The 144,179-nt window shown below is 38.1% G+C and overlaps 1 protein-coding gene across 2 annotated transcripts; it reads left to right on the top strand.

Annotated features, from left to right (window-relative positions):
- The first annotated feature begins 2,205 nt into the window (after positions 1-2,205).
- CDH11 (cadherin 11) lies at positions 2,206-119,749 on the top strand. 2 transcript variants are annotated; one of them, XM_081336271.1, is made up of 13 exons: positions 2,206-2,321; positions 53,915-54,034; positions 79,258-79,668; positions 81,641-81,935; positions 85,368-85,487; positions 88,764-88,931; positions 92,877-93,064; positions 97,290-97,543; positions 100,769-100,905; positions 106,562-106,683; positions 107,381-107,498; positions 116,254-116,505; positions 118,487-119,749. In XM_081336271.1, exons 3-13 carry the CDS (start codon positions 79,441-79,443, stop codon positions 118,981-118,983), a joined length of 2,379 nt encoding a protein of 792 aa, XP_081192397.1. In that variant the 5' UTR covers positions 2,206-2,321; positions 53,915-54,034; positions 79,258-79,440; the 3' UTR covers positions 118,984-119,749. The 2 variants fall into 2 exon arrangements, with proteins under 2 accessions (XP_081192397.1, XP_081192396.1); XM_081336270.1 differs by lacking the exons at positions 2,206-2,321; positions 53,915-54,034 and having other exon boundaries at positions 78,753-79,668.
- The last annotated feature ends 24,430 nt before the right edge of the window (positions 119,750-144,179 follow it).

The raw sequence follows: 144,179 nt of genomic DNA on the forward strand, positions 1-144,179 counted from the left end.
TGTGAATTGTCCAACACTGGAAGTTTTTAAGAAGAGAATGGACAGCCATTTGTCTGAAATGGTATAGGGTTTCCTGCCTGAGCAAGGGGTTGGACTAGAAGACCTCCAAGATCCCTTCCAAATTTATTATTATGATTATAATTATGATTATTATGATGATTATGATTATCTTAAAATGCATAGAGAGTTTTAGTTGTGTGCTGGACACCACTGAAATCTAATTCTGTTACTGCAATTCCAAATAATACAGATCAGGAAAAGACTAGAACATCAGCTGATGGTCGTATAGTTGGTCTCTTTAATCCTTCACACTTTAAAAGGTTCAAGTAGTGCAAGATTGGAAGATTTGGGGTGACCTGGCCCAAAGAATTGCCCAGAGTCAGACACGACTGAATGGGCATCATCATCATCATCATCCCTTTATCATGATGACTCCTTCTGTATAAATAATATCTTATAATGCAGGGGTGTCAAACTGCCGGCCCGCGGGCTGGTTGCATCATGTAGAGGCTGAGCGCCCACCCCAGCTCTGCCAATGCAAAAGAAGTTGCAATACGTCACCCCACGTCATGTGATGTGGCGAATTTGACACCCATGTTATAAAGGGAAGACAGATTCACTTGGATGTTTTTGCTACATGCAAAGGGGAAGGAATATTTATTGACCTGTTTATTTATTACCGTTATTATTTGTACAAATAACTCAAGGTGGTGAACATCTTCAAGACACCTTCCTCCTCCTCCTATTTTCCCCACAATGACAGTCCTTTGAGGAGGGTTGGGCTGAGAGAGAGAGGGATTGGCCCAAAGTCACCCAGCTGGCTTTCATGGCTAAGACGGGACTACAACTCACCGTCTCCTGCTTTCTAGCCAGGCGCCTTAACCACTAGATCAAACTGGCTCTCATCCTGTTTATCTTATCTTTGTTCATCCCATCCTAAAAGTTTCCCAATGTAGTCAAAGAGCTGAAAGCCAGTGTCACGAGAGGGATTTCCCTAGAAATCCCATCAGAAGTGCAGCTGGCCATCGTTTGCTTCAGGCATAAAGGCACCCGAAGTCCTAAAGCCGAATTCCAGCATGGAAGATAGAACGTTTAGATCTGACAGGTTCAGGCCCCAGTCAGGATTTACAGATTGTTAGGCAAGTCTTGGAAGGAAGGCACAGATGGTGCCACAAGCTGTCTCAAAAGTTGTTTTAATGCTTGAGTGCCAACAGGTAGACTTTAGACAGACCTCACAGATGCATGGTGCTGGCTGTAGCATGTTGCAGAATGTGGGCTATCTGGAAGTCTTACCTAGAGCCCTGAGTGGTCCATTTTTCTCATAAGAGTGTAGAACTCTGAGAACTCTTCCAGGTAACCACATACAACCCTGCCTCTCTGCTTTTTGCATATCTATGTTGTAGCAAAGTTACTCTCATGGCTGAGGGGGCTGAATCTTCAGATCAGGCTAAGAAATCTAGGTGTGAAAAGTCAGGAATTACGGAGATTGTTTTTGCTATGATTCCAGGGCTATAAACACCACCACCACCACCCCGCCCCTGCCCCCCCCCACCCCAGCCTCCTGGCTTTCCAAAACCAGCCTGCCTTGTCTGGCCCTGCTTTTCATCATCTTCCTCACATGAAGATGATGAAACCCCTTTCCTCTTCGAAACATTGCATCCAGCACGAGACTCTTCTCTCCATGGTGGGTGGGAGGTGCAGGATGAATTTTAGCAGGCACCCCTTTACAAAGGAGGGGTTTGGAGTTTGGAAAGTAAGAAAGGGGGAAAAATAAAGTATGTCTGAAATGGAACAGGGAACCCCCTGGGAATGACTAAGCCTCGAGAGCCAACTGTGCAAGAGACCCAAAATGCCTGGGACAGGGCTGATCTGCTCCTTCCTTATTGCTTCTCCTCCACCAGGCAGCCTGGTTAACATTCTGCCAAGCCAAATCTGCCTTGTAAAAGGCAAGCGAGGGGGAAAGAGAGGCACCCCACGAAAAGGGAAAGGAGGGGGCAGCGTTGAGGTTACCCCAGCTCTTCCCGGCAGAAGAAGAAGCCCAAGCCAAGCCTCCAGCCTTCTCCCTTTCTCTCCCCCTCTTTCCCCCTCCCCCTGTGCCTCCCTCCTCTCTTTCTCTCCCCCCCCCCTCCACCCCAAGCGCTCTCTCTCTCTCTCCTTCCACTAGCTCCAAGCCTCATTCAGCCGCGTTGCCAGCGGAGTGGAATAGGCTGGAGAGCGAGCGAACCAGCAGACGCTGCGCCTCTATACTTGTGAATGGGACTCGCCTGCTCGCCTTTCTCCCGAGGTGATCCGGAGAGAATCCGGGGCCGGCAGATTTCCAGGTAACGGCTGCCTTCCCCGCCGGCCCTCGGGTGGCCCTAAAATTCTAGGGAAGGAGGGTGGGGGGGTTTGCTTTTCTTCAATTCTGGGCTCCTTTGAGACGGATTTGGAAAGAGGAGGAGGAGGAGGAGAGCGAGCGAGCGAGCGAAAGATGAAGAGGGGGGGGGGGAAGTCTGCTCAGCCAGCCGACGGGGCAGAAGGATGCTGCGGAAGGAGTTGGACCAGAGCTTTTGGGCTCGCCCCGGCCGTCAAGGACGTCAGGAGAGGCAGGGAGAGAAGCAGGGGGAAAATCGGGGGGCTGGAAAGTGCCCTGTAGCCCGACGCCGAGCTTAGAAGGGGGATCACCAAGCGAGCCGGGCTGGAGAAGAATTAAAAAGGCACAGGGAAGCCTCGGAGGCTGAAAATGAGCCTTCAAGATCTCTGGGGAGGGGGCTTTGGGGGGGTCGTCGTCGTCCCCCTTCCTCTGTTCGTGTATTTCTCTCTTTCTCTCTCTTTGTGTGTGTGTGTGTGTGTGTGTGTGTGTGTTTGTGTTGAAAGTGAGCTCGGGAGATTTCTTTTATTCCGTTCCACGGTTTTGGCATTCGCGAGCACCGTTGGCCAGCCAAAGCCGAGTCTGGGCTAGCGGAGCCTCGGGGTTCAGACAATCTAAGCGTTGCAACAATCCAGGCGTTGAAAGCGAGGTGCGTGCGTGCCTGCGTGGCACCAGAGGCATCTTCAGCTCTCTCTGGGTTGCTCCGGTCCCCGCCCTTCCCCATCCGACTACAAAGCCCATCTTTAAGTTCTAGATTCCGTCGTTCCTTCTCTCGAGGTCTCTGTGTGTGTGCGTGTGCGTGTGCGTGTGTGCGCGCGCGCGCGTGTCCTCGCACGCGCCGCTCTGAATCTCCGGCGGCGTCTTTGCAAAGCCCACTCGAGACTGCGCGTTCCGACGTATAGCAGCAACCCGTAGGAAAGAAAGTGGTTCCACTCCGGTTCGCTTCTGGGGCGGGAGGGGGGGGGGGAGAAGGCTGTTTGGGAAGGGGCAGAATCTCAGTAGGAAATGCTTAAGAATTCGCAAATATTCTCCGTGTTAGATGTTTGTGCAGGGAGAAGGGAAAGCGGTCAGACCTTTTCCAATCCGAGATTCGGGAGTCCCTTCCCCCTCCCCCCCCCCCACATCAGAGAGACTTTTATTCTGATTTTTCCAAACGGCTCTATTCTTGCTCCCAACCGCCTTTCTCTGTGGCTTTGGGCGGAAAATCGTTATAGCCTTTGGCTGATCTTTAGGAAATCTGAACCACGGGGAAGATGGAAAGAAAATGAGCTTAGAAAGCTGTTTGGTCCCTCTGCCTAACGGTCCTTTGCCTAGGAGGCCCTCAAGAGCCCCCATCTTGCAATCTGACATCATCAGAACAACTTCCCCTTTTGGAGCGATGCCCATTGATCCCCAGTGCCTTTAAATATTCATTTTTACTGGGCGCTGAACGGAAAGGGGAAGCTTGTTGGCACAGGGGGGATGGGAGGGAAGAAGGTGATGGGAGGTGGGGGAGAATTCCCCCTTTTATACTTGTTGTTGTTGTTGTTGTTGTTGTTGTTGAAAAGTGAATGCTGCAATGAAGTGGTAGGGCATTTGCCCATCAAAGACAAAGGCAAGAAAATCCGGTCACTCTTTCAAGCTACCTTTAACTTCCAAGGAGAAGCAAACAGTTTCTCCACTCACTTTTACGTTCTCAGAACTTTGTGCTCATTTTTGGAAATGGCACAATGAGCATTTCGTGGGCCACTGACCGAGGGTTAAGAAATTAATTAATTTTTATGACTGATGGTCGTAAAAGAGATAGTCAAGTCATAGGGTTTCTGTTAGATGTAAGCAGAATCATGAAGCTTGAAAGCACTGACTGCCCTTGTTTTTTCTCCTCCTCCTCCTCCTCCTCCTCCTCCTCTTCCTCCTCCTCCTTCTCTCTCTTCCTCCTCCTCCTCTTCCTGCCCCCCCACCTCCCTAGCACTACCATTAATGTTTGAAAAACATACCCTTCTTCTTAGATAATATATCATATTCTCCAGTGAATATTTGCCAAAGAGTACAGCCTTTGTGTGACAATTAAACCTAAGAGTGTTCCTGACGAAGAACGAGAAATCCTGCAGTTTTTATTTATTTTTTTTCTATCTGTGGAAGAAGGGGAAATGTTGTGAATGGACGTGGAACTATTTTGTTAGGTGCTGCATTGGGTAGCCTGGCTTCAGCACCATCCAAGGCTAGCAAAAGAGGCAATAAAATAGAGGTGAAATTTGAATGCAGGCAAAAGCTGCAGATTGGTGATCCTTGTTAGAGCTGTTTCAGCAGATTTTTTAAAATGGCATGTCCCAGCCCCCAGAAAATATTTGTGGGAGTGCGGTTAGAAAGCAGCTGACCTCAATGCAGCCTGCAAGAAGAGAGATCGGTCCGCAAACTTAAAAACAAAAACAGGACACTGCTTGCCAATGCCAACAAAGCTCTCTTTGCTTTCTTTGATTAATGTTGCGGCGGTTGCAATTCTGCATTATAGAATTTTTCTATTTAAAACTCCAATTCCAATAGTGAAACCAGAGGAATCAGATGATGATGTGGAAATACTATTTATACATTCCTCATTCGGGCCTGACTTCGCAGAAATGTACAAGGTTTGCACATTTGGCTAAATTCATTAGCGCAATGAACTGCTACAATCAGCATCAATAGTCCAGGAAATGATAAGAATTTAATCAAAATTATGATGGGTAATTTCTTATTGAGGGGCAGGGCAAGAACCACTGCAGACAGAGGTGACCTGACAAAATGTATGTTTTCTATCAAGTAAATGTGTATGGATAATAGGAGGATAAACAGGGAAATTTAACCATACAAATGTATTAGTCTGGCCAATTATAATTAGTACTATATCTACATATATATGGTCTTTTCAGTAAATTAAAGATTTGTATTTTATAATTTAAGTAATATAGTATAAAACAGGAGAAGTCAATCAGAGAAAGCTTTTTTTAAGGCATAACTAGCTATCAAGTAGAACATCTCGCTCTTACTCTATTTGGGAACAACTTAATAATGGAACAATATTTTTTTATGGAAATGCAAGGGATTTCTGGAATGTGTGCGTTTTATTGCTTCTGATAAATTTGAAGAATCATTTTCTGGAGAATTTGACTATGTAGCTTGTTTGTGGGAGAGCTTGCAGCTCAACCACTTCGGGCCCTCTTAATTGATGATGGAATTGAGGAAAACAACCAATTTAGTGGATGGTTGATCAATTCTCTATGACAGCTATATGTATGTATGTATCCGTGAGATTTAAAACTGGTGCTATTTGGCTTCTCTGCTTTTCAACCTATCTATCTCACAGCTTCTATGAACATTTTTTGTGGGTGGATTTCTAAGTGGGCCTCAGGGATGTTTAATTAGCTACGATGCTCCTAGTTTGTTGATTAATATTGGGATGCTACATTGAAGTTAGAAATATTTGTTGGAAAGGAAAATGTTAAATATGGCGTATTAATTTATATCACCGGCACACTGCAATCTTCTCATTTTTAGTTGACTTTTAAGTCCCTGTCTCCTGTGCCTGGTTATCTGACTGATGTCATATAAATAAATAACACAGCATAAAATTATTTTTGTGCGGGCTTCAAGTTGACAAAGTCATTATTCCGTCTTTCAAGTTAAGAGTCTGTTAAAAGTAAACTTGGAAAGGATCACAGTTTTATAATACCAGATGATTGCATCAGCTCTTGTTATTGTACCGTTCTTGTGTTTGTTTTAATAAAGGCTCTCATTTCTTGGTAAAACATTCTTTATGCTTTCATGCCTTTAAGCTGTTTTAGCAAGAAATCTATACGTGGGTCTACTACCTTCAGTCGTAATTTCTTTAAGAGCTGGAGCTTGGGATCGCCAGAGGGCGCTGGCATTCTTTTCTAGCTCAACACTCAGCCTGTCAGCTTTTTAGGCCAGTGTGAAAAACTGTGTTGTTACCACTGGTATTGTTTGTCCTCTCAGGGGAGACCGAATACAATCGTGTTGTGGTTCAGACTAATGCTCAGCCAGTTTGTCAGGACTAACATCTTACTACTCAAGTCTTTCCGGCATTACTTTCAGACTTGTGTGACTCCACCTTGAGAGTTTTCAACAATCCTGTGGGATTTTGATAGCCTGGTGTGGCTGAGGAATGGAGGACAGGCAGTCCTTGACTTACAACAATTCGTTTAGTGACCATTTGAAGTTGGAACAGCACTGAGGGGGGAAAAAATGACTTATGACTTACAACACCTGCAGCAAATCATGTGATCAAAATTCAAATGGCTTGGCAACTGACTCGTATTTATGACGGTTGCAGTGTCCCGGGGTCAGGTGATCACTTTTTGCGACCTTCCAACAAGCCAATGCGGAAGTAAGATTCACTTAACAACCATGTTGCCGACTTAATAAGTGCAGTGATTCACTTAACAACAGTGAAAAGGAAGGTTGTAAAATGGAGCAAAATTCACAAAACAACTGTCTTGCTTAGCAACAGAAATGTTGTCCTTAACTGTGGTTATAAGTCAGGAACTATCTGTAACTAGCTCCAGTTCTAATCTTCCATCTCCTCAAGAATAAATGATCCTCAACCTCTATGCTGCCTCTTCACAACATGCTAAAATAGAGTAAAATGGTAATTTCTCATTGAGCCTTTCTTGAAATTCAGCTACTGCCTCTGCCTGCTGCATAATCCAAGCCATAAGTTCAGCCATGATGTGACTTACTTATTTAGCTCTTCCATGTTAAGTGAAACCAGTCACTGTGATTAACTTGGATATAGTTTAGCATGTTGACTGAATCAGCCTTAAAAAATAAGTAAACTCTCCTTCAATTCAAGCTTGATTTTTGATGATTTCATGGACACATCTATACAGTCTTTCTAGGGTGGGAGTCAGATAATGGAGAATAAATGAAGCTCAGGTTGAATTGTTAGGCCCCTGGTGTTCTCCAAGCTTCTTCTCTTGTTGCAGATATTTCACTACCTAGCCTGGTGATGAAATGTCTAGAAGAAGAAAAGAAAGTTAAGAGAATATGAAGGTGGAAATGGTTTGCCACTGCCATTTTCTGGGCCGTCTTGCTGTAACTTTAATAAGAGTTTCTATCAGAGTACCAAATAATAAACCAGTTTAATGGTAGCATTACATACTTGAATGAGAACTTTCTTTTGAGAATTTATCCTGCCAGGACACTTGAACACAGAGAGTATCTTTTCTATCTCTTTCTTAATTTTGTGAGAAGCCTTTGGCCATATCTTACAGATGTTGGAAAATAGAATAATGAGAGATTTAGAAGAATGAGCTTCTTCTTAGTATTTCTACTAATGGATAAATTTCAGAAATGTTCATCCTCCAAGATGACTTGCATAGTTCTAACCAAATATAATATTCCCCTGGCATTTTTTATTTTAATATGAATTTTTGTAGCAAAAGCCTCCAGGGTTTCTGAGAATATTGATTTATTCATAATAATAAAATATATCAAATGCCTTTCCTGAGACCTTCTTGGCCCCAGATTAAAATCTATCTGTCTGTCTGTCTGTCTGTCTGTGTCTATCTATCTATCTATCTATCTATCTATCTATCTATCTATCTATCTATCTATCTATCTTTCTTTCTTTCTTTCTTTCTATCTATCTTTCTATCTACACACAGTATATATGTGTATATACATATACATGCATAAATACATACATTTATATATACTGTGTATATATATATATATATATATATATATATATATATATATATATATATATATCAGACAATTGAAAATTTCTTTTTTTTCTTTGTTTAGTTGACTGAAACAGTTGTAGGAATTGCATTAATGATTAGACTATTACTTTTTCCTCTTATGCTTAATAGCTTTTATATAGACCATTCTTTAGGGGGTGAATATGAGGCCTTGTACATTTTAAAACAAACATTTAATCTAATATTTATAGGATGTGTTTCCAGGTCATGCCCTTTCTACACAGAAGAATGACCTGTAGACATTTTGGGTGGGTTTTTTGAGTTGAACAGTTCTTATTTTATTTACTGGAATGCTGGACTGAATTACTAGAAGTCTTTATTGGAATACCTCCAGCATTATTTAGAGCGGTCCCTGAGGTTTTTCAATAGTTATGACTCTCATCATTCTCAAGCAATAGTCATCATGAGGAAAACTGTTATATTATGCACAGGTAGTCCTTGATCTATGAACTCAATGAAGCCCTAAACTTTTGTTGCTAAGTAAGACATTTGTTAAGTTGCCCCATTTTACAACCTTTCTTGTCATTGTTGTTAAGTCAGTCCGGGCAGTTGCTTGGTTAGGGGCACAGCTGTTAATTGTATCTGGCTTCTCCATTGACTTTGCGTCTCAGAAGATCGCAAAAGATGTTTGTTACATGACCCTGGGACCCTGCAACTGTCATATACTTTCATAGGCAGTTATATTTCTTTGGGATTTACTCCCTGAAAAACATTGAGTTAAAGAATTCCTTGGAAGGAGTAAGCTATGAGAAATTTACATCACCAAGATTTAAAAAAGATGTTGAGACTCTAGAAAGAGTACAGAGAAGAGCAACAAAGTTGATTAGGGGACTGGAGGCTAAAACATATAAGGAACGGTTGCTGGAATTGAGTATGTCTAGTTTAATGAAGAGAAGGACAAGGGGGGACATGATAGCAGTGTTCCAGTATCTCAGGGGCTGCCACAAAGAAGAGGGAGTCAAGCTATTCTCCAAAGCACCTGAAGGCAAGACAAGAAGCAATGGATGGAAACTGATCAAGTAGAGAAGCAACTTAGAACTAAGGAGAAATTTCCTGACAGAACAATTAATCAGTGGAACAACCTGCCTCCAGAAGCTGCTCCAACACTGGAAGTTTTTAAGAAGAGACTGGACAACCATTTGTCTGAAATGGTGTAGGGTTTCCTGCCTGAGCAGGGGGTTGGACTAGAAGACCTCCAAGATCCCTTCTACCTTTATTACTGTTACTAAATCATACAATCTGTCCACGCCTAATCCAGGATCATAGATTGGACTGTTGGGCTGGGTTGAATATTAAAAAAAAAATGTTTTTTTAGAAGTAGTAGCAGTTTGAGGGGGAATTTATTGTATTCCCCCCTCCCCTTTCAGAATATGAAATAGGGTTAACCAAGTCCTTTAATTATATTGGAAGGGATATTCCATTTCTGTAGTAGCAATCTGTCTTTATGGATGATGGGAGCGTAGTTCAGGAAAGGTTTTAATGAAATTGTATGGTGCTGCTTTGGAGGCTTATAGTCGTCATTATAGGATGAGAACAGCTTCACACAACAGCAACAAAACAATATCAGTGTCAGATTCTTCTCCTGAAAGATAGAATAAGATGGAGTTTATGCACTTTCTCCTGGGGCAGGCAGGTGAAAGAAAACTATACATTTACACTGGTTAAACAGTGTGGAATACTACTGGAGTGGTGCTCTTGTGTGTTTGATGTCCAAATAAATGTTAAAAACTACATGTGCTTTTCCGAAGCCTTAATCTTTGTTGTTATACCCAGATGTTAACTGTTAAGCTTATATCTTATTTAAAAGGTATACCGTAATTGTTGGGTGGGGGGAAAAAAAGGAAAAGTTTTCCATTGCAGGTGGTCCTCGACATAGGACCACAATTGAGCCCAACATTTCTTGGCTAAGTGAAACAGTTGTTAAGGGAATTTTGCCCCATTTTACGATCTTTCTTGCCACAGTTGTGAAATGAATCACTGCAGTTGTCAAGCTAGCAACCAACCCCCTTGTTAAGGGAATCTGGCTTCCTCCATTGACTTTGCTTGTCAGAAGGTCATAAAATTTGAGCGGCCCCGAACAAGGAGTATATATTGGAGGTGGTGACCCTTTGAGAGCTGTATGCAACGAAATTTCATTTTGATGTATGCCGATTGGTCTACATTCAAAGTGACAATAAAATTATCATCATCATCATAAAAGGGGATCACCTGACTGGGATCCTCATGAATATGAGTTAATTGACCAGCATCTGAATTTTGATCACGTGAGCATGGGGATGCTGCAAGGGTCATAAGTGTGGAAGTCACTTTTTTCCAGTGCTGTTGTAACTTTGAACTGTCACTAAATGAACTGTGGTAAGTTGAGGACGATCTGCATGCTAAGTCACGAACAAATGATCTAAGCCTCCATAAACGGCATGTCTTATTTAATTTGCATCTGAACTTTGTACAAATTACAATCATTTATAATGCAAGGTTTACTGGGATGTGTGCTAACTCCATGAAGATGGTTGAGTGTGGTTATGCAAATCCATGTCTTTGAGTGGTTCACACAATGAATTTGTACTTTTGACTGTTTACTGCATCCCCAAGCATCATGATGGAACCCGTGCATGGCTAAATCCAGATCAGGTTATCTACCTGATTGGAGATGGAAATTAATATGATGCTGCTATTTCATAGTTCCAAGTGAGAAGCCCTCATCAATAAGGTAGCAAGTTTAAATATGGAGCTTCATTTTCCTCCATAGGAATATAATTAGAGATCAATGTCTAAACTGCACATAATAATATTCAGTATGCAAATAGTAACACTTTTTGAACAATCTGATTTTGTTTTCAACTAACATTTCCATTTGTTCTTCCATGTGCAAATATTCAAATTAACTTCTCACACTTGTGAGTTTTCTCACTCAGTTCAATGGAGCAAATACAATATCTGCAAGATTGCTAAATGAGGTTAAGTGTAAAAGAACATAAAAAGATGTCAGAATAAGGAGAGAAAACTTCTACTTATCTGTGCACGGACATTTGAAATAGCTGGTAACATATGCACATCATGCTAAGTCATAATCAGTTACTTAATCATGATTTATGGCTTAGAGTACAACAGGCCATTGTGACCTAACCAACAAACCATGATTAAAGCAATCCAGAGCTTAGCTCAATGTATGCATTGTGCCAATGGGGCAGATCCTGGTTTGGTCTTATTTCAGGTAAACCCATTGAAACCCATTAGATGTGCATAAATCATAGCTAACGTACTGCATTAATTTTAAAAGGTCTGATTTTAGCATAAGGCTGGGTCCAACCTTGGAATTGTTAGCAGACATAATTTCATTATATTTGAATGGCATCTCAGAGAGTTATTTCTTGAAAAATAAATTTATCATCTGAGTTGTAGAGAACCAATGTTTTATACACTACTGAAGTATGAGGATAATTTAAAATGTAATCAGAACCTTGGTAATTAAAATAATTGAAATATCAGTGTTCTTCCAATTTCTCAGGTGAATTAAAATGTGTGTGTACATATATATGTGAACACACATACAGTACATATATATCTTTACTTGGTCACTCTCTCTGTGTCTCTCACACAAACATATACTCACCCTACTAAAAAAATAAGAATCAAGACAGGTATGTTGGAGAAGTTATATTGTTCAAAGTAATTGCTGATATCATATCTGCAACAATACTCCTAAGAGATTTGCTTCCCCAGGAAAAGCAAAAAGTAACAGAGTCTCAGAAAACAAGCATATACGTAAGAAACTTTTGTGGGCCACATAGCAACTGTCAGTCTGATGCTTGCAGCGAAATGAAATGGAAAACAAAATGAGAAATGCAAAAACACAGATACACAACTTATAAAGTGGGTCCCCTGAAACCTAAGGCAGCAACTGTAAACTTCCAGATGTTTTTTTGGATTCCTGAAAGCCCCAAGGATGACCTGAAGATAGTGAGAAATATCTGGAACACAACTGCTTCCCCATTTAATGTAGTGCCCCAAGATTCTCTCTTCTTGTGCATTTTTACCACGTTCTTTATCAGACCTATCACTTGTTCTTAGAAATATCATCCTGGATATCTGTATGAGATATTTCAAGCCAGGGGTAATGATATTTCTAGCCTGGTTTAAACCAGGTAGTACCAAAGATGCTTTTTCACAAGGCAACTAGATTTTCTTGTTTTTCTTTGAAGGTGTTTTACTTTGCATCCAAGAAGCTTCTTCAGTTCTGACTGGATGGTGAGGGATTCCCCACCATCCAGTCAGAGCTGAAGAAGCTTCTTGGATGAGAAGTAAAATGTCTTCATACAAAAACAAAAAAAGTCCTGTTGCCTCCTGAAAAAGCACCTTTGGGACAAGCATGACCTGGATGACTGAGAATCTTCATAGACATTTAAACCAGGTAGGAAATTTGGCCTCAACCTAAAAATGTCTGAGATTAGATGTCACACGTGGGTACTACTGCCTGTAAGTGTGATGAAAATTCATATTAGGGTAAACCAAAATGGTATTAGGTAATTGATAATTCAGCAACGTTGTGTGGAGATCCAGCCATTGTCTTCACAATGTCAGATAAACCAAACCGCTACGTTAAATCATGATCTAGTTTGTTTGAACATACTTTGCACTGTGACTGCAATAATTTGTTAGCTAGCATGGATTTGGCAGGTTGTATAAATGATTTAATTCAGATTCAACAGAATTTAATAGACTAACAGAGTTGGAAGGGACCTTGGAGGTCATCTAGTCCAATCCCCTGCTCAAGCCGGAGACCCTATACCATTTCAGACAGAGGGCTCTCCAGTCTTTTCTTAAAAACCTCAGTAATGGAGCACCCAGAACTTCCGGAGGCAAGCAGTTCCACTGGTTAACTGTTCTCACTTTTAGGAAGTTTCTCCTTTATTGCAGGTTGGTTTTCTCCTTGATTAGTTTCCGTCCATTGCTTCTTGTCTTGCCTTCTGATGCTCTTCTCTGTGGCAGCCCCTCAAATATTGATACACTGCTATCATGTCTCCCTAGTTCTTCTTTTCATTAGACTAGACATATCCAGTTCCTGCAACCATTCTTCTTTATATGTTTTAGCCTCCAGCCCCTTATGTCAACACTGCTAACATCAGATGTTCTTGCTTTGACAAAAGATGAAGAAGCAGCTATTTTATATTTCTACCTGTGTATCACTTTTAGAGTTAAAGTTAGATTTTATTTTTATTTTTTTAATTTTAATTCCATTTATATCCCGCCCTTCTCCGAAGACTCAGGGCGGCTTACAAGCTTAGCAGTAGCCTTCATTCTATGTATATGCCTGCTTATTAGGGCTTTCACACACACCCCAAGCGGCATTATTACAAAGTCAGCTTAATTGCCCCCAACAATCTGGGTCCTCATTTTACCTACCTCGGAAGGATGGAAGGCTGAGTCAACCTTGAGCCTGGTGGGACTCGAACCTGCACTAATTGCAGGCAGCTGGTGTTACTTAAGGAGGCATTAGCCCACTGCTCCACCAAGGAGCAGTGGAACTATGGAAGGGGGAAGGAAGAATATGCATGGAGATAATAACATAGCAGCAAAGCATTTTCATGGCTCAGTGGGTTAGGACGCTGAGCTTGTCGATCGGAAGGTCGGCAGTTTGGCGGGTCGAATCCCGAGTGCCGCGTAACAGAGTTGAGCGCCTGTTACTCGTCCCAACTTCTGCCAACCTAGCAGTTCGAAAGCACGTCAAAATGCGAGTAGAAAAATAGGGACCACTCCGGTGGGAAGGTAACAGCGTTCCGTGCGCCTTTGGCGTCTAGTCATGCCGGCCACATGACCACGGAGACGTCCTCGGACAAGCGCTGGCTCTTCGGCTTTGAAACGGAGATGAGCACCGGCCCCTAGAGTCGGAAACGACTAGCACGCGTGTGCGGGGGAACCTTTACCTTTACCTTTATGTAATAAGAGGAGATAAGAACTGGCGGGTTAAGCTAAGGAGGAGGGAAAACTTACCTTTCAACTAATTGGAGAATGTGATTTATGAGGGAACTATGCTTTAATATTATTGTGCTCAGGGGAGGGGAATCCAGATTTCGGCTTTAACCAAGTATTGCCAATGTTATATTGCTCTAATAAAGACTTAAGGTAAACAACGCCTCAGAGTTCTTGGAAGAGTTCCTCCATTGAAAGCTTGACATCAAGCCAAAATCATCTTTATTTATTGCTAATACTAATCTGGGTTTGAAGTGTTATGTGCATTTAGCCATTTTATGATGGAAGGTCATCCTTGGGAAAATCTATCTATGTACTTGCTAAGAATTGATACTGACTTGGTGACACAAAATCAGTCAGTAATGGAAGAGGGCTCTGAAATTCGCTAGCTCTCTAGTTAGGTCTTAGCCCATGCAATTTCATTATTCAAGATCCTGTTTTCCTGATTATCTCTGGCAAAGCAATTATTTTGCATGCTGGTTTGCAGCCAGATGTGCCATAAATTATGGCAGTAATCCAGCTTCGTTCCCCATCCCCCAGTTCCTTTTTAGATAATGAAAATCAAATTTGGGCCATGCATGCAGGATATTTAAATGTTTAAAGAACCAAATTGTTTTTAAAAACATCCTCATTTGCAATTTTAGTTAACTTCAAAAGTAATGGAATCATCATTAATAGGATTATTTTCTTTTCTTTAAAAAAAAAAATTACAAGAGAGAAGATTCAGAGTAAGCATGCTCAAAATACCAAAGGGGTATGTGGGAAGCCTGTTTTGTTTTGAGCTTGAAACAAAATTTTACAATAAAAGTTGAGTTGTATATATTTTGTGGGAACAAAACCAGAAATGAAGTGTTTGTCCTGATTTCAGAATGAACCTCTTAGAATGTTAGCTGTTTTTCTCTCTTTGTGGAAAACTTGAACATAGCTTTATGATTTGAAGCTGCCATTTCAAGTTTTCAAACATGTTGCACATCCCTACAAACTAGTATGCAATTGTTTTTCGGAAGATGGGATTCTCTTCGATCATGGTACATGGAACTGGGGAACAGAAGATTTTAGAAAAAGAAGCTAAAGTCGGTTGCTTAGTGTGTCTTCGGAAGCATTTTATCTGGGAGTAGGGCTGTGATTTGGGATAAAGGTGTTTATTTTGGTTCTTCCCAACTGACTGTGTTGATCATTGCAGGAATTGGGTTTGTACTGAAAAGAAGGACTAGGGGTGACATGATAGCAGTGTTCCAATATTTGAGGGGTTGCCACAAAGAAGAGGGGCTCAACTTTTCTCCAAAACACCTGATGGTAGAACAAGAAGCAGTTGGTGGAGAGAGAAGCAACCTAGAACTAAAGAAAAAAAACCTAATAGTGAGAACAATTAACCAGAAGTTGTGGGTGCTTGAGCAGAGGATTGGACTAGAAGACTTCAGAGGTCCCCCTGTTATTCTCTCTGTGTGTCAGAATTTATTTATTTATGTGGGGGCAGAGTTTAACTGAAGTGTGTAAGTTCCGGGTTATTAGTAAAGCACTAGGGTGGAAACAAGACTTGGAACTCCAATTTCTTGGATGTTTCAGTCTACAATTCCTGGCATCCATGAGCTGTTGGAATGAGAGCTGCATTCCAATACATCATAAAGAATTTAAGACATGGAAGCCTGGGAGACATTCTTTAATCCTTGAAGTTAACAGCATTTTAATATCTGACTATCTGTCACCTTTCTGGCTTTACCTAACTCCTTCTATTTCTTCCAGCTGCAGTGTGATCTGGTCCTCAGCCCCGATGATAATATTCCCCCACATCGAGTGTTCTTCCTTCTCTAAAAAGATTTCTCATGCAAAAGGTGTCAATCAAACTTTTTCCTTGAATTCTCATCATCAAAATAATATAAAATCTGTCATTCTCTCTATCCTTGCTCGGGAGATTTACTGTGAGATTGTCTGCTTCAAAAGAGGAGGTGGGAAGGCAAGAAATATTTCAAGGAATGAAGCCAGAAGGTTTAAAAGTATCATTATAAAAGAAGTGTGTGTGTGTGGATCAGTTCCCATATGGTTTCTTTGCAGAAGCAAGTTAAAATATATGAAAGTGTTAGCTCAGTCTCAAATAAGAAACTTCATACATTTTTGCAAGCCCATTGACTCTTGTCACCTTGGTGGTTTAATATGTACACACACACACACACACACACACACAAACACACACACACAGAGAGAGAGAAAGAGAGAGAGAGAGAGTATATATATTTCTACACACAGTAATTGCAATTATGAGGTTACTATGGTTGTCTCTTGCGATTAACCACACAAAAAAGTCTTAAAGGAATAACATATTTCATGATCAAGACATTATTTTTTTAAATAGCATATGATCCTAGAGCCTGCGTATTCCAATCATAAGCATAATTATTCCAGCCGATTTCAGCAGACTTATTCTCTTGTACAGTATAACAACATTCCCTCGCTTTAAATTTGGAGTTAATTTAAAATCTGCACTAAGGTAAAACCAAATCTGATTTGGCATTGAGAATTGTGCTGAAATCAAAGAACACTTCTGTCCTATTTCCTCGACTCCCACCTCCTGTGATTCATTTAGTCCTGTATTTAATGCCAAGTACAGTACATTTTAAAATAGCCCCCCACCCTTTCAATATGCATAATGTAGATGAGCCTGTGGGGGAAATTGTACTAATGTTAGTTTAGCGTTCCTATGAAATTGGGCCAGAGATAAGCTTGGTTGAAATAGTCCAGGTAATAGCAAAAATGCGAAGTATACTTTTTTGCAGAGATGTGATGGGTAGTGTAAAGGTGAAAGAGTCTCTACTAGTCATTTACTCAGCTAGTCATTGATGACTATAAGTCACGGTGCTCCGCTTCAAGGTCATTGGGCCAGCAGTGTCCAAAGACATTATGGTGGTTCTGTGGCCAGCAGGATGTCATTGAAGCACTGCTACCTTCCCGTCAAAGTGGTACTTATTTATCTACTTACTTGCATTTGTATGTTTTCAAATTGCTAGGTTGGCAGGAGCTGGGGTGAGGACAGGAGCTCACCCCGTCTCGTGTGGCACTCAAATCTTGAACCTGGGTTGCCAGCTTTCCAGCTGACAAGCCCACCATCTTAACCGCTGAGCCACCAATGTGATTGGTGCTTTCCCCGCAAATCAATGTGCTTAGAATCAAGAGTAGCAGGGGCCAATTCCATGGGATCCATATAATCACAGTGGTGCCACGTTTTAAGTAAATTTAAAGTGTTAAATTATTGGAGCCAGTTTGCTGTAGTAATTAAGGCCTTAGGCTAGAAACCAGGAGACGGTGAGTTCTAGTTCCACTTTAGGCGTCAAAACCAATCCGGTCACTTTGAGCTAGTTACTCTCTCTAAGTCTAATCTACCTCACAGGAAATAGGAGGAGGAATTAGTATGAGGTAAATTTGTTTATAAATATTAACAAAGGTGGGTAAAAATCAATCCATAGAATAGAATAGAGCTGGAAGGGACCTTGGAGGTCCTCCAGTCCAGCCTCCCACTCAAGCAGGAGAACCTATACCATTTCAGACAAGTGACTGTCTAATTTCTTCTTAAAAACCTCCAGTGATGGAGCACCCAATCAAATAAATAAAACCTCAGATGCCTAGTTTTTTTTTTAAAAAAAATCTTCAAGGTTAGCAAGCAGATATTTCATTTGAATTGAGTTGCTCCATCATAAAGACCCCAGAGTAACTAATGTTTCCTCCTTTTTTATTATGCTTGTTGAAGGGGAAGAATGTCTTTTTGCTTCTTTTATTAATTTCTCTCTTTTTTGGATCTTATTGCTTATTGTCTTCTTTCTGTGCATTTCGCATTAACAAACTAAGGGGGGAAAAGGTTATGTTCCTTCCTTGGGACCTTCTGTCTCCTTATTTCAGCAGGGTAGAGTCAGAATAAAACGTTGGTTACAGATATGACATTTACAGTGTGCAGATGCAGATAAGATGCTTCAGAAATGAAGACAAAGATCTAACACTGTAAATTTAATAATTAGGCCTCACCTGCTCTCATTTATCCCTGAACTGATAATAGTGGGCCAATTTTTTGACATTTTGAAGCTTAGCAGATGGTGATATTGTACTATCTCTCTCTCTCTCTCTCTCTCTCTGTGTGTGTGTGTGTGTGTGTGTGTGTGTGTGTGTGTGTGAGAGAGAGAGAGAGAGAGAGAGAGAGAGAGAGAGAGAGAGAGAGAGAGAGAGAGAGAGATTTGCAGAATCACTGTAGTTTATAAATATAGCGCTGGAATTTATGCTAGAGAGAAATTGCACAGGGCTGGATTATTTTTAAAGCATGGAAATCATTCTTGTAGATGAGGTGGAAATTTGGAAAAACTGGGTAAGGATGGATTAAAAAAAGATTTATATGGATTTATATAGGCTTAGAGAGAGCTATGGATTATAGCTGTACAGGTAGTCGAGTTTGTTTAGTGACTGTTTCAAGTTACCACAGCACTGGAAAAGTGACTTATCATTGTTTTTCACACTTATGACTATTGCGGCATCCCCATGGTCATGTGTCAAAATTCAGATGCTTGGCAACTGACTCATTATTTTTTTTAATTCCCATTTATATCCCGCCCTTCTCCGAAGACTCAGGGCGGCTTACAGTCTAAGCACAAACCAATGTGCTTAGCAATAGCCTTCATTCTATGCATATGCCTGCTTATTAGGGCTTTCGCCCCCCCCAAGTGGCATTATTACAAAGTCAGCTTATTGCCCCCAACAATCTGGGTCCTCATTTTACCTACCTCGGAAGGATGGAAGGCTGAGTCAACCTTGAGCCTGGTGGGACTTGAACCTGCACTAATTGCAGGCAGCTTAAGGAGGCATTAGCCCACTGCTCCACCAAGGCTCTTATATTTATGATGGTTACAGCATCCTGGGGTCATGCGCCCTTCTGACAAGCAAAATCAATGGGGAAGTCAGAGTTGTTTAACAAGTGTGGCAAGAAAGGTTATAAAATAGGGCAAAACTCACTTAACAAATGTCTCAGCAACAGAAATTTTGGGCTAAATTGTGGTCATAAGTCAAGGATTATCCCATGGGCTTGTAGACCTAGAAAGCCCTTTATTGCTCAAAATCCAGATACCCACAAGACCATCTCCAACTGGGATCAACTTTACTAGATAACCTAGTGAGAAACACCACATTCTCCTACATTTTGGAAAAATTGAAAGTAGCTGAAGCTGGAAGATACGGCTGTTCTGTGCTAATGCCAGGGCTCTGGAATTGTCTCCCAGTGGAAGATCAGGCTATCTTCTCTCCCATATACTAAATAGCTCTCTAGGATGAGCTTCATTAAAAGGATAGCAGTCTCTAAATTATCTCTCAAAGATCCTAAAATGTAAAGAATCATTGCCAACACTGTCCTGTTCCAGCTTTTCAATTATTATTGGACTTGTTTTTCTGGGATGTCTCCTCTTAGCAAGACACTCAAGCATAGCTGTTGAGTTACTCTTACATTTGCTACCTTTGTGGCATGCCAGTAGGCTTGGTGCAGTTTGTTGACAAATTTGGGCCCTCCTGGGAAGGATCTTCTCATCGCACACTTTGGGGGAGATGTCAAGTTGTGCAGGATAATTGGCAAATTTTGACTTCCCCTCAGCAGGACTAAAAGAGCAGTTATTTACTTCACCATAATGTATGTTGCAGCTTTACTGCCTCTGATCACTGAAGGAAGAGTAATACAAAAGTTGGCAAGCTAGGACTCTCCTGGGAAAAACCCCTTCAACAGGTAGAGGATTTGTTTGTGTGGGATTATGGCTTATTGACAATACTTTAAATTAGTTAGTTAATTAGCAGAAACATCAGGAATTGGCTGGCACAGTAAAATATAAGACCATAGATTGAAGAAACAGCTGGTATTTGACAAGTGGTGATGGTAGAATTATTTATTATTATTATTATTATTATTATTATTATTATTATTATTATTATTATTATTATTATTATTATTATTTAATAATCAGGTAATATCAATAGTAATAGATGCCTTGGGTGCAATCCCACAGTTGGAGCATCACTCAACATTATCGGCATTGACAAAATCATTATCAGTCAATTGCAAAAGGCAGCTTTATTCAGAATAGCTTACATCCTCAGACTATACCTCTAACATCATCAGGCATCCACATATGCCTATCGCAGGTTTTTGGGAGGGACTAGAAAGATGGACAAAAATGCCAATCTAGCCTAAACAACTGAGTGATGGTGCAATGACTCATAATTATAAAATCAGTAAAGTTTCAAGAGAGCTAGCCTGCCATCCATCTATTCATTGTCAAGAAGTCTTAAGGCTAATCCAGACATGCAGAATTTAAAAGTGAGGTTTGATCCAAAAATGCCTACCAGTTTATATTCAGAGTATTGAGGACTAAAGCCCAGTTGTGTTGGCAGGGCTAATATAGAGTAGCATGCCATTAGAGTAGAATTGGAAGGGACCTTAGAGGTCTTCTAGTCCAATCCCCTGCTCAAGCAGGAGACTCTATATCATTTCAGACAAAAAGGTTGTCAAGTCACTTTTTGAAAGCCTACAGTGATGGAGCACCCACAACATTTGAAGCTTAGCTATTTGTTGATTGCTCTCAGCATTAGGAAATTTCTCCTTAGTTCTAGGTTGCTTTTCTCCTTGGTTAGTTTCCATCCATTTTTTCTTTAATACCTTTTGGTGCTTTGGAAAATAGTTTGACCCCCTGCTCTTTGTAGGAGCCCCTCAAATATTGGAACACTGCTATCATGTTTCTCCTAGTCCTTCTTTTCATTACCTAGCCCTAAAGGTAAAAAGGTAAAGGTTCCCCCGCACATGCGTGCTAGTCGTTTCCGACTCTAGGGGCCGGTGCTCATCTCCGTTTCAAAGCCAAAGAGCCAGCGCTTGTCCGAGGACGTCTCCGTGGTCATGTGGCCGGCATGACTAGACGCCAAAGGCGCACGGAGCGCTGTTACCTTCCCACCGGAGTGGTCCCTATTTTTCTACTTGCATTTTTACGTGCTTTCGAACTGCTAGGTTGGCAGAAGCTGGGACGAGTAACAGGCGCTCACTCTGCTACGCGGCACTCGGGATTCGACCCGCCAAACTGCCGACCTTCTGATCGACAAGCTCAGCGTCCTAACCCAATTCCTGTGCCTGTTCTTCATATGTTTTAGCTTCCACCCTCCCTAATCATTCTTGTTACTCTTCTCTGCACTCTTTCCAGAGTCTCAATATTTCACAAAGTTGGCTTTCTCACAGAATTGTTCTGGGGGGGGGTGTCGTAAAAGTCATACAAACACATGAATAAAACATTTTGGACTCTATTTGAATTCGTGAGCAAAGTTAATACATATGGCTAATCATATTGAAGTAGCTGAGAGTAAGAGAGAAACTCAAAAGTATCATTTTTGACCAAAAGGACTGTGATAGGCAAAATTTAAATGAAGAAATATAACCCAATGTGAGAGACTCCATCACATCACCCAACCTTCTCCTCTTTCAACATCTCCATATATAGAGTTGTAGCATTTATTGCCTTTAACAACCATAAAAACAGTAGGAGATCCATTGAATGTGCAAGGAACTTTAAAACTCTATGAAGTGCTTCAAAGGCACCTAACTGGATTCACTTCTTTGAAGTATGTCCTCGCTGATTTACAAATCTGCGAGTCATTCAATGGAAGCTTTATTGAACTGAAACAGCCTTTCAAACCTCTGCACAGCCCTGAGATTAGCACTTCCAAATCACTTTAGAGACACCACCTCTGATCAAATGGTGGTTCTGTCTAATTAACTAAGATAAACATCTATCTTTGAGATCAATTGTGTTTCCATTTGATGAGCATAGTCCATTGAAGCAGACAGAGGAAAGAACAGTTAGTAAAATCTGAAGTGTGTTATCAAAAGCAGGGGTAAGAGTTGTTAGTTAGGAGTATAATTGATAGAGAATGGAGAACTTCACTAGCAATAATTTCTTGTCATTAACACTTAAGTTTTTTCATCTTTGTAATTATGAATCCTTTCTTGAAAATAATAAATAAATAAATCAAGTGAAAGGGTATCATTTCAGCCCAATCAATCTAATGCTTTGACATTTATGTAATTTTCTTTTTATTGCATTTATAAAGCAGCAGGACTTTTTTGCATCGTCTATATAGTCCACAATCAAAACATTAAAAGAATAAGAGGGTTTTTTGGTGGAAAAGAAAGGGGAAATTCAGAGAATTGATTGGGAGGATTATAATCTGAACATTTGTTCAGGAAGTGGGGATTTTAAAGATGTGTTTTATTTGATGATCCAAATCATTCAACTCCTTCTCAGAAGTAAGATATGTTTAATGAGCTGAACTTATCCAACTATGTATTGGCCTGATTGGATGAAGTGCCTTGTATGAGAAATTTCATGCAAACAGGAAGGAAGGAAGGAAGGAAGGAAGGAAGGAAGGAAGGAAGGAAGGAAGGAAGGAAGGAAGGAAAGGTTGAACTCATGTAGCACCAGTCCACTAGATAGATCTGACCCATAAATCAGCTTCATTGAGATTGACTAATAACAAACAGCATCTTGCAAGTCAGACTGTGCTTTACATCCTCCTACTTGTTATATACTCCAATGAATTAGGAAGTTATGTGTCTAAAGTATTTCCAAATTTCATCTCCCTGAATTAAAACAAACAAAATACAATGGTTCTTGCATACCTAGGAGGAGAAAGGTGTATTGAGATGTCACTTTGAGTTATTTGTAAAAATAATAAAGGCAGGATACAAATAAATATTTTTTTAAAAAATACGAGTTAGAGACTAATGTACATTTGCAACCACCTTAATTTCTATTATGTTTAGTTATGGCTGAAAAAAGACTTGATCTTGGGTCTTGCCAATCTTAGTACAACATCTTAACCACTATATCATGCTGAATGTTGCATACTACTCATAACCAGCCTTTCACAATTTTTCCACGGAGTTGGGTTTTTTAAAATAATTTTTTTCATAGCTATTTGTCTCTACGTGTCATGAACACATGGAGGCATAGCTTTTGAACACTTCTGCTAATCTATTTAGCTGTTAATGCAAATTGTTCAAAGATTTGAAGAAAAACAGCAACTCTAGGTTTTTTTTCTTTAGGATGTTGCCATTTAAAATGAAAATGCCTACAGGGTATTTTTTAAAAAAAAAACCACACACACAAATGTAACTACCATTGTTGGCATAGTCGAGCTTTCTTCAGAAAGTTTTCATGTCTTTTGATTGTTGATCAGAGAAAGATGAATATTAGGAATGATGCTTATCAGCTCCTAGTGCAAAATATTTTCCAGCAGAATGGGATTGTTATTTACATCTTAGAATAAGGGACTCTGCGGTGGCCAGTGGCCTGAAATAAGAGCGAGCTTCTAGAAATGGACTTAACATGGTTACTTTTCTGAAAATGGTTGCTCTGCCATTTTCAGAGTTTTAGCTAAGGAAAGGATTATGCTTAGAATGTGAAGTAGCATCCAGCCCTCCTTTTGGGGAGGAAAGGTCAAGTGGAGAATTAGTCACAGGAGCACAAGATATGACTCCCTCAATTGCCTCTTGAGACTTACAGTATCTAGTCTTTCTCAAGTAAGAGCTGCCGTTTTGGGGAGATTCCTGTGAAATAGGCATAAAACAGTAAAGTGTCTACTTTGAACTCTACCCTTGTGGTTCTGGTTGTCTGCACCTGACATTATCTCAGTTTATACTATATTTGCATCATCCACCAATAAAAATAATTTGTGTTCTTTTTTTCTATAGCCTTTAAAAAGACTTCCAGCTTTTTTCTGCCCTCTTTCATTTGTCCTAGTTCTTTTGACTGTTTATTCTGACAAGTTTTGGACCTTTTTTCTGATGGTGCAGCATGAAATTACACAGAAGGAAGAATGAAAAGGAAGACACTTGGTAGCGGGTAGACAATAACTAGTAGCTTTGAAATGGAGGTGGCTGAGTGAACTTGGAGAACCTGGCCTTTGAAGCACAGCTGAAAGACCATGCTTTCCAAATCCTCCAAGAATAGACTTGATGAACTAGCCCTTAAGGTGAGAAACTAGCTCTGTCAAACTGAGCTTTCCAAGAGAATTAGGTTGCTAGGATTGTATCTTCCACAATTGCATTTCATAAATAGATGATAGTGAGCTAGAGATGTATTGCCCCGTTCCCATGGGTGGAAAATAGCTCTGTAATTGTGGATAGTAAATGCCACAGCAGACAAAGGTCGAGTCATTTTTATTTCAAACAAACAAACAATAGACTGAGTAAAATAGTATCTAATGTATTCTGCAGGATGTCAACATGTAAAAAATTCAATTCTCTGCCACCTTTACAAAGATATTTCTAAATGTATTGTTCCTTTTACATTATTCATAGATTTTGCTTCATGCTTTTATTTGGAAAACCTTTGCCATATGGATGCCAAGTGTGTTTCTCCGTTGTTGGAATGCTAGGGCTACTACAAAATGTCATGGCTTCCAAAGTTCAGAGAACAGCAACTAAGAGGCTGCCACAAAGAAGAGGGGGTCATGTTGTTCTCCAAAGCACCAGAGGGCCAGACAAGAAACAATAGTTGGAAATTGGCCAAAGAGAGAAGCAACATGGAATTAAGTGAGGACAATTAACCAGTGGAACAGCTTGCCTTCAGAAATTGTGGGCGCTCCATCACTGGAGATTTTAAAGAAGAGATTAGAGAGTCACTTGTCTGAGAATGGTATAGGTTCTCCTGCTTGAGCAGGGGGCTGGACTAGAAGACCTCCAAGACCTTCCAGATTCCATTCCATTCTGTCTGGGCAAGCAAATTGATTAGGATACAGCAGAAAACTGCACTGCTTCCTTGAGGCATGGAAGGATTTAGAATGGGTGGCCATGTAAATTTTACACTGGCTGATGGTTTCAGAATGCGGAATACTTACTTTTAAGCAGGCATTATTGACCTAAAAGGGAGGCTGTCATCTTGAAAATGATTATATCTGAAAATGGTGTGCTTACAGTTGCTATTGATTAATACAACTGAAGGATGTTAGGCTGAAAAAAATCTATTTTCCACAGGCTGTTTATTTTGTAACGTAGTCAAGCTTTATGCTGTTATACAGAAGCTCTTTATTTGTCGTTACTGAACTATGGATGTTTTCAAACAGACAGCAATGTGGCAGCTTCTTAGATTAACAGGGAGGGACTGCCATACTGCCATAGGATGTGATATTTTGTAGCTTCTTGCTATGGGGTTAAACCAGACATTTCCTTGTAAGAAAACAGGTTCAGCATCATGGACTTTTAACAATAACAGCATAACAGAGTGGAAAGGGACCTTGGAGGTCTTTTAGTCCAACCTCCTGCTCCCAGAGGAGACCCTATAACAGGGGTGTCAAACTGCCGGCCTGCAGGTCAGACACGTCACGATAAAACCGTGCCCACCCCATTGCCGGCAATGGGAAAAAAGCTCCAATACATCATGCGACATCACATGATGTCGTGAGTTTGACATGTCTGCCCTATACCATTCCAGACAAGTGGCTGTCCAGGGTCTTCTTAGAAGCCTCCAATGATGGAGCACCCATAACTTCTAGAGGCAAGCCATTCCACTGGTTAATTGTTCTATCAGGAAATTTCTCCTTAGTTCTAGGTTGCTTCTCTGTTTGATTAGTTTCCATTCATTGTTTCTTCTCCTACCTTTTGGTGCTTTGAAAATAGCTTGACCCTTTCTTCTTTGTAACAGCTCCCCAAATATGGCAACATTGCTATCATGTCACCCCTAGTCCTTTTTTTCTATAAGTCTGGCTCCAGCAATAAACAGATGAAGGATTGCTGTTCAAGGCACCAAATATGGGGTTTCATGAAAGCACAATCATTGTTTAATTAACTTACTACTATTTTATATTTGTTCCTAAGAATGAAGGAACAATGACATTAATGACATTTTCAGATATGTATGCAAAATAAGAGACACAGTTTATTGTGGTATCACCAGGCTAGAAACTGTGAAATTTAATCCTGCCTTAGGCACAAAGCCAACTGGGTGACCTTGTGCCGGTCATTCTCTCTCAGCTCTAGGAAGGAGGCAATGGCAAAACATTTCTGAAAAACCTTGCCAAGAAAAATGCAGGGACTTGTCCTGGGAGTTGCCAGGAGTCAAAAAACTGACTCAAAGACAAATGACAAAATAACTTCACTTTATATAGTATGTTCCTTGATTTAGATTGGGAAAAGAAATATTACTGCTCTTTCTCAATTCAAGCAGCAGTGGATTTTAGGCTGACTTTGTTCCATAAAAAACTTTCCCATCTGATACAGATATAGGAACTTAGAAGAAGCTTGTGTCAAGTTAGTCTGTGCATTTGATATTGCCTATGCTCATCTTCCCAGGGTGGCACTATGGCTCAGTAATTAAGACTCTGCACTTGTTGGCTGGAAAGGCAACAGCCCGGGTTCAAGACTTGAGCTTTGTGCAATGGGGTGAGTGCCCATTTTCACCTAACTCCTGCCCACCTAGCAGTTTGAAAGCATGCAGATGTGAGTAGATAAACAGGTACCACTTTGGTGAGGAGGAAATAACACTCCACAATGTCATCTGGCCACATGACCATGGAAACACCTTTGGACAGTGCTGTTCAAGTAGATAAATAGGTACCACTTCGGTGGGAAAATAACAGTGCTCTATGACACATAACCGCCATAATGTTTTTGGCTCAATGGTCTTGAAATGGAGATGAGCACCACCCCCTATAGTTGGCAATGACTAGAAGAGTAAAATCTGCAGGGACTCCATTCCTTCCATCTTCCCAGTCTTTTTTTGTTTTTTTGTTTTCCTTTTCCTCTCAAATAGGATAGTTAGAATGTCCAAAATTTCAAGGAAGCTTGGCCAACATTTATCTTGGCTGGGAATAATTCTTTAGTGTTTCAAATAGAAGCCTTTCCTAACTTTATATATACAATGGGAGGGTTTGAACTGGAAATCTTTTGCATATCAACTGTTTGTTGTATAATGGAATGATGGTTCTTAGCATGTATCTCATAACTGACTACTAGGTGACATTAACTTTTCTGACTCCACCATCCAAATGATTCTCAAGGAGGGGAAACCTCTATTAGTGTATCTGAAATTTTAAGAGCATGTCATTCCAAAGAGTAGTTGGCTGTGGCTGATCACATCATACTTATTTACTAGAAGTCAAATTAGTGTGAACACCCCATCCTTTCTCCTTCTGCACCTCAGCTCTGCAGGATGCTGCATTTGTAGCCGATCCTGGAATACTAATTTATGTCAATTCAACCCTCCCACCTCCCACCCCTCAAGGCTTGTAACCTTGTGGTCAATGCTTTGTGCTCAGTTACACCTTTTACAAAAGAGGTCTGGTGGATACCTTGATGTTTACAAAACATTGATATTTACAAACATCATATCAAAGAATTCTGACAGATACCCCTGAGGAAATCCTTTTTCCTCTTTAGTAATCTTTTAAGATGTTCCTTGATAAGAGCACACCTGAAATATTTCATCCAGTTTTGGTCACCATGATATTAAAAAGATGAAACTCTGGAAAGAGTGCAAAGAAGAGCAACTAAGATGATTAGGGGGCTGGAGGCTAAAACCTATGAAGAATGGTTATAAGAATTCGGTATGTCTAGTTTAGTGAAAAGAAGGACTAGGGGTGACATGATATCAGTGTTCCAAAATTTGAGGGGCTGCCTTGAAGAGGGGATCAATTTATTTTCCAAAGCACCAGAAGGCAAAACAAGAAACAGTGGATTGGAAACTAACCAAGGACACAAGGAAACTAAAACTACGGAGAAATTTCCTCACAGTGAGAACAATTAACCAATGGAAAAGTTTGCCTTCAGAAGTTGTGGGTGCATCCGTGGAGGCTTTTAAGAAGAGATTGGACAACCATTTGTCTGAAATGGTACAAGGTCTCCTGCTTGAGCAGGGGTTTGGACTAGAAGACCTCCAAAGTCCCTTCTAACTTTGATGAAGATGATGATGATGACTCTTTCCCCCTTATTCTCCATGCTGAGACTGCCTATTTAGTTGCTGCTTGGTTAAACACTAAACAGCAGTCTTTCTTTCTTTCTTTCTTTCTTTCTTCCTTCCTTCCTTCCTTCCTTCCTTCCTTCCTTCCTTCCTTCCTTCCTTCCTTCCTTCCTTCCTTCCTTCCTTCCTTTTTTCTTTCTTTTCTTCTTTTCTTTTCTTTTCTTTTCTTTTCTTTTCTTTTCTTTTCTTTTCTTTTCTTTTCTTTTCTTTTCTTTTCTTTTCTTTTCCAGTCTTGGATATCCATTTACCTTCCAACATTTCAAGCCAATGCAAGATGGGTGCAATGTCTCTGTTTTATCTTCTACCATGATACTGGTGCAACATTGACTGAATTTATAGCAAAGGAAAGAGATTTATTATAAATGTCTGGGAGTGGGATAGATAGATATTTTTCTCCGGTTCTTCCCTCTCTCATTGAGACAACATAGAGAAAAATATGATGCTCTATAAAATTATACAGTAGGAAGATACGCAGTGATAAGTGATGGATTCCGTGTGCATCCAAATCAAGGGCTTTTAGCTCCACTGACCAGATGGGATTGTTCAGCAGTTTTGTGCTTTTCTACTCAACAGAAATAAAAATGTCAGAAGAAGGGAGAGAACAGGAAAGATTCATAAATAGCAGATGTGCTATTGGCCATCAGTTGAGATGGTTTTAAAGGAGACATACTGTAATAAACAGGTTACCGAAATCTTCTAGGTCAGATGGAGTAAGTTATTAAATTCCAATAGCTAGAAATTGAGACTATAGCTTTCATGTCCTATTGGAAGTTATGGTGTTATCCACATGGGTCAAATCTTTTATGGACATGAAATATTTGTGGGAAGGGCAACCCATTCCCTACACTATAAAAATGAGACCTATCATAACAGGTTCTATTGATCCTATGCATACTGCCGTTTCTTAAAAACTACAAAAGTTACTAATAGAAGAGAATATTTATAGCTCAGGGTTAAACTCTGGGATCCCTTGGTGCTTGTCTGAGCTTGGTTATTTTCTTGCAGATGTTTCATTACCAAACTAGATAACATCATCAGTGCTAGTAAGGAAGTAGGGTTTGCTCTCATTTTATATACCAGTGACCCTATACTATCAAGTCCACTCCTATCAACAGATAGGGAAAGCCACTAGTTAGTATATCAAAGAGAGTAAAACTCTCCTCTTATTAGCACTGATGATGTTACCTAGTTTGGTAATGAAAGGTCTGCAAGAAAACAATGAAGCTCAGACAGCCCCAAAGACCCCATAGCTACATAAGATTTTTTTTTAAAAAATCTGATGTATAAGCAGCAATGATTGAAATGTTGGCAGGTTAGGATTCAGTTTTAGAAGAGAATACGGAGGCTGGAAGTCACAAGCCAGCCTTTGATGAAATCATTCATTTTACATCATCCTATTTCACATCAAGAATTATATCAATCTTCAACCTGTCGTGAGGTATTAGGGAGTGCCTGGCTTTTAATCAAAAGAAAATAAGGGACACTATTGCTTTCATTGGAAGACTCTCCCCACCCCAAAAGAAACGTTATGGTGGAACTAAACAAAGCTCTGCCGTTCTTCATTATGACAGTTCACAGACAGTTTCCCCAACACAATTAGATTTCATTCAGATGGGAAAGTGTGAACAAGGAACATTCTGTTCTCTTGTAATACAGTTAGAAGAGCTGTTCTGTGTTCTTACAATGAAGGACAGTGGCAGGAGTTAATAAGAAATTTGGCATTTAAGGCATTTTTTTCACCCCACACTGCTTTGAGGCTCAGTTAATGATTACTTGGATTTGACCTGCATTGGTGAATCTGGTCATGCACCAATGTAAAATTTGCATCCCATCCATCTGGGACAGTTAAATTTTGAAGAAATGAGAGAGAGACAGACAGACAGAGAGAGAGACAGACAGACAGAGAGAACAGAAAGACACACACACACACACACACACACACACACACACACACAGAGAGAGAGAGAGAGAGAGAGAGAGAGAGAGAGAGAGAGAGAGAGAGAGAGACTAAATACATCCAACTTAGTCAATAATGCTTGGCTTGAGCAAAAGCTATAAGGTAACAATTTTCGGTGGTTTGAATTTATTTTCAGTAAGGTAGTGAGGACTGAAACAGGGCAGCTAGAAAAAAAGTAAAATCATAGGTTATTGTTGTTATTAGGGTTCCATTTGAGAAAACAGCATCATTTTCCTGAACAAACTAGCCAGCCCTGAAAACATTCTTCAGAGGGGGAAGGAAGCACAAACCTAGTGATCTATTTACTGGATCTGAACTTGTCATTACTTTCAGTTGGATTTCTTTCTTTCTGTCTTAGTCGATCCCATTTCAAAATTCAGCTGGCTACACAATGATACTGGTTACAGTATGGGATTAATTAAGAATGAATTAATCTTGGAAGGAGGCTTCAACCCAGGAAACATTTCCTTGTGTGGTTTATGCCGTGCCCGCATATAATTCAGGCAAAATTCTTCCTAAGCAGGCTGTTTCTTGAAATACTAACAGTTGGAAGGACCTTGAAAGTCTTCTAGTCCAGCCCTCTGCTTAAGCAGTCCAAAATAAAATGTCCATGGTTGCAATGGGCAGTTTTACTATTTACCACTAGCAGTTTACCAGTTTCCTAGCTTCCCAAAGATAATAAAAAGCTGCTCCAGTTTAAGACCATTCACAAATTAAACATTTTTTTAAGGAAGAAGGAAGTCCTTCCTGATCTATTACACTGTTATGCCCATCATCTTCTCTCTTTTTTAATCAGGTTGGTTTGTTTTCAGGTTGGGTCTGGTAATTGTGGACAAATGTGATTAATGAAGTGTGCTAATTGCAGATGAGTGCAGATGATTGATACAGGTCTGGAACCTTTTGTTGAATTATCTGCATTGGCACTTGGTGCAATCTGAATTTTGGCAAACTTTCACTAGAGCAAAGCTTTAAATTTATTGGAGCAGAAATTTCCAAGAGCATTTTCTCCTTCCATTCCTTCCCAATAAATACAACAGAAGGTTGTTTTCAATGTTTTTATGTATCATCTGTGCTTTTTAATTTTTAATTTGAGTGTACCCCACCCCAGCCTCCTTCTTTGGTAAAGGGAAAGGAGTCACTGCGGATTTTACTCCGCTAGTTGTTGCTGACTTTATTTATTTATTTATTTTATTTTACTTTAGGGGGCAGTGCTCATCTCCATTTCAAGGCCATTTAGCCAGCGCCTGTCTGAAGACATTTCTGTGGCCATGTGGCCAGCATGATGTCACAGAGCTCTGTTACTTTCCCCACTGAAGTGGTACCTATTTATCTACTTGCATTTGCATGCTTTCAAACTGCTAGGTTGGCAGGAACTGGAACGAGGACAGGAATTCACCTCATCATGTGGCACTCGGGTCTTGAACCCAGACTGCCTGTTTTGTACCAGCCTGCTACTGGCCCTGCAGAAAAGGCAGGCACAACCCCTTTTACAAGAAGGCAAGAGGCTGGAATTAAGCCTGCCAAATTTATTGATACAAAAACAAACAAGACACGAACCAAGAAACAGGAGCTTTTCAAGTGGTTGCCTTCAGCAAACCAGCCCTCCCACGCATTCCCCTTTTATACAGTTTAGGGCGTGGCTTCTCTCTGCCTCCTTCCGAGGTGCCCCATTGCCTTCCTCTGTTTACTCCTGATTGACTGCCTCCTGCGTCGGGCGTCCTTGAACAGGGCCAGCTGTGGGTCATCTTCATCCACGCTGTCAGGTTCACACAGCTGGGTCTCCGTCGTGACCAGGTGGGAGGGGCCTGGCTGAGGGCTCTCATCAGCAAGCTCTTCAACACCCCCCTCCTCCTCTGAGTCGTCCGACCCAACTGCCGAACCCACAGGCTGACCCTGAATCACAACACTGCCTTTTTTATAGCTTTCCAGTAGTAGTCCTTCTTCAACCTAATAAATATTTGATTTGATTTGGTACTTTTCTATGAATACTTTAGACAAGTCTCAGTATGCCGAAAATCCGTATAAAACATGAAATCAGAAAAGGAATGATAATGTTGATCAGCTGACTCTGCCTGTAAAGGCTTTGCAAAATGTTCCTTGAAATCTATGTTTGTTGAGTTATGGCTGTGCGGTTCCATCGTCTGCACTCAGAAGTAATTCTCATCTTCTGCTTGGTTCTTGATGATGCAGTTCAAATAATGTCAAGAGTTTGCTTACCCCTGCAATACCTTTAGGCATTCCTGAAAATATACTTCTTGCTAAAGAGGAGCACCTCAGCACTTCCATTTGCAAACAATTACAAAATTAAGGGGGAAAAAATGCAACAATCTCAGATCAAATGTTTTCATCTTTTGAGGAAGAGAAGCTCTTGCAGCCTCTGGAGGATCTCGACTGTGGCAGCTGCCAGGAAGGTTAATGAAGAAGATTTGAATTATTTATGTGGGAATATTAAAGAGGTATTAAGCCCTAGGAGATGTCAGAAGAATACCTAGCACTGAGTGATCAAGATAAAGCTTTTCTACATATTCCATTATATGCTGTGTAATTACTAAAACCCAAGATGGTCCTTAGGCACATTTTTCTCTAATATGCTTGTACACTGAAAAACAGGGGAAGCCTGGATTTCTGACTCACTACATCCTTGTGCCTTATCTTCAGTAAATGTGTTAAATAACCAAAAAAAGGCTATCTGAAGGGTTGTGACCCAGAAGAGCAAATGAACTTAATCCCTACTGGCCCAGAGGGCAGGACTAAAATAGTGGGTTAAAGAAAGAAGGAAGAAAATTCAGCATACACATTGTGAGAAATTTCTTGACTGTAGAAACTATGGAACAGTCTCTTTTACTAGAGGTCTCCAGTCAGAGACTGGGTGGTTGTGTAATGGACCCTATAACTGAAAGGGGTTGGACTAGATGACATTTAAGATCATTTATAATTTATGATCCAGAAGAGTCAATGGGGTGGAACAAGATGGGGGAACTTCCAAGCTACTGTTACTTATAATCGGAATCTTAAAATCTAGTCCCAGATATAAACATTGACAACAGAAGACTCTGGAATGGAGGTTCTGCCAGGACTTCAATACTTTCTACTCTAGTAACTTGAATCTGGAATTAATTGCAGAGTCCATTCATTTTTTGGTGTTATTCTTACTTCTTGTTAAGAAGGAGGAGTTCTCTTCCAAAGAAAATCTAGTCTCTTAGAGCATCACCATTCTCCTGCCAAGCCCTGACTTCATCAGGGAGCATCTACTTACTTCCTAGGAAAGATTCTCAGTTAAATCCCTATAGAAGGCAGAGAAGTGTCTCCTTCTCTAATACTAAACCACCAGATAATACTTGGAAGCATATTCAGAAAATGATACAACCTCAATATCATAGGTATCTTGTCTTAAGGAGCAAAAGCCCTTGGAAATAAAATTTACTTATGGATACAGACTTGAGCATAATATTATCTCTGACAATTTCATTCTTCTGCTTCTGGCTTGTTCTAAGCCTTGGTTGAAGATAAGAGAAATCAAGCTGAAAAGCTTTCAAATCTAGCTCTTGGTTGTCAGCGCTACGTTTATTGCTCCTCTTTTGTCCTTGGTAACAAACTGCCTAGTTGCCTTGAAATTTCTGCGCTTGGATTTTGTTTCTCTTGATGAGTTAGCCATGATTAATTCTATAATTAAAAACAGCAAACAAAACTTATCAAAAACAAAACAAAACTGCTTGCCCTCCTGCATGTACATAGTATATTCCAGTGTTCTCGCTCAATTACATGTTTACAGTGTTCATTCTATTTCCACATAATCTATTGTTTTCACTATAGAAAAGAAGTTACTTTGGATTGGATGGAGAGAGTAAAAAAAGGAATTGATACAAAAACAACAAATTAGGGGTCAGGAAGATGAACCTGAAGGAAATAGTCTGGAGAAAAATATGTATGTCTTGCCTTTTTCCAGAAATAGCTGTTTTCACACTCTTAAAGTGGGGAATTCCAATTAAACCAAAATGACTTGTAACCTTGATAGTATAAGTGAAGTTATACAGCATACTCTTTCTATCATAGAGACACAAGCAATGAATCAAACAAAGGATTCAAACAACAGTGCCACATTGGTCCAGCGAACAAGGTGTTTGCCTCACAAGAGCATTCAACCAGGTATTTCAATCCAGCTAAACTTTTTGGCAATCCTTGGATTGTGTGAGGAGCAAGGGAATCACCCAATTTTCATTAAACTTAATCTTCCAGCTCTGACAGCTCTGGATGGACCGAAATGTGAGGATACCTATTTCATTTCAAGAGATTAAAGAAGGTTAAATGACTATCCAATTAGAGATTCCAGACTCAGGAAGAAATCTACTTTTCTGAAATTAAGTCATAGAGAAAAGTGCTGGCTGGTGGTTAAGTAAGAGTCAAAAGCTATAGGCGAACATATTTTCTGTATATAATGAGATATATTGTTATTTAGTAGGAATGTGGAACTATACTTGTGCTGTATTATGATCCTTTTGTCAATTAAAAAACTTATCAAACCAATTATTATTATTATTATAACAACAACATATGATAACTAATGCTCTATAATGTACGTAGGCCTTGACTTATAACTGTTCAATTAGTGATTGTTCAAAATTACAACAGGACTGAAAAAAAGCGATTTATGACCATTTTTCACACAATCGTTACAGCATCCCCATACAGCATCAAAATTTGGATGCTTGACAACTGAGTCATATTTAAGACAGTCACAATGTCCCGGGGTCATGTGATCCCCTTTTGTGACTTTCTGACAGAACAAAGTCAATGGGGAAGCCTGCTTTGCTTAACAACTGTGTTACTAACTTAAAAATTGCAGTGATTCACTTAACAACTGTAGCACAAAAGGTCGTAAAATGGGGCAGAAAAAAATGCCTTTCTTAGCAACAGAAATTTTGAGTTCAGTTGTGTTCACAAATTGAGGATGACCTTTATGATGAAGTTTTACTAACAATAGGCAATTAACCTCTGCTTCAATGACTCTATGGAAGAGAAGACCACCATCACTCTGAAATTTCTCCTAATAATTAGCTATACTTTTTAAAAATGTTTGCAGGTCTCCCCTGGAATTCCTATCCTGCCCTCTGGAGCAAGAGAGAACAAATTGTTATCATGTCTTCCTAGGGTTTATCTTCTCTAGATTTAATTATGGGGACCTGTATTTTAGGTCTTTCACCAATTGCCTAATTCCTGATAAAAATGAATTGAGTAACAGTTTGAAGTTTCCCCAGGTTCTTTGCCTGATGTGGGAATTTGCTATGTGGCAAAATGTCAGCCTGTAGTATAGTCATTAATTACAAAATATATCTCGTGTTTGTGACTGGGCTCTGATGCCATTCAGATGTGGTATTTGTCAGTCAGTCTCCATCATGGATATCTATACCAAAGTCATAAGATCCCCTATTTTCCTTTTTTTATTTTGAAATGAAAGTACGAAAGGCAAAGTCTGCATTCTCCGGGCATCATTTCCATCATCAACCCCATCAAATGGTCATGGTCTCTGTTGGATGTAAAAATAGCTTTAAAAATACTGCGAAAGTAGAAGATGAAATATGAGGTTGCTGATTTTATTACTGGACAAATAATAAGGTTGCTATGTCAGCCTAATTAGAAAACCTGATTCTTATTCTTTCATTTACCATCTATGCAATTTCACCATCCTGCCTAACCTTCTCCAGCTATTATAGCATGGCTGAATCAAACTCTTACTTAAGTTTGTTTTTAGCCTATGCTCTCAAATGGGCCTTTATTCTTCCTTCCAAACATATATAACATTGCAGAAGCTGCTGAGAGAATTCCTGCCTGAAAAATATGGTATCATGGCATCGCCCTAGCCCATCACTAGCTTAGCATTTCAGGAAAGGAAAAATAATGGCTAGGAAGCTGCCCTCTTATACTAATAGCTCAGATTGTTTTGGAAAACAGCCAATCACACCTATTATGTCTTCAGAACACAGGAGACTAGTAATTTATTTTGTCCTTTATGGTAGTACAATGACAGACATTTTTGTTGTTGCTGTTATTGTAGCCCAGGGGAAAAAAACCCTGACCAATGACTCTTTTGCAGTCCTGTGTTGATCATTGAGTAGTTCATGACATTCCCTGACTATACTTGGTATTCAGGATTGATAGGATTGAAAAAAAAGTTTGCAAAACTGACTTCAAGAACTTTGGGTTGATTAGATTCATGGACAGTGCCCTTAATGTACTGTAACAGTTCATGATATAATCGCATACCCAGCAATCTGCAGCTTTCTTGTTCTGTTCTATCTAAGAGAAGACATAATGAAGCAGCTCTTTTCATGGGTTTATTTATTAATAATAATACTGCCATTGGAAAAAAAGCTTTGTCCTTAGAAACTATTTGGAAAGGGATTTGGAAAACTTGTCTTTTCTATTGGAAACATCATCAGTCTAATCACCCTGTCCATAGGTTGGCTGGAGACTTTAAAAAGATGACCTCTGACAAGCTAATGGCCATCCTTATCCAGTAGATCTTTCTGAGCAGGAATTTTTTCCCCACTGCAGCTATTTTATTAACAACACTTAAAATTCTAAAGTGTCTAAAATAAGAATAATAAAAATGACTGTGTTGAAAAAAAGTATTAGAAAAGAAAAAAGTTTGTCCTTTCACAGTTCCAAAAAATTGACTGATGTCGGAGACTTTAATCATCCCTTGAACTGGACCCCAAGTTTGGAGAAGAGAATCTGAGAGCATTGTGTGAACAAGGTGCTTTGTGTAAAATGGGCAGGACAACAGCTTGAAAGCCAATTATCCCAATGCTTCATGGTCAAGACTTTTTGTTCAGTCTATTTTATTATTTTATTTTGTCCCAAGGAAACACAAAATGTTTTATGGCTACTGGGAAAATGAGCAAGAATCTTGCTGAGAATGTGAGTTTGAGTTCTTAGTTTTGAACCAGTTGTGGTTATAATTAAATAATTGTATTAAAAGAACTTTTAAGGCGAGGGGATGGAATACCTGCAGTTCTGCACTGCTTCGTTATCTTGTTAGCGATCAAAGTGTTTCTTTTAAAGCTGGATGAGAAAATGAGGAACAAGAGAAACTAACGTGGGTTGAAAGGAAATGTTTGTATATGACAGGGGCCTTCAAACGTGGCTGTTTTATGACTTGTGGACTTCAAATCCCAGCTGGCTGAGGAATTCTGGGAGTAGAAGTCCACAAGTCATAAAAGGGCCAAGTTTGAAGACCCCTGGTATATGAGCTGCTTCCTTGGTTTAAAAAATCTTATGAATATTAAACAATTGATATTAATTATGATTAAATTCATCAGATTTAAGTCCCTTAATTAAGCATGTGCACAATTTAAATTAAAGAAATAAAAAAATTCCTTATTGCAGTATATATGCAGTACCTTTCTACTGATTCTATTTAGACTATTTCCTTTCAAATACTATGTAAGAGAGAGCCAGAAAATAGAAAATAAACATTGAACTTCTGCAGTCCAATTGCATGTTTCTCTGAAATTCTCACAAGTCAATCAGTCAATCTTTATAATGGGCACAAACCAGCATAGCACACAAATAAAGATTAAAACTATCTTGCGTTAGCCTGAGAATCTATGGCTATAGTATATTTAACTCTCCTCCAACTCTTTTAACACCAATCCCAAGTTATTAAGCACATGATAAATAAGCATATCATAAACTTTAGATTATTTTCCTTTTGGAATGTCACCCAAAGGTCAAGTGGAAGGATCAGTGCAAAGATCACTATGGTATGATCTTTTAAGTAGATTGAGAGTTGCAACGATATTAAGGCATCATTTAGTCTTAAAAAGTCAATATTACGAAGTATTGATGGAACAGAAAACCACCTGCTATAATCCCTATCTGTATCATAGAAGGTGGGTAGTGATGGGTAGTGTCCAACCATTTTTCAATTCCTTGCTATGGACCTATAAATCAAAGCTGGGGAAACCCCCCAATTTGGAAAAAAAAATTATTGGCCTATGCAGTGCTTTTTTTGTAAAAAAAAAAAAGATGCTGGAATTCACACACGTCATACAATCCACCTTGCCTACCCTACAAGGTTCCATCCAAAAAAGGTGCCTGAACTCCGTTCTGGGCATTCTATGATAAAAAAAGCCTTGGGCCTATGTATGAGATGCCCACCCAATTTGCACAACTGCCATTTCCCATTCTGCTGTTGCCTCTATCAATAATACAAGAATTCCTGAGCACCCAAAATTCTCCATTTCAACGAAAACATGACAGTTCACGTAAAGGCAAAGGTTAAAAACTTGCTGTTTTCCAGATGATGCGCTCCAGTCCAGGCAGCATAAGCCTCAGCCAGCATAGCCAAAGGACAGGAGGTCTTCGACTTACAACATTCGTTTGGGGACCATTCAAAGTTACAACATGGCTTACGATCATTTTTCACATGACTGTTGCTGCATCCCCATGGTCACGTGATCAAAATTCAGACAGCTGGCAACTTACTCATATTTATGAGGGTGGCAGTTTCCCAGGATCATGTGGTCATCTTTCGCGACTTTCTGACAAGCAAAGTCAAACCAGATTTACTTATCAGCTATGTTACTAATGTAACAACTGCGGTGGTTCACTTAATAATTGTGGCAAAAAAAGCTGTAAAGTGGGGCAAAACTTACTTAACAAATGTCTTATTTTGTTGTTGTTGTTAGTTGCGAAGTCGTGCCCGACCCATCGCGACCCTATGGACAATGTTCCTCCAGGCCTTCCTGTCCTCTACCAACAACAACAACATCTGAATTAAATTCACCCATTCCTGTCCATTTTAGTTCGCTGATACCTAAGATGTCAATGTTCAGTCTTGTCATCTCTTGTTTGACCACGTCCAGCTTTCCTTGATTCATGGATCTTACATTCCAGGTTCCTATGGAGAAAAAATCTTTACAGCATCGGACTTTCCTTTCACCACCAGACACATCCACAGCTGAGCGTCCTTTCGGCTTTGGCCCAGTCGCTTCATTCTTTCTGGCGCTACTAGTACTAGCCCTCTGCTCTTCCCCAGTAGCATATTGGACGCCTTCCGACCTGAGGGGCTCATCTTCCAGCGTCATATCATTTTGTCTTTTGGTACTGTCCATAGGGTTTTTATGGAAAAGATACTGGAGTGGGTTGCCATTTCCTGGATCACGTTTTGTCAGAACTCTCTGCTATGACCTGTCCGTCTTGGGTGGCCCTGCACGGCATACCTCATAGCTTCATTGAATTACGCAAGCCCCTTCGCCACGACAAGGCAGTAATCCATGAAGGGGATTATTTAGAAACACACATTTGAGACCTAGCTGTTATAAGTCAAGGACTACCTGTAACAACTAAAGGAACACAGACTATCCCTCCCCTAGATCATAATTTCTTTTCTTCTTCGGAAGTTGTTTAAGAATTGAAATCACATCTTATTCAGAACAGTATTTACCATTTCATTGTAGCTAAACACTGAGTTGTACCATTATAACTCAGGATTTATGAATTCTCAAATTCAGCAGTATCTGCCTGGCAAGGCTTTAATGCTAAACTTATCACCTGTAGTGTATTTCCAAATCATTTGACAGAAATTGTGTTGTAGTGTGATATAACTGAAGCAACTTGATCATAATGGGAAAAAAAGATGGATTGTAAGAGGTGCTTTTCTGAGACAGTTTATGAAATAAGGAATGCATATTATATTCAAATAATAACCATTTATTAAATTTGTATTGTGCCCGACTCTAATAATAATAAAGCTATTCTTCTGGAGGAAAAAGTATGGAAGGCTATATATCAAGGATAGATAAACACTGACAATCTCATCTGAAAATGGCTGGAAATCAGATCTTCTTTATTTTATGTATATGAAATGACTAGAATAATATGGAAAATTAGGTGAGGTCAGTCTGTGAACATGCAAGAAGTTCATTTTTCTCCCCTATTCTTTTTTGGGTAGAGTTTCAAGACTACAGGTAGTCCTTAACTTACAACCGCAACTGGGATAAGAAATTGCATTGCTGAGCAAGGTAATTGTTAAGTGAATCACACCCAATTTTACAATGTTTTTCAACATGGATTGTCAAGAGAATCACAGCAATCAGGAAGGATATCTAGGTTGTCCTATTAGGTTTGCTCATCAGAATCCAGCTGGAAAGATCACACATGGTGACCACATGACCTTGGGATTCTGCAACCATTGTCAATTCATTCTAGTTGCCAAGTGCCCGAATTTTGACCATGTGATCATGAGGGATGCTGCAACGATTGTTAGTGTGAATAGTCTTGTAAATCACTTTTTTAGAGCCGTTGTAACTTCAAATAATTGCTAAGCAAATTGTTGTAAGTTGAGGACTATCTGTATACCTTTGTTTCAACACTTTGTTAAACACCTTTTACTTGTTCCACTACAATGCTGGGAGTGTTTCCTTTCTGCTTCAAAATAATGGGAGTTATTGCCATTCAATTTTTACAGTCATGTTGCAAGAGAAGTACACACACACACACACACACACACACACACACACTAAGCCTGGGGGGATTGGCATCTGGTGTAGGAAATGTGGTTTCTCTACCCTGACATAAATCTTTGCCATCAAAAATAGCTCCATTGAATTCAACAGAATTTAATCTGGAACAGATACTCATTGGGAATGAAATTAGAATAACACAAGATAAATTTACTGAGAATTGGCTGATGTTCATTCAAGATAAAGGAAGGGAATCTTTTGACAGCAGGCAACTTTTATCTTTGTTCTGTTTCATTATTACTGTACTTACCCTTACTTCTGAACAAAAGTATTTTTTTAAAAAAAACATCCAGTAGTAAAGAAGAAATGAACATTGAGTCACCGCAGTTAGCCTTGATCATAAGCTATATATTGCTTTCTTTCTCATCATTCTCTTCCTCATCTCTTCTACTTTTCCTTGCCCCTAAGTCTTCATTAAAAAAATGGGCATGGGGTTTAGAAATCATGACTTATTAAACTGCCAGTTGTTTGTTTTAAAAAGATTCACTGGAGATGCAGCTTTACTGAACTTCTCAGGAACTTAAATTAAAATCAATGAGAAGAGTGTGACTAACATCCCCAATGGAATTCTTGGAGAACCTAAGGGTTATTTTAATTTGCTAATAACTGGACTGCTTTGTCCACTTTAAGGGGAAGCTGTAGCATCTGCTGACTTTGGTAACTTAAAGCTTTAGCATTATTGTTATATATTATTATTATTATTATTATTATTATTATTATTATTATTATTATTATTATTATTATTATTATTATTATTATTATTATTATTATTATTATTATTGTCTCTCTACTGTTCTTGTGACATCATTTATCAGTTAATGGTGATATAGCTCCTTGTACCCATATATGGAATCTTTCAGCTCCTGAATGAAGGCAAATATACGTGTCCCAGGATAATGTTGTAGGATTCAATCTGGGTCAGTCACCGAGCCAGAGGCTTAGTCTTCCAAGCTTTTGGATTCATGCTGGAACCCATCTTCAGGGAACTTGTCTACAGCAGAGAGGGGCAAGGGCTTGGCAGCACCAGGAAACAAGAGCCAACAACTTAATAGTTGGCCATCAACACCCCAATCAACAATGAAAAAGCCACAAGCAGCCATATAAACACACAGAATAGCCCAAAGCACACACTCTGCTAGAGGGAAGTTCCCTGAGGTTGGGATCCAACACAAGACCAGTGACTGACCCAGGTTGGATGCTGCAATCTTTCAGCTTTATATTTTAAAAGGTTGTTGCATTTTGTTTCCTTCCAAATACATGATTTGTATATAACCTACAATGGATATGTGTAACCATCAAAGAGAAGATGTTTCTTTTGATAATCCTTCAAGGAAAACATTGAATCATCTCTGTGAATCATTGTGCTCTCCCCGAGATCTCAATGTCTTAAAATTAAAGTAGAAATACTGCTTGTTTCAGGACAAGCTGTGACAAGCTGTTCTACAGAAGACGCTTCTGTATTGTACTGGTTATGCATAGAAGTTTCTAAGCACTGGATGCATTAGAGGAAACAGTTTAGAGAAAACACCAGTTGTTGAGATGAATAGCCTTGGCCTTTATGCTGTGTCATTTCTATGGTCTAAAGTGCTTCATGGAAATAAATTGTGTCTGTCCATAATAACTACATGAACCAAGCAAGCAGTTGATGAAACCAATTTATTCTGAGTACTGGAATTGAATACGTGCTTAAAACTCCTTCACTAGATTTTAAAGGTGGTGGCTTGAACTTGAATATTATTCCAAACTCACATTAGTGTATAAAATTTGGGGGCAGCACTTGAGATGTTATGCTTCATCAGAGTTATTTCTCAATCATAGTCTAGCCTGACTTTCGTGTTATTTTCATTATCCTAACCCGGCAAATGGGTCTGCAAGCCTCAATGCCATTAATACTGAAAGCCTCAAGCACAGTATGTTATGTCAGTGAAGGGAAATTATTAAAATGTTTCTAGGAGCTTTTGCAAGAGGGATAATGCCCAGTCCAAGTCATGGCAGAATGATACTGGTTCCAGGTAATCTCTAGTTGCTTTTGCATTTGTGTGTGTGTGTGTGTGTGTGTGTGTGTGTGTGTGTGTGATGGGCACTTTTGCAAACAAGCTACCCAAGAAAGCTAAGCTGGCTTCATAGTTTCAGTGGTTCCATAATATTATAAAGATTAATCTTCCCTGATTGTTCTCAAACTTTGGTTTTACTGTTCTTCAGTAACCCTTAGATGTGGGGCCACATCTTGCTAGTAGTTTAATGACAGATAAAACAATGCCTAATTTTCATATAAGAATTTAACCTTAATTTCTTACCGTTCAGTTCCAGGATAGTGGTAGGCAAATGGTAAAGGCATTACGGGATGGGAAGAAAGTTTCTGATCCTAGAATTGGAATTTTCTCCAGTGCTGCAGCAGAACTGTGGAACCAATATGGTACCTGGCACATCACTGATAATGCCATTGCCCATCATGGGCATCAAGACCTTTTGTAACAAGTTGCACATTATGCTGCCATTGCTGTCTAACAGTGACACTGTAGAGCATGCCTATAATGATAGCTGCAATCTAACAGGCTACTCATATCTCTTCATTGTGAACAAGGCTTTAAAGGTAGGTAGCTAAATACGTGGTAGGGTAGACAGACATACCAAATAGACAGAACTGGAGGAAAACTGCTGCCGATGTATTTGCTATGGGGCAGATTCTTTCCAAACCTTTTGTTCAGCCATCAACAGGTTCATAGAGGTAAACAACATCTACACGCCATTCAAAAGAGACAATTTAAAAACTAAAAAAGGAAATGAAGGGAATAATACACCTCTTCACCAGCAGTAAATGCCAGGATTAATTGTACACCAACAACCAGGATGGAAACACACCAATCAAGGAACTACCATCTCAGACAAAACAACCAAACAGTAAATAACATCCACCAAGGACACTCCCACCAACAGGGACAGTGCAAGCCACTTGAATATAAACAGGGAGCAAATTACATTCACTTCAAGCATAGATACTGTTAGTTGTGTAATGAAATAACTGCAAGAAAACAACCAAGCTCAGAGAGCACCAAGGACCCCACATTTTCTTTATCCACTTCTTGTTGGTAAACATTCATTTAGCTTTTTAAAGTTTGTTTTTCATTCCAACATTGCCATAATATTGAATAATAATAATAATAATAATAATAATAATAATAATAATAATAATAATAATAATAATAATAATAATAATAATAATAATAATAATAATAATAATAATAATAATTTAATTTCTATACCGCCCTTCTCCCAAAGGACTCAGGGCGGTGTACAGGGCAATAAATACAATAAAATACAATGTACAAACGTTAAAAAAGAATTAAATAAGTAGCCCAATTACAATAAAATTAATAAAATTAATATTAAAATACCCCAAACCCATCAGACCAGGCCGGCTTGTTCAAATAAATAAGTTTTTAGGTCACGGTGGAAGGAGCGAAGGTCAGGAGCCATCCGGAGCTCAACCGGTAAAATTATACATGTATCAACAGAAACAACCAACTTAAAATCAATTTTCGTGTGGGCATATTGTTATCCCGAACCAATTTGGAAAAGCTGATTCTTGTTTTGTTTATTTTTTTCCCTATAGGATTAAGCAGGATAAATCTTCTTTTCCTTAGCATCCCTGTGGGACATACTTTAAAACCAGCATTGATCCAAATCCTATCAAAAATACACTGAATCCTGAGATTTAGCTCCTGATGAGGCATCTACTCTAACTAAATGCTGAGATCTGTTGCTTGCATGTCACATCTCTCTGCTTTCCCCCCCCCTAAAGTCTGTCTTTTGTTCCTTAGAATAAATCTCTGATTTTCAGAGGGCATCCATAATCAAGACAAGCCAAACAATTTTTTTCAAACATTGGAAGTTATTAAATATTGTGATATTAACCAAATGGAAGCCTAACTGATGCATTTGCAGAAAGAAGAGAACTGAATGCTTTTTGACTTTGTCCTTAAAATTTAAGATTGCTAGAATCTACACATTGTGCTAGATGATAATGTTGTGTGTTTTGGACTGATCACGGTTTGTGCAATCAGCCCATTGGACTTGAAAATTGTGGTTTGTAGGTAAAATATATGACAGTAGCTTATTATTTTAACTGTGGTTCAAATAAGCCATGGTTTAGTGCAGTTCATGAGCTGAGCCATAAATCCAAACAGGCTTCTTATGTAGGTAATATAAACAAAGAATTTAGTACTTTCTGAATTAATACAAAATATTTCCTGGGTTAAATGATGGATTCTTTTTCAAACAGCCCAAAACTTTGCTGTAATGGCAAAAAAAGTGGAGGGGGGAATGAGGCAGCCAGTATATTTAATATCAAAAAGCTTCAGGCTCAGTCTTGACATCTTTTATCAAAAAGATCTAGAATATCATACAAAATGTCAAATGTGGGTTAATGCTAAATAAAGGCAAAACATTGGGGAATAAATCTAACTTTATATTGATGCTAATGAGATCTGACCGGAAAAGAGCTCCTGATATTTTGGTTGTTGAAAATGCTGGTCCTTTGCATAGTGCTTTAAAAAAAAAATCCTGGAGATAATGGAGAAATAGAAAGAATTTAGCAACATTATCTGTCTATATCTCATCTATCTGTCTATCCATCCATCCTTCACCCGTCCACCTACCTCATCCTATCTATCTATCTATCTGTCTGTCTGTCTGTCTGTCTGTCTGTCTGTCTGTCTATCTATCTATCTATCTATCTATCATCTATCTATCTATCTATCTATCTATCTATCTATCTATCTATCTATCTATCTATCTAGTTTTCTAAAATGATACGTTCAGAAAATATTCATAGCATACAGGGTACTCCAGCAAAATGATGGAAGTTTGGGAGAAAAAGAAGGAAATTATTTTTCATAGAGTGCATTATAAAACAAGTATCTTGATGAACATTTACCCAGATGGCTTAAACTCAAATTTAAATTTGAGGAAAGCAATTGCCTCAGAGTCCTTATTTCTACTGGTCTCATCTATCAGAATCATGACAGAAGGTTTAACAGAGGACAAGTTTATCAATGCCAAGTTGGAACAAATTTTGCTCCCAAGATTAGATTGATACCCAGAGCATGACAGCCGTATTATTGATTATATACAAGTCTTTGATCTCTTCTCTCACAGATCTTATTTTTCAAAGTTAAGCAATCCAGAACCTATGGGAACAAATAATCTCTCCTGTTTAAGCCATTTTGTAATGTAGAATGGATAGCTGTATTGATAAACTTCTTACATAAAGAAGCATTATATTCAAGGTACATTGGTAAGAGACTATCACATTAAATGATTATTTGCACATGCCAGTAAGCACTACCACTACAATGATGTTTCTCTACTTTGTTGACTGTCAGATTTGTGGATTTCAACTTCCACAATTCCTCAGGCGGCAGAATTCTGGGAGTTGAAGATCACCCATCTTAAAGCCATAAACATTCAGAAACACCGCAGTACGGGTAGAAGATCCATATTGGCTCAAGAAGACTGCTTGTCAATGGAATTGGTTAAGGCATTTCAAAAACAAGAGTCAAAATGTCAAATCTTACCTTCGATCTACACTAACTACATATAAACCAATAATTTAGCCAGCTGCACAATTAATGATGCCCATGAGAGATGATATAGGGTTTTTTGCTATTTAACACTAAAACCCAAACTCTCTGAATAGGTGCCCATCTTTGAGGTAGACCCAACGTTTTTTTTTTTTCCCATTAAAATTCTAGGTCGCATGAAGTGCCCCTTGTGCTGTGTTGCTGAAGCAGTACCATACGTTTGTACGCCACAAGATGCCAAAGCATGACCCCCCCCAAAGAAAAGTAAGCAAACTCTTAGAAACCCCTCGAGAAACACCTTCTCACTCCTCACCACTTCTAGTGCTGTATGAAAAGACGCCGTCCAGAAAGGCAAACACAAACATTTTGCAAACATTTTGCAAAAAAGCCACAACAATGACCCCCTCCTTCTTCTGTTCCAGGTCAAAATGCACGTATCCCAAGGCCAGCCAAGGGTACTTTGGCATCTCAGATGGAAAATTCTATGTTTTCGTAACTTGCAATAAGCATATAATATGGAACTATATTTTTTTCTGCCGGTTTGTAACACCCCAAATTGGCTGCCAAAAGTAATTATCTTCCTTTTCTGAATGATTGGGTGGGGTCTGTTTTTGCTGAAAAGCAATTAGTTTATCTGTTTTTCCTCCTCTGAGGGAGAAAAAAAAATGTGGTTTTGTACAAAGCTGATTTTTTTTCAGGTACTTTGAACGGTCAGATTTTGTTTTTATTTTTATTAAACAAGTGCTTGAAACTTTAACAAGTCCAGGGAAATTCGTGCTAAAATAGTCTACTATTTGTCTTATAATTACGTTAAGTACATACAAGAAAATAGGAGCTAGAGCAGACACTTGGGAATGCTCGAAGGCATCTATAAAGAATCATAAGGGGATAAAGACTTCAACTGAATGAAGACCCTGCGGAATCATTATGGATTAATAATGACTGAGGTGGCAAATTTTGATTAATAATGACTGAGGTGGCAAATACTCTAAGCAATAGCATATTGAGCTGGACTAGAAGTCCTGCAGGGTCCCTTCCAACTCTATTATTCCACTATTCTCTGCTTGGAACCTGGTGTCTTGTTGGTACTGTGAGGACCCAGAAAGACATCTACAGAATTATTCATTGAAAAGATTTATATGGCGACCCCTTTAAGCAATTCTGGGTGACTCAGCATAATAAAACCAACAAAAAAATGACAATCAAAAGACAATCAAAACAATGAAACTGTAAAAACACCTTGCCTCCCAATTGTTTTCCTTGGAATGACTCACAGCAGACTCAGCTGCTGTCCTTCCATATACAATTCCATATCCTACTTATACAATCCTAGCACCCCAGTAAAAATCCAGGTCTTAACAGCCTTCTGAAAGACAGATGGGGGTCTGTCTATTCATCAGTGGGAGGGTAGGGGGAGACCCAGAAAAGGCACGAGGTCCCACGAGACAACAAGATGTAAGTAGAGAACCTGGAGCAGGTTTGTTCTATCTGATCTAGTGGGATGGGCAGACATTCTTACAGAGAGACTGCCCTACAACAATTTCATGGTTTTACAAAGTGATGATCAGCACCTTGAACTGCATTCCAATTCATCTGACTCTTGCAGGAAATAGAGCACTTGCTTAGAGAATAAGGTTACAATTCTCCTGCAAAGATTAGGTAGTTTTAGAAAAAAAATTCACAAGCTCCATTATTGTTAGTGATTTTTGAAGCCATCTTCACATTTTGAAATGTTTGGCTGTTGGGAAGGGAAAAACTCCTTTCAGGACAATATGTTTTTAAGTGCCTATTTACTTCATGATCATTGTCAAAATGTCTCTGTAATTAAGATCCTTGTTTTGAAGCTTTTGTGTTCTTGATACCCCACTTTATCAATTAAAAGACCATAAAGACATAGATAAACATTAATGCATCACAGGAGCCACTGTAATGAGATAAAATCCTTGTTATGTGGCAGAGCTATTTTGTTATCTTTCAATAACAATCCACATATTTAAGGCTGCTCCATTGTCTTGGCTTGGCGACTGCCTAAATTGGATCTGGCTTAGAGACCCACCCACAATGCATTTGTGCAGCTCTGTTGTCAGGGTGAGTTCATTTTGACCAATATAGTTGCCAGCTGTGGGGAGTTTTCATTGAGTGTTTGGACTGTTCAACCCAGCCAAGCCCATCTGAATGTACTTTTATTGCCAGCACCAGGTTTAGAAGCAGCCAATGATTTTGTGGAGAACAGCCAGACTGAAAGAAGAGCAGTGGGGGAAGGAGAAGAAAGATGTGTTTGATAAATTGTGGATCCTTCAACATAGGAAGAGAGGAGTTTTAAAGGATATATCCAAGTTAAAAAAAAATCTTTTGGACTGACATACTTCCATTTCAGATTAAATAAAATATTAAAATAATAGAGTTGGAAGCAGTGATTTAATACAGAATCCAATTCCCTGTTCGGTGCAGGAATTTAAGCTGATGAATCTTTGACAGATGGTGTCTAGCCTCTACTTGGACCCAGAAAAGGGAGCCTTTTCTGAAAAATTGGTTCCAATGTTGAAATTTGTTCCAAATCTTTCTGCTAAGATTTACTTCCTTCCAATATTCAAATAGAATTAGCTTCCCATAATTTAAAACCAGGAGTCTATAAATCTGAACTGGTAGAGAAGAAGTTCTTATTATTAGTCTTCTTTGTGAAATGTGAATAGTTCTGTCTTCAACCTTGTCTGCTTAAGGTTAAATACTCCCAGTCTCTTCAATATGGTTTTACAGAATTTAGTTTCTAGTATACTGATAATTTTTTGAATCTATTTAAGTTTCTCTGAATCCTTTTTAAATCATAATGCCCAGAAGTGAAATAATAATTTAAAACAATGGTTGGTCTAACAAAGGCAGTGAAGAAAAAAAAAGAAACAAATTCATTTCTTGATTTGTTAGCTACACATCTTTTGTCGCAGTCTAAAGGTGCGTTTAGCTTTTAAGTAGCTGGGTCATGCTCTTCAGTTATAATCAACTTGTAATTAATAAGTATTCCAAGATCTTGCTAGTTAGTGCTATTGTCAAGTCACTGTTTTCTCTACTTAGAGTCTGTGCATTTGACTTCTGCTTCCTAATGAAGCATTTATCTGCCATTTCAACAGTTCTCCAAGATTTTTTTTTGACAAGTAAAAGATTTGAACAGAGCACCCAGGAGCAACTTCAATATCCTAGCATACAAGTCATCTGTTTCTGGAAATTTCACTCAAAGTAACTGGCTTTATTTTTGTATCACTTTCATACATCAGTCTTATATTTTCACCATGTTTTTCACAATTTGTCTGATGGATTCCATCTCTTTTGTTGAGCAAAAATAAAGGAGTTGAATAGATGTGCCTTTTCCTTCTAGCATTACCAAGGAGCTTTTTCTTTTCCATTTTTAAACTTTAATTGCTTACTGAGGTCATACTCAAGCTTCTGTATACTGCATTCATTATTTAATTATATACATTGGTTCTATATGTGTTTGAATAAAAGAGTCTTTTGACATTTTAACAACTGAAGATTGTTACAATATGGTGACATTACATTGGTGTTATATACAGTAGGCATATAATGAATGTAATGTATGACTAATAAAGTAATAAATGCATTTTTAGGCTGTTGTAAGGCTGCTCTGTTATCAAATACATATATATATATTTACGTCTATATGCTTGTCATCTTTCTTTCTACTGTATATTTTTCAATATGTGGGGGTCTTTCCAAAATTGTTCTTGCAAAGAATTACTGAGGTTTATGTTTGCTTTAAATTTTGTTTTAGTTATCTTTCACTGGGTTGTAGGTTTAAAATTATGGATTCTTCTAGAAATGTGCTAAATTGGGTAGCAGGTGAGAAATATCTGAAATAAACATGATTAATCATCTGATTTGAATATAAGGTGGGTTAGAAGAGCTTCAATCAGTGAGCCATTGTGTTAAATATGTTCATTTGCTGGTCTGGGGAAGATTTACTCTGATCTAGTTTCTCACAAGCTGAAATCAGTCTATTGATTGAATATTGGGACAAACTACATTGTTTGAGAGGGAGTTGCAATTCCAAAGTCCTGGATGACCCTGTGTTACATCTGTATGCAAAAGTGTACAGTAGAAGAACTTTGCACCCCAGAAATAATGAGAAGCATTAATCAATAAATCAATAAATGATCTGAAAAGGATTGCTCAAATTGGGTCATTTATTAAGACAGAGATTCAAGCAACATTGCATATTAATTATAGGCCTGGAAAATAGATGTTTGTGGTTTTCTCTTTTCTTTTTTTCTTTTCTTTTTTTCTTTTCTTTTCTTTTCTTTTCTTTTCTTTTCTTTTCTTTTCTTTTCTTTTCTTTTCTTTTCTTTTCTTTTCTTTTCTTTTCTTTTCTTTTCTTTTCTTTTCTTTTCTTTTCTTTTCTTTTCTTTTCTTTTCTTTCTTGTGGTTAGGATTGACATTGCCTGGACAAGCCCCTATAGTTTTCCTGGGAGGATTTCAGTAGGGCTGAGGGTGACTGGGTTCATTTATAACAGGGTTGTCAAACTACCGGCCCACGGGCCGGATGCGTCATCCGGAAGCCGTGCCCGCCCCATTGCCAGCAATGACAAAACTCTCCCAATGCATTGTGTGACGTCACATGATTTCGCAAGTTTGACATGTCTGATTTATAAAGGACTAGAAACCACTGTTGATGGTTTCTAGCCTTGTGTCTTTAATCAGTAGACCAAACTGGTTCCATATAGTTTTAGTAGTGATGTTTAACTTTGATGTTAATCAATTTTCATTTTTTTTATGGTCTTACTACATCTGTCCATAATGAGGGAATGGTCCTTGATTACCATTCAAAAGCAATGGACAGCCTTCATCTCAGAAATCTATTCATTCTGTCTTTCTTCTATCTATCTATCTATCTATCTATCTATCTATCTATCTATCTATCTATCTATCTATCTATCTCTATCTATCTATCTATCTATCTATCTATCATCTATCTATCTATCTATCTATCTATCTATCTATCTATCTATCTATCTATCTATCTATCTATCTATCTATCTATCTATCTATCTATCTATCTATCTACATCTCCTAACTTAAAAGATATAGAAGTATTGCAAAGAAGGCAGGTAAACAGACACAAGTAAGGAAAAAAGTCAGAGGAAAGAGATTCTGGAAAATGGAACTGAACCCCAAAGAGATATAATCCTAAAAAATAAAAATTCAAGATATACAATCTATGATGACTTCCTTAAATCCATAAAGATTCGGAACATTCGTAGACACCATATATTTATGTTACCTAACTGGCTTTGGAGGGATGGCTATTTCTAAATCTAGGTGAGCACTGGTGGCTCTCCCTATGAGAAAACAGAAAACTATATGAAAGCATATGTAGCCAGTGCATAAAGCAATGATAAATTACATACAGGGATGGGGGCTGAAAAATGGGAAAAAATAGAAAGAAAAGCATGATCTCTTTTCTCCCTTGTTTTCTATTGATGCCATTCACGCTAGCAAATTTGCCATAGAACTGTGAATATTTATTTAGTCTTCTTCATAATAGGGGTGGTGTGTTTTTTTAAAAGAAAAAAAACTAATGGGGAATTATTGGGGGACAACGAAAGACATTTGTAAATTAAATAGATAAGCTCGTTGGCACACAAGGGATGTTTTGTCCAATACAAGAATTCTATTGTCCATCGCTTTGGTTGTCAAGAGCCAGGGAGCAGAGGATTTATGAGGATGACACAATGATCCTTTCACAGTGCAGGCGAAGGAGCTGTGAGATTCTGTCCCTCTGCTTTTCAGCCTCTATAACCTTTTTTTTTTATCATGCAAGGACAATGTAGGATTTAACTGGTTCTTCGGTCTCAGGACTGTCCATTTAAACAGCCAGGGACTGTGAAGTAATTAATATGGGGACAATAGAGTTGCTTTTTTTTAAAAAAAAAAAGCTCCCTTTTTTGTACCTGAATTATCAGAGGTTTAAGAATCACTATGCTTGCCACTTTGGATAAACAATCTTCTTAAGACATGGCTTATTTGCAAGAATAAAAAGCTATAATCCTGTTTTTGAATTGGAAGGACTGTTTGTTGGCGGCAATGAATCAAATGTCCTGCTCTTTCCCCTTGGCTGTCTGTTGCAATGGGACTTCCAATGCTGCAAACTTGAACCAGGACAAAATTGTGTGATTTAAAGAACTTAGCTGATTAAATAACATTTAAAAAACAACTACAAATAGAGATTGTGATGTGTTATTTGAGAATTACAATAAGTCTCGGCAGGAGTTAATTAGGGGTTATTAATTAAAAAAAGTCTGAACCCAGTATTGTGTGTTGCTTCATGACGTGATATCTTGAGATATGCCCACTAGATGGTATTTTTTTTTTTGTTCCCTCTTGACAAAATCCTTAGATTCCCCAGACATTTCCCAGACAGCTCTTCTACACTTCTTGAATGTTTGTAGATTTAAGTGTCACAAAGCATTTTCAGCTATATTTAATAGAGTGCTTTAAGCTGAAGAGAAGACATTTTCAGAGATTTATTTTTAGAAAAGGTCAGTATATACAGTAATGGTCCAAGGCAGGATTTGAAGCCACAATAAACCATGTCACAACAAAAAGAACAGTTGGAAATAAGTCCGACTTTCCTAATTCTGTAGTTTGTTCTTGGGGATGGGCAACAGTCTTCTACAGGCTGCATGTGACAATCAGTGTAATGCAGACATGTCAAACACAAGGCCCGGGGGCCAGATACGGCCTGCGAAGTGGTTTCATGTGGCCCGCGAAGCCATCCTGGAAACAGTGAGGGAACGGCCCCCACTGCCTTGGCCCTGGCCCAGAGACCCTCCTTCTGCCAGAGACCCCCAGATCTGTCCCACTCCTGCCCAGGCCCCCATAGGCACCCTTGATGTGAATGATGTAGAGTTGGCCATGCCCACCCAGTAGGCTATACGCATTCTAGCCATGCCCACGCAGTAGGCCACGCCCACCCTGGCCATACCCACCCGGCCCCCTGAGGGCAACCGCAATGCTGATGCGGCCCTCAATGAAATTGAGTTTGACACCCCTGGTGTAATGACTTCTCTTCAGAAGTTGTAGGTGATCCAACACTGGAAGTTTTCAAGAAGCGACTGGACAACCATTTTTTTCTGAAATGGTATAGGGCTTCCTGCCTGAGCAGGAAGCTGAATTAGAAAAACCTCTAAGGTCCCTTCCAACTCTGTTATTCTCTTATTCAGTCTTCCATTTTTGCAGTCCTTAAAAGTCTTTTACAGACCAGTGTTTCTGAATTTTGGCAACTTGAAAATGTGTGGACTTTAACTCCCAAAATTCTGAGAGTTGAAACCCACACATCTTCAAGTTGCCAAGGTTGAGAATCACTGCGAGACGAAACTGAATGCCATTGCACACCAAGTAATAATGCCTATTTTGTCTTAATTTGTAGTTCAGAAATGTTAAAGATGGGGATCCACCTAACAGACAGCTAAGTCTCAGCAATGAGATTCTATTAGTGCTGTAAAATTTTTGTTTTCATGATGATGCTCCTTTTATGAATGTACATTTTACTTTGAAGGGATAGTGACCTGATTTCTATTGCTTTAATTATGGGAACATTTTGCATCTGTTATTTGTTAAGTCTAATTTGGGCCCAAGATGCAGTTTCTTTTCTACAGCGCAGAGTGGGAAGGATGGATAATTAAAAGTTTATGTCTTCTTTTTGGCATCTCTGTTGTTACTCTGACTTACATCTTGACTTCTGTGTCCTCCCTTTTTCTTTTTCAGAAAGTCTTGGGTGATTAAATGCATATCTGTGCATAAACACAAGCTTTACTGGAACTGTTAATTTGCTCAAATGGATGGAATATGGTACTTTAACTGGCAACAAGCTTCCAAAGGTTGAAGGTAAGATGCTGTATTCCAAAAGCTTGCACTAGTCAATCTCTGTACAGCTGTAAAATACTAGAACATTCTGAACCTACTGCAGCTTTGTTCAAGCTATCTTCCAGATTGATTAGATTATAATTGTGACATTGCCAGAATGCCTGATGCATGAAATGTTGGTCCTTGTATCTGGGGAGCCAGGAGAGTGACAGAAAAGTCTGCTTCTTAACTGCCAAAGAGAAGAGAAGAAACACAACACTAAACAGTGCAAAGAGCAAGAAAGATGTTTAAGGGACAAGAGGCTAAAGTGTATGATGAATGGTTGAGGGAACTGGGTATGTCTAACCTTAAGAGAAGGACTAGGGGTGACATGAGAGCAGTTTTCCAATAATTGAGGGGTTGTCACAGAGGGGAGTGGGGGGTCAACCAATTCTCCAAAGCACCTGAGGGCAGGACAAGAAGTAACAGATGGAAGATCATTAAAGTGAGATCAAACCTAGAACTAAGGAGAAATTTCCTGACAATGAGAACAATTAATCGATGATTGGCTTGCCTCCAAAAGTTGTGGGTGCTCCATTGCTGGAAGTTTTAAAAAAGAGACTGGATACCCACTTATCTGGAATGGTATAGATCTCCCGCTTGAACAAGGGTTGGTCTAGACCAGGGGTCTTCAAACTTGGCCCTTTTATGACTTGTGGACTTCAACTCCCTGAATTCCTCAGCCAGCATATCCTCATTTGAACTTAGATAGATGCCTGTAGTTAAGATTCAGGCAACTCTGACATTATCATGCAGTATTTAGCAGACTCATTTATTTTTATTTTTTATTTTAATTCCATTTATATCCCGCCCTTCTCCGAAGACTCCGGGCGGCTTACAAGCTTAGCAGTAGCCTTCATTCTATGTATATGCCTGCTTATTAGGGCTTTCACACACACCCCAAGTGGCATTTTTACGAAGTCAGCTTAATTGCCCCCAACAATCTGGGTCCTCATTTTACCTACCTCGGAAGGATGGAAGGCTGAGTCAACCTTGAGCCTGGTGGGATGCGAACCTGCACTAATTGCAGGCAGCTGGTGTTACTTAAGGAGGCATTAGCCCACTGCTCCACCAAGGCTCTTAATTTATATTGTTTCATAGTCAAGACAGTGATGTTCTGCTTGATAGCGGCTTCAATTCTGCTCAAAATGTCCTTGACTGTTCATAATCTCATTTCTGGCAGCTAAATGACAGGCTTTGTGAAATTTCTTAAAGAAGGATAAAAAAAACCTTGCCAGAAAGGCAAGTCAGTGTACCTTTCAATCAAGAGCTAATGCAAACTAGAGCAATTAGAATCACAGATCAATAAACCCCATTTGGTAGTCAAACAGATAAGACATTTGTTTTAATGTGTGTTGAGTATCTACAAACTTAAATAATCTCATATTAAGGACATCTGCAAAATCACAAATGACTCAGTAGAACCCATTATTATGCCATGGCATATGCTAATGGCATAATAATTATTGCTTCTAGCTACTAAAGTCCATAAACATTAAAAAAACATTAACTTCACCATTTTTTAAAAAGTATTTTTTTAAATTATATCAGATCTTTGATATATTTATTTATTGCACCTTTTTGTTGTTCTGTACTGCTTAGAAGTACGAAGTGTTGTGTGTGGTTTAACGATGTTTCAAGTAAGTACTTTCAAAGAAGTCCATAAATTAAGGAAACACCAGATAGAACATCTGTAAAACAACCATGATGGATTTTCCATGTCTACACAGAAATGTTTCACTAATTCTTTCAGAAGTTAAGCAAGATGAATAAATAAGTGAAAATATGCAGAATTGACATGGACCAGACTTCCCTTAATCCATATTATATCTTAAGAACCACTTAAAATATGCTATGGTAAGCAGGGGCTAAGAGATGGTGAGAGGTCTCTATATTTTTATTCATAATTTCCCAAATCTTTTAGCATCGCAGAATCCCGAAGCAATAGAGAAATACAGTAAAGTGGATATAGTAGATTAATTTTTTTTTAAAAAAAAAATCATAACCACAGTAATAGTCTCCTAGTAAAATAATAGCCTGTCATAAACAAATTCAAAAGCGGCAATTTCAGTGCCAAATAATTTAGAAAAATAGGTGTGTGTATGGATATTTTCACCTTTACAAGAAATACAACAGTAAATAAACATCCATATGAATCAGCACCGAGAATGTATGCTTCAAATTCTCAAGCAGCTTGAAAAACAAAGTCTCTTTTTCAAAGGCAGAAAACTCTGGAGAAATAGCAAGTCAAATTAAACATTTTCAAGCTTGATCTCTCAATCATCTTTGATTTTGTTCTATAGTCTACTTGCCATCAAGTATTTTTTTTTCTTCTGCCTAGCTGAAGCAGAGAAAAGGCTAGCAGCTACTTAACGATCAGCCCCTGGTGTGCACCTTAACAAGGGCTTTTATTTCTCTGGAAACTCTATAAAAGGGTTCCAGAGATACAATAAGGAAGTAGAGGGAAATAGAAATAATTTGCCAGGCTTTGTACCCCATCACTTCAAAACAGGAGATATAAATGCATTTCTCTCTCTCTCTCTCTCTCCTCTCTCTCTCTCTGGCCTTGGTTTGAGAATCTATTTTAGTCAACAGCGGGAGATAATGGATGCATGATCGTAGCCTTGAAAAGTCAACATGGTATTTTGCAAATAGAAGAATATTATCTAATTTCTATGAGCTGCCTGGACATCCATTGTTATGGGGTTCATGGAGGAAATATCCAAAAGTCATAGTAAATACATGTCTTTATTAAACCCAAGCAAAATGCCACATCATAGTGAGTTTCCTGGAAGGCTCTATTTTTATTTTATTTTATTTTATTTTATTTTAAAAAAAACATCCCTAGGGGAAGGAGAACACAAAGCAGAGCAGGAATGCTGTGGAGGTTTTAAGAAGACTTGGTGAGTGAAATTAAAATCAGACTGTAGACTCATGAACTGGAGCCCAAAGTGGTTCAGTCATGATGACAGTTCCATTAGCTTCTTAGTGTTTCACAACTCCAACAGTCACTTTGCCAATGGATCTCTCTCTCATCTCTCTCTCATCTTCTATCTCTCATCTCTCATCTCTCTTCCTATCTTGTCTATCTGTCTGTCTCTGTCTATCTATATCTATCTATCTATCATCTATCTATCTATCTATCTATCTATCTATCTATCTATCTATCTATCTATCTATCTATCTATCTATCTATCTATCTATCTACTTATTGACCTATCTGATCATCTATCATCATCTACTGTATCTTCTCTCTCATCTATCTGATTCATGGGATGCAAAAAGTCTTCACTTGAAATACCTCATTGTTTGAGATAATAAGAATATTGAAACATCCTGTTTCTAGGAATTTAAAGCAGATATTTTATTTTCATTCTGAAAAATTGTAGAGCAAGGAAGAAAAAGCAATTTGTCAGCCCTCCTTCCAAACACTGAACAGGTTCAAGCAGGAGTTAGTCCCCAGAAGTATTCTATTGATTTTCTTGGGTATTTTAAACTTGAAAGCCAAGAGAAATTTAATTTTAATTTAATTTAATAATTTGATTTCTATACCGCCCTTCTCCCGAAGGACTCAGGGCGGTGAACAGGGCAATACACAATAAAAAACCAGATACAAAAATTAAAAAACCATTAAAAACCAATTAAACATCATGCCCATAAAATCAATACATAATTAAGTTAAAAACTAATTTTAAAAACCCAACCCCATCCCAATTGTGGTGGATGTAATGCTGTTTCTTGCCTAAGTGATTCTGTATGTTCGCATTGCCACATATTGCTATCATTCTCTCCACTCCCAGAAAGGAAAGGCAAATAAGCCTTGCTTACATTGACTGGCATGTAAACCTAAATATCTATATGGCATTTCCATTTTCCATTTCTAGCTCCATCTTTTTGTGGTGGTGGTGCTTCTCTTTGAAAAGATTTTCTCTCCTGCTGTGCCCACTCAGAAATTTCCTGTTTCAATATCTAAATCATCAAAGCTCACTGAAAGATGAAATATTCACATGCACATATTATCATCCAGGCAAAAAGTACTGCATCAAATTCACCTAAATATGCACTCTGCATATGGATTTGGCTCAAGAAATAGTTTCTGATGTCTTCCTTAGTACTTAAGGGGAACAGGGGAGGCCAGAGAAACTCTAGACTTTTAAAGAGATGATAGCATGATGAAATAATCCTTTAAAATGCACAGACATGCGCAACTTCGGCATAGTTGAATTTTTTATGACAAAGCTACAGCTAGTTCTTTATTGTAAAAAGCCAGAAGTTAGCTTGGCAGGGAGAGGGGAACAAATGACAGCCAGCCGAGGGTAAATGGCTTGAAAATCTAACATGTGCATAACAGCTTTGCTTATTTCCCTCGATAAACTTTATTATGTCTCTATTAATTTACTAATTATTTACATTTTTTTCCAAGCTTGCATAAATGAATTTCTAATCAGAAATCCTAGCGATCACAAAATATGATAGCGATTCCAGCACTCTATTCTCCTCTGCATATAAATAAGGCTTAGGAGATGAAAAGAAGATAACATTTCTCAATCTTTTGTGTTCTTTCACTTCAGCAATCTAAATGAAGCTAGTAAATGGAAGATATAACATAGAGATTATGTCATTTAGATAAGGAGATTGAACTGGCTTCCTGATGAAGTCAAGGACCCCATCAATTCAGTTGCTTTGGCATGGTATGAAAATGTGTTCTAGATTTTCTATAAGGTTATTTAAGTGTTGTTTGTTGAGGTCCAAATGTCATTGAAATGTCTCTCTTTTGTCCAGAATGTTGACTTTATCACTGATATTTCTACACAACAGTAAAGCCTTAGGATCACAGGATGATGTTTTCAGCTCAGTCGAGGTTGGCCAGAAATATTTATTTATTTATTTATTTATTTTATTTTATTTGATTTGTATACCGCCCTTCTCCCGAAGGACTCAGGGCGGTGAACAGGGACATAAATACCAAAATACCCAAAATACAGAAATTAAAAACAAATTAAACCCTAGTGCCCAAATGCAGAAAATAAATTACATTAAAACAATAATTAAAAACAAAACCCATCAGACCAGGCCGGCTTGTTCAAACAAATAGGTAGATGATGAAGTTTTACCATGTTGCTACAATTGTATAATTTCTAAACTCTCCCAAGACTAATCTTTCACATCTAGACCAAACTAAATATGGTATTAATTGCAAATTTATTTTTTGACTTATTCATGCAATAACCAAGAGCTACACCCAGTGAAATACAGTGTCTTATATTACATTGTTTATGCTGAAGTTCATTAGAAAAGGACTCCCTAGTATGAGTTATATTCTCAGAAAGGTCTGCTAAACTTAATGATAAATAAAATTATAAGATTCCAGGAGTGTTATTAACCGTGGCTATGATTTTGTAAATAATAACACATCTTTGTTCTCTTCTCTTAGATTTAATTGTTCTGTATTGTATAGTATTATCTCTATGTGAATTATTTCTGATCAATATTTAGTACATTGGTGTGCTGATCTAGTGACAGTATGAAGTGCAGACTCTAGTAACTAAAAGATACATATGCATTTTGTTTTTTGTTGATAATTAAGATTGCATACATATGTATATATACATATGAATGTATATAGCATGTCTATATGTGTGTTATGTATGTGTACACTTTTGGGAAGAAGGCAACAAAATTTCATTTTTAATGTGTGTCAGTATGCCCACAGTAAAAAAAAATGACAATAAAGGTTATCTAATCTATCTAATCAGGTATCTAAACTTTTATTTTATTTGGATTGTAAATATTTTTTAAACATACTAAACATAAGTTTATCATTGGTATTAGTAGAGTGTTCTATAGCCAGGAAAGGACAATTATAGTAGTGTTGCAGTGGGCAGAATTTTTCATGGTCAGTTTTGGAAATTCAAAATTTGGAAGTTCAATTCCAAGCAACAAATAGCTGAAGAAGCTAGCAGTAGTTTGAAATTAATCCAAGCTGCCATTTTCTGGAAATACTTATTATTTCACAGTCTTTTATGGTCTTGTGATTGTTATATTTATTGGTTTTCCTGTTGTTGTGAGCCATCAGAGTTCTTAAATGGGCAGCCATATAAATCTTTTAAGTAAATAAATAAATGTTCTAGAGAAAAGGTAGCAAGTTGCTCTGACATTAGCATCTGGCTACTTTTAAAGCTGTTTGCAAAGCCACATAGCTGTAATGCATCAGTGTTTCCCTAGAAAATATTCTGTTTAAAATCAGGACCTTATTCATAGAAATTATGGAAATCAGAGTTGAAAAGAAAGCAAATCATACTCCCTCTTCTGTTCAGCAATCCAAATTAAAACTGCTCAGCAGAGAGTAGTATGTTATGCTTAACATAGCCAGTGAAAGGGACCTTATCATCTCCTTAGTTGACTAAGCAATTCCATTTTCGGAACTGCTCTTATAATTTGGAAGATTTTCCTAACGTTTGGCTGACATTTTCCTCCTAGAATTGTAATTTTATAGTCTCTGGGAAATAGAACTTTAATCTTAGCCATCTGTTTATACTCCTTCAGGTACTTTAAGAGCCCTATCATATAGTCCTGCAGTTTTCCCTTCTCAAAACAAAACAAAACAAACATACTCTCAAAGTTCTTATAGTGCTTGATCATGCTTGGTGCATGGAAAAAAGTTGCAAATGTCAATGTTATCAAATTAGAATATTACTTGTGGTCTTGATTGTGTTCTATCTGAATCCTTCATCAAGTGTCATGAGTCCCCAGAACTGGAGACAGTAACCTAGTGCAGAGTCTGACCAGCATAGAATAAATAGTCAATAGAATACAATAATTGGGCAACTATTCTTTATAAAAAGGATATAATATCCATTGACAAAATGTATGCCATTCCAGATACCTTAGAAATGAGATTTCTCTTTAAAGAAAAAGTCAATAAATGACTATATATTATACCTTCTTAAACAGCCAGCATTCATTCCATTACTAATCTAGAACTTTGACTGAAAGGGGTCTTTTTAATGTTGACATTTACAGTCTCTATTTTTACAAAGGACAATGTTCTCACTTGCTTCCTGGCATCATAATGCTGCTCTGTCTTCTTGTAATAATGGTGTCGAGTATTCTTTGGTTCTGTGGGTGAAAGGATGTTTCAAAACCCCTCACAGAATAGTATTTATTATTTATATTGCAGCTCCATCCTAATCTTTCAGTTATTCTGTCTGTCTGTCTGTCTGTCTGTCTGTCTGTCTGTCTGTCTGTCTATCTATCTATCTATCTATCTATCTATCTATCTATCTATCTATCTATCTATCTATCTATCTATCTATCTATATCTATCTATCTATCTATCCTGATCACCATAATCATCATCTTATTGTAAGGAAACCATACCACACTACTGTATGTCAAAGCTCTTGTCTGGGTTCCAATAATGTTTAAAAATATGTCTAGCAACTGTTGGAAATGTAGACAAAACCCAGGCACATATTATCATCTTTGGTACTCATATCCTAAAGCCAAAAGATTCTGATCAAGAATACATACATGGTTAGAGAAAATGATTAAAAAACATATAGATTTTAAGCCGTAATTATTTTATTGTAGGAAATTACGAGAAAGAATGTATATATTTAATATTACATGTAATAACTGCAGCGAGAATTTTATTCGCTTAGCATTGGAAAAATGCAGAATTACCAACGGAGAAAGAGTTAATCAAAAAAAAATTCTAGATTGTGCAGAAATGGACAGGTTGACATTGAAAATGAAAGAAGACTCAGTATATTTTAGAACAGGGGATACTTTTTATCAATGGCTAGAAAAAAATGAGATAGAGAGAAAGGAATTTAGTATGTATTAGTAAGCTTAAAGAATGATGGTTATTTCTGATACTTCTGACAAAAGAACAGATTTCTTAGACCCACCGTGGCTGCAGAAGAAAAGGTTGCTGGTGACCCCAAAAGCTGAACACGGCTCAGTGTTATGGCAATTTTTTTAACTAATATCAGTGGATATATGATGTTAAGTATTTTTTTCCCCTTCCCCATTTCATTTTACAACAGGACCATTCTACTCAATCTGTAAGCACACAAGGGAATTGTGTGTTCCAGGTGAGACCAATTCCAGTTGAAAGAACAACTACCTTTAACAATTTTGTCCACATGGTTGTAGGCACTGATTTTCTCAGATCATCCAACCAAAGAGACCCTCCACTGTTAGACAATCTGTCTTCCAAAAGAGGTTTTTCTATATATGCAGAGGAGCGAGCACATAATGCTGGGGATGACTCTGCTCCTGTCTGCTTCTTCCATCTCTGTAGGTTAATATATCATCATGGGATTTCAAAGAAGGTTAAATGTGACATATGACCTGCAGAATTACAACTCCTGAAATGTGCTAGTTCCTGCTGGTATTTCTTGGATAGAGTCAAAAGGGAATAACAGCAAGAAAGAAAATGACTGAAGTTTTAAGGACAGGAAGAGCTACTGTGTTTAGAAAATTTATGATTCAGAAAACATATGTAAATACATGAGTTAAGCTTCTGAGTCTGGTTCTTGCATAGAGAAAAAAACCCATAAATAAATTCCAAGGACAAGAAAACATTAAAGGACAGGACACATGTGTATAATAAATATACATAAATGTCACTCTACCTCTGACTGGGATTATAAATCAGACAAATCAGAAAGACAGGATGCTTTAAAAGACAGGAACTAAATTAAACAAGAAATCCATCAATATTCCAATTTTTTTCAAAACAAGGAAGGGGTAATTTGTTTGTGTGAACAAGGGCACATTCAGAAATCTCATGGTAGATTTAGAAAATGGCCAGAGACTGTCTGCTTTGGCTTCAGTCTAGGCATAAGTAAGTTCCTTAATAAATCACACTCATATCAGCAGAGACTGCTTTAGTGAAAGGCGTTGCTTTACCTATTTTGTGCTTCCTAAGCAATGGTTGGATTTTAGTTTTACTCATTATACTTCCTGGCTCAGGAAGTATCAGCTATTTATTAAATGATCTCATAAACCAGAATGAAAATGGCACTAGATTTTTGAGAAGATAGTTGGCTATTGAGTTTTGTCGATTTCTGCAACTTTCATAAACATTGGCAGTGATTATGCAATTAATGTAATGGGAGGTTGTATCTGTGTGTGTGTGTGTGTGTGTGTGCAAGACGGAAAAAGAGAGGCTGCATACTCAGGAGTTGAGCAAACTATTTCTTAGAGAAGCTGAATGTTTGGAGCTTACAATTTCATATTTCTAGAAAAAGACTACTTTGAAGAATATACTTTTTAAAAAGTAGCTGCTAAGGTTACTCCTTGCTGTCCTGTACATTAATGTTTGATTATATAAGATCGAGGAAGAAGGAAAATTGGTGTTATCAACATTGCTAGTGATGAGATACATTTGTAGAAAAATACCTGGAGAAATTTTACTACAAACGAAGTGAGGAAATTGGGAAGTTTGTCTCTTGAATTTATGTAATCCTAGATGCAATTCTGAATCTGTTTATTTAAATGTGCTCCAACACACTGCAGCCACCCTGCACAACAGGAGAAGGAAACAGAGCATCTATACATCTTCCAACAAAAAGGATATCCATGAAACTTCATAAAAAATTGCCTAACCACACAACCCAATTTAGCACAACCAATACAAGCCATACATCAAAAACATCTCAGAAACTACCAACAGACTATTACAAACACATGAATTCAGAGTAGCAAACAAGCAAATTAAAGCCTTCCAAAGCATCCTAAGTAAACAAGCCAGAAGACATGTTGAAAAGTCTTTAATTTCACAACATATGGACTTAACCATAGTTTCAACTAGGACCATCCTAGATCAAGCCATGTACAAAAACACTAGGGGAATTTCTAGAAGTCTGGCACTCTTGTCAGATTAGCCAACAATGGACACATAGACACAATCATACTCTGCATACTGTGCAAAAGAGACAATCCACAAGCCAAAAGGGGAACAAAAAGACCAAAACACGAGCAATCAACACCCAGATGAACATACATTAATTCCAAATTTAACATAAGACCAATAATCAAGAAATAAAGAATACTCCAGTCAAGGAACTGCCAAATAACCTAACAGTAAACAGCCCAACCAAAGAACCTCCATGATTGCTCCCACCAAGACTGATAGGGCAAGCCATTAGAATATAAATGGAGAGAATATCTCACTCCTTACTGATGATGTTACCTAGTTTGGGTAATGCAATGTCTGCAAGAAAACAAGCAAGCTCTGAGAGCACCAAGGGCCCCCACTTTGCCATTTGTCAAAGGTTCCTCCTGAGAAAGAAAGGACATCTACTTTTCTAGCCTATTTTCAGGGTGTTTCAGCATTTCATTTTTCACTTTCTCCTGATGTCTATGGAAATTGGTGATGACCTATGAAGCCCTAAATCGCTTGGGTCCGGGATATCTGAGGGAACACCTGCTGCCAGCATCAAGTTCCCTTCGTCCTGTGTGCTCCCACAGGGAGGGCCTTCTCAGGGTGCCGCCGGCAAAGGATTGCCGGCGGGCAACACCCAGGGGGAGGGCCTTCTCTGTGGGCGCGCCTGCCCTTTGGAACCAGTTACCCATAGAGCTCAGGACTGCCCCTGATTTTCGTTCATTCCGCCGGGACCTGAAGACCTGGCTCTTTGAGCTTTCCGGCCAGGACTGAGAATTTTTAATTTTTAATTTTTAACTTATTGTAATTGGGTTTTTAATCAGAGTTATAGGGGTTTTAGATTTTTAATCAAGGATAATTTAATCTATTTTAATTGTTATTAACTTTTTGTATTGTAATGTTGTTTTAATTACCTTGTGAACCGCCCTGGGTCCTACGGGAGAAGGGCGGTATATAAGTTCAATAAATAATAATAATAATAATAAAGTTTACCCAAAAGGTGCTTTTTCCCCCCTGAAAGACAACTGGACTTTGTTGAGGTTTTCCTTGAAAACAGTTAGACTGAAGAAGCTTCTTGGATAAGAAGTGAAACGTTTGGGGAAAAAGCACCTTTGGGACTTTCTCTTGACGTTTTTGTTGAGCATACAGAGTCCTTGACTTACAACAGTTTGCTTAGTGACTGTTTGAAGTTACAAGTTTTTCACACTTATGATTGTTGCCTCATCCCCAGGGTCGTATGATCAAAATTCAAACCATATTCTCATATTTATGACAGTTGCAGTGTCCTGGGTTCATGTGCTCACCTTTTGGGACTTTCTGACAAGCAAAGTCAGTGGGGAAATCAGATTCATTTAACAAATGTGTCACTAGTTTTAACATCTGCAGCGACCACACTTAACCACTGTGGCAAGAAAGGTTGCAAAATAGCAAAATCCACTTAACAGAAACTTTGAGCTCAAATGTGGTCATAAGTTGAGGACTACCTGTATTTTTGTAGAAAATTGATGGAGGTGACTCTTGCTGGGTTGTTTTCATTTACCCAGCATTCCATTGTATGGCTGATCATATATTCCCACCAGAAACAAGTTCCAGGTAAAAGGAATTCCCTTCTGAGACCTGCCCAGGGGAATGAAAAAGTGAAAAGCCAGGGGAGCAGCAGAAAGCTGGAGAGAAGACTGTACAAGTAAAGAAAAGACATTCAGACACATCTCTTGGCCTAAGCAACTTAAATAAGTATAGAAACACCAACAAACACACATCCATTTCTTTTACCAACAACAACAACAAAATAATTCAAAATAGTCTTTAATTAAATTTCATCAGAATAATCAAAATAGTAATGAAGAGAAGGAGAAGATTTCTGCTCAGTACAACTTCCAAAGCCTTTCCACCTTGGTTCATACAATGGTGAGCATTCCCCCCCACCACCACCACCCCCACAATTAACAGTTTGCACAAACTCCAGACTGGGGAAGACTATTAATCTTTTCTCCCTAAGAACAAGACTGCTGCTAAAATCTTGATTCACCAGTGATTCTTTTGAATGAATCATTTGCTTGTGGCAAGAAAAAGCATCAGAGGTCAAATGTTCTCCCCCCCTCCCCACCAGCAGATGTTTAGATAGAAGAAAAGACAAACTTATGATAGTATTCGAATTTTCACTTACCTGCTCAGGCTGGTAACTTTTGTGTGGATGTGGTCTCTGATCGATGATCCGAGAAACTCCAATCAAGTCCTTAATTGTTTCTTTGGATGATGAGCAATTTGTAAATCTAAAAACAAAACAAAACAATACAGAAAGTAACATGCAAACTGTTAAAAGGATGCGGAGCAAAACTGTGGAGAACAAATTCATTCTTAAGGGTTGTATTAATTCCTAATTGATAGGAAAATGTTCTGCATTTCTGGTAGCTTCAGCAACCCTGAGGCTTATTCATCTAAAAGACAGAATTTGAGATTTACACTGCTATTTAGAATTGCTACGTATTTGGGTTAGAGCTGGACAGATCATAAATTACAATGATTTTTGCTACAGCATTTTTGTTTTGTAGAGTGTGCATGCAAAAAAAGGAATGTTCTTAGGCTAAGCCTGACCTTGAACAAAATATGCATGAGAACTGGGTGAAAATAAGTGACAAAAAGACAGTTACTTGACATGGATTATTTCCTCCTGGGTCCCCTCAACAACCACATATAAAAATCAAGCAGAACTGGAAGCGGAATGGGCAAAGGGGATGGCAGTGTTGTATTTTGAGTACAATGTGAATTTTCCACTTAGTTCTGAGTTGCACAAGTACACAATTATTGTTTTAGAATAAATTTCCCCCAAGAGCCTAGCCTTTATTTCAAATGATATTGTCAATCACTCTGTTCCATAATAAGCCTACTTTTTTTTTGTTTAATGCTGCTTGGTTTGCTATTCCAGCAGAGTTTATATTTAAAAAAACAGACAGCTGGTATCACATTTATCTCAAGAGCATCTCCCTAAAGGCAGCAAAGGAACGTTAAAACCATTTATAACCATTTTTCATTTCCTGAACCTTTTAGTTATTTATTTTCTTTTTTTCCCTCCCTTGTTTTCCCTTAAGACATTTTCTATGTCATTTCAGTTTGGGGGCTGTTTTGCTTCCATTACATGCTTAAATTGGGCTTTACTAGATCCACACTGCACATACCTGCAAATTAAATGGAGACTGAGGAAACAGAATAACTGTGGCAATCGAATATAAATAATACAGCATATTGCTCTTGTCAAAACTAGTGCAAAGCCTGGGAGAGATGCCAGCATGCTTTCACAGCATAATTGAAATAGAGGTGGGATCATGCTTCTTACCCACCACTCCGTTACTGATGTGCACTGATCGGACAAAGTCCCAGTCATCGGAAAGAAATTCACAAGCATGGATGGTGCTGCGCATCAGAAACCATCAGTGTGCCCCAAAGAACTTCAGGGACTCTGCCGAAACAAACCCTTTGGGTGCGTATGCAGGAACCTATGTGAACAGCTTTAGAATCTTCTCATATTCTTCACGTTCTTTACACTGTATAATTGGAGAAATTCTCAGCCTACAAGGCAAATAATAAGGATGGCTCTCTCTTGTATTTTATTTTGTTCCAATTGCCATCTTTATTAAATGCCCAAGAGTGACAGAAGGAAAAGCCTTTTCTTTTTTTTTTTTCCAGTGGCTCCACGGCTCTACTCACAGTATATATTTGCTCTGCTTTGATTTCTGGCTAACTCGATTATTGAAATGTCTGATAGGTCAGTGTTCATCAAGATTCTTTTCTTCTATGGCCCTCTTGAAAATTGTTAAGGCTCATGGTGACAATGCAGTGGCTCATCGGTTAAGACCCTTGATCTGAGTCCCATCTTTTCTGGTTAACTTGATCATTATGCCTTTAACAGTAAGCTGGCCAGAATCACCTTGAACTGTGAGATGCCCCCCGTCATATAAATTAATTAAATAAAATGTCAGCTAATGTAGAGATCTCTTTTGTTGTGGTAGCATGACTCCAAATAACTGCAATCCCATTCTTGGTTATTTGGAAGCAACTTGCACTGCACAAATGATCATGCTCGAGCATGGCTTCAAAAGTAATATGAGCTCTTAGGCTCCTGGAATCATTACCATGTAATGCACCATTGGCTTTGTATACCTGTAAAGGAGGTGAGAAATTCCTGACACATGTCACACCATAAATATACTTCTAGAAGGGAAGAGAAGGATCTACTACAAAGATGATTAGGGGGCTGGAGGCTAAAACATATGAAGAACGATTGCAGGAATTGGGTATGGCTAGTCTAGTAAAAAGAAGGATCAGGGGTGACATGATAGGCGTGTTCTAATATTTGAGGGGCTGCCACAAAGAGAGGGGTCAACCTACTTTCCAAAGCACCAGAAAGCAAGTCAAGAAGCAATGGATGAAAAACAATCAAGGAGAGAAGCAACCCAGAACTAAGGAGAAATTTCCTAACGGTGAGATCAATTAACAGCGGAACTGCTTGCCTTCAGAAATTGTAGGTGCTCCATCACTGGAGGCTTGTAAGAAGAGATTGGACAGCCACTTGTCTGTGAGCAGTGTAGAGTGTGCTTGAGCAGAGAGTTGAACTAAAATACCTCCAAAGTCCCTTCCAACTCTGCTATTCTGTTACTGCAAAAGAACTCCATTTTCATGGATAAGTCAACAATTCTCAAATTACATTTTAGCACATGTCCTGGATCATGTGATTTAACATGGAGAATGACATCAAGTTGTATTCTTATTTGCTGATATTGCTTCACTTCCAGGCAAGTGCAGATAGGTTAAAATTGGATATTGTCAGAAAAACTGACACAGGTAGCATTATCAGTGTCAAATGGATTTAAGAAAAAAAAAAACAATTATCAGCCTGAGCTGACAGTTTTGCTATTTGCTGATGTTTGGAATACTGATTGAGATTGCCTAAGAAGGTTAAAAGGGACGCGGTGGCTCAGTGGGCTAGGACGCTGAGCTTGTCGATCAGAAGGTCGGCAGTTTGGCGGGTCGAATCCCGAGTGCCGCGTAGCAGAGTGAGCGCCTGTTACTCGTCCCAGCTTCTGCCAACCTATCAGTTCAAAAGCACGTAAAAAATGCAAGTAGAAAAATAGGGACCACTACGGTGGGAAGGTAACAGCGTTCCGTGTGCCTTTGGCGTCTAGTCATGCCGGCCACATGACCACGGAGACGTCCTCGGACAAGCGCTGGCTCTTCGGCTTTGAAACGGAGATGAGCACCGGCCCCTAGAGTCGGAAACGACTAGCACGTATGTGCGGGGGAACCTTTACCTTTACCTTTAAGAAGGTTAAAACACATTTTTTTAAAAAATAATAGTTTCCAACCTTTCTTAACCATTGTTTTTCCTAGACATTTAGCAATAAAAAAATGAAAGGTCTTATAGAAATTAATGACTATGTCTTTATTTGTTATATGTGTGGATTTTAAAATATAATTTAGGCTTTAGTGCTTACAAGAGAGCCAGGATTTTTTTTTGTCTAACAAATCAAAGTTAAAATAAATCATGGTGTAGCACAATATGTGAAGCTAAATTGCGTAACATTTATCACCATTAGCCAATCATTATTTCTGATATTTGAAAGATTTTAGTAAAATTGTTCAATTTTACTCCCTACAGGAAGATTTTAAACTGAATTTTCCCCTTTCAACTTTAAAGTCCAAGAAGCTATTTTTTTGGATGATTGGCACTGGCATAATTTGAACCATTACTGTAATTTGTATGCATTAATACATACAGATGTCCATGTGAGGGCACATGTAGAAAACACACTTTTCTGTAAAAGAAGGAAAAAAAAATCTAAAAACATTTTAAGATAACAAAGGAATCACTAAAAGTCATTCAAAGGGCCTAAAATTGTTGTCTTTCTCCTCTTAAATCTTGTAAAATATTGTTGTGGGTGTAATGTTGTAGGGGAAAGATAGATGGATTTTATCTCCAAAGGGAGATAAAATTCCATAGTCTGGAAATGATTACTCTGTTTTATGACTGTAATAGCTATAAATCACTCTTAAATAATTGGCATAGCTGGTCTAATGTGGAGAAAAAAGAGCAGCTGGGTAGAAAATCAGTGATTAGTAGCCTCTTACAGATAGCATGGTTCAATGTTTATAGCTTGGTCTGTTTAACTCAGTGACCAAAGTCAGATCCTAAGGGGAAAATAAGAAGAGAAAGTTCTTAGTCCCAGAGTCTTGAGATGATCAGGAAGAATCTCAATTGCAAGCAACCCTGAGGGAGGTTGGAGAAGAGTTATAAATTCGGAAGAGTAGGATGGCTTCTCCAGATATTGCCTCATAACTTTGCAATGGAGTTCTGATCTCACCAGCTTTTAATTTCACTACAACTTCCATCCAGCAGCCTTAGTTGTCTCTACTCTTTTGGACACAGAGAAGGAAGAGTTTCCAGGAGCTAATCCCAATGTTGTCCTCTTTAGAGAGAATGACCATTTTAAGCGCTTCTCTAACAGCTGGCTGGAATGTTACTATCTCTTCAAAGTCCTGAAGAGATATATTAACTCAGGGGTCTTCAAACTTGGCCCTTTTATGACTTGTGGACTTCAACTCCCAGAATTCCTCAGCAAGGCGTGCTGGCTGAGGAATTCTGGGAGTTGAAGTCCACAAGTCATAAAAGGGCCAAGTTTGAAGAGCCCTGTATTAACTGTTCCTTATCAAGAGCAGATCTGAGAAAGAGACAAAGCCTTCTGCAACTGATTACTAGTGCCTTCAGTTTAGCCCATTTGCCAGTAGGAGAAGCTCACAGCCTGCTCACATAACATTCCCTCCTGTTTTTCTTCCCTATTCTACTACTATTAGCTTTTTTTCCTACAAAATTAGCATCTTTGAATCACTTGATTGTTATCTTATGAACTGCAGCCAAAATTATTAAGATACCAAAGGCGTATCCTCTAAAGGAGGGGTGTCAAACTGGTGGGCTGTGGGCCAGGTGTGTCACATGCAGGCAACGCTCACCCAGGCTCTGCAAAGGCAAAAAGCATCACATTGTGTCGTGTGACGCGATTGAGTTTGACACCCATGCACTTTAATTTGGAGGGAACATATGTAAGGGAAAACCATAATCTAGATATGTGAAATAATATAGGCTAGTGTTTCTCAACCTTGGCCACTTTAAGATGGGTACGCTTCAACTCTCTGAATTCCCAGCCAACCAGTTGAAGTCCATCCATCTTAAAGTGGCCAAGGTCAAGAAACACCGATATAGGTCATTAAAAATATAGAGAGGTATGTTTGTGTGTGTGTATGTGTTTGCATGTTTCTCCTTGTGCCACACTTTAGAATTTGGGTTTTTTCATTAAAATCATATGAGGAGATATTTAGGATTTAGGATAAAAATAAATACTTGCTTGCACAATTTGCTGTGGTGTGTTGTGTTTAGAAGTTAAAAGGGGATCAGAGAGATCCATGGAGGATTGGTCTATTAATGGCCACTAATGGTACCATCTGTATGTGGTACCTCTTGAATCATGTGAGATTTGTGTTTGTTGGGAACAATGGTGGAAAAACATTAGTATTGTCTCAAAGGTGCTTTTTCAAAAGGCGACTGGACTTTGTTTTTCCTTGAAAAGGTTTCGCTTCTCATCCAAGAAGCTTCTTCAGTTCTAACTGAATCCTTCCATTCTTTACCATTCAGTCAGAACTGAAGAAGCTTCTTGGATGAGAAGTGAAACATCTTCAAGGGGGGAAAAAGGAAGTCCAGTTGCCTTTTGAAAAAAAAGCATCTTTGGCACAACCATGACCAACAGGACTGAGAATTTCCATAGACTATTTCCATGGACTGAGAATTTCCATGCACTATTGTCCATGTTTATGATGCAGAATAATGGCTCTTTGTGGCAAGGCTCTTGTTTACTGGAATTAAGCTTGTATCCATACCCAGAGTCAAACTGAACAAGTCTCTATCACTATTGATCTGGTGCATATCCAATTCAGAAATGTTAATACAGTCAAGCTCCAATTTCTTGAAATGTAAGAGAATTCTTGAATTGCTAGAGGAATAACAGGGCTGCTAATAACTAAGCAGACTGAAGCCATTTTTCCCCCTATTGCTCATAAAAATTCTCAGCAGGGAAGCAAGCTTACTTAAACACCTTTCCATAATAATTCAGTTCATTGAGACAGAGTTGGGAAACACAGGCAATTGTTTATTCCACAGTGTAGCACAGAGGAATAACATTATTTATATCAGCATTGCTGCATATTCACAAATGCATTCTTCCATAAATAGCTATAATGGAGTACACACTTGCAGATGCACCAAGGGACACTTCTGGCACTTTTACACAGGTGTCCCTAAGCCCTTCCTGTCCAATTCTTATTGTTGCATTGTCTCATATTGTTTGGAGGAGTGAGCTAATTGGTAGCCTGGCAGCACCACTTTTATTTAAGAGTAAATTTCTCCCCTGTGGTTTATTCTGGAGGGAGAAAGTAGAAGTTCTTTTCTGCAGCATCAGAGCTACCAAACATTTATTTATTTATTTATTTATTTATTTATTTATTTATTTATTTATTTATTTATTTATTTATTTATTTATTTATATTTATATTTATATACCGCCCTTTCCCGAAGGACTCAGGGCGGTTTACAGGGCATTTAAAAGAAAGTCAATACAAACGTTAAAACAAATTAAAAAAGATTAAATAGAACCCTGAGAAAATTAAAACCCAGTTAAAATTAAAATTAAAAAATTCTCAGCCTGGGCCAGAGAGCTCGAAGAGCCAGGTCTTCAGGTCCCGGCAGAATGAACGGAGGTTGGGGGCAGTCCTAAGTCCTTTTTAGCTACATTCCTGCCAGAATGAATGCAGTATCTAATGAGAAGACAGAGTTGTCTATTAAGATTTGAAGACCCAGTATAGCATTAAAAGAGCAATGGGCAAATGAAAGCAAGGCTATCAGGATTCCTGTCAATAGCAAGGATTCTTTATATAGTATGTATAAAACCAGAGAGAGAATTAGAGTAAGGCAATAATAAGAATTCTGTGCAAGCCAATTCCTAATATGAATGAACAAAGGGATTCTTATCACACCCACTCTCCATATTTCCTTTAGATCACTAATTTCTTCAGATTCCTTAATATGTATGCTGGGACTGGGATGACTCAATTTAACTGGCAGAAGCCAGCTTGGAAGGATTTTCTCCTCTGCAATGGAAGATTGTCTAAGGCAAAAAGACAGATGACTCTTCCCATTTTAAAAAACTCATCTGAGAACAAGGGAAAAAATTCTGCTTCTGATTGGTTGCTTAGACTTTGACTTTCTGGGGATTTGCTGGACTCTTATCTAGATCTGTTTCTCAAGCTTGATAACTTTAAGACATGTGGACTTCCTCTCATGCTGGCTGGGGGAACCTGGGAGTTGAAGTCCACATATCTTAAAGTTGTCAAGCTTGAGAAACACTGGTCTGGATTGATTGATTCATTATGTACTGATTGATTAGCTCTTGGAGTGTTTTCTCTTTTACTAGCAACTATTCCCAGCCTTCAGTAAGGGGAATGTTTGATGTGATATCTCAGTGGAGAGACATTCAGCAGGCACTCAAAGTGGATAGGCTGTTTCTGTCCAGAACAGATAGGAGATCACCAGACCACAAATGACATAGGGGTAACAATTAGCACCTTGAACGGCACCCAGAAACACACTAAGTCACAACATCTCTTACAATATTTGCATTAGTAAACACTACTGGGTCTGATTCACAATTCTCCAACATAATATTTGAAGGTATATAAATAGTGGTTGACTGAGGTTCCCTGATTTATTTATTTATTTATTTATTTATTTATTTATTTATTTATTTATTTATTTATTTATTTATTTATTTATTTATTACTGGGACTTATATGCCGCCCTATCTCCCGAAGGACTCAGGGCGGCTAACAACAATAACATACAATTAAATACAGAAGTTAAGATAAAATTAAAATGAAAGGCTTTGACTTCCTATGGTAGGTTTCAGCCTTGGAAGCATTCCATGTCAGACCTGTGGGTCACATTGTGGCACCAAAAGTATTGGGTGTGTTTCTTTCCAAAATTCACCGCAAACCATTTTGAATGTAGCTGAAAGGGAAAACTGTCAAAAATAGTGAAGAATAAGCCTAGAAGCTGCTCTGTGTACCTTTTTAAAGGAAGGGGGTTCATTCAAGTCAATATTAACTTCTGGCAGTTGCCTGGAGAAGTCCCTGCAGTTTGTTTGGCAAGGTTTTGAAAGTGGATGATCATTGCTTTTTTCCTAGGGCTGAGAAAAAGTACTGACCCAAGTATTTTTTTATCCAAAGCAGGACCCTTAAACATGAAACCAAACTAACACCCTTTATGTATCTTGAAATAACTAATTGCACACAAATGAAATCCAAAATAATTGTTATTCTGATCCCATCCAAACTGCACGTCTTTATTTTCACCATTGGCTTTCCTTGGCAATACAGTATATAAATTGGGCTGGCTTGACTATTACGCAGCAGATTTTATTAACAAAATCATACAGCATAATGACATTATTATAGGCAAAGCAGCCCATTGGAAGTTGAACAGTCTAAAGAAGCCATGGGAACGAAAATCTATATTTTTTCACAACTGTCCTGATTTGCTAGAGATGAAATTAAATTGATTGGAGCATTTCAGAAATTCCTTCCCCACTTCATTTCAATAAATGCCTCAATCTTTCATGAGATTATTATTGGGTGGAGCCTCAAAATCTGCTTTATGAATTCTGTATTCTGGCGGAACAGCTACCATTTTATCATGCAAAAATGCTGGTTAGACGAAGGTAAGAGATTATGAACGTCAAATGAAAAAGCACTCTATAGAAATATTTTTGGTCCAACTAGGATTATATATGTAGACAGAGAAGACATTGGGAAATAATCCGACATGATTTCTAAGTTCTTGCCTTGTCTTTTTATTATCAGATGATCATTTTTATCTCCCTTCTCCTTTAAGAAAATTGATGTGGAACCTTTGCTGTGTAAAATTAATATACTTTTTGGAAAGCAAAAAAAAAAAACAGACTTATTTTTCTTAAAAGGTTGTTGCTTGTCTGCTTGCTTGCTTTGGAGTGAGGATGCCACTTGATATTTTATAGAATGGTGCTTTTTCATGTTAATTATGCATTTTAGTTTTAAAATGTCAGCATCTAGAGCTGTACAAATCTGTTCCGTTTTCTTTTTTTCCTTTCACATTTTACCCCATTTTGCACACTATTTTCTTTGGGCTCTGTGACAAGGAATAGCAAGGAGGCTGATGTCATTGTAAGTTTAAAAATACAACATTCATTTCTACTTTTATTCAAACCTCCTTCAAGAGTTCTTAATAAAAGGATCAGGACAAATTAGTGCCTCCTTTATTGGCTGCTCAGCCTTTTGCTTTTCCAGTAGTTTTTGTAAAGAGCTGTGGAGGGGAGATTTATGCATATTTAAGAACTCAGGTACCACATCAATTTACCTGGTAGCTTACAACAAAAATGTAGAAACCAATGCTAAATCCACAATGCATAATACAAAAGTCAGATGGTATCCTCTCATCATTCTCTAAAGGACATTCAGAGCCACACAAAGTTCACTCACTTGTACAAGGTCATCATATTAGACACAACCCTGGACTTAAAAGAGGAGGAAGACGGTTCCAAAATATATTGGCTGCAGCTAAAAAAAATTATTGCTCCCTACCTGTTACAGAGCAGGGACGCAGTGGCTCAGTGGGTTAGGACGCTGAGCTTGTCGATCAGAAGGTCGGCAGTTTGGCGGGTCGAATCCCGAGTACCGTGTAGCAGAGTGAGCGCCTGTTACTCGTCCAAGCTTCTGCCAACCTAGCAGTTCGAAAGCACGTAAAAATGCAAGTAGAAAAATAGGGACCACTACGGTGGGAAGGTAACAGAGTTCCGTGCACCTTTGGCGTCTAGTCATGCCGGCCACATGACCACGGAGACATCCTCGGACAAGCGCTGGCTCTTCGGCTTTGAAACGGAGATGAGCACCGGCCCCTAGAGTTGGAAATGACTAGCACGCATGTGCAGGGGAACCTTTACCTTACCTTTACCACTGACAGATTTTGCAAGGGAGGACTCATCAGTCAGGAGAACAGAAGACAACATATACCGAGAGTCAGGTCTCTGGGGTCTTACAGATGAAACCCAACATAGTGAATTGCACACATATAACCTATCGATAACCAATGCAGAGCTTGCAGTCCAGATGTAATAGGACTTTATTCAGCAATACTGCATCGGTGAACAGTTCTGTGCTGCAATTTGGACCAGCTGTGATGTCTGAACAGTGCTCAAAGCTGTCTCACAAAGATGGCAATAGCCTGTTAGATGTTAGTAAGAGCATGGTCTGCCCTTTAAGAGTATGTGTTTTATTAAAATGTGCTCCCTCCCAAGAGAGGTTATGTTTTCTTTGTGGCTTGTGTGTTTAAATGCTGAATTAAGCAAGCTTCAGCCTGGTCCAATATGCTGCTGTTGGTTTTCTTTTTTTTCCTCCTTTTTTTTACATTCTTGTGTATTTTGAGCTTTCTCTGATCCTAATTCCTTGGTGTCCTTTTTTACAGTATGGTTAGAAAGCCCAGATGCTTTTAGAAGAAGCTAAAGGCAAGAGTGGGGCTGACATACCGTTATTGTTCAGATGAAAAGGGCTTATTTGCTTTTATTCCAAGCCCAAATGAAGACTCTGGTTTGTAAGCTCAAAGGAAACTTGTTGTTTCATCTCAACAAGCCCAGATACAGCAGGGCTTGATTCAAAATAGACCCCATTCTATTTTGAACGTTACACAGAGACTCCACAGATGTCACTACACAGAGACATTTTGAAAAATAAAGGGATTGCAAGCGATTACTGCATTAAGCCCTAATTAGTAAATTAAAGATAATGGCTTAAATGTGTGGTTAATGTTTTGTGTTCAGTTTTTTTCATGCCTGAACAACTGATAGTAAACACTTTCATATATCTGCATCTCCCCCTTTTGATATTTCTATTTCTGCAGGCTTTCCATATAATTGCATTACCAAACCCAGTAATACAGTTAAGCTACTTTTTAGATGTTAGGGGAAATATTTGTGGATTTTTCACATACCTACTGTTGGATGGGAACATTTAAAATTAATGATCTGGCAAAAGACAAATTGTTTGTACGTTTCCTTTATCTCCTTTAATTTTCCCCTATCCTCTTTTTTTTATTATTCTAAGGAGGATAGTAAGAGAAGAGCAGGCAGAGCTGAGTGGCAGGGTTAAATGTGTTATCAAGTCCAACCCCCTTCTGAATTCTGTTGACTCTTATCTGGCTCCAATTTAGTGTTAAACATTAGTTGACTAGATTCTCTTAATATAGGCTTGAATAAATCTTCTATGTTGCTACTTTATGGATACTTTCTGATGTTTTATTAAGAATCTAGAACCATGATAAGAACTATTGTAGAAGGATCTGTATCTGGTCACCAAAATAGCCTTTGAACTTATTTTCTACAGTAAATCCACTATGATCTGCCCAACAGTTCACACATTATTAAATATAGCTTGTTGTCCAGGTACAGCCTGCTTTTCCAAGCTTCTGAGATTAGAAAGTGAGAAATATCCATTTTATGTGCTAATTATACAGTTTGGATGTAATGAAAAAAAATGAGTAAACAGTAGGAGCTCAGTTGAATTTTGAAAAAGTTCTTATTGAAATATCTGATGAAGTAGAGATGCTTTAAATAATGCTTGCCTTATTTATATATATATATATATATATATATATATATATATATATATATATATATATATATATATATATATATATATATATATATATAGTACTTTCAGTTAATAAGAACTTTCTGTTTGTTAAAAGGAGAAGTTCCTTTAGGGTGGACATATCAAATGAAGATAAACCATGTTTATTACAGGCAATAATGTTTCTTTGTAGCCACTCCATCAATCTCCCCAAAATTGGTACCCTTATTGAACTAAAGAACCTGGTAGTGATTGCCAGGTTGTTTCAAGAACTAGGAATTGAATTTCCTTTTTTTTTTGGACTATGGAAACTAGCTATATAAAAGTGCAGTTGGAAATAGAGAGGTAATAAAGTAGCTAAGATTATAAAGATCTTATCCAAATCTAGCAGGCTACCACTATCTTATCCAAATCCAACCAGGCATGCCTGACATTATGACACTAAAAAAGGATTGGGAATTTAATATTATACCACTAGCTTTTGGCCTGGTAGATTCCTTATCTCTCTGAAGATAGCATCCCAGATTTTTTTTTTTTACCTTAGTTGGAATTTTCATCGGTACCAGGGAGGTCAAAATGTCTGAAGCAACTATATTTAGGTTAAATCTGATATATGCAGGAGGGTAAAATCATAGTGATAACTCATGTTATGTTGGCATCAGCCTTAGCAGGTAGATTAGATAGGAAACATAACCAGATGAGCTAATTCTCCTTTACTGTAAAATTGTTTTAATGGAATCTTGCAAGTCCGTAAGCACAATTCTCATCTTCTCTCATTGATAGCCCAAGATACCAGGAAGGGTTTCTTCTAGGTTTTTTTTTTCCCTGCCCAGTATGGAGCTGTGGACTATGTTGTCTCTTATCTCACCGTTCCCAGTATCTCTTTCTGTAGTCTCCCAGATCATTCTCCTGTACCACTGCAGATGGATATCTTTTTGCTTCCCAGCCCAAGTTAAGGATACATTACTTTGCACACTGTGAGAAAGTCTCCTGTTCTTTTAATGGTAACAGAAAGGATGGGCCTTCAGCTTGGACTCCAGAAATGATAAATGCTTTATTGAACAAAGATGTGGTCTTTACTGCCCTCCAAAGGTAGCAAAAAACCCTCTGTTTAAAAATATCAGTTCAGATCTTAATTTGGACCACTGAAAGGGTGTGTCCCAAAATTACAAGTTTGTTTTTTGTTTTTTGTTTTTTAAAAAGAGGGGACGTTAAAGAGTAAAATGAGCACTGCTCTACAGTTTTGAAATTTTTTTCCAACTAATACAAAGCTTTATGTTTTTGAGCAAGTTATTAAAAATACGATATCCTGAGAATTCAAGATATACTTAGATTATTGTTTCCAACCTAGGGAGACCATCCAATCTTGGCCATCCTAGTGAATAATTTATGTAGTGTCTTTATATTTCATTTATATTATCGTCTTGGGAAAGAAACAAGCATCTTGTTTCAATGGTCTATTAAGCTTTCGTTACGTGCTACGTTTCTGAAATGCTGAGCTTAGAATAAAACACAGAGAACTAATTTTGTCTTGTTTGGGTTCTCCTTCTCACTCTAGGAAACTGTTTGAAGTCTATACGGAGTTAAAGTGATGGACTTAAGGAACATTGACGTCTCGGTTACGGAAAACCTGTGAACTTTCCAGAGGATTATAGTATCCCTGTTCACTTTTGTGGTGATCCTTTGAGAAGAAAGGGGGGAAAAATTGGGGAGTACTCTGGTGCCTATATATTAACCAAAAATGAAGGAAGATTACTGTTTACATGCTGCCCTTTTCTGTCTGGGAATGCTGTGCTGCAGCTTTGTTATGGCAACAGACAATCTGAACCATTCAAGGCCGTCACTGCATGACCATCATGAGAAAGGGAAGGAAGGGCAAGTTCTCCAGAGGTCAAAAAGAGGATGGGTATGGAACCAGTTTTTTGTAATAGAAGAATATACTGGACCGGATCCTGTACTAGTAGGCCGAGTAAGTTTTTTTTTAAAGTATCTTTTTGTTCTTTCATAATCCTAAGATGCATATTTGGGTATAATGATTTGTTCTTTAAAGATGAATGACAAGACCTCTCCTATCCAGTTGAGACTAGAATTAATTCATTTAGCTATACATCCAGCCAAACAACAGTCCATTCTTTGGTATTTAAGGTTAATAGTCCAAGACCAAAATGAAAAGCCTTAGCGGGGCCATACAAGACAAATTCATTTATGCTTTTGAGAGTTTCTTGCAGAAAGGGAAGAAAAACAGAATTCTTAGGCAGAGACTTGGATAATACAGATAAAATTAAAAAGATGTTCTATTAGCATTTAGCTTCTTCGGTTTAAGTTAAAAATGTTAACTCGTCTAAGGAATTTGGTCTATGGGCTCATATCTGGTTTGATTACTTGCCAATATTGATTGTTTTTCCCAGATATGCATTCCCTTCCTTCTTGCCTTTCCCCTGTCTTCCCTGGAGATGTCATAATTCATCCAAAATCTTCTCCATGCAAAACATTCATTGTACCATCAAAACTCTGTACCACATTCTAAGTTAAAATGAATATGATATTGACTTTAATTGTAGTTTCTGAGCTTTACTGCCTTGTTTTATGGTCTGTACTGCTCTTTATGTCTCTGATTATATGTTGCTTTTATGTTTTGCATTCTAAAATAGCTTATACATTTAACTGAAGGAGAGGATGGACAAATTAAATATGTAGGACAGGAAAATTATACGTTATTTAATCACCAGATGTAAGATCAGATAATATATTTCAAAACTCATTTTCATCATCAAAGATGATTTCAATATGATTTTAACTAATCCCCAAGCTAATTCTACTGAATTTCTTAATGATGGTTGGTATGGAATCCAAAATACCTTTTAAAGTTCTCCAAATATGGAATGTAATCATAAACATTATGGTCTTTCAAAATGTAATTATTCTTCAATTTCTACACTCCTCTGAATTTTTATGATCCATTGTTCCAATCAAAACATACATTCAAGTTATACATTCCTTAAGGAACATTGATTCTAGAATAAAAAACTATAAAAGAAATCCAAACAATAAATTTGAGCAGATAATATACCAGTGCTTGTGATGACCACTGTCTTGTAAATGCTTCAAAAGTATCAATGTTAATGATATAAAGGTGTGTGTGTGTGTGTGTGTGTGTGTGTGTGTGTGTGTGTGTGTGTGTGTATTTCCCAGCCTTTGCAAGTGCAGGCTCCACTTTTTCAGATCAACTGAGGATTGATCCATTTGTTGGAATAGGAATTGACCAACCAACTTGTCACCCCAACTTGTCACCCAAGTTCAACATAGTGGACCGAGATTGACTGGCCCAAATTCACTCAGCCAACTTTCAGGCTAAAATGGGATCAGAACTCACAGTCTCCTGGTAATTGGCCCCAACTCACCAAGCTAGCTTTCAGGTCTAAAATGGGACTAGAACTCTCAGTCTCCTGGTTTAATACACCCAAAATACAGCATGGATGCCATTACTAGGGCTCAAGTATATTTTTACAATATTAGCATAGTGTCTGAACAAGCAAGCAAATACAACAAAGTAAATTTCAATACCTTGGGCTTAGTCTGATAAACCTGCTCCAGAAATTAGGCAGGCTCAATAAATGCAGAACATCCTAAGCAGTGATCCATAGTCACTGATGGGCAATGTGGAAATAAACAATGGATTTGGGTTGAAATGTAGAAAGCCAGGGGAGGCAATGGACCACTAGAGAATGAATTGTATAATCAACAAACATCTTTAGGTAGGCTTCCATCCTTGGAAATTAAACTATTCTTTCTCCTTCTTTGAAAAGAAAAGAAAAGACTGTAATTATGTACCGTGAAAGTTGAAGAAGAATATTTTGGGAAAATATTAGAGATATTTGGCATAGCAGTAGCCTTTGTTGGCTTTGGCGACTTTATGTGAATATTTATTTTTCATTTTGCAGCTTCATTCAGATATTGATTCTGGTGATGGGAACATCAAATACATTCTCTCAGGTGAAGGAGCGGGCATTATTTTTGTTATAGATGACAAATCAGGGAACATCCATGCAACAAAGACATTGGATCGAGAAGAAAGAGCTCAATACACATTAACTGCCCAAGCTGTGGACCGAAACACCAACCGGCCCTTAGAGCCACCCTCAGAATTCATTGTCAAAGTCCAAGATATCAATGACAACCCTCCTGAATTCCTTCATGAAAATTATCATGCCAATGTACCAGAGAGATCCAATGTGGGTAGGTAACACAAACGTGCCCTATTATTCTCCTGCTGGGATGTGGATGTTTAGAAAGGAAGATATGTAGGTGTGGGTTGAATTATGGAGGCGTTGGTCAACTAAGCTCAGAGAGCACCAAGAACTTCACTGTTGGACAATTACTTGATTATCAATTAGTATTTGCATATAGCATAGGGTTAGACTCAAAGTAAAGGTACAGGTTCCCCCGCACATGCGTGCTAGTTGTTTCCAACTCTAGGGGCCGGTGCTCATCTCCGTTTCAAAGCTGAAGAGCCAGTACTTGTCCGAGGATGTCTCCGTGGTCATGTGGCCGGCATGACTAGATGCCAAAGGCGCACGGAATGCTGTTACCTTCCCACCGTAGTGGACCCTATTTTTCTACTTGCATTTTTACGTGCTTTCGAACTGCTAGGTTGGCAGAAGCTGGGACCAGTAACAGGTGCTCACTCTGTTACGCGGTCCTCGGGATTCGACCCGCCAAACTGCTGACCTTCTGATCGACAAGCTCAGCGTCCTAACCCACTGAGCCACTGTGTCCCTAGGGTTAGACTACATCATATTTATTTGTATCCAATTATTATTATTTTTACAAATAACTCAAGGTGGAGAACATACCCAATGCTACTTCCTCCCCTCAACAACTCTCTGACATAGATTGGCCTGAGAGAGAATGACTGGCCCAAACTCACCCAGCTGGCTTTTATCCCTAAGGCGACACTAGAACTCTCAAGTCTCTTGGTTTTTGGGTCTGGTGCATTAACCACTAGACCAGATTAAAGTTGTCTGGCCTTAATTCTCATAAGTATTGTTGAAGAAGGAAATCACAACTTTGAAAATAGGCCTGCAACACCGTGGAAAAAAAATCAATGGCTGAAGGAGTAGTTTTTATTCTGCTATCCTAGGGAAGGGACAGATATTTCTCCTCTCCTGGTTTCTGAGAAGCAGAGCAATTGTAGGCAAATCTTTCACCCTGACATTTTTAAAATTCATGATTAGGGGCATTTACTTGTTTCTTGTCCTTTTGTTTGGAAGAGTGATAATCCAGAGGGAAATGTATCTTGCTTTTGGTACCTTGCCTTGAATAAAATCAATTGTGGTAGGACAAGGCTCCATATTCCTTCAGACAATGCTAAGGATTCTCCAGCTGATGAAAGATTTCCCATTTAAATTATTTGAGAGGAAATCTGGATGGATTTCTTCCTCGTACACTAGCTTCTTACATGCATGGATAACAGTGTTGTTGTTTTTCCCCTTTTGACTGTAAGTAATATGAAACACTGCTATCTGGGTAGAGATTTATTTGTGCATCTAAAGGCTTTTATTTATATGAACAATGAGAGTACCTGACTTCTGTTCTGATCATCTAAAAGCTATGCTGCAAAATAAAAATAGAAGGGGGAGAGAAGATGAGGAGAAAAAACAAACAAACAAGCTAAGTTGCAGCTTTTATTGTGACCACCAGGGATGAAAACAATTCAGGTAGCATTATGAAATAGCTGTTGGCTAAGTGACAGTTGGAGAACACTTAAAGCAGCTAATTTTCGACAATCCGGAAGAAACAGCTCCTCTGTTTATGAGAAGCAAGACACAGCTAACCGGGGACTTAAACAAGTTTTGGAAAGCATGCCGAGTTTCTGGAATTTGTTCCTGGCCTTTATTAATTCATTCCTGGCCTTTGCTAATAGCTCTCCTTTTTTATTGGTATATGACTTTCAGGGAGGAACAAAGGAGACTTAGAATGGAGAAATCAGCAATTTTCCAAAAATGCTAACCAACTGCTTCTCCTATTGCAATTCTGGAGCAGACAAAGCTGCTTTGGATCTGGTCTATGTCCTTTCCCTGTACTTGCAGCAATTAATAGACTAATTTCCAAAAGGTTGCCTGATAGTCATCGGGACTCAAAAATATCTCTTGAATTTGGACGGTGTTAAGGTGACAACAGCAAGAATTGTCAAGGGTTTTTATCTCTTTTAATGCCTCCTTAACTCAAATGCATATTCAAGCCCAGGAAAAGACTCGTTTAGAAGATGTATGAAAAAACTCAGACCAGATCAGATCAAAATGGGCCAGATCATGCCAAAGGTTAAGAAAAAAGCTGCATTATATTTCCCCCCCCCATGGCATCCTTATTTTCTGTGTTCCAAAGCCAGCAAATGTGCTTTATATTCAAGCACTGCACACATCAAATCAGGATGGCACTGGGAGAAATTTTAATGGACTGTTTCTTAGCCCCTGACCTGACCTGGCTCATTTTCAAATTCAGTCTCTCTTATGCTGGCTTGTTCCCAAATTTGGTCTTGTTCCACTTGGTTTGGGGAGAGTGATTCTGCCTCGTTTTCATTATTTGTTTTCCAGCATTTCATTAGTTGGAAAGAATTAGAACAACAGCTGTCCTTAATCCAATCCCACTTGTGATTTTTTTCTAAACAGACAAATAACAGTCCTTAGGGGGAGGAGTCATCATTTTTTATCCATAAAGGAAACAAACAGCAAAATTTTGCATGTGCATCTACAAGACTTATGCACCAAATACCAGATCATAATTAGCTTGCCATAATTAGCTTGCCAATCTCAGCTGATTATACTGTGGTCTATATTGTGCCAATAGTAACTTTCCATTTATCATATGTATATCATGGAAGTGTTTTGGTATTTACTACAATACTGGCTGACTAAGGCTTTTACACAATACAAAATATAAAGCATAACTTAAATGTCCTTTCCAGGCAAATAAACTCCCTTTACAATAAAGCAATTACCCTTGAAAGATGCAGAAAAATGCTGAGTGAATCACTGCATATGCAACAAAGCTCACAGAGCTGGATAGTTATAGGTGTGTTATAGGAACCTTGTCTTTAGCACGTTGGGGGAATCAAGCAAGCAGATTCAGTGGCAATATAATTTATTTCTTTTGATATAGCACATTCTTGCACAGCAAACGTGGGAAGAGATGTGACTGCTTTAAGATGTTGCAGGCAGGTGTCACGTTCACACTCCCATGCACTCCAAAGCACTTTTAGAGATTGGATGCAAAGAGCTGTACAACCCTAAAATTAATACCCCAAATCATAATATTAACAAATTTCAAGGAAGGGCGGGGGAGGAGAAATGCATTTAGCAAATAGAATTAACTCAACTGTTTAATTCCCCCGCCACAAAATAAATAATACTAATTGAATAGAGATCTGCTTTAATCCCTGGTACAGCTGTTGGATAACCATTGGTGATTTGTTAGTAAAACCTCTTTTAAAGAAATGAAATGTGGATTTTCCAGGGTATAATTAGTAAAGATCACCTCTCATATGTTTCTCATTGTTCCATTGAAAGGTGAAGTTGGCACTGTACTTAATCTAGAAATTTTGGAAGTGGGGAAAAGCATATGTATATCTAAAATATATATTTATATATCTGTTCCCTTTTCTGTTTGCAGGTACATCTGTTATTCAGGTGACAGCCTCAGATGCTGATGATCCTACCTATGGAAATAGTGCCAAACTTGTTTACAGCATTCTTGAAGGCCAACCATATTTCTCTGTGGAGCCACAAACAGGTACTGGTCAACCGTGTGATAACTGAAAAAGAATTTTAGAATCGAAGTGAGCAGCCAGAAACTTTCCAAATTTATTCAGTTTATATCACCATCCATTTTTAAATACATGACTCTGTCATCCAGTTGTTATTGGGCTACAGGTTCAAGCCATGGTCATTGGCTTTAACGTGTCTGTCTAATGACCTGAAAGAGATTAGCAATAGCACTAGTGCTTAAGAGTCATGTACTGCTTCATAGTGTTTTACAGACCTCTTTAAGCAGTTTACAGAGTCAACGTATTGCCCCCAACAATCTGGGTCCTCATTTTACCAATGTCGGAAAGATGGAAGGCTGACTCAATGTTGACCCAGTGATGATTGAACTCCTGGCAATCAGCAAAATTAGCCTGCAATACTGCATTCTAACCACTACCAAGATTCCTTTATGTGTCCCAAATATGATGATCAGAAGATAAAACAAAATTCACCTGCTGATTCTAATAAAAAATAGCAACAACAAGGAACAAGAAACCTCACACACACACAGACACAGACACAGACACACGACAAATCCTGGAATTTCTAATTCAACCTCAATCAAAAAACTTTCTTTTCCATTACCAAATGCTCCCATAGTTCCAACAGGCCTTAAGAACCTTGCTTTGAAAGCATCAGGGTATTTCTGTTTGATCTGTCATTTGCATTCAGCCCTTGGATTTATTTTAGAGAAAACAATACCTTTGATTTTCTTGCTTGATTTAAAGTAAATGCACCTTCTGCATATCTGAAGACTTTGACAATTTTTTCAAGCTATAAAAGAATCTCTAACGGGAATTATAACCACATCATAGTATATATGATTCCAGGGGTTTATAAAAGAAATTACTTCTAAACTTACATAAAAGTTATATTTTGTTATCAACAGTGGATCCCATGTAATACATATCAAAGAAGTGGCTCCCCACTACTATTCTTTCCTATTTCTGTTGTCTCCATTACAAATCTTCATGAAAAATAGTAGCATAAAACACAGTTTTAATGTTTTCCCTAATGCATTTCAAAGAGTATTTAAGAAAGAAGGGACAAGACTTAAAAATGCATTCAGGATGTGGAAGAGGTAATACTCAGGGAGTATAAATTATGTCCACATTGTTTTCAGCCGCCCCAAACCTTCACAAGCAGTGTGAAGGTGGTGTACAGTTTTGAACACTGCTGCTAACTTGAAATGCTCAGAAGCAGGAGCAAAAGTCCCCATTCCTCCAGAGGTTACTGTATATTTTGTTAACAAATGTATTAGTCCCTTACTCCATATCCCAAGTACCCTGGTTTTATTTATTTGCTATACATTCAAAGACCAAAACTAGGTAATGAAGAGAGGGGGGGAAAAAGAGAAAACAGTTAACTCAACTTAAATACTAATGGCCGATTAAAAAAGCTAAAATGTAGAAGTGGGAGAGAGAGAGAGAGAGAGAGAGAGAGAGAGAGAGAGAGAGAGAGAGAGAGAGAGAGAGAGAGAGAGAGAGAGAGAGAGAGAGAGAGAGAGAGAGAGAGAGAGAGATTGTATATGAGCAGAGTATATGATGGGGAGGTCAATAAGAAACATTAGCTAAGTGGTTTTGACATAAAACCATTTGTTTCAAAATGGTCTAATCTTTTTCTAATTGCGATTGCAATGGTGCAGGATGAAGTGGCCTTTGTGGTGACTGAGTGAGACTGTAGGAAGAACAGAACTTCAGACTGGGGCCAGTCCAAATCTTTGTTGATGAAGTGCTCAGGATGTAATATAATATACTTGCAGCTCAGGAAGATGTGGGTGATAGTCTTAACCTTTGCATCCAAAACAGATGCAAACATCATTGAAAAGGGATGTTGTTAAATCTCCCCTTGTTACATTACTATATTACTCTATTGCTGGATAGAAAGTTTGCTATACAAGTATTTGGGAATCTCATATTCAGTTCGCCCTGTTTGAATATGAGCTGGTGCAGAGCTGTGGATAAGGAGGAAATTGGATAAAAAGTTTATCAGTTTAAGATACGCTCATTTGATATGTCCTAGATATAAAGCCATCAAAGTAGCCCTTCCTTCCTTCCTTCCTTCCTTCCTTCCTTCCTTCCTTCCTTCCTTCCTTCCTTCCTTCCTTCCTTCCTTCCTTCCTCCCTCCCTCCCTCCCTCCCTCCCTCCCTCTTTCTCTTTCTCTTTCTCTTTTTCTTTTTGGAGAAAAATAAAGCCACGATTTCCCTTCAGTGAGAAAATAGCATCATAATGTCTCAAATTCCCACCAAATCCCACCACAGAACAAACACTAGTCTTGATGTCTAGTGTGGAAATTTTGAGATCTAAGCCTACCTTTGATTCCTGGATTACATATGGATTAGTGAACCCATTCTGATCATGATCCCAAACCCAAAAAACTGATAAAGACCAAAATGCAATAGATGTTTCTAACAATGCGGCCTCACTTTCATTTTCCTGAAACAAACAGCAGCAACATAATCCTTACTGGGATTATTACAACAGGCTTGGAATAACATTTTGCTACTGGGAGGCCAGCTGTTTTTGGTAGCAATCAGAGATGAGATAATATAAATCAACCTTTTGTGTGCAAATCCTAATGCCCGTTCTCATATTGGATATGGCAAAGATCAAATTCCTCAGACTTCTCCATTAAAACCTCAACAATCATCATATTATAAGCTGGACCAGGCAAGATCACGGAGAAAGCTTATCAAGCTCTTGCAGAATCCAATTTTACAGATGGATGCTTCTATTGTGTTTGGCTTCATTTTCTTTTTTTTCAGTCTTGTGCTTTTTAGACAACGTGTTTGAAAATTTTCTTCTCCCGTAAAGTATTCTACTTTTGGGGGGGAGGGGCATTACATTTTCTAAGCAATATAATGCAATTCTAATGGATGTATTTCCCTGAATATAGATACCCATGTATAAAATCCAGTCAATGTATACATTTTTTTTCTACTGGAAAGTTCACAATTGTCTATAAAGTTGCATTCTAATTATCCTAAGTGCAGGACATGCAAATAGATTAAATTCATATTAAATTATGAAAACAACATATTCTTCATCCATCTGTTTTTTTAACCCATAGCAGATATTTATCTATGGAGTATGGGTGGAGTGACCTGAGGTTGATGTATGCTACAATTGCTGAAGGCAATTTCTCTCTTGTACAATAATCTAAACAAATATCTGCCAATGAATAGATGTGGAACAGAGTTATGGTGAGATAAACCTTTGACGAACCTATTGTGAACCCTTTCTTCTGACCTTTTTCCTGAAGGCATTATACGAACAGCTCTTCCCAACATGGACAGAGAAGCAAAGGAAGAATATCATGTTGTGATACAAGCAAAGGACATGGGGGGACACATGGGAGGGCTTTCAGGAACCACCAAAGTGACAATTACCCTCACAGATGTCAATGACAACCCACCGAAGTTCCCACAGAGTAAGTCCAGTGTATCCTGTTTCTCATACCAGAAGCCTCACTGAAGCTGAGTAATTCTCCTCTTCCTCTTTTATTTGCCAGCAAACATTTATTCAGTAATATATTGATTCTGTGCAATTAAGTATCATATTCTTATTATGATTATTAATGATTTCTAGAATGGTGGGGCTGCCTGAGCTGCTCTAAAAATGATTTGGAGGAGGTGCTTTTGAAACATGTAAAAGGATAATAATAATAATAATAATAATAATAATAATAATAATAATAATAATAATAATAATAATAATAAGAAGTTGGAAGGGACCTTGAAGGTCATCTAGTCCAACCCCCTGCTCAGGCAGGAAACCCTAATACCATTTCAGGCAAATGGCTGTCCAGTCTCTTCTTAAAAACCTCTAGTGTTGGAGCATTCACCACCTCTGGAGGCAGGTTGTTCCACTGGTTAATTGTTCTGTCAGGAAGTTTCTCCTTAGTTCTAGGTTGCTTCTCTCCTTGACTAGTTTCCATCCATTGCTTCTTGTCCTGCTTTCAGGTGCTTTGGAGAATAGCTTGGCTCCCTCTTCTTTGTGGCAGCCCCTGAGATATTGGAACACTGCTATCATGTCATCCCTCACTCTTCTCTTCGTTAAACTACACATACCCAATTCCAGCAACCGTTCCCTAGTGCGTCTTTCAAGCAACTACATTTATTCAGAGGCTGTTTGTCAAAAGAAGGACATGGCTGCTTTAAGGAATCACATTAAAAATACAGACTCTTTAAGGAGTCACAAGCGTGCAAAAAAAGATAAAGCTGCTTTAAAGAGATGCCACACCCCTGTTCTGAAGCACCTTTTTTGAACCATTTTTGAAACCCATGCTCTTCTAATGTAAGATCCCTGCTTCTGTCCTCCAATAACTTCAGTGGCATGTGGTCTTTAGAAACGAAAACCCAATATCTCTGGTTAATAATGTTATATCTTCAATCTCAAAGCAATACACAGGGTATCCCTAAATGTCTCTGTTCATAAGGTTATGATTTTAACTTTTTTTGAATCAGAAAGTCAAGAGACTGTAGCTTAACAAGCTTGTAATATATATTAATTTGATTCTACTTGGTTCCTTTAGATCCTATCAACCGTCCCATTCTGGTCAATTAGAAAACAAAGACTCCATTAGTAGCAAAAGTACACTTTACTAAAGTCAAGTGGTTACAGAGAGGCAAAGCCATATTTGAGATTTTTGTGCCCAAAGCATATGGTTCACTTTCCCCTTACTCCCACTGTCCCCCTTGGGTTATCTCTTAAGTATCCAATTGAATTCAAACAAAGTGTTTGAGTAATAGTCCAACTGCTGGTGGCTCTCACAGGATGGCACAATGAGTAGTTTTGATTCCTCTAATACTAACACCTCCACCTTATCCCACCCCACAATTCCTCCCCCCCCGGTTTGCGTATGACAGACTGGCAGCACGCAAAGCATGGCGAAGCAGGATGGCAGTCCTAACAGAGCCACACTTGCTTTCTTAACAGTTAAGAATGGTAAGTGGTAGTGGCCAATACTCTGGAAAATGTGCCTACTTGTCTAGAAAAATGCAAAGGTAAACTCAAATACTAGAAGGTATCTGAGGAGCTGAGACTGAATGAGAGTAACCAGCCTGGCAACTTAGATTTTTGTAGATGGTAATGTTTCAATGGTGCACGATTGCCATAGCAGCTATTTTGTGAAGGAGCCTCTTCCTCCTGGTTTCATCCTTTTATTATTCCATACACAGTCCCAAATTCCAGATAAGCCCACCAAATCCATAAGCATTTTCTCTGTCTGGAATAGATTCATGTACAAAAGGAATCAAGAGGTATCTCAGGCACATTTTACATTCTGAGGTTTTTTGTGTGTGTGTGTGTGTGTGTGTGTGTTTTAAAAAAACTCTTTTGTAAAGGAAAAAAAATACATAAAAGAGTTGAACTATTTCCAGGGACACACAGTGAACCATTTCAAAGATGAGGATTAAGGCACAGGAGGAGCTAGGGACTTTTGTGCTGCCTCATTTTGAAAACATACTGGACGATGATGTATTAACAATACGCTCCTGCTGAGATCAGTGGCATGTGGTCTAGACTTTTGGTGGGAAATGCTGTTAACGGAGACAGATGGAGGATGGAAGCAATGGAAATGCATTTTAGAGAGAAATAGTTATGCACTGTAAGACAAGAGACCCAACGTTAAAATAAAATAAAAAATGCAAAGCAAAGCACCCCAACTCTCCATCTTTTTTTTATGAATTTGTGAGCACAGCAGAGACAACATCCAGGTTCTTAAAAAGCAGGTTTCATGGTTGCTTCTCAGTTTAGACTGGTTTCATCAGTAGTCTGCAAGAAGGACAAAACCTGCATGTCGGTTGCTTTTGGATGGCTCCATTTAGTTTATGAAGGTGTCAAGTTATGAGAGGTTTTTTAATTTGCTTACATATTTTTATTTTTGCCTTTAGAAGTGAATATGTACACAACCATCAGTGATGCATCAAATATGAAATGGGCATTAGGGGGAGATTTAACCCTTCTTTAATATGTGGGCAAATAAAAGGCATCAACAGCTTGTGGGTAATTTATGAGTGAAAACGATTAAATTATATAAATACACAAACTCAGGCACAATGTCTAGTGCTGCACAGCATGACCCCAATTAAATCATTAGCAGCTGTTAGAACTTCACTTGTACTCTGCCACAATCCTGATTGCACCTCACTCTCAACATCCCCAGTCAAGGTACACAAATCATTCAGGTCACTTGTACCTACACCAGGTGATCCTCTAAATACTTACAAGCCAGTCAAAAAAAATAGTGGTATGATTTCTCCACTAAAGCCTACCCAATACCAATGCAGTACCCACAATATGGCTGTATATGAATTCTGATATATTGAAAAGAAGTGAAGTAGTGAAATGAACAGTCCCCCATCCCTAATTTTTATGACAGTTTTCCTTTATAATGTTTGGGGGTGGCATTGTTTTTAATAGTTCTGTGGATAGGAATGAGTTAGGAAGTCAAGTATTGACCCAACTAATCATTTATAAGGATTAAATCATAGTTGGATACAGTTTCCTCTGTCTTAGGGGCCCGGGGCAATTGTGTCTATATGTCAAGCTTGCACTCTATGTATATAATAAAAAGAAATACTGGTTCTTTTATTTCAGTTTTCTTCAACTTTGCTGCTCTTTTAAGTATTTTGTTCACAGCCTTTCCAGGCATTCCAACAATTTCCTTCCTTCCTTCCTTCCTTCCTTCCTTCCTTCCTTCCTTCCTTCCTTCCTTCCTTCCTTCCTTCCTTCCCTCCCTCCCTCCCTCCCTCCCTCCCTCCCTCCCTCCCTCCCTCATGTCAATATTCTTTACAGTTTTGTGTCTCCTGAATTGTGTTCACATTGTCCCTCATCTTAACTGGATTAATGAAAAGGGTTAATGTGCTCCAGAAACTCCAGAAAGAGCCAAATGTTTTGTGGATTAGTTCAAAATGGATTTTTATAAGCACACATCTGAATTGACTTCACTTAGGCAGCAGTTGTGTATTTTATTCTATGAAAAAAAAAAAAAACCTGGAGGGAAAAAAGTAAGTGGAAAAGCAAGAATTTCCATTACAGTCTCCATTCAAGAAGTTTTTTTTTTAAAAAAAGTATAAGACCACCCAAGTCCATAATGACTGAGAGAAGAGTTTTGCCTTATAGCCTGCCAAAATAGCATTTCTCTATTTTAATTAAACCATTCTTGAGAAAAACAAAGTGCGATGGGGCAAAACACTAAGTGCCAAGAGACCTTTTAATGGGTGAATTGCTTCATGAATCTGAGTTAGAATCTCTGAATCTCTTGTTTCCTCTGCTAGTTTTTGCATATCTTGATGGAGTCAATAAAGTAAATACTCCCGAAGGAATTGGCAGTAGCTCATTTACTGATAAGCACCGTTTTTTTTTTGCCTAGGTGTTTATCAGATGTCAATATCGGAAGCTGCCGTCCCTGGTGAGGAAGCTGGAAGAGTAAAAGCCAAAGATCCAGACATTGGAGAAAATGGTTTAGTCACTTATAACATCATTGATGGTGACGGTATAGAAGTGTTTGAAATCACAACCGATTATGAGACTCAGGAAGGCGTTGTGAAGCTTAAGAAGGTAAGAAATGCATTCATTTCATTCCTGAATAGATAATACATACTTTACTTCCTTTCCATGCATCATGAAACATATAATAGCCATAGAATTATCACTCATGGTAAAAAAAAAATCAGAGCAAAAGCAGTTTGGGATAATTTGTTTACAAAGCTATGATTAACTTCCGGCATCCCATTTTACTCTTACCTCTTAAGGCTTGGAGCCAGAATGAAAGGAAAGAGATTATAAAAATAAAGTACTGGTGCATAGAAGCTGCTTAACATCATTTTAAAGTGGAGAAAAGTACATTATTCTTTTACTGATCCTCCTCTTGAGAAATCAACGCTGTTCCCTCTTCAAAGCATACTGCATATTAACTTGGAAATAAATGAAGGGGATTGCCTTAGTTATAATGAAGCATTTATTTTCAAGTTGGCAAGACAGTGTGAATTTTCAGATAATGTGAAAATTACAAGGGATTTCTTTTGTGTCTGCATGCTTTTTTTTTTTCCTGAGGAAAACTTAATTTGGGCTGTCAAGATTCCTTCTGAATGCAGTCTCTGTTGATTGAAAGGGAAAAAAAAAAGAAAGAGGAAAATAAAAATAAAAAAGGGGGAAATAAAGAAGGCATGGGTTGATCAGGACTGTGTTTCCATCTTGCAGTTTAACAAAAGCCACTTTTAGCTTCCAGTTCGCTATTCCAAAAATCATTTTCTTTCATTTCACAGCCAAAGTCACCAAGCTAAACATTGTATGCAAAATGGCAATGGAAACAGCTCTGCTCGGCTTCTGTAAAACTAATGACTTTGCCAACATTGCAGGTGATTAGTGTTTACCAATAGAATAGAAACTAATATTTGCAACTCAGGGTTGAACTGTGGAGTCCTTAGTGCTCTCTGAGCTTGGCTGTTTTCTTTCAGATGTTTCATTATCCAGCTACGTAACATCAGTAGTCAGTGATGTTACCTAGTTGAGTAATGAAATGTCTGCAAAAAAAACCCAACCAAGTTCAGAGGTCACCAAGTACTCCACTGATCGGTATTTCTATATTTGGGGGATTGTTCTACAGTATTCAGTCAGGGCCTTATAGCAACCTAACTATAGCAGAGAGGGTGCCATTTAAGTTCCTAAAATCAATTCTACAATTCCTAGAACCATCTCCAAAGCTATTTTGGAAGGTTCTTATTCCAAGGATGTATAGTTGAACCTAAATCTTAATTAGATTGTGTTGAAGATTTTAACTTGGGTCCTGTATTAGCTCTTTTTTATTGTTTTTTCTGCTATCTGTTTTATCTTCTTTCCCCTCCCCTCTGTTAACTAACCAGAGTCATGTGTTTGAGTCTGAGGTATTTTCATTAGTTTGATTTGTATGTGGGTTAAAGAAATAAAATTAAAGAGAGACAGTTGGATGTAGTGGCCTAGAAACCAGGAGATTGTGAGTTCTAGTCCTGCCTTGGGCATGAAAAAAAATAGCTCAGTGACTTTGAGCCAGTCACTATTCTTCAGCCCAATTCTCTTCACAGGGTTACTGTTGTGGGGAAAACAGGTGAAGAAAGGTGTATTGGTATATTTTCTGCCTCGAGTTGTTTATGAAAAAGGTGGTATATTTTTTTTAAAGGTAGCATTTTGGAAATCTGTTATGGCTTTCCATTCTGCTCCTTGCATATGTTCATCCATAATTCTTAAGGTGTATTTAGGTGGTTGGGTGCTTTGTCATTATTAAATTTATATGCTAACAAATCTATTTTGACTTGAGCAGGTCAGAATAACTCACAATAATTATGCATGTTAGAGACCTATGCGCATGTCTATGTATGTATGGAAATGGGAAATGGGAAGTACTCAATTGGGTATCTATATTTTAATTGGAAATGAGCCCAGACAGGAGCAACTAGATATCAGAATCTATAAACTGTTATAGAATGAAGCTCCCTGTTTTGCTATAAGAGCAATGCTATCAGTAATAGCTCTAGCACTTGGGAACATTTAGACCAGGCATTATTAAACATGGGCATCCAGATTATAACTCCCCTCCTGGTACTTATGCCTTGAATAATATAAAAAAAATAGGAAATGTTACCATGGTTTAGTTAACAGTAGTGTCCATCTATACCACAGTTTTTCTTGTAATCTTAATAACATCTTATTAATTCTTAAGGTTACAGGCTGGACCTTGGAGATGTAGAAATGGTCATAAAACATAAGATGCCCTTTAAGTTCATATTGTTCAATTCCACAGTTTTGAACATTGGTCAGTGAAGGAGTCATTTCAGTTCCCATTTTACCTATAAATCTGCATGGTTCTGAAAGTATTGTGATATTTCCTCAAACAAAGACAATCCTAAATTTATTTCTCTTCCCAAAAGAAAAGTAGGGAAGATACTATATTCTCAATGAATCTAAAATGATTTTCATATTTTAAAATGGTATTTTAAATATTGTTTAGGTTTAAAAAAAAGCTTTTAAAAGAAATATAGGAATTATGTGTGCAAGGGAGGTAAGTAGAAAAATGAAATGGATGTGGTTTCAGCATCTGGCAGCATCTGGCTAACTTAATCTAGGCTGGAAACTATGCAGGACTGGTTCTGGTTAGTACTTTGCAGGAGATTATGAGGAAAACTCAGGGTGGAGGCCAAACTGGGAAATCAAAAATGATGCAGAGAGAAAGCAATGTCAAGCCGTCTATATAATGCTGACCAAAAAAAACCTCAGGGATGGATGGATCCATGAAAGCAGTAAGGATTGAATTCAACTCTAAGAAGGTTTATCTTTTATGTCATTGTTATATATATATATATATATATATATATATATATATATATATATATATGTATATGTATATGTATATGTATATGTATATGTATATGTATATGTATATGTATATGTATATGTATATGTATGTATGTTTCAAATTTTAACTATTTAGATTACCTTGCTAGGCCCCAAACATGGAGCAAATCTTTATTTCCTGTTTTCAGCCTATCTTGAAGGCCATCGAACAGGCTGTAGTCACACTGGACAGTTCATATATTTGTGTAAATTACTAACAAAGAATTTAAAGGGAAACTGAGATGCATTTCTGACTCTTTAGTCTTCATCAGTCAGCTATACCCTTCTGAGATTCGAACCTGGGCTGATTGCATACAACACTGCCTTGTATGCAATCAGCCCAGGTTCGAATCTCAGAAGGGTATAGCTGACTGATGAAGACTAAAGAGTCAGAAATGCATCTCAGTTTCCCTTTAAATTCTTTGTTAGTAATTTACACAAATATATATATATATATATATATATATATATATATATATATATATATATATATATATATATATATATATATATATATATATATATATATATATATATATATATATATATATATATATATATATATATATATATATATATATATATATATATATATATATGTTTTCTGAGGTTTTCGCGGGTGTTTATATGTGGATCTTCGGTCATTCGGGTTTCCTCCCGCGTAGAACTAAAGGTGTAGGTGCGACGTTTCGACGGAATCCCATCCGTCATCATCAGGCTGGTGGCTTCTGCTTCCTTCTTCTGGGAGAAGCATGTGGCTGTTTGTTCCTCTTTTTTAAACTGCCAGAGGGGGTGTGTTCTGTGGGTGGAGGTGTGCTCTGATTGGGTGGGGGACCAAGTGTGTTCTGATTGGGTGGGAGTGTGTTTTGAATGGTGGGTGTGTTCTGATTGGGTGGGGGTGTGTTCTGAGTGGATGGGCTGGTCTCAGCTGCCAGCTCCAGACCTGAGCTGGTGAGTTGTGCTGCTTTTGTTCGGCTTCGTGTTTGTGGTGGTGCCATGTTTTTTATAGTGGGTGTCAGTTTGCTTATTGTGTGGTTTGGAGGGGTTTAAACATCAGCCACTTTAAACCCCCACCCAATCAGAGCACACCTCCACCCACAGAACACACCCCCTCTGGCAGTTTAAAAAAGAGGAACAAACAGCCACATGCTTCTCCCAGAAGAAGGAAGCAGAAGCCACCAGCCTGATGATGACGGATGGGATTCCGTCGAAACGTCGCACCTACACCTTTAGTTCTACGCGGGAGGAAACCCGAATGACCGAAGATCCACATATATATATATATATATATATATATATATATATATATATATATATATATATATATATATATATATATATATATATATATATGTTTTCTGAGGTTATATATATATAAAATAATCCTCGTATTTTCTTCTTTTCTTTTTGACTCCAGCAACTTGATTATGAAACCAAAAGAACCTACAGCCTGAAGGTGGAGGCAGCCAACATATATATTGACCCCAAATTCATCAGCAATGGGCCATTCAAGGATACGGTGACTGTGAAGATCAGTGTTGAGGATGCTGATGAGCCCCCCATGTTTTTAGCACCATTATACATCCTCGAAGTGGAAGAGAACGCAGGGCCGGGTGCTCCAGTTGGACGGGTACATGCCAAAGACCCTGATGCTAAAAACAGCCCTATAAGGTATGCTTATAACAGGCAACAATGGGTTAACATAGAAAATGCTGAAAATCCCATCAATAATAACTTAATCACTTGCAATGTAATAGTAATGTGAGGCACTATAGCAAGGGTCTTCAAACTTGGCAACTTTAAGGCTTGTGGCTGGCTGAGGAATTCTGGGAGTTGAAGTCCACAAGTCTTAAAGTTGCCAAGTTCGAAGACCTCTGCACTATAGGGAGGAGCAATTTTACTTTTTCCTCTTTAGTTACCAAGCATAGCAATTTCCAGGCATAGTTAGTAGTATGAATGTTAAGAAGAAGAAAAACAATCTGATGATCCTGCACAAAGGTTGTGCAGATACATAAAGATAACAGTGGGTGTGGTGTACATTGACAACCTATAGGGGGATGTAGACATTTTTAATAATTATTTGTTATTTGCATACCCAATCATGAAATTAAATATTTTAGCCCTAGGGACGTGGTGGCTCAGTGGGTTAGGATGCTGAGCTTGTCGATCAGAAGGTCAGCAGTTTGGCAGGTCGAATCCTGAGTGCCGCGTAACAGAGTGAGCGCCTGTTACTCGTCCCAGATTCTGCCAACCTAGCAGTTCGAAAGCACATAAAAATGCAAGTAGAAAAATAGGGACCACTCCAGTGGGAAGGTAACAGCGTTCCGTGCGCCTTTGGCGTCTAGCCATGCCGGCCACATGACCACGGAGACGTCCTCGGACAAGCGCTGGCTCTTCGGCTTTGAAACGGAGATGAGCACCGGCCCCTAGAGTTGGAAATGACTAGCACGCATGTGCGGGGGAACCTTTACCTTTACTCTCAGTGCCATCACTGAAACAGTGTTCAGAAGCGTTAGAGATGCAACAATCTCAAAAGTTGTATTTCTCAGGGTACATATCAATCATACGATCTCAAATGCATAAGAAAAGTCCACTTCCCAAAACCTCTTCTATCTGATACTGTGATGGAATGTAGTGGGCTGGATTCCCAGAAGAAAGGAAATGTAGTTTATTCTAGAGGGATAAGAGAAACTGAGTTTAGTTAGGTTATATGAGAGAAGGAAGGTGAAGATAGAAGACAGATCCTCCCTAATAGTTGGTGTAGAGGCAACGAAGAACTCAGCTTGGAAGAATCTCCACATGTCATTTTTGGCTTTGGGCCTGACATCAATCTTGACAGAGTAAACACTCTACTATCTATATCTACTATATACTCTGTGTATATAGTACATAGGGAGGGGCTATCATTACCCTCTTTCTCTCACACAGCCCCATCTGGTCTACATTGTCTCACTCCTTGGAATCCAGCCTACTACATTCCATCACATATATACTGATCTAAGTAGCGGGAAAGGAAAGAACTGATATCTGGACCTCAGATTTTGTAAGGTATATAATCCACCATTATTCAGCCAAGCATTAATAAGCTGTTCTAGGAAGCCATGTGAATCCAGCATACACTGCTCTTGGCAGCAACTAGAATTTCACTGTTGGAATGCAAGTAGTTAACTCCTAAATAAAAGATCAAGCTTTCCCCGTCCAGTCATGTCCTAGGGTATGTGCTCATCTCTGTTTTTTAGCCAAGGCAGACAGTGTTGTCTGAAGACGTTTTCCATGGTCATGTGACCAGCATATACCAAAGGCGCATGGAAAGCTGTTACCTTCCCACCAAAGGGATACCTATTAATCTACTCGCATTTGCATGCTTTCAAACTGCTAGGTGGGCAGGAGCTGAGGCAAGTAATGAGAGCTCACTCCCTCATGCAGTATTCAGATCTTGAACCCAGTTCAGCTTTCCAGTTGACAAACTCAATGTCTTTAACTGCTAAGCCATCACTCCCCTCTAACTCCTAAATAGGACAGAGCAGCCAATGAGCTAGCACCATTGCAATAAACTGTTCTGCTCTTAGAAATATATAATTATCAGTTTTAGTATTAGCAATGTTAAAGCAATGCCAGCTTTTTAAAAAATGACATTTGAAAAATATTAAAATAGATTCTGAATAAGAGCTCTTGAATAAGATATAATAAGGTAGCTGACAATTAAGTCACACAGAAGAGTAGGGAAATTGTGACATTGAATTATAACTCTCAGCGGCTCCAGCAATAGTAATTGTGAACAATGCTAGAACTGCAGTTGAAAATCCTCTGAAGAAGGATTTTGGATGAACTGATGAAAACCAGACCTTCGCATCAAGTTCTTTCCCAAACACTACCACATGAATTATACCTTCCAGAGATATTATTACATCATTGCTTGCTTTCATTCGGGATAAACAATTATAGAATATGTGACAAGAAAACACACCTAGTGGCACCAATGTGTGGGGCATGTGGAGAGAACACTTCATAGGATACTACTTTTATTGGCAAATGAAGACCTACACAGTTGAGAGACCAGGGTTTTATATTGTGGCCTCTTTGCCATTCTAGGTCCACATATTAGAGGAACTGCTGAAGAAAGTTATTTGTTCCACAGACATACTTTCCTGCTGTGACCTAGAACTTTGCATCATACAGGGTTATAACATATGAACAGAAGCAAGTCACATATTTACTCTGTATAAAGACCTTTGCTCATCTGGGATCCAAGTAAAATGTCTAAGCCCACTGAATAGTTGAATAGCCTTACCTTTACAAATAGTCTCTACTACCAAAAGCAAAGAAAAACAAGACATATATATATATATATTTGATTTTAATCCCATTTATATCCCGCCCTTCTCTGAAGACTCAGGGTGGCTTACAATTTAAAGCACAAATCAATGTGCTTAGCAATAGCCTTCATTCTATGTATATGCCTGCTTATTAGGGCTTTCGCCCCCCCCCCCCCCCCGAAGTGGCATTATTACAAAGTCAGCTTATTGCCCCCAACAATCTGGGTCCTCATTTTACCTACCTCGGAAGGATGGAAGGCTGAGTCAACCTTGAGCCTGGTGGGACTCGAACCTACACTAATTGCAGGCAGCTGGTGTTACTTAAGGAGGCGTTAGCCCACTGCTCCACCAAGGCTCCTTGCACTATACTCCTGGGTTGTTACTCCATGCTACTAAGAAAGAGCAAAGTGTTTCCATTTAGAAGTGATCTAGTCATTCTAATTAATATTTTCATCTTGCTAAGCATGTTCCCACCAAGCTATTCTTATAGTAATCTGTGCTACACTGTTTGGGAGACATTAAATGAACTGAGGACAATGAACAATTCTCTTCTAATGACTTCATTTGCATCCCCTTTTAGATATTCAATTGATCGTCACACTGACCTCGACAGATACTTCAGCATCAGTCCAGAAGATGGCTCAATTACAACCACAAAAAAACTGGATAGGGAAGAAATAGCCTGGCACAACATCTCCGTGTTAGCATCAGAAGTTCGTAAGTGTTCAAAAACAAACAAACAAACAAACAAACAAAATCCCTGTTCTAGTATGCACAGCAGTCCCCACTTTTGAAGAAACGAACGTTGCTGGGATCCCAATATATTTGGGACTGATATTTAACCTATGGTCACTTTCATTTCAGATGAGATTTCACATTGGACCTGAGAGAATAGAATAGAATAGAATAGAATAGAATAGAATAGAATAGAATAGAATAGAATAGAATAGAATAGAATAGAATAGAATAGAATAGAATAGAATAGAATAGAATGGGACCTTGGAGGTCTTCTAGTCCAGCTCCCTGCTCAAGCAGGAGGTCCTCATTCAGATGATTGTCCTGTCTCTTTTTAAAAACTTCCAGTGATGGAGCACCCACAATTTCTAGGGGTAAGCTGTTCCATTCATTGATTGTCCTCACTGTCAGGAAGTTTCTCCTTAATTCCAGGTTGCTTCTCTCTTTGATCAGCTTCCAACCATTGTTTCTCGTCTTTCCCTCATATGCTTTGGTGAACAATGTGACCCCCTCTGCCTTCATATGTTTTGGTCTCCAGGCCTTTGATCATCTTAGTTGCTCTTCTCTGAATTTTTTCCAGTCTCTCAACATCTTTTTTGTGATATGGTGCCCTTGGTTGGGTTATAGCCATGGTGACAAACCTATGGCACGCATACCAGAGCTGGCATGCAGAGCCCTCTCTGTTGGCACACGCACCGTTGCCCCAGTCCTAGGCCTTCAGCTGGGTTTTATAAAACTTTTTCACTTTAGGCCTCCAATACCGTGTGCAAAATAAATAAATAAATGACGATGTCCATTTTGATCTCTGAGTTCATGGTGACCTAACCCTAAGTGGAATTTTTCTCCAATGGGATTTTCCCATGTATTTTACCAGGAAACAGAGATAGGGCAGGCTAGAAAGGTTACTTCCCTCCTAACCATGCCCAAGCACTCCGAATTAGTTGGCGATGTGCATTTTGCTCTATGAGTTCATGGTGACCTAACCCTAAGTGGAATTTTCCTCCAATGGGATTTTCCCATGCATTTTACCAGGAAACAGATAGGGCAGGCTAGAAATGTTAGTGGCCTCCTAACCATACCCAAGTATTCCCAGTTTGTTGGCGATGTCCATTTTGCTCTCTGAATTCATGGTGACCTAACCCTAACCCTAAGTGGAATTTTCCTCCAATTGGATTTTCCCATGTATTTTACCAGGAAACATAGATATCATTAAGTCCATGGTGGCGAAGCTATGTGACTGCTGCCACAGGTGGCACTCAGAGCCCTCTCTGTGGGCATATGCACCATTGGCCCAGTCCTAGGCCTTCAGCTGGCTTTTATAACCCCTTTTTGCTTTAGGTCTCCTCCACCATGTGCAAAAAAAAGGTTCAATCAATCAATTTCAACTTCTCACGGAAAAAAAAAGATCTTGTAAAGTTGGAATTAATTGATTGAACCTTTTAGTCCCATCCAGTCTGCCATTACCACCACAGCCACACCCACCCAATGGGCCACGCCCTCCCAATTGGCCACACCCACCCAATGGGCCATGCCTGCTGCCGGCGTCAACTTCCCTCCACCCTGTGCGTTCCCACAGAGAGGGCCTCCTCAGGGTGCCTCCAGTCAGAGAATGTCGGCTGGTGGCCCCCAGGGGGAGGGCCATCTCTGTGGGCGCTCCGGCTTTATGGAACCAGCTGCTGGTCGAGCTCCGGATGGCACCGGACCTTCGCTCCTTCCGACGCGGTCTGAAGACCCATTTATTTGAACAAGCTGGCCTGGCCTGATGGGGGATGTTAGGTTTTTTAATGGGTTTTTTTACACTGTTATTGTCTTTACCTGGGCTATTATTTAATCCTTTTTAATTTTTGTATTCTCTATTTATATGTGCCCTGTTCACCGCCCTGAGTCCTTCGGGAGAAGGGCGGTATATAAATATAATAAAATAAATAAATAAATAAATAAATAGTGGGTTTTGGGTCGCAGTTTGGGCACTCAGTCTCTAAAAGTTTCGCCATCATTGGGTTATAGCTTGAAATAAAAAGGTAGGCTACTAAACCTGTCTACCTATAGGAATACGGATATACCTTGACTTATCACCACAATGGAGCCCAAAAATTCTGTTGCTAAGTGAAACAGTTAAGTTTTGTCCCATTTTACTAACTTTCTCGCCACAGTTGTTAAGTAGATCACTGTAGTTGTTAAGTTAGTAATGCAGTTGCAAAATGAATCTTACTTCCCTATTGACTTTGCTTGTGAGAAGGGGACAAAATGACCCCAGAACACTGTAACAGTCAGGAATATGAACCCGTTGCCAAGCATCTGAATTTCTATCCTGTGACCATGGGGATGCTGCAGTGGTCACAAATGTGAACAACCTTTATAAGTCGCTTTTTCCAGTGCTGTTGTAACTTCAGACAAATGGTATGTATATTCAGCAATATACCATTCAGTGAAACTCAGACTAATTCTGGGCACTATTAGATAAACATACTTTCTCTCCTCTACTTTCTGATGTCAATAGATATTAACCTTCTGCAGAAACTATACATGGTTTTCTCTTTGGAATCCCTCATTACTGAAGGAAGCCAAGCTCAAAGGACTCTGGGTCTTTCTTTCTGATTGGACCCTCAGTTCACCTCATTTGTTTTCCATCTTCTTATTGTGACTTCTTCTTTTTTTCAAATAGACTTCCCAGAATGATAGTTTTACAGCATTACCCTGTGTCATTCATCAGAAAATCAAGTTCATTTTGCTTTAACGAACAAAAAAGAAAAAAGAAAAAAGAAAGGGAAGATAGGCCCGTCTCACCAGTGAATTCTGTCAAGTAATTATCACCTGACTACATGACCATGGATGCTGTGTGAAGTGAAGTTAGACAGGACTAAACTCCTATAATGCTTAACTTCACGCACATATATACAGGCATGCATGGATGCCTCCATCAAGGCCACTCAAACTAATCTTAGATGGGGGGGATCATGCATTTCAAAAACCGAAGCAATTTAAAAGAAAGTCATCCATTGTTTTCTATTAAGCCCATGCTTGATCAATATATTGCTCAATAACTCATTGCCACAAATTCATCTGGATTTCCACAGACCCAAGAGGAACAAAGAGGTAATTTTGGATAAAGCAACCTGAGCACGCATTGTTGACTGCTTGATAGAGCAGCCACTTAATCTTTTTATCCTGTAGCCGATCAATTTCTAGTTTTCGGTGAGGCAGGGAGAATAACGCTATGCTGATCATCAATCTATCCATCTCCAGTCAGCCAAAATGCACATCAAGTTATCCAATTCGTTAGTGTTCATTTTCAACTGCACAATTTTAGGCTTTCTCAGGAACTGGAAGTTGTGTAACCAGAGATCCAGGATGTAGGTATCTGATGCAAAAGTTTATTGTAAAAACCGCTATATGCAAGGCATTAAGAAAGAACGCAGGCAGCCCTCCAGCATAAAGAGGACACTTGATTCATAGCTGAAGTCAGTGCTTAATCTTTGTACCTTTTGCTTCTGACCACAAAGTACAATGGGATTGAGGGTTTCTATTTTTGAGTGGCAGAAAGAGCTTCTACCTGTCCCTTGTCATGGTGATAGAGTAGACTGATTTCATGCTGCTTGTTTCTGACCTTGCCAAACTAGAAAGCATGCCAATCCTAAAATATTAATGAGCAGAGCTTTTAAAAAATTATCCAATTTACATGGTTTATTAGTGAGAGGGTCTGATGATGTGAACTCATTAATTCTGATAACATTTTACTAATCTTCTACTAATACCTAGAAAGTCGCAGGTCATGTTTATATTATATAGATGTACCAAATAATCTATCTCAGTGGTGGTGAACCTATGGCACAAGTGCCAGGGGCGGCACTCAGAGCCTTCTCTGTGGGCACTCACACTGTCGCTGCAGCCCCACCTCCCCCCATGGCCCCCTCCTCACCAGCAGCACCCCCCAGAGGAGAGTTGCTTCTGAGCACAGCCAGAGCGGAGCAGCGCAGCCAAGGACATGGAAGCTGACAAGCAAGGACAAGACTCCACCCTGGTGCCCCGTTGTGTGCAGATGATGCTGCGGGGCACGGGCGGAGGGCATGGCCGCCATGGTGCTGCTGGGCCACCTGGATAATCTGTGGTGGTCCGTGGAAGCAGTGGGTGGCCCTGTGGGTGGGTGGGGCTAGGCTGGGGGTGGAGTGGGGGCAGAGAGGGTGGGATGGGGTGGAGCGGGAGTGGAGAGGGGGCAGTTGGGACCAGTTTTTGGGCACTCGGTCTCTAAAAGGAAAGGTTCACCATCACTGATCTATCTGTTGGGCAGTTGACCCTGTCAGTGCATGAACTCTCCACTCCTCCCCTCGCCTCTCTCCTCTCCCCCATTTCCTGTTTTGTTTTGCTTTCGGCAGAAAGGGAGGCATTCATTTTGTTTTTGCCATAGGTGCAAAAAACCCAAACATCCACAAAGTTTGCAGGATGTTTCCTTTTAATGAGCCTTTCTGGGAGTTTTTCCTCTACCACTGAGAAGAGAGTCTAATCACTTACTATCAACTGAAATCAATCATTTGAGCAATATGGTTAACTAGCAGAGATATCTTAGTCCCAAACAGACCCAGGGTTGGGTGTTTCTCCCCCCCCTTTCTGGTTTTGTGTACGCCATGCTAATCCACACATTCAGTTAAGAGTGTCATGTGAACAAAGTCATGGACAATCTGGGTATCCGAGTTATTGCTCCGTGAAGATTACAAAACAACGTTGAGTAGGTCGAAGGCTGGGGAGGGGTCTACAATGAGACATTTGAAGTAGAAAAAAAAAACAAAACAAAATCAGACCGACAACTTTGTGCTGTGTGCTATTATGTGCTCTCTTTAGAAGACCATATTGTAGCTGTAACTAGGGGGGCGTTCGCCCAGGTTCGCCTGGTGCGCCAGTTGCAGCCCTATCTAGACCGGGATGCCTTGTGCACGGTCACTCATGCGCTCGTGACCTCTCGTCTTGATTACTGCAACGCTCTCTACATGGGGCTACCCTTGAAGACCACTCGGAGGCTCCAGCTGGCACAGAATGCAGCCGCGAGAGTTGTGTCGGGGGTCTCCCGATACTCCCGTGTTACACCTTTGCTCCGCGAGCTGCATTGGTTGCCAGTTGTCTTCCGGGTGAGGTTCAAGGTGTTGGTAATGACCTACAAAGCCCTCCATGGCATGGGTCCAGAATACCTTGGGGAGCACCTGCAGCCGGCGTCAACTTCCCTCCGCCCAGTACGCTCCCACAGAGAGGGCCTCCTCAGGGTGCCGCCGGTCAAAGAATGCCGACTGGTGGCCCCCAGGGGGAGGGCGTTCTCTGTGGGTGCACCGGATTTATGGAACCATCTTCCGGTTGAGCTCCGGATGGCGCCCGATCTCCGCTCCTTCTGGCACGACCTTAAAACCCATCTCTTTAAGGAAGCGGGCCTGGCCTGATGGGATGGGGTGGGTTTGTTATTATGACTTTAATTTTAAATTTGTACTATGGGCATTGTTTAGTCATGTTTTAATAATTTTAACTTTTGTATCTGTCTTTTACGTATTGCCCTGTTAACCGCCCTGAGTCTCTTGAGAGAAGGGCGGTATATAAATTAAATAAATAAATAAATAAATAAATAAATAAATGTTTTCCTTCTCAATAACTATTGCAGATAATCGGCACCAGGAAGCCAAAGTTCCAGTAGCAATTAAAGTTCTTGACCTAAATGATAATATCCCCAAGTTTAAGGAGCCCTATGAAGCTTTTCTATGTGAAAAACCCCAGACGAATAAGGTAAGCTTCTCCACATTCTCTTTTCTTCCTCAAGATTGACCATTTTGGTTTCTCTGGGCAGCCCGTACAAAAAAGTAGAAGCAGTAAAAGCAGGCCAGGATTTCTGCTGGCTTTAAATAAATAAATGTAATAATGAGCATCTCTACTAAATCTGTCTAACTGGTTGGTAGTAGCAGTGGGAAGACTATTCTTACTATCGTTACTACAGGTAATCCCTTACAACGGTTCATTTAGGTTTGAAGTTACAATGGCACTGAAAAAAGTGACTTATGACTGTTTTTCAACCGTTGCAGCATCCCCAGGGTCACATGATCAAAATCCAGATGTTTGGCAACTGACTCATATTTATGACGGTTGCAGTGCCCCAGGGTCATGTGATCAGTTTTTGTGACCTTCTGACAAGCAAAGTCAATGGGGAAGCTTTTGAATTAAGACTGTGTTACTAACTTAACAACCACAGTAATGTGTCAATTAGCAACAGAAATTTTGGGCTCAATTGTGGCCGTAAGTCGAGGACTGCCGGTACTGAACTTCTCTGAAACCCTATTGTTATTGCCTTCTTATCCTAAAACATGAGTGATTTAGAAGGTGCTTTGATTGAAACTTTATTCTACATAGCAGATCCCAACATGGAAAGTCTAAAAGTTGAGGCAGGGAGAGATTTCAAATGCATACTGATAAGTGCCTTTCTTTCCAGCCACTAATTACAATTTTCGCAGAGGACAAAGACGATACAGCCAATGGGCCAAGATTCATCTTCCATTTGCCACCTGAAATGATGCAGAAGCCCAATTTTACTCTCAGAGATAACCGAGGTTTGTACTTATATTCATTATAGAGGATGGGAGGAAACTAATTATCCTTGCAGTAGGTTTTTTTCCCCTCATTAGCCATGACTGATTTTCTTCAGCAATGACTTAAACGTGGGGAGTGAGCTTCACAAAAATGCATAGAATGTGGTAAAATGCAACTAAAAACCTTAAAAAATTGCTCTGGTGTTTTGTTTTGTTTTTTCACTAGAAGAATTCTTCTTGATAATTTCAACCGGGAGTTGAAAACCACATATCTTAAACTTGCCAAGGTTGAGAAATACTAATAAAGGAGAATATTTGTAGCTCAGGATCAAAATGAGAGGCCCTTGGTGCTGTCTGAGTTTGTTTTCCCCCCCTTGCAGATGTTTCATTATCCAAACTAGGTAACATTAGTGCTAGTGATGTTATCTATTACTGATGATGTTACCTAGTTTGGGTAATGAAACATCTGCAAGAAAACAGCTGACTTCAGAGAGCACCAAGGACCCCCTTGTTGAGAAACACTGCTCTCAATAAATGAGAGGGCAAAACACAACCAGGCTTTCAGAATTCTCTTACTTTTGTATATCAAACACCTACAGTTCCAATCTCATTTGTGTGGCCTTTTTCTGACTTGCCCTTCTTCAAATGACAAGAAATTGTCACACCTATTTTCCCTTTCCCTTATTGACAACCCAATATGAAAGATACCAACAAATCAAAAGATTCTGCCCTTTGAAATTTATAGCTGATGAAGATTGGAGATGGCAAGTTGTTGGATGTTTCAAATCGTACAGCTTTTTTTAAAAAAAGAAACGGAATGGTACATGTTAAAATGTTCTCACTAAGCTTTGCAAATCTACCCCCTACTTCATACAGATTTCATGTAGTTATTAAGAAGACTGATAGTGACAAAACACTAGAGCAATTATTATGGCATTTTATGCATTTTTTCAAAGCTCTCTGAGCTGTTTTTCACAGTTTCACTGTTGCCCAGGCTTAAAGTAAACAAAATGATTGTAGGAAGGGTTATAGACAGGGGAATGTATGGATGATGGATGGATGGGATAGAGACACAGAGAGAGATGATAGATAGATAGATAGATAGATAGATAGATAGATAGATAGATAGATAGATAGATAGATAGATAGATAGATAGACAGACAGACAGATAGAAAAATAGAGAGAGAGAGATGACAGAGAGATAGACAAACAGACAGATGATAGATTCACTTTACTGCAAATGTACTTTAGGAGTTTTATAAAAGAACTATTGGATACAGTTTTGCTAGGGTGCTAAGATAATCCATCAAAAACTAGAAATAGAACTCTCCCCCCTTCCCAATTTATCTTAAATCATTGTTTCCCTTCATAAATGGAAACACATTTGAAACACATTCACACAATCCTATACATGCCAAGTCAAAATAAGTTCCACTTGATTCAGTGTGGCTCTCTCCCAAATTTGTGGTTATAGCCTTGCAGCTGAGGAACTGTTGATCCCCAAAAATGTAAAGGCTAAAATAGAAAAGTAATATTTTTTCATTAAGCCAGAGCTCAATGGTGCATTACTTGGCTGTTTTTCAAATGTTTGTTGTACCAGCTAGTTTCCAAATACATTTTTCCCCTCAAAGCATCCCCCTTACAGATCATGGATAGCGATAGACGTCACCCTCCCACCCACAGCATTCCTAGAGGCCCTGTGGATTATAAAATTTATTCCAGAGCTTCCCCAATCCATTACAGAAACAATGGTTCTATTTCACCCAAAATTATTCTACTTAAAGTTATTACTGCCATTTGGGAATGTCAGGTATGTTCTTGATTGTTCATATTGGATTGATATCATATACACCCTGTTGACACTAGATAGGCACTTAGGCTAAAAGTATAGCAATGAACAATTGCTGCATTGATCCAGCAGTATTTGTTCTGCAACTTTAGAAGAGTTTGCGGTTTGAAGGCAAAAATTAGAAACACATGGTGAATGTTACGTTACCATTTGACTCAAAATAAGTTTTTTTAAAGCCTTTTAACGTGTTTGTCCCACATTAAACATGAAACCTCAGTCTTTTTACTTGATTTAATGTTTGGAAAAATTCTTTAAACTTTCAATTCACTTCAAATATTGTTGGGAAATGTTAGAGAAGCCATCTTTCAAATCAGATATCTATTATGCAAATGCAATGATCTAAATCTAACACAATCCAAAACAGAGCAACCAAGACAAAGACAATTTTAATGTAAAATTCTGATTTTTCCGCTATGAAAAATATCAAGTAGGAGAACTGCACAATCCATTCACTGCAATTCTAGTAGATGGCTGGAGCCATATGTGTGTGTGTGTGTGTGTGTGTGTGTGTGCGTGTGCGTGTGTGTATGTATATGTGTGTGTGTGTGTGTGTGTGTGTGTGTGTATTTCAATGAATGGATTGTGCAATTCTCAGTTGCTGTGTAACAATCAATAAAGTTATGCCAAAGACTCATTCAGAGATGAGGTTCATAATTAGTTCAATAAACTCTTCAAAGGAAATTTCCTAATCAGACAGAATCCCTGAACTGTATCAGAAGATTCTTTTTTTTAGCAAGCAAATCCACCCTATTCAATACTTTCAATCAAAGTTTCTATTGGTTTGGATTTCTGAATTGATTTAAATCATCATATTAACCAACTGAATCAAACAGATGTCCCTAATTTGTCAGAAGCAATCTGAACACTCTTCCTGGTGAGTTGCCACAGGAGGATGTTTCACACTGAACCAGATAAATAACTGGCCAACCTCTTCAGAGATCAAATGTTTAAAATTAAAGAATTTCACCTTCAGCCATCAGTAGGTTCAGATTAAACAGCCCTGCCCACCCCATTTGCCAATTAGGAAATTGCAAATAGTACATATAAGAGAGTACATATAAGCTTATCTTCTGATTGTCTCAAAGGTGCTTTTTCCCCCCAAAAAGGCAGATAGATAGATAGATGATAGATAGATAGATAGATAGATAGATAGATAGATAGATAGATAGATAATAGATAGATAGATAGATATTTTTATGCTTTAAAAAAAAGTCAGTTGCAAATGATACTTTCAAATGCCTTCTGATTTTGTGCTACCAAAGACGAATAACACAGTTTTCCTCATATAATGAAAACATGAGTAATTTGCCTACCAGAATTTTCTTTGAGGGAAAAACCTCCAGGAATTCATAAGGAAAAAAAAAGTAGGTTAGCTCCTTATGTTGATATGTTGCCAGGCAACCTAAATTATTTAGCAGCACAGTTCATAGAAACCATAGAGCTGGAGGCTTTTTTTTTAAGCTAGAAGGCTTTTTAAGCTATCTACTCTAATGTTTTGCCACACAGAAGGAATTCCAGAGCTAAAGTATTTCTATAACGATATTTACGTATAGTATGACTATCCAGTCTCTGTTTGAGGGTAGTTTTTTAAATATATTCTCTTAACTGAACATTTTGGGGACAGATAGATATATAGGTATAGATGATACAGATGCAGATGTAGGGTAGATATAATGAAAGACAAAAAGATAGTGAAGGAATGAAATTAAATGTGTAAATGTGGGATTTGCAAATATGTTAAAATTATAATTTTCCAATATTACCAGACATGCTAGAAATGCTGGCAGATTTTCACTAAAGGAAACCCTAACATCTTTCTAATTTGTTTCACTGCTTACCCGCTAATGGTCCAATGGTATCTATCACTTTTGTAACAAGCCATTAAACATTTTTATTTTTTCATTAATTGTTTGGAAGATAATTCCAAACAATGGAAGATAATTAATGACAGAGTCATTGTAACATCTAGCTGCCTGATTTATTTTTAATTTTTGGAAGTGAAGATCAATACAACACCTTGACTATCGTGAATCTAGAACTTCTGTATTCTATCTGCAGGTTATATCTAAGAATTGGTTATAGGAAGTCACATGCAAATAGAGCTGAGTTCAAATAGTCTTTGAAAAATTTCTACCAGATTTCTGGACAAAAAAAACCCCACCTTTTAAAATTTTATTTAATTACCTTTTAATTAAGGGAAAGGAGAAGATTTACACCAATTTCTCAATGGTTAGATTCCTCCTTATTACCGCTACTGAAAAGTTCCCAGGGAGTTGTGGGAAGTGTAGAAGTCAGGAAGACTGGAGATTATTATTATAGTGATAAATTTGACATTCCCTCACATTTCTTGACCATCAGTTAAGTAAATAATTGCCCTAATGTTATTCCCACAAAATTTTCTGAAATTCTCTTCTTTGAAAGACATTTCTATACTAAACTCTCTTTTATTAACCTTGCTGCCTACCTGTTCAAATAGAACTGTTAATCCTCAGAAGAAATCAGTAATGACTGCTCCTTAACAGGATTAAATCATTGTGTGAATCAGACCTTAAATTTAATCAAGCTGCCTTCTTTTGTGACTTAAAAAAATGAGGTATATATTCAAAGGCTATTGAAACTCTTGTTTTACTGACCTTCAAATTTTTTGCTACTTTTCTGCTTTCTGCATGACTGCCATCAGTAATATTAGATCTGGTCCGAAAGAATTGCATTTCTCCTCTAGTTTAGCACCTAGTAAATATAACTATTTACAATGACCTTTCCTTGGTTCACCCTATCTTCTTCCATCCAAAACACACACACACACACACACACACACACACACACACACACACACACATTTCAGTGACAATAAAGCAACAAAAAAGCAGCTTTCTAGATTGTTCAGCGGAAAACTAAAGGTAAGGAAATAAAGATTTGCAGATCTAAAGCACAATAAATAGATAAGAATAAATAGAAATAACAGCGACCAATATACAAAGAAAACTTTAAGTCTTTTTTTTTTCAAATTTTCAATTATATGAAATGAGTATTTTCTTTGTTTTCTCAGTGGTGGGATTCAGCCAGTTCGCACCAGTTCGGCAGAACCGGTAACTAATTTTTTATTGCCCAGGCCCAGAATGGACTTTTGGAAGCGGCATCCGCACAGAGAACCGGTTGTTCCCATATTTGAATCCCACCACTGATTCTGAATCAATTCAATCCAATTGCTGCAGAATTTTGAGGGTTCAAGAATGATAAAACAGTGGTAAATTGTTGATTGAATTTGGAAATACACATTAGAATTTAATGTTTGATATCAAAAAAACCTGAAGTTAAGCAGAGGGAGGGGGGGAATCTGAAAATGTGTCTTAGCATAATTGATCATCTTGTCCTGTTAAAATAATGGATTTTTGTTTTTGAAAATAACAATAGAAGAACTAAAACGCAGAACAAGATCCTCCAAGTACAGCGGTACCTTGGTACTCAACCATTTGAAACTCATGTAATTTGATAGTCAACACATTTTGACATGAAAATGTTGTTCCGTCATTTAGCGTTTGTTGGGTACTCAACACACAAGCTGGAACTTGTTGTTGTTGGCTGCCTTGTGATTCACTACATTATTCTTTATGGGGGAAAATTTTTCTGACTTACCGCACCTCCCAGAACTAATCAATGACGAGAGCCGAGGAACCACTGTATCAGTAGAATAGCCCTTCATGAAACAATCTATTCAAGCTTTCTTTTGTTAAATAGCTTAGCTTAGGCATGGGCATATCCAAAAAAAATGACAGGAAGAAAAAGAGAAGATACAAACATCCACCAGGTGGTCTATAAAAAGCTGCTACGCAGACATCTCTGTGGAAGTGATTTTCCCTGACCTGATAGTTCAGTGGTTCGGATAACAAGCTGATTATGCATCAGCCATTTTCATTTTTTAGTTAATACTGGAATATCTGTCACTCCCAATCATACATCAAGCTTCCAGTTTTATTTACCAAAACACTATGTGTGGTAACAGTTATACATTGCTTCCATCACTCTCGTGCTACTATAATGCAAACACTTTCTCCATGCTCTTTCCAGGGAGGTACTTCTTTGTTTTAAAGTAAGAAAAGAAATGACATTAAAAAAAATATCTATCCAGGATTTCAGGGTGTAAGGTCTCTTGCTTGAGCAAAATACCAGCGTATTTCTCCAGAATGATATAGGATCTCCTGCTTTATCAGAGTACTTGAAAACCTGCAGAAGATCTCTGTTATTCTGTATCCTATTCTGTATAAATCAAATCACTGATAATGCGGAAACCTAGTTGACATAGAAGCCAGTGCATATGTAACTATGTGTGATGTTTTTTTTTATTCTGCAGACAGTTGGACCTGCAGGAGGAAAATCATTTAAGTAAAGTCAGCAGGTGCTAAGATTTCATTGCAGTATCACCTAGGCCAGGGGTACCCAACCCCGGTCCATGGACCAGTACTGGGCTGCAGCATGCCAGCAACCGGTCTGCACAAACAAGCAAAGCCCCATCCGTGGAATGCAGGCAGCACACAAAACCACGCAACCACGCCCCCCTGTCCCTGATGCCCAAAAGGTTGGGGACCTTTGACCTAGGCTCCTTTATTGAACTGCCCATAGCCCTTAGTCTGAATGCAAAAACTCTACATGAGTGACCAGTTCAGATCTCTATCACTTTCCTGCCTGCTGCATGGAAGAAAAAGAGAAGTTACCATCTGAAGTTTAGACTAGGAATGGGGCGGGGTGAGAATGATATAACATGTGTATCCAATTTTTGATGCTAGCCAGTTGCTTTCCAATGTCCTTTTGCAGATTGTTCCACAGGGGAATTTGGTTCTCAGTGGTTACCTGCTTTGCTGTAAGCAAATCTATTGTTGTGTAAGGTAGCTACTTTGGATCCAGGAAACTCCACTGGTACAAGGTTGCAGCTGGTTGAGGAAGTGATTAGTCCCTCCTGTGCTTCAGAGCTTAAAGTACTTTGCAAGACAGACCACAAAGTGCCAATTATATTTACCTAGAAGTAGCTCCTACCGAGCTCCATGGGACTTCCAGATAAATGTATTTAGGATTATAGCCTTGTGTTACTTTAATGACAGCTTGCTCCAAAAGTGGTCAGTTTAACACACACACAGAGAGAGAGACACATAGTCTTAGCATAATCCTTTCAGACAGAGAACATGAACATATTTAATACTAGCCCGATACTGTAAAATTATCACATCTGATTATAAGGGCAGACCCGGGATAGAAAAATATACAGTAGGGTTTGGCGTGCTCACCCGGTTTTAAAACTGTAAGTAAAGTCATAGGAAATGATAGCATTAGAAATTTCTGCACTGAGCTAAATTTAGTTTCTGGCCTGGCTTTTTTGGAGGTCTGCCTGGTGACATTATGTCTGAATATCTGCCTTTTTTTCATGTGCTTAAACAGCAAAATATCTGCCAAAAACAATACCCAGGAAATATAGTGGAAGAAAATGTTGGCAACCAAATTTATTTAGCTTTTTAGTTCCATTGAGAATGAGCACATAAGCCTTTATCATTTTTTTTTTTTACTACTTCTCACACAGCGAAGTCTTATTTGAGGTATGCTTCACTTTTGGCACAAAGATGGCTATACCGATGGTGTTTTCTTGGCCATAGTATGGGAGTTATTTGTTACAACCATCTTCCAGTTTTTCTTTTCCTTTTTGCAACTTCCACGCTAGTCTGTTCCAAATTACGGCACTATCTGAATATATCCAACTGAATAAACAAAGCAAATGTATAAAATAACGCTCAGCGTATGAAATGAACGGACTGATTCTTTAAAAAAAATCTTGCTACAATTTAAAGACTTCAGGCTTCCAAATTCAATAGAAACCTAATATAATAAGCAGCAACACAAAGAAAACTAGAAACCATAAAGCAGACAATGCTAAAGAGGTGTCATGTCCCAAATACCCTCCAGAAGAACTCAGTCTCCAATAACTTTTAAAAGTGGATCAAGAGTGAAGCTGATCTATGTTCTGTGTAGAACAGAGGTCTCCCAACTTGGTAACTTTGGCTGGCTGAGGGAATTGAAGTCCATAAGTCTTAAAGTTGCCAGGTTTTGACACCCTGATGTAAAGGAACACTATTTCACCCAAAAAGAATGCCTCAAATTGCCTAGAAATGCTTTACAAGTCATTTCCTTTATGGCAACCACCACGAAGAAAGCATCTTCAGATCACCTCCATTTTTTAGCAGCTTGAAATCTCACTAAATTGTTGACTTGTGTGATTTCAGGGTTTTCAAAGTATCAGAACAGAACAAGGTGTGCTAATCTTATGGAATACTGGTATTTTGTTTTTCAAATTTATTTATTTTTATTTTGGCTGATACAAAATGGACCATCCATTGTATGTTTGTGTACTACCAATAATACATGCTGAACATGTGTTAAGTAGGTATACATGGGCAAAATAAGAGTTGGGTTTGCAGGACGTAGAATTTGTCTTTCTGATCACTGCGAGTTTAAGGAAGGAATCCACATACCTAAGACAGAGAACTCTTGCTTTCTGGGTAGTCCTCAACTTACGGCTCCAAATGGAACCAGAATGTTAATAAAGATATTGCTCATACTTCTGAGCAATTTTCTTGACTGGATTACCTCACAAGATTAGAATATCACAAAGAAACTCCTTTCATTGAGGCGGTTCATTAATGGCATTTTTGTGAACCAGGACAATATGTGGATTAGCCATACCTTCAGACAAGGTATATTCTTTCCAATAGTACCTTCAATTCTTAAATGACATATTTAAGAATATGTTATTCTGAGAAGAATATTTGTGTTGGGAAGGAAGGGATAAACCAGTTGACTAAGTGTATGAAGGCAGAGAATTCTTCCCCACCCCGAAACGCTTTAATATTGAAAGGCAAATTCTATTCTTTTATCTAAAACAGATAACTCTGCAAGCATTTATGCAAAACGCACAAGCTTCAGCCGACAAGTGCAAGATTCCTATATTTTGCATATTGTGATAAGTGACGGTGGGAACCCTCCTCAAAGCAGCACCAACATGCTTCCTATTCGAGTTTGCAGTTGTGATGGGAATGGTGGTGTGATCTCTTGCAATCAAGAAGCCTACATCCTCAATGCTGGATTAAGCACTGGAGCTTTAATAGCGATCCTTGCTTGCATTGTGATATTGTTAGGTAAGGCTATTTTAAGTTCTTCCTCTCCCTCCCAAACACTTTACCTTATCTATTCTCCCCTCTTTTGAGTATGATCCAAGAATGAAAGCAATGTTTTAAGACTCCTTTATTTCATTGGGTGGAGCTAAGAGCCTCCCAAACTACAGGCAGCACGGAACAGGATCATTATCCCACACCAGTGGGTCTCCAAACTTGGTATCTTTAAGACTTATGGACTTCAATTCCCAGAATTCCTCAACCATCCATGTTGGCTGGGGAATGCTGGGAATTGAAGTCCACAAGTCTTAAAGTTGCCAAGTTTGAAGGCTCCTATTGTATACCATCCCAAATGACATCCAAATTCTCTCTCAATCAACACCTTCCTTTTGAAGAAAGAAATTCTAAAATACAAATTGTAATTTATTCTAGGTTACAGCCCTGGTATCTAATATTGTGTCAGTTAATTTAGAAAAAACCCAGAGCAGTGAAAATCACCTTTTTTCCCCCCCTGAAACCCCCAAAGTGGGTTTTCCTGTCTCAACTAAACAAGTAAATGTTGGATAATGAGACACGAGTTAAGATTCTTTTTTGCTATTGTTGAAGATGCTTTAGATATCCTTTAAGTATTTTGTGGAAGCTGTTTTTTTCCATGTGTGCATCTTCATGACCACCACTCTTTTCTGCCACTTTCATACAAAGGGCCCATTGTAGCGGGGTATCACACTACAGTATTCAGCAGTTTAAGGTATTGTGCTATTCTTTCTAATATCCAAATAGAAACTCTATAGAGTTACAGTTTTTAGACTAGATAAGAAAAGGAGAATTGTTTGATTGGAACTGCATTTTCCTCTTTTAAAGCATACATTTACAGATAAAACTTGAGACACTGCCCTGTTTTTAAAATGTTGCTAAGATACAGTGGAAAATTTAGGCAGGATATTTTTCCTCAAATACTGCTTCTGGTAGGACTTAGAAATGCCTGTTTTTCATGGGTTTTTGGCTTGAACTACTTAAATTTATGTTGTATAATGTGTGGTAGGACATCTAAGAAATAAAGCATACCTGAACAGCTCCTGTCCTGAAGAGGAGAACAACAACAACAACAACAAAATGTATAAATCAAAGCATTGTCATCCAGGCTTCAAATAGATTTTCTAATGGATGGATTTTCTTGTGGATGGAATTTTGAAAGGCTTATTGTTTCCCTTCTTGCATCAAGTTGTTAGATTTCAGAACCTCACAACCATTCACTGAGGTTGTGGAAAAAGAGATTTGAGACCTCTAACCTTTCACCTTATGATCAGCTTAGTCCTGCTACTACAGATAGGTTTGCTCATTATATTAAGCCATGGTTGGTTTGTTCAAGCATGATTTATTGAATAGAATACAACTTGGTAGTTGTGAACGATCAAGCACATTGTGGCTTAGCATGATGTAGAAATTCAACCTGAAATAATATATGACTTTTCTCAGCGACAAACTGAAATTCCATTTTTTTTTAAAAAAATCTTGAAACTATCAGGTGCAGATGGACATGTAAAGCTGGACCCTGAAATTTACTAGTCCTTCCATTTTTCCTTCACCTCCTACATTTTCTGATTAGATGGTTTGGCACAGACCAGTTCAAAAAGCAACCCTTCCCCCCAAAAAAAAAACTTTTGCTGTCCCACAAGAATTCAGAGCTACTCATGAGGCTAAAGCTAGACGAAAAATCTATTACCTATGGATTAATTTTGGAATGTACTGTAGCCTAAGTAGATGGATTCCAAGGACTGGCCTCTTCAGTAACTGAAGCACTTTTTTTATTCATGCAACAAAGGGTGCTAGGGGTACTTCCATAAACATGTCTTTCTCTGTTTTTCCTTCTATTTCATTTAATTACAGAACCTTCTTATACAATTCCTCAAACCCTACACTTTCAGATAGTGAACAACTGGGACTTTTGCATGAATCATTTCTGGGTTGTTGTTGTTGTTGTTAAATGTTTCTCCTCTTCCCTTAGTGATCGTTGTGCTCTTTGTGACACTAAAACGACAAAAGAAAGAGCCTCTCATTGTTTTTGAAGAAGAAGATGTACGGGAGAACATCATTACTTATGATGATGAAGGTGGTGGCGAAGAAGACACCGAAGCTTTTGACATCGCTACTTTGCAAAATCCAGATGGTATCAATGGATTTATCCCTCGCAAAGACATCAAGCCAGAGTACCAGTATATGCCACGGCCCGGGCTTCGGCCAGCTCCCAACAGTGTTGATGTGGATGATTTTATTAACACGAGAATACAAGAAGCAGATAATGACCCCACGGCTCCTCCTTATGATTCCATCCAGATCTATGGCTACGAAGGGAGAGGATCAATAGCCGGTTCACTGAGCTCGTTAGAATCGGCAACCACGGATTCTGATCTAGATTATGACTATCTACAAAACTGGGGACCTCGTTTTAAGAAACTAGCAGATTTATACGGCTCCAAAGACACTTTTGAAGATGACTCTTAACAATAAAGTTCTCAATTTGGCCTTAAGAACTGTGTCTAATGTGCTAAAAAAAATAATGAAAAAAATATTCAGAAGAAATGTAAGCAGGTATTTTTTAAACAAAAAGGGAAGAAAAATTCATATTCAGCATTTAGGTTTGATGGGGAGGGGTTCCTTTGATGAAAAAAAAATGGACAGGAAATACTGTGAAGTACCTTTTCATGAAAAAAAGAGGCTAAGATGGGAGTTGGGTCTCAACTTTGCTAGAAGAGGGAAATGATCTCTTATAAAGAATAATGATTAAAACATATTTAAGTAAAGGAAATTCTAAATGCCATCTTAGAACCGAGGGGCAGTCTTTTTATGTACTCTGAACAGTTAAATCTTTTATGTCAAAGAAGCTTCCACAAATTAGAAAAAGATAACAGTTCCGAGCTGTAATTTCGCCTTAAACTATGGACACTCCCTACGTAGTGCATTTTTAAACTTGAAACATATAATATTCAGCCAGCTTAAACACATATGATATATGTACAGGACAATGTACAATTATAATGTCTCTTGAGCATCCAACTTGTTTCTGCTGACTCTTGTAAATCTTTTTGCTTATACTTTCATCTTAATCTAATACGTGCCAGATATAAAACTCTGTCTTGTTGCAGTGGGAGAAGCCCTATTTCTATGTCATTTTTAAATGTATCTATTTGTACAATTTTAAAGTTCTTATTTTTAGTATACATACAAATATCAGTATTCTGACATGTAAGAAATGTTACATCACACTTATATTTTATGAACATTGTACTGTTGCTTTAATATGTGCTTCAATATACGAAGCAGACTTTGAAATAAAAGATTCTTTTTTACTACTTGCTCTGCTTCTTAAACATGGAAAAGGGGAATACAGTATATATATATATATATATATATATATATATATATATATATATATATATATATATACATACATACACATATACACACACAGACACACACAGACACACACAGACACAGACACACACACACACACACACACACACACACATATATATATATATATATATATATATATATATATATATATATATATATATATATATATATATATATATAAAACTAGCACACTTGTCCTTTAAACACCCTATTTGTGGGTTAAGTTTTTGTGGACTTATTTAATGTGTTAGCTAATGTTGCTAAGTAAGTTCTTGCATTTAAAGAAATGCTGGCAACATCTATATTGAATTGGAAGATACTTGACAGACACTAGAAAGCTTCTTCAGTGCAATCCTACAGTACCCTAGAGAATGCTAGATCAAAAAAAGTTTCTGCCCTTCCAGGAAACAAAAAAAACATAGAGTTTCCTTCATCCTTATCTCAATTAGGAATATCACTGAGATAACGACAAAAAAATTATAATATAGAGGATTTCACCTCCAATAAGAGAACAAGCGGATGAACCATTTTACTGTTGTTGATTACAGAAACCTTATTCATTTGCTTAGGATTATTTTTTATTCTTCCTCACATAAACATAAAGGCTGTCAGAATGTCTAATTTGGATCACAAGCAGGTTTTGAGAGGGAGCATCATATCTTTCAATGCTTGCAAAATGACCAGTTGTAGGTCGAGAACTACCTATGTGTAAAGAGGCACAGCTCTTTGGGGAGAGGATGAAAAATGTTATAAATGCAATCAATGAATTGTCATTATTGTTACTTTTATAAGGGAACAAGAAAAAGGGAAACATTTGGAATTCCAGAGGGGGGGGAAAACCTCATTAAAATGTCTTTCAATTCAACCTGGGACCTCTCTAAATATTATTAATAATGCTTAAAATTATAATTACTAATATTATTAGTCTGCTGTCCGTGAATTTGTTTGTTTCTTTTTAACTTTTAACTAGTGTCTTCTGGAAGCAATGTTCATTGGCTGCATTATTTATAGCGAGCTCTTTTTCACCACTTAAGATACATGCTGACTACATCCAAATAATGGTCTGCCAGCTCTTATGCAAAGGATATTGCAAAATGTTCCGGGAAACCAGACATTTAACAACCAAATGAAGAAAATAAGGAGAAACATGAGAAAGCTCGGCCTGATGCTATTATTAAACAAAAGAATCAGGGACCTAAAGGCATTGCATACCAGCTGGGATGGAAATAAATAAACTCTAAATTTGGAAAATGTGATGTATATGCAAGAGGAAGCAGAAACTATATTAAATGTCATTCTGTGGTTATGTTTCCAACATTTTGACCTAGAATACAGTAATGCATTCATTGGTTGAAATCCTACAACCTTCATAGCTAGGTTCACATACTAGATGAAGTCACAATTAGCCTATAGATAGTTGAGTAAGCCTTAACTGGCTAGGTTAAGGCTTATATCACCTTAAGCAGCAAACCTATGGTTTACCAGCCATAATGACTATGGTAGTTTGTAAAAGAAACATAACATGAAATGAAACAACTCATGCAATGATTTAGAAACCATTTGTATGATACAAAAAGAGAGACATAAAAATCTTGAGATTAGGGACTTACTTTGGTAGGCATGCAAGAGACTGCACAGAACTAAAAATACACTGTTCCCAAAAACTAAAATTAAATCTTTTGTTTGCACATGTATTTGGTAGACGTTTAGTGTTTTTTAGTGTTGTCATGACAGGATAGCACTACAGCCCATAAGATTTTTTTTTATAAGCTAGGATTTTTTTTTTGAAAGGTTCATAAATAAGATGACATTTGCTTTCACTTACAAACTCCTTCATGTTTGTATTATTTTCCCTGAAAATAGTTATATATATATGCAATCTTCCCTGACATTACTCTTCTCACTTTCCCACCATGATGAGTTTTTAGATGTGTACAATGTATTTTTAGTTTTAGTTTTTTATTAGTTTTATTAGTTTATCAAAATATAAAATGCAAAAAAAATATATGAAAATAGTGGGAAAGTAGGGGAAGAAAAAGCGTAGGGTAGGATGAAAAGGGAAAAGGAAGGAAAAACATTGATTTCTGACAGTTTTTAGCACAGCAGAATATGGTAATAACATACCAACCTCATATTTTTGCCTTTACATAGTAATATATACTAGCCATTTCTATAACAATAAACCTACCTAATCAGCAAAACCCAAAGTCAAAGTTTCATTTTTTTTCTCACCTCAAGCACATAGTCCAGAAGTGGTTTCCAAGTGGAATCAAAATTAGCTGTATTTGATTTTTCAACCGGTCATTCATTGTGGGAATTAAAGTTAAAATGTGTTTTTTGTTAATTTTTATCACTCTGTATTTAATTGAAATCTATTGTGACAGATTTTTTTTATATTTACCCTAAATACAACAGTGGCACATTTCTATCTCTTAATTTGAACCCATAAAATATTTTAATGCAGCTTCAGAGTATGTTACAACCAGTTTTTGTTGCTGTAAGTCATTTTTGTTTAAGATTTAAAGCTATCTAGATTAGCAATGTTCACACAAATACTGAATTTCAGAAGACCCTATATATCCTAGGTATTTACAGACTCTGCACAACTGTAATCGTATGTATGTGGTCTAGGCTGGAGATTTGTTAACTGCCTGTCTTGTTGCAGAGAATCACAATCTTTACACAATACATATGAATTCTCGTATTGCACATTTGGTTCATATTATTTTCATTTTCTGTACTGTGTATGCAAAAGAGGGCCAAACTTCTATGTGAAAATTCTGAGAAACAGATGATTGTGTTAAATCAGCCACTTTTATCAGAATGTGAAGCAAGTGAAAAATCAAAATGGAAGCTAGGGATATTTTTGTTTGTTTCTTGGTAGTGATTCCATTTATAACTGGCTTTGATTTTTGGGGGGCTTTTCTAATAATTTTCTAGTCAAATCTTAATTTTGGTGCTAGAGTAGTACATAGCAACATTAATAATAAGCTACATAAAACCTATGAGAAATAAAATAATGTATTTGCTGAAATAGGATGCAAGTAAATGTTTGCTTTTATTTCTTTATATATTCAATTTATATTCTGTCCATCTCACTTTCTGAAACTGTTCTGCTATTTGCTTTCAGAGGAATAAATATTCACTTGTTGATGGAAACCAACTGACGTTTACACAATCCAAACCACAAATTGTTTCCTGAATTCATAGGAATTAGCTACATTGTGCAAGTTGGATTTGATGAATCAGCTTGGAATTCCTTACAGCATTTTTTCTTCTTCTTCTTCTTCAAATCTATCACTGTACACACATACATACAAACAAAATACCCTTCCAAATTATTTCTAAATTTTGAGGAAAGACTATAATCAAATTGGTACAATTTACCAAATACAACAGCAATGCTTATTTGTTTTGTTAAAAATGTACATTGCAAAATTACTTATAGCTAACAGTAATTATTGTGTCATGAATTTATTCCCCACATTACTCAAGATTTATATAAAACATTGCAGCACAAGAATTTCCTTCTTCACTGGTTTATTTGCCAGATTTAGTATTGCACAAAGAGGAATATATCAGCCACAGACACCATGGACTCCCGAAAGGTAGACAAGACATACAGTTTGTCCAGGAGGAAAATGTCCAGATTCTTAGATGCTGTCATCTACTAGCTAGAAATTCTTTCAATTTTTTGTTAAAATGTAGGATGTTGAATAAGAACTTTTATTTTCATCTAAAACAGAGATGAAGCACAATATTTATTTTATGAAAAAAAAATCTATAATCACAATATTCCTTGATACTTCCCCTGCCCCCCCCCCCCATAAATAGCTATCCTTGGATCATGGATTTTGTTTGTCCTTTGTTTTTTATCACAGCAACTCGAGGAGGGCAGGGGCTCTTGAATGAATTTATGGTAAGCAAAGGGTGTTATCCCACTGATTTCTTAATTCAAGGGACAAAGAAAGAACTAACACCAACCCACTCAAACAATCAAGCAGTAAACAAAAGCCATATCAAAGAACTATCAAAGAAAACAACAACAACAACAACATCTCCAACAACAACAGCAGGACAGTCATCTTTATATAAATGGAGAACATTTCCTTGTTGCACTGAAGATGTTACCTAGTTGGGTAATGAAACATCAGCAAACAAACAGCCATGCTTAGCAAACAACAAGAACTCCACAGAGCTAGCACCATAGTTTTTCTTCTGTGATAACTTCTATCTCCACTTTACTTACTCTCACTTCAGAGATGTATTAGCCTTGCAATTACTTGGCACTTATGCTATACAACTGAGAAGAATTGTCGCCCAAATCATAACCAATACCCACATTTCTGCTAAAACTTTAAAGATGTCAGAGATTAAAAGCCCATGAGAAATGAATGACCCAAATATTCAAACTGTGAAGTTAATTTTCTTTATCCAGACCAATCAGTCCAGGCAATTTTTTTTCACATTAGTCTTTCTCCTTCCTTCTGTCCACAAGTAAAGGATAGCACTGCAGGTAAAATAAATCTATTTCCATTTTTACAGATCCAAGTTGTAAAGCAATAACATTTCTGATGTTAAGTCTCAATCTGAACATAACCAGCTTGAAGAATAACTTTATTATGTAAAAAAGACTTGATATAAAGCTACATTTTCCAAAGAAACTGTTATAGAATAACATATAATGGTATGTTATGAACACTGACACAATGCAGCACATACATTGAACACTAATCTGATGCAGATTTACACATATTTCTACACGGAACACCACAGAATTAGTTCTCTTTGTATGTCAATATTTTTAGTGACTATAGACTACACATAAGACTTTCTATACTCAGTGTATAAAATATATATATATCATACAATGAACAATGAAATGCATACAATTTATATTGTAAACCATTCCAGAAGTCTTTTTAAAAAGCAGTGTCAACATCTGAGCAATTTACTCAGCTGAAGCAGGCTGTGTCCTCTTAAAATGAAACACTGGAAAAGTTGAGAGCCAAGTGAAAAAGAAAAAAAAAATATTATGAGCGTCGAGGCCAAATTCATCTCCGAGTACATCTATTGTAGTCAATGGACTTGTACCAAAGATGTGGTTGGCCGTATGCAGATAACCACACTGGTGTTTTATACTGCCAAAAATCATAAGAACTTCACAGGCTGCCAGTGTATATTATTCAACTTTCATTAATTCAAGAAGCATCCAATGGGTTTAATTTAGATTCTTGATGGAAATGACTGCCGACCATCTGTTTTCCATCCTTTGAGCACCATTAGGCCAATGTTTTAGATGAACATTTTGTTCAAAACAGAAACCTGGAAAATGCTAATGCTTGGATACTTCAAAAAATCTTGGTGGCTCTTTTAAGGGGAGGTGGGGGAGTGGGGTTGAAGCTCAGCTTCCTTGCTCCAATTTTGCTCCAAGGCTGACCGTTGAATTACATATTCCTCCCATGTTAGAAATGATTAAAGGGTTTTGCTTGACAAACTGTCCCATATGGCTTCCTTTGGAGTATGTAAAGGTCATTGCTTCTGTTAATACAATGATTGCAAATAGCTCTCTGCCATATGACTCTGTTCCTCCTAACTCAGATTGGCAGTTTTTATTTTGACAATATGCTTTTTTTTCAGTGTGGGTGGCTTGAGGTAGGTGTGAATTGCAAAGGAATGCTCAAAGGCCTTCTGCCAACACAGTATACATCTTTAATTAATGGGATTTTATGCTGGATGGCGCAAGGAGCTGGGCTGTTATCTGTTTTAAGTCAATGGCTTTGTCATTGATTTAAATTACATATTTACCAGGGCCATATCATAAACTATAAAACATTTTGCTGCAGTTCAAATACTCTCCTGGTCTGAGAGAAAAATAGTATGCAAGCAGTATGCAAAGGAAACATGCACTTAATAACATCATGAGATTATTTAGTGCTAAAATAGAAAGGCCTGTCAAATTACCAAACATACAAAATTCAACTAAAACAGCAATTCTGAAGTATCTCTTTGTCTCAGAAGTTGAATGCTTAAAGGGAATATTGTGTATTTTGGAATGTGCTGTTATCTTATTCAATAAAGGTACTCAGCCATTCTATAACTCTAATAATCTGTCCAAGCCTCTTAGAGGCTCACAAAATATAAATAGTATTAAAACATCATTGGTAAAGAAGAATGATAAAACTTCAGTTGTAACATGTTATTAAGAAATAATTAAAATAACAACAGCATTAAAAAAAATCAACCAGTAGCATACAGACCTTGATAGCATCATCTTAATCAACAAATACTACTTTGAACACAGGATGTTTTTTTTTTAAGTAGAAAATTGCATTACAAGAATAAGTTTTTAAAAATTCATATCCATCTTTGAACTGAGTAATATGCATTCAAACAAAACCTTTGGCCCAACCCTCATTTAGACTTGCAGATCATGGCAGATCTACCAACATGGGGTAGGGTAGGTTTAAATTGTGGATTATTAACTGTGAATTTTTAATATTGTATGCCAGCTGGAATCACTATGTGTGAGTTTGGCGGCTATATAAAAATATGTTTAATAAGTAAATAGTAAATAAAAATGTATAGAAGGGCATCCCAGGGGCCAATCAGTTAGTTCATCCAACCAACAGCATAGCCATTCCATTGAATATAATCACTTAAATGCTTCTCCTGCATATTTTCTCAATATGCATATATTTTCATATTAGTTAGAAGCTATACAATTGCCTTTGTGATAGTCTAAATCACTTTCTCACCTTCACCCTGTGCCTCAAAGGACATTCCCTTAGGAAGCTCATTAAGCAGTGTTAATTATGGCAATCAGCCCTATCCAGCCTGACCCAATTAAAGCTAATTAGCCAATCCCTTTATTTCCCAACTCTTTTCTCTAGTGAGACTTGGCTTTCCCATTTTCAAGATTTTCTTTCAAAACTTAGTTGCAGAGTTGCTTAAAATATGTTTTCCTTATTAGGAAACATATATTAGGAAAGGAAAGGAAAGGAAAGGAAAGGAAAGGAAAGGAAAGGAAAGGAAAGGAAAGGAAAGGAAAGGAAAGGAAAGGAAAGGAAAGGAAAGGAAAGGAAAGGAAAGGAAAGGGGAAATTATTATCATAAATTAATTACAGTGCCATGCAAAAGATGCCAAATTTTGCAGTTCATGTTTTCAGATCATGATCTATACTATCATATTTGCCTGGATAAAGTAAGAGCAGATTACTATCTTGATATAATAACATCCTAGCAATAACTTGGTAAGGTTAAAAATGTTTATATTAACCTACCTCAAAATACAAGTAGAGCCAACAGGCTAATTTTGCAATTCCTCAGAGAAACTCCTGTTTTTCTTCTATACTTGCATGGAGTTGCATACATGCTCTTTGAGACTTCAGCAATTAGTTGTGCTGTACATTTCTTGGCTGTTTCTCAGAATTATTTTCCCCATCTGAAAAGACAAAGCAAAAAAATATATATTCTACAACTGCAATAATTAAGGGAATCCAGTTATTTTTCATAATTGTCTTCCCTCCATTCTTGACATTTAAATAACTTTAATTTATATACCCCGCAGCCAAGTTCTTCTTCAATTATTTGTTTTGTCATTGTTTCAATAAAAACAATATTTTGGAGTCATGATGGGGAAACAATACCTTATTTTTTTTTCCTGTTTGGTTGACTGTTTAATTGTTGATTCTCAAAGGATGTGTGTATGGATGGATGTGTATACAGTATATAGAGAGAAACACACAGATCATGTTGTGCTGTTGTTTCAGCAAAGGTTGTTTACTTGCTCTGCAGTTGCAATCTATACGTTAAGTAATATATGGCCAATGAAGTGCAATCTTTTCTTACTAGGACTTACTTGCTCTGACCATGCTCACTACAAACATGAGCTTCTATTACTCTATAATCTCAGCCTGAAGATAAATGTAATTCCTAGCCTAGATACACCAGGTTTATCTTCATCAGCCCCATCTTTTCCAGCTAATGGCAAGGGATTGTGAAAGTTGCAGTCAAACATCTGTAAGGCATCATGCTCCCTCCCTTATTTGAAAGAAAATATAATTCAGAGGCTATATTTATCTAATACTATGGGATTCCTTGTATGTTGCTACTGTCAATATTAACTTAGACAGTTCAACCAAGAGTTTTTCAGAGCTCCACTTCTACATGAAAGGGTGACACCTGATTATCATGCAATCATTCATGAAAAAAAAAAGCTGACAAAAATGTAAGAGAAATAACATTCAATGTCCTTTTGCAATGTAATCAATGCGTGAATGGCCAATTCCTATCTTTTCAATTCACAAATTGAAGTTGTTTTTTTTTAAAACAACAACAACAACACCCAGAGAGTCAACTTTGCTTTTTCAACAGTGCAAGATGAAGGTCCACCTTTTATGAACCTTTACAGAACGTTTACATTCTGATTAAAGAGAAGTTCCCGTAGGATGGACTCAAGCACGAATCCAAACGTTTGGAAGATTAAATCTCTGTGACTGACCCAGATTGGGTCCTTTATAGAATTAGCTCATGCCTGACATATGATGAGTTTTATTTCACTATAGATTCTTTACTGCTGGATCCACCCTTCCCTTCACTCTTTAACAACATCTGTCTTGCAGCTGGTTTTTGCTTGACTACTACAAAGTGACCTTTCATGGTATTACTAGCCTTTGCAGACCATTATCCCACCCTAGAGGAAGGTCTGTGTCTAATGTTTCTCTGTGGAATTCTACAATGCTTCTGACCTTTGGTTGCTTCTCTGAAGCAATGCACTCTGGCCTGCTGTCTCTGATCTCTCTAATCCATACAAAGGTGTCAGAAAGTCCCAGGGATCCATTAATCAGCAGACCTGTTCTGACATCAGCTCCTTAGATGCTTTTACTGCACCCTTAATCCATCTGGAGAAAGGGCAGGAAACTCCTGGATAGTAAGATAACTTTTCATGCATCACTTAGCTTATCTGATGAATACCTGGAGAATTAAACTTTAATGACTCAGGAAACTGAAGAATGAAATTTAAATTTCAGTTGTCCAAGGAAGCAGAGTTGCAATAACTATTTACCCTTAATAAGCTGGGCTAGGAGAACTCAGTCACGGACTGGGATGCAAATCTGATGGCATCCATAATATGTTCCCCCCCCCCCTTTGAAGCCAAAAATTAAAGCGAGTGATGGAAGAAGAAGGAAACATGCTCATTAAAAGGTAGGATACATTTGTGTCTTGTAACAATGGATTTTGTTTAAAATTACGTAGTTTTCATACATCATTCTCAGCCACATATTTTCTTCAAGCATAGTATGTTAAGTCTGAGTTGGACAACTTCAGGTCCATTTCTTCAATCAACTGCTTAAAAACTATTAGAAATATAAAACAAAAGCTAACCAAGAGAGGAATCAATCAGGGTGCCTAAATTGTAGTTTGCCAAGTATCACTGAGTTAGGGAATTTCTGTTCTGACATGTGTGGGGTCTCAATCAACGTGAGCAGATTAGATAATTCCCCTTTCGGATTCTTTTGCTGAAGAAACAAACAGCAAACAAAGATAGGAAGAAAATAGCCAAGCTCAGAGAAGTAGGCAATAAGGACTGTACATTTCAATATATCATTTTCAGTGGGCTTTAAAAAAATACTTTTGCTTGTAAGCAAAAATAAAAAAACCCTGGAGCATAATGGACATGAATTTTATGGACTAAAACCACACACATAAAATCTTGAAACATAGTAAAGACTTTTATCTTGCATAAATGCTTCCAGCAAATAGTTATGCTTTTTTTAAAAAAAGTCATCATTCTGTGACACCAGGACAGAATGTTGCACTTAGCTCCAAATCTCTTTATGTAATCCTCATACTACATAGAAAATAGCACCCTACATCCAAGAACTTGTGGGCAATTTTTGGCAAAAAGAAAAAAAGGCCAAATGCATAAGACTTCCCTTTGGCTTAATTTACAGTCCTTAATTTAAATAAATAAATAACTCCTAATCCTTAAAAAAGACAACCCAGAAATCCTTGGCCTTCCAGTTGTAAAGTATTAGTTAGCACTGTGAAAGATGTAGCAAGGCTAGGAGTGTACATATTTTATAAGAAAATACTTGTGAATCTTTTACTAAATGAAGACAAGGTTGTATTTCAAAAATAACACAATTATAGGAAAGTCTCAGATACAGAGATCTACTGAAATCTATAAATCTACAGCACATTTTCTTCCATTACAGCTAGTGTCAGGACCCACCTCAATCCACATCTTAGGAAATAAGAACTCTTGGATGCAAGTTTAGTCCAAAAGGAAAATGTTTACTAGGATGGAATTGATTGTGGCAATACAAGACGGAATCTAACAAAGTTACATTTCAATCCTATATAAAGCATTCCCATTTCAGCCCCTCCCCTCATCCATTTGGTCAGATGTCAGGCCCTTCCATGGGAAAGGGAACTCTCCTTGGTTTTATGGTTATTGCTTCCTTTTCAGTTGTAAATGAAGATGCAATCCAGATCTGTCTCTCCCCCTCCCTCCCCCAGTTCAAATGTTCCCTGTTGTTTGAAGATCGCCTTAAGTCTATCCTCTCCCCCCCCCCTTCGGAGAGATGGCAGAATCCCCAGAATAAGCACATTGTTCTACCTATACATTTATGAAATGTGATATAAATGGATTCTGACAGCTAGTCAGAAGAGAATCTGAACTGCCCAAGTTGGAATCACAAAACCAAAAGAAAACTGAATTGAAGAATGGAGAAAATGATGAAAAATAAAATAAAATCAATCATAAAAAGCATAAAAGCACCCACCCACCCTGCAAACTTCTAATGTTTCTACTACTTAGTGAAGATGACAGGTGCAGAAAACCAGTGAACAGAAAGTTGAATTCCAATATCCACTTCAGGGATCTACTGCATCACTAACCACCCTTCTATTTACTAGCTAAATAATTTGAATAATACATATTTCCAGCCTCAAAAATGATGTTTGCTTTTGTTCTTCACCCTCACTCCTAATCTGGAATGCCAACATTGAATTCACGTTCCTCAGTCAGTGTTCTTTGGTAAACTGAAAGGGCTTCTTCATTTACAAAAGAAATAAGTTTGGGACAAAACTGCATAAATAATGCAAATCTTTCTAAATAACAAAAGCGTATCTAAAAAATTACTTTGTTTTTTAGTTTTAAGTAACTTTTCTTTTTCTCTCCAAAATGTCTGTTCAAAAAGCGAACATTATACAATCTTTAGACTACATCCTTCCCCCTAAAATTCTTTATAAATTATATATAATTTTGAAATGAAACATCCTCTTCAGAAGGCCTTATTTCATTTCAGAAAATGATTATACATCAATCTGCAAAAAGCATATGAAAAGAATGTATATTAAATAGGGTTGAATCCAATCATATTAGGATTCAAGGTAATAATGAAAAGCAGGCAATTTTTGCACCCTTACAACAAATGCTATCTAACTTTCATTATTGTACAGCCCAGATTCACAGATGTTTTTAAATGTCTTTACTGGCCAGTAAAAACTTACATTCACCAATAGTGAATTTAGAATGTCTTTGCTAGCAGAAATGGAACGAAAATGGAGATACTATGAAATAAGAAGAACCATGGATCCTCTTATTATCTGGATCTGATAAGAAGTCTTGGATCTTATGGAAATGATCAGTGTTGGGGGACAGAATTGTATTGCAGTAGGTTTGATATTTCATTCATGAAGGAATTCTTTGGGGTTTTGTTTATTTGGGACACCCTGATCCTTCATATGACAGAAGGTGACTCATTAAGCTCCCTGCATCACTGAGGCTTCCTTCCTTAGCCAATATATGGAAGATAACAAGTTTGGAATAAGGTATGATGATCAAAGACATGATTAGATGCTAACATGCCAAAGAATTGACACCTGTAAATTTATTTGGGACATCACTCTAAAGATGTAGCCTCCCAGATTTGGGGTGGGATTGTAGTCCTGAATGTTTATTAAATCCTTGAATGTAAATATTTACTGGGTCAGGAAGATTGTAATCTGTATCCAGTATTCTAGATGGAGATTCTAGGAAAGTTTGAGAGAGGTGAAGATGATCTCACTGTGACATCTGTCAACCCACTGATCATGAAGGTTAACTTAATTGATTTGGTTGGCTAGGTCTTCCCTCTCCACTTCCACTATTACATTGGTATCCCTCCTGAAGTTGGTTGCTTGGAAGAAGAGGATGACCATCCCAGACAGAAGGACTGTGATGTTCTTTGGTCAAAAATATACAATAGTTGGGTGTAATAACTGCAACATGTTTTGAGAGGGGCCAAAGGGCATAGCTGACTTAAGGCTTTTCAGTTGAGAAACAAAATTAGAAGGATGCCTTGTCAGAAAATGTAACCGCTGTATAAATCTCTCTAGATTAAATTAATTACTTTTAAAGAAAATGCTACATTGCCTGATCCTTCTGACAGCTTAAAAGGTTAAAAAGGCTAAATTGGAGGGCTGGAGGGCAATGGATGGAGTCTGAAATCAACACACACTGCTATCGATTCATTTTTACAGCTAGAATTTAGAGCTGTGTTAAAAGATCAAACATGACTCTGAACTGAAAAGAGGTGAGGGAAAAACATGATATATTAAATTTTGCTGCTATAGGTGTTCTCCATTCACAAACAAACAAACAAACCAACCTATTTTTGCTTTATTCAGGCATATTAACATAAGTATTTCAAGACATGTTTCACTCTAAATAATATAACACATTTCTTTTGTTTTTTAATTCTGTGATATACAATACAGTTTCACTGGTCTGCAAATGTCTGATGTTTTTGTTAAATTATAAGTGAGGCATTACAATGAGCATTCTGTCTCACATTGAGGCTCACAATGAGAAACTCCACTAACAACGGATCAAGGCATCCCTCTCATACAACTAATATATAGAACTGGAGTAGAAAGGTGAAACACAGAAAGCAATACTCCATTTGCACCTCCAACAACAAAACAAGCACAAAACGCCACCAGGAAAAAGAAAAGAAAAGAAAAGAAGGAAAGAAAAGAAGGAAAGAAAGAAAGAAAGAAAGAAAGAAAGAAAGAAAGAAAGAAAGAAAGAAAGAAAGAAAGAAGGAAGGAAATAGAAAGAAAGAAAGAAAGAAAGAAAGAAAGAAAGAAAGAAAGAAAGAAAGAAAGAAAGAAAGAAAGAAAGAAAGAAAGAAAGAAAGAAAGAAAGAAAGAAAGAAAGAAAGAAAGACAAAGGGATGGAGGGACAGAGGGAGGTAGGGTGGGTGGGAGAGAGGAAGGTAGGAAGGAAGATAGTATAGTTCCTACACCTTGAGGGTGAGAGAGAGGACTACAAAAGATTCACAAAATCAACATTTTAACACCAACTGAGGTTCTATTCTCTCATTCTGGAAAATTCCTTTCATGATCACTTTCTTGGATTGACTCTAAGGCTAGTTTTTACATTAGGAATATATTTGTCTTGGTCTTATCTTTATCTTATTATAAGTTTATAAGTTTTCATTTGTCTAATACACCTCCTGTCTTACTTTACTTCTTCTATATTTCCCCCATGATTTTATTGTAATCAAACAAGAATGTTAATGCATACTTGCTAAGTCTGCCTGCTTAATTCTTTTTGTCTGCAAATATGATTAAACAAACTAGGAATATGCCCATGTTTGCATCCATAGAGTCTTTGGATTATTTTTTAACAATAATGCTGGACAGAAATATTGAATGTGATCTTAAAAGTCCCTGTTAGTTCATCCCTAACAAATCACATGATAAACTAAAGAGAGATTTGGGGTAATAATTCTGTCTTGTCTTTTGTCTTCAGTGGATCATAGGCAATCAAATTGTAACTGCATAGACCACTAGTCTACCTCATCGTTAGCAATGCTACAAATATGATGGACACCAGCAGAATTTTGTGCTGTAAAGCAAAGCTGATTAGAAGCAAAACAACAGTTTAAACTGAACATTTATTTCATGTAATTGCTTCAAAAAGCACTTTTCTTATTAACATTAAAGGCAAGACTGTCTTCAAGAGAGAGAGAGAGAGAGAGAGAGACAGACAGACAGACAGACAGACAGATGATAGATGGATTCACCTTACTGCAAATGCACTTTAGGAGTTTTATAAAAAAGAAGAAAAAAGAACTATTGGCTACAGTCTTGCTAGGGTGCTAAGATCACCCATCACAAACTAGAAATAGAACTAGAACTCTCCCCCCTTCCCAATTCATCTTAAATCATTGTTTCCCTTCATAAATGGAAACACATTTGAAATGGAGGAATATTTCATTACAGTACTCTACAATTCATACAGACAGACAGACAGACAGAGAGAGAGAGAGAGAGAGAGAGAGAGAGAGAGAGAGAGAGAGAGAGACTACATGCACAAACACATACACATACATTCATAGAGAATATTATATTCTGCATTCTTGATTATACTCTGTATTCAGGGACCACAATTATCATCTCAATTCACATGTCAAATGACCCCAATCACTTTTCATTAGATGGAAACAGACCACGTACCAAACTTTGAGCACATCTGCTTTTTCTCTGACCTTTTAAGGTATTGATCGCTGTAATTTTCTGAAAAGCACATTTATTCCCTGTATGGGAAATGCACACTTTGGAAGCTTCTAATCCAACTCAAACACCTACTTTAATGCATCTGAATAACTCTCATATAATATGTATGTGAATGTTTTATTTCTCCATCCTGATCTAGAGAAGGCTTTCTGCATGTCCAAGATGACTTCATTACATGCCTGATATACATCATAGCATAGAAGCCCTCTATGAACTGCAGCTTTGTCACTGAAATATTCTGTGTGATCACACAGGTGTATCCCATCCTCAAAGCAAATGATAGCAAAACAAATAATAGTGTGCTTCTTTATACTGATAGATGATTTGTCCATTTGTTGGCATTTCCTACATTCTCTCCTGGCTCCCAAGAATGTGCATATTTGATTCACTTTGGAACCAACCACCCATTTTGATTTTCCCTTATCTTACATACAGAGTTGTTGTTATTATTACTAACATATGGCATTGACACAGTAGCCAGGAGAGCACAATGCTACTGCAGTTTGGCTGGCCAGGTACCAACCCGGTTATAGGACACACTTGCGTGCTTCCCAAGGTGTGTCATAGGAGGGCAAGCTGGATTTGCACCTGAGAGAAAGACAAGAGGCTCTTCTTGCAGTGTCACCCAAGGCCCCCTCCCTTCCCAGAGATGCCTCACAAATGGGCACCAAAACTGGGTAGGTTTGGAGCCATCAGGAATCTGACTGCCTGAACAAAGCACCAGCTCACCTCCTCAGGAAAGTGGGACCTATCTACTTGTCTAGAACATGCTTTCAAATTGTTAGGTGGGCAGAAGCTGAGGTGAGCGACAGGCCTTCACCCTGCCAAGCAGTGCTAGAGCTCAAGCTGACGGAGCAGTTTGACACCTCCAGCATCATTAAGCCACTGAGCCACCAGACCTCCTTACATATAGAGTTGAGTACCTGGTCAAATATTCCATCCTTAATAAATAATGGAATAAAAGATTTGCTCTTATATTAGGATCTGTTTGGAGAAATGCCTATGAGTTCAGCAGGCCAGACTCATGCATAGCATATTGATGTTTGCTACAGGCTGAGTTTCATTATGATTAAATTGATCCCCTGAAAGGGGATGAATCTTTGAGAACATTCTAGAAAGGTCTGGCAGAGGCCCGGGCTCTTTTTGAAGATCCTATGGAGTTGGTACAGATAGCTTGAGAGTGCTAGTCTATTGTTTGGCAAACAGATGTTTGGGAAGAGAGAGTTGCCAATCCTCCTCCTCCTCCTCCTCCTCCCCCTTCCCCCCTTCTCTCCCCCCTCCCTCCAGGCTATTTAAAAATACCTTACCTAAGAAGATGGAGCTAGAGGTATTATATGTTCCTCAGACCCAGAAAAAAAAAACTTTGTTTCTCTTCTACCAAGAAATTGGATGGAGAAAAGGAAACAGCTTTAGATAGAGTTAGACCATTTAGTACAGTACTGCCTAATCTAATTAGCAACAGCTCCCTAAGATTTAGGCTTGAGGTTTTCCAATCCTTACATATTGATGCTGTGGACAAGTGAGCCCTGGGTTCACTTACAGTGGTGCTTTGCATTGCATTTCTCTAACTGAGGAAGAATCTCCAAGGTCTCAGAAATAAAATAAGGAAGTTGAGAAACCATTTATCTGCACGGATATGAGAGCTCTTCAGAATATCAAACTAGTAAAAAAGGGCACTCCTTCATACATTGAAGATAATACAGAAATCAAACTTGTGATTAGAAGAATAAAGGCATATAATCTTCTTCATTCAATATCTTTAAGTTAACTGGCAATATAATTCCCATTATAATTCCCACTCTGTGGAGTGAACATTGTTTCTTTCCATAGTTCACTCTGTGTTTTGTGTATGAAAATTATGTTCCAAATGTGCATATTAGGGAAAGTTGCATAATAAAAATACCTACGCAATGGAATAATGGATCCTGAATCATATACGGTATTTGCAAAAGTTTCAAGCAATTATGTTCAGAAAATAATGCAAATTTCTGATGCAATAGATCTCTTACTGATTTCATTCAAAATTAAATAGATGAGATATAGACTATTCTGAATTTCCTAAATTCAGAGTAGGTTCAAATTATGGGCTTTGTAATTATTGATATCCATCTTTAAAATTCCAGACTAAACATTTCTTTAGGCTAGTTCTAGAAGTAGTTTTTTATTTCTTCCAGGATGATATACCTATTACCGATTATAGAGCATTTATTAATTAATCTAGAGAACTGCAAAGCAAAACAAAAAATACATCAATAAATTCATGCTCAATTTACAGCTGCCAATCAGAGACATACAACATTATTTCTTAATAAGGTGCTCTCTTAAAAACATGCTTTTGTTCCTACTGTTTGGCATTAGATTCAGATAATTCTAACATAAAGACATCAAAAACAGGCCATTATTCTGTAGAAATAAAATGTTACATTTTCCTTTTAAAAATGTAGGGCAACTAAAAGAAGGGAAAACAGTTGTAACTGCCTAACTAAGAGAGTATTATTTTTTGTTTCTTAAAAGGACCAGTGGCAAGAAAACAATTAGCTCTTTTGTCAAGTTAATTAAATTTTACTAAGTGTAGTAATCTCAATAGGTTTAGTTCAACAGAGGAAATGCTAATTAAAAACACTGATTCGTCTAATAAAGATCCCCAAGACTGGAAATGGACATTTTTTTTACATACAGATATAAAATATGTTTTAAAAAGAACCAGGAGAAATATTATAAATTCAAGAGCCTTCTATTTAAAAGGTCTTCCTTGAGAATACTAAGATGCATTTTAGTTATGAACAACTTTTGCCATGGGATATCAGTATTTTTGTAATCAAAATTATATTTGTGCATCTATTAGTACTAGACTGATTGCATTTTTCTAGTCGACTGATTACTTTTTTGAAATTAATTAGTAGATTGATACTTTGATTCACTGCAATATTATTTTGAAGATACTCAAAAGGCCAGACGGACCTCTTGTCCATAATTTTCTCTTATTGTGCATCAACATTAATTTGATTGGTAGTTGCTCACCAAATCTTAATTTGGAAATTAGTAGTGTAGTATTTTCTATTTAGATTGATTCTGGCAGCCATGGATGCATTAATCATTTTATTGTTTTGTGTTTATTGGACTTTTTATTTGAAAGCTTTCATCTTTCTCCTCCTCTCCCAGCCATTTATATGGTGATGTTACAGGCGATAAAACAGAGCTGAATGGATTCTGTGGGAAGAACAAACTCATTGGAATTAAAATGTAATGTGGGTATGTATTTTAATTGGAGTTAATCAACTACACAACAGCTTTCCCTCTAAAGTCACAGGGCCTCTATTACTTCAGAGCAGATCCAGCCAAGATAGAAAAGTAGAAGTCTGCATTGTTCCTTGATTGAACAAGGGCTTAGATATTGCTGTTTCTCATGTTATTTGGCTTCTGTCAATAAAATCCAGTCCAAAGCACTGACAGTCTGCAATCTCTGCTTGGCAGTTTGGAAGAGACAGAAGGGGGTGGGATGAACCTCATTTAATTCAGAATTTGAAATATGAGGATGCTTTCTGTCTATCCATCCTTCTTTTTCTGTGTGAGTCACCATTCTTGTGAATACTGAAGACAAGTGGCTAAATTTGCTTCAAAAGATGTCACTTTGTCTCCGATTTAATACAATGGAAAGCAACTCCCTTCAGCCTCTTATTTTTTCTGCCACTCAATGCTCCTATTTTGCAAAGAAAATATTGGCTATTCAGTTATGGCTTGGTCTTTCTGTCTTTGTCCATCACGAAAGCAATCCAAATTCACTGGAGACATTGGTATGAAAAGACTTAAATAGAAAAGTCCTATGTGGCTGGAGAGATGCTTCCAAACAGAGACATCACACATAAACACATATGTATATATAATATAGATTTTGAAGACCTAACAATCATTTGTTATTAAATAACTATAAGATCTGGTAATAGGTACATGGCTGAATGGATTTCACTAATTTATTATTTATTTATTTATTATGGGACTTATATGCCGTCCTATCTCCCAAAGGACTCAGGGCGGCTAACAACAATAAAAAACCAGCAGTACAAAAGTTAAGAGAAAATTAAATAACAGCCCCAAATATTAATTACACAGTTAAAATTAAAACTTTTAAAAACCCATCATCAATCCAGGTCAGCCTGATGGAAAAAGAACGTCTTGAGGTCGCGGCGAAAGGACCGGAGGTCCGGGGCCATCCGGAGCTCAAGGGGGAGTTGGTTCCACAGGGCTGGCGCTCCCACAGAGAAGGCCCTCCCCCTGGGGGTCGCCAGCCGACATTGTCTGGCTGACGGCACCCTGAGGAGGCCCTCTCTGTGTGAGTGCACTGGGCGATGGGAAGTCGTCCCCGGCAGCAGACGGTCCTGCAGATATCCCGGGCCTAATTAAGAATGAGGTTTGTCCCTAAGTTCGTAAGACAATCTTTGCAAATCTTTTCTTAAGGAATCATTGCACATTACTTGCTTTGCTTAATAAACAGATTTGCAGAGTTGGATCACTTGTAATTCTCTGTTCACAGCAAGATATTATACCAGGGACATCCTCCTCCTCCTCCTCCTCCTCCTCCTCCTCCTCCTCCTCCTCCTCCTCCTCCTGCTCCTCCTCCTCCTCACCTTGAGAATAAAGAATAAAGCTGAAATACCAAATTCTAGAATAACACTTTTTGGGAAAAACTTGTAGATTTTGACAGAACATCATTTTTGACTGATGTTATGATTCCTTTATTATTTTATTTTATTTCTTGCATTACTGAAAAAAAAAGTTGCATGGATCCTTCTTTTCCTGAAGAACTAATCAACTCTTCATTGATTGTATTTTTTTTTCTTATTAAATCTCTGAGGATTCTTTTTTTTGGATGACAATTAAGGAAACTTCCCTTCTTGATGAATTCAAAGGAAACTAATTGGACTAATGACTAGAAGAAATAAAAAATGAATCTTCTAAATCAGCTCCAAGATAGATTTTTTTAAGGGCTGTCCACCAGCAAATACATGTTGTTCTATTATTTGACAATTGAACTTCAACATGATTGATAAGGATGTATTATTAGTCAGTATAAGCGACCATATTCTGCAATCTTAATGAGGTCATAGCAATACAGTCTACAGTCTATCTCTTATAGCAATTTCACTGAAGATAATGCATTTCACAAAGCATTTCTGTAAGGCGGTTTAGTTGTAGCAAAGATCTTGCAGACATTGTGCTACCGACTTCTGACAAATTGTATGTGTGAATGCATATGTGTAAATATATGTTGAGGATTATAGTGAATAAATAAAGTACCAAACACATGCCTGAGGCCAAACAGCAAGTAAGGGAAGCTTTTACTTGTTCTGAAGAAGCTTCTTGGATGAGAAGTTAAATGTTTTTAAGCAAAACAAAAGTCCAATTGTCTTTTGAAAAAGCACGTTTGGGACAACCATGATCTGGATGATCAAGAATCTCCACAGACATTTAGGAAAGTTTTAATTCCCCCACCTGCTGATGCAGATTTGGGAAGCAAAGCAATACAGCATTGTTTAGAACATATCTTCATTGGTCCTTTGTTACTAGACACTGCACTCCATGGCAGCTGTTTGTCTAGAACAGTGGTGGCGATCCTATGGCACGCCTGCCAGAGGCGGCACTCAGAGCCCTCTCTGTTGGCACGCGCGCCGCCGCCACCAGCAGCAGGTCCATCAGGCCTCCACCGCTGCCTGGAGCAGGAGTCCCGCCCAGCACAAAGGAGGCGAAGCGGCCAACTAGCAAGCTCAAGTAGAGGTCACCAACCATTGTCGATTGGTGGACTGGAAGAAAAGGGAGAGGGAAGCATTTTACATACGTGCGCATGCACACAAGGCCGCGAGCATGCACGCGCTGCAAATGGGGTGGGGCTAGTGCCTGTGTGATACTCACTAGCCCTGCCCCGTTCTTGCATGGTGCAGCGCCTTGCAGCACAGTGGCCCATTTTTGCACCCCTGTTTTTTGCGTGCCAGAGGCGGCATTGCCCCCCCCGAGGGCACCATAATGCTGATGTGCCCCTGGCACTTTGCAATAAATAAGTGGGTTTTGGGTTGCGGTTTGGGCACTCAGTCTCTAAAGGTTTCGCCACCACTGGTCTAGAAGCAAAATATCTACTCAAGGTGAATTGTGCCTTTCTTGATGTTTCATGATGCAAAACATGTCACCTCCACAGCTTGCTTTAAGGACCAATGCAGATTGCATTGCTTTCTATGCTCAGAGAGCAATACCTACTTAGGTTGATTGATTGATTAATTGATTGATTGATTGATTGATTGATACATACAAAGTCAGACACATAAGCAGGCATATACATAGAATGAAGGCTACTGCTAAGTTTGTAAGCTGCCCTGAGTCTTCGGAGAAGGGCAGGATATAAATGGAATTAAATTTTTTTTAAAAAATACACAATGACTTCAAATGTCCAGATAGAGGAAAAAAAAACTATATCAAGAGTTCATTTGCTCACAGAAAGATCCATAACAGTAGTAAGCCTAAGTCAGAATTGCTGATGACTAGTTTGATTAATATATTAAAACACTTCAAAGGATGCTGAGCTGCCTAATGCATTCAGTTATAATCAGATGATAATTACTCACATTTTTTATTACTTTCTAAGTACTTTAATTTGCTCGGGGATGCATTTCATATGTCATGGCAGTTCCACAGATTTATCTGTTTTTTAAAAATGAGAAAACTGTAAATCAGTGTGGGAACGCATCCATCAGTTCTATGTACTCTAGAGATTAAATAACAACTATTATCACTTATGTCCTGTACTCAAGCATGTTTAATGCAGACAGCATAGGGAATGTATTTTAAAGGTAGATAAAGCAGTTTTAATAACAACCTGTACATGATGCATCTTTTAAAAATTACAATTTAACAAACAGCTGTTGTCTTGTCCCAACTCAAAAATCATCTGTTAGACCTAGCAGTCAACAGGAACAGCCATTCTTTATCTGAACAAATGTGAAATGCTGGGTTATAATTCTCAAGGTTCTTAATGGGGCAGAAACACAGATTTTCATGTTGATAGTCTACCATTAACTCTCAGTTTCATTGGGCTGTAATATCTGCTCCTCGGGGAAAACATAGATAAAAATCTGTCTTGGTTCAAAATTGAAACTATAAAAGTTGCAATTTTGACAGATCCACTTCACATAAAGACTCAGTTATTACGGATTGGCTTTTAATGATATGATCTATGCATGGATGGATCGGTGTAATTCTAGCCCATTTTTATATGTCATGTTTTGGGTGATTTTTGAAGTTATTTTTTAGCTGAAAAACCACACTTTCAGGTCAAGCCATGTACTACAAACTATGAAAAAAAAATCTGCTTTAATGTCCTCTCACTCTTATTTCTAAGATTTCTTTGCCTCCTCACTTTTAGATTAAATCAGTGGTTCCCAACCTTTTCTATACCCTGCACCACTAGAACACTTCTGATATATATTCTCGCACCCCTTACAAAAGTTTGAAATAACAGCAACAAATTACGCATATACACTATCATTTTGAAAAGCCAAGTTTTTGCACCCTCTAGACTATCGTCTCGCACCCCTGGTTGGGAACCCCTGGATTAAATAATAGTGGGTTAATATTATGAGAGTAAATACCTAAACTATTAGAAAGATTAGCTATTTAGCAGTCTATTAAAGTTATATTGATATTGCTACATACTGTAATTCCTAATATGGTGCTTGACTAATAATTTTAAAGTTTTTAGAGGAGGATGTTCTCACTGGTATAGATTGCCACTGTAAAAAAAACCCTCTACATAGTATTTGTAGTTGTGCAATGTACATATTTAAGATATAGATATAAAATAAGAGAGTTAGAATGGATCTTGGAGGTCTTCTAGTCCACCCTCTGGTTAAGTAGGAGACCTTATACCATTTCAGACAAATGGTAGTCCAAGCTCCTTTTAAAAACCTCCAATGATGAAGCACCCACAACATCTGAAGGATTATTCCTTTTGTGTATGTGTCTTTGAGACAGTGTTGACTCTTGGTGACTATCGGGACAAGTTTTCCTTAGGGGGAGGGAGGGAGGGAGGGAGGGAGAGAGAGAGAGAGAGAGAGAGAGAGAGAGAGAGAGAGAGAGAGAGAGAGAGAGAGAGTAACTGGCTCAAGGTTTCAGATTTTGTGCCTAAGGCAAGATTAGAACTCACAGTCTCCTGGTTTTTAGTCTGGTACTTTAACCATTAGGTCAGACTGGCTCTCATTATTCTTTCGCATTCCATAATTAGTTATGAGTGAAAATGCATTGATTTTGTACTTCATTGTGAACTTAAGCAGCTTTCTTTGTATATTCAAATCAATATATGAGTTCAAATTAAGTACCTTTTCCCCCAAAACGTGCACTTCTATGGGGTTTTCAATATTCTCATTCAACGTCCCACCATATATATTAGCAAACATCTTCATTAAAAACATATATTCACAAATAATGTGTACTAGGTTGCAGTTCTGTTGGAGAAACGTGTTCCCAAATGCTGTCCAGAACAGATAAAAATGGCCAATTAAATATGTGGAGAAAGAGACAAAAGTATTGCTCAAAAATATGAAGCAATAATACCCCACATTTGTGGAATAGAGTTTAAAGAAGAAAAAAGATGAGGGAAAATGAAACTGCCTGAAGGAGAGAGAATGAGATCTGTTCAGAAAAACAGCCACGAGCCGCACCCACGAAGTTTGCGGCTTCCACTGTTGGACCCATTTTAGTAATGCTGGAACTGATGCAGTCAAAGCAAAGTCTGTGCTATAATTAAGTTGCAATTACATTCTGAGAAACAGGAGTGAACCAATTTAGTCCCATGGTTGGGTAATCTTAGATTCCCAGCTTTTCAGTTTCCTCAAAGAGAAACCAATTCAAACAGGATGATGACAACGGCTCTATGATCGCCTCCCAAGTGGCATTTCCTTCTCACAGATAAGGCTGCCGTTGCTTTTATTGCAAGAATGAGAGGCTTTGTGCCAAAATGATTAATTTAGCATATTTGCATAGCTGCCTAATAACCCTGCGTAGTTGTTCTGCATTAATGGACGGCATGTCGGTTTTTAATAGAGCAGCCCGTTGATTTGGCTGGCAGCTGTTTTGCCAATGCTGTTATCACTCTCAAGAAGCTGGCTCTCAGTCACCAAGTTTATTTCGGAAGTCAAATGTTCCCTCTCAAAGAGGGCTGCTTGGCCATCGCGACAGATTTCCACTGAGCTGATACTGTGCTCGGCTTAAAACAAAAGAATCATTAAGAAAGAGTCATGTATATGTTCCAAGAAACAGAAGGAAAAGAGTGATATACTCATTTCCATACCAATAGGCTCAACAGTGAACAACTATTAGCGTTTCCCATTTAAGGTTATTTATTTTTAGTCATACGGGTGTCGTTGCAGGATGTTGCTTAGCCCATTGGTCTGAAGGAGAACATTTCCAATGTTGGCATGATCCTTTATTGAGAAATTAGCTTCTTATTATAGAGCGGGGTACCTAACTCACTACAGTTTTTAATTTCATAATAAGAACATCTTCGCAAAGAGTGAGGAGATAGACAAAGAGAATTATTATCCACAACGTCCCAAAGGTGCTTCCCCCCCCCCAAAAAAGGCAACTGGACTTTCTTGGTTTTTAATTTGAAACGTTTTGTGTTTCTAGTTGTTTTTTGGAAAAAGCACCTTAGGGACAGCCCTGACCCAG

This window comes from Vipera berus (assembly GCF_964194415.1).
Source record: "Vipera berus genome assembly, chromosome: 10".
NCBI lineage: Eukaryota > Metazoa > Chordata > Lepidosauria > Squamata > Viperidae > Vipera > Vipera berus.

Bases quoted from the DNA above. Each gene is read 5' to 3' on its own strand.
- CDH11 (XM_081336271.1), top strand. From the start codon at position 79,441: ATGAAGGAAGATTACTGTTTACATGCTGCCCTTTTCTGTCTGGGAATG. The intron at 85,488-88,763 runs GTACTGGTCAAC...TTTTTCCTGAAG, and splicing joins CTCTGTGGAGCCACAAACAG to GCATTATACGAACAGCTCTT. The intron at 116,506-118,486 runs GTAAGGCTATTT...CTCTTCCCTTAG, and splicing joins TTGCATTGTGATATTGTTAG to TGATCGTTGTGCTCTTTGTG.